At 37.1% G+C, this 144,179-nt stretch overlaps 1 protein-coding gene across 1 annotated transcript; it reads right to left on the minus strand.

The window, feature by feature from the left end:
* Nucleotides 1-8,666: 8,666 nt before the first annotated feature.
* Nucleotides 8,667-97,251, minus strand: LOC123529454 (complex I assembly factor ACAD9, mitochondrial-like). Its single transcript, XM_045309784.2, has 18 exons — nt 96,932-97,251; nt 86,217-86,310; nt 81,118-81,219; nt 77,846-77,952; nt 72,327-72,427; nt 64,736-64,886; nt 54,624-54,726; nt 52,842-52,915; nt 50,612-50,687; nt 47,832-47,902; nt 47,226-47,345; nt 45,680-45,808; nt 44,286-44,365; nt 33,442-33,577; nt 32,116-32,193; nt 29,932-30,060; nt 22,693-22,765; nt 8,667-9,254 (listed from the first exon to the last, which is right to left on the minus strand). Exons 1-18 carry the CDS (start codon nt 97,187-97,189, stop codon nt 9,157-9,159), a joined length of 1,980 nt encoding a protein of 659 aa, XP_045165719.2. The 5' UTR covers nt 97,190-97,251; the 3' UTR covers nt 8,667-9,156.
* Between the last annotated feature and the right edge of the window lie 46,928 nt (nt 97,252-144,179).

A 144,179-nucleotide genomic window follows, 5' to 3' on the forward strand; every position in this document is an offset into this window, starting at 1 on the left:
ATTTTGGCTTTTGCAGCCATATGGAGACTTCATTTATGGTTTGATTTTATACAAACTTGCAAAATATCTTCAACAACAATAAATCTTGGATTCCATGATGAATCTGTCAGAACCAATCGTAGGTTCTGGAGTTATTTTATATCTGATTACCTACCCTGATTTTAATCAAAATGGATTTATATCAGTAAGTACTTATAGGACTCATTTGAAATTTCATTATTGTCGTAAGTTGGACTGAGACAATCAGGGTAGATAACTATGGACTGATTTTATGTCAAATTACTTCCCTTTATTTCAAATTAAAATGGGTATATCTCCGTAACTAATGAAGATACTGATTTGAAATGTCATTTATGCCATCAGATAACCTTTGACTGAATTTATGACAAATTACCGTATTTTCCCGAATTAAGGCCCCCCCTCTAATTAACGCCCCCCACCCGTTTTGGAGGGGAAAAAAAGTCAACAAGAACGAAAAAAAATCACCTACCTCATTTTTATAAGTCCACATAATAAGTAATTTACAGTTAAGTATCCAATGTATTAAGAATTAAACACACTTTTAAACAGTACATGTACCGTAAATCCAAAACGTTTATACTAAGTACGGTACGTATCCAATCATCAAATAGAAAATTAAACGGTAAATCCATTTTTGATTTGTTTTTGCACCACCCGCGCACAAGCTTCCTGTCGACTTTAAACAAATTTGCGGCAAAGTGTTAACCTTTTCTTCGGCAGTTTTAAAAACTTTTAATTTAAAAGCCGGCACATAAGCAGCGTGTCAAACGACTGACATTGTGTATTGCAGTACCCGCATGTAATAAGGAAAATATTATCGGAGTACACAGCTGTTTGGGTATGATGACGTAATGTGTAATGTCGCGAGGGTGTCACGGAATACATGAGGTACCGTATTTAAATGCATAATTTTAAGACACACTACATTAAATTGGATGCCAAATAATTACGTTTTGGGGGAATTAAACAACACAGAAACACTTTACAGTTGGTTTGAACGATGTTTTTAAGTTTTGTAAAAAAAATTATTTTTTATTTTTTTACCTCAAATGACGCATCCTCTTTGGAAAATGTAACGCCCCCGGGGGCGTCTATTTGGGAAAATACGGTACCTCCCTTTATTTTATGTAAATGAATGTACCTCAGCAGCATCTAATGAGGTTGGTTTTAAATGTTATTTAAGTCTTCCAGGGTAAGGAATAGTCATGCAAGTACAAAAATGCAGCAATTGAGCCTAGGACCCTCAAACTTGGTATGGAGATTGGTCCTGACTAGTATGTGACCCATAGGTTAAAGGGGACTGTTAAAGAAAATATTTATCCTGATGATATTTAATGTGTATGCCTATGTGATCTTTGTCAAAACTTGATCTTATCATTAAGAGCAATGGTACTCGGGTGAGCGATAAAGGGCCATCATGGCCCTGTTTTTATTACATATACAGTAAAACACCGCTCGCTCGAGGTCGCAAGGGGATGAGCAAAATGCTCGAGTTATCCATGGTTTCGAGCAACCCAAACATTGACCAACATACGAAGAAAACTAAAGTTTGTTTTACCAATTGTCATCGGGACCGTTTGCTGAGTAAACAGTGATGCGTAATAATAACATACGTGTGACATTTTCAAAAACAAACGTATTACAAACGTTATCTATTGATAGACGTTTCAATATGTAATTTGTAAAAGGCACATGCGAAGAAACAACTAAGATTTTTTAAAATTTTTTATTCATCAATAAGTGCATATCATAATTATCGTCTCAATTTTATGAAACGGCTATATTATTTCCTTCATTTGCATGCAAACAACTGCTGATTAAATTACTAAGATCTCATAACTATCTTCTCGATCCCGCAGAAAAGATGCTTTAAGTTATCAGTAATTGATCGATATTTGATCAATAAAACTTTTCTTTACGCTTTAATCAATAAATAATCTCATCATAATATCAAATATACCGACAAACAAACATTTAAGATAGTCTGGGAATAGACTACGCAATTCTCACGGTGTGTGAAAATGTTTAATTAACCGATACATTCTGACCGCCGAAGGTGTGAAAAATTTTGACACCTCTGCTCGAGTTAGCCAGAAGCAACAAAGAGTAAATTAATACACAGGAACCAGGTGTCATGCTCGAGCGATCGAGTTATCGATGCTCGACCCAGCCATGGTAATATCACATAGAAAATAGAAGGAAATCGGCCGGGACCACATGAATTGCTCGAGTGAGCCCAAGTGCTCGAGTCATCGATGCTCGAGCGAGCGGTGTTTCACTGTATGTAAGCTGAATAATTTTACTGAGGAACGGGCCTTTGGGCCAAGCTTGATACATTTAGAAAAACCGAGTCTGCTCATTTTCAAAGAACTGTTGAATATTTTCATTTGATGTTTTTACAATAAACAAATCTGAAAAACATATTTTTCATTGGTAAGAACTTATGAGAATGGTGAAACATGAAATAAAAAGAAACTATGTCACTATGTCAAAATCGAAGCAAAACCCAACACTACTTGATCTGCAAGAAACCCTTGTTGGAATATCTTGATGAAATTTAGGTCAAGTTTAATGTGTCATCATCGACAATGTCTACACAATCTACATGAACAGTGATCAGAATGTGTCTTCAAGTTTAAAACTGGGTTGTCTGTCTATAGTTTTTATCTATGTAGAGAAGATTGTTACGGTTTAGAAGTATATCATTATAACAGAAATATTTGGTAAACAAATATCTTTACCAACAATCTAACTTGCATGTTGTACCATACTGTCCCTAAAGGCTAGATACTTAAAGTACATTTTTGTATTCTCAAAAAGTTGTCTCCCTTTAAAAATTAATGCCATTTGTAAAGAAATAGAAATAAACTAATTCTGAAACTAACATTCCACCTAGTTCTGTGACATTTCAGCACTTGGATATTACTGCAAATGCATCATAAGGAAGATTCATAGCAGTTTTTATGCCCCCCTTCGAAGTATATTGTTTTGCAGATGTCGGTCAGTCAGTATATAGACCAATTGGTTTCCGGATGATAACTCAAGAACGCTTGAGCCTAAGATTATGGAAGTCGACAGGGAGGTTGGTCATGACCAGCAGATGACCCTTGTTAGCTCACCTGTCACGAAGTGACAAGGTGAGCTATTGTGACCGCTTTATGTCTGTCGTCGGTTGTCCGTCAACAATTTCTAAAAAAAATCTTCTTGAAAACCACTGGGCAGAATTACACCAAACTTCACAGGAATGATCCTTGATTGGCCCCCTTTCAAAATTGTTCAAAGAATTGAATTCCATGCAGAACTCTGGTTGCCATGGCAACCGAAAGGAAAAACTTTAAAAATCTTCTTGTCCAAAACCACAGGGCCTAGGGCTTTGATATATAATGTGTAGCATCATCTAGTGGTCCTCTACCAAAATTGTTCAAATTATCCCCCTAGGGTCAAATATGGCCCTGCCCCGGGGGTCACATGGTTCATATAGACTTATATAGGGAAAACTTTGAAAATCTTCTTGTACAAAACCACATGGCCTAAGGCTTTGATATTTGGTATGTAGCATCATCTAGTGGTCCTCTACCAAGATTGTTCAAATTATCCCCCTAGGGTCAAATATGGCCCTGTCACGGGGGTCCCAAGTTTTACATACTTATATAGGAAAAAAAGTTTAAAAATCTTCTTGTCTGGAACCACAACACTTAGACCTTTGATATTTGGTTTGTAGCACTGTCTTATGGTCTTCAACCAAAATTGTTCAAATTGTACCCCTTGGGTAAAAAGAAGCCCTGGGGGCCCCAAGTTTTATATAGACTTATATAGGAAAAAGCTTTAAAAATCTTCTTGTCTGAAACCATACGACCTAGGCTTTTGATATTTGGTATGATGCATTTTCTAGTAGTCCTTTACCAAAATTATTCAAATATGCCCCTGGGGTTAAAAGAGGCCCTGCCTTGGGGTCACTTAGTTATTATGTGAGTTATATAGGAAAAATACTTAAAAAAATCATCTGATCTTATTTCCAAGACTGTTTAATTATAGTTACCTGATGACCCCAAGTAATATGATGTCACTTGACTGTGACCTTGACCTACTGACCTACTTTCTTGTTTTGTAAGATACAACCTTGAAATTTTGATGACATACACAGTTTTGCACACAAATCATAAAATTGAATTTCATTGACCATGAAACTTTCTTAATATTTTATCATCATTTTGACATTTGAAACATGTAGCTCATATTACTCAGGTGAGCGATCTAGGGTCATCATGACCCTCTTGTTGATTTGAGGTCAGTTGGTCAAAAGTCAAGGTCACAGTTTCCGGATGACAACTCGAGAACGCTTGGGCCTAGAATCATGAAAGCTGATAAGAGAGGTTGGTCATGATCAACAGATGACCCCTATTGAGTTTGAGGTTAGTAGGTCAATGGTCAAGGTCATAGTGACCCGGAACACTTTTACAGTTTCCAGACTATAACTCGAGAATGCTTGGGCTTAGGATCATAAAAGTTGATAGGGAGGTTGTCATTGATTTTGATATTGATTTTGAGGTCAAGGTCACAATGACTCGGAACAGTAGAACATTTTTTGCCAAATAACAAGAGAATGCTTTAGTTTAAGATCACATTTGATACAGAGGTCACTTATGACTGGTAAATGACCCATGATTATTGATTTGAAGTCAGTTCGTCAAATGTCCAGTGCTCAGTGACCAAATAATTTCTGTTCCTTGTGCAGTTACTGAATGCATCAAGGGTGGCATTTCGTGTTCTACGAGCTCTTGTTTGAAAATAGTGTATTTAAAGGCATTGAAATGTACGAAAGTGTGACCCCTTTATGCAGTCCTTTTCTGGATTTCATTGTATATACTAGTACATGTATCAGTAAGTTGACAATGTAGATTGGACTGTGGAGCTAAATATAAAATGTTTCACTGGTTATGAATATCCAGCTTAAGGGTTCGATGGATATTTGATATCTTGAAACTTGAACATCAAATCATAGAAAGAAAAAAATGTAGGACACGAAAATTGAACAGCTGATAAAATAGGAATATTATTCTTAAAACCGATTGTCAGTTTATTGATAAATGCTTAATTCCCAGATAGGGTCCAAATTAAGGGGCCGCACTTCTGGGCAGTGCAGCACCTTTAAAATTTCACCATTGTCAAAGAAATGCTGCTCATCTTCGTTTTGAAGCATTTGCAGCACTGTACGAGTGTTGAAACTTCAAATGACAAGGTTAAACAGCGTTTTCAGGAAATTTGAAAATTGTTTATTTTCATTTCTCTACAAATGGAATTGTTTTTCAAAGGGGGACAGCTTTTTGAAAATAAATACGAGACAGTACGGAACAAAACAGGAAAACATGTATTGAATGACTAGAATGTCTGTAAAGACGTTGTTTGTTTGCAAAACATTGTAAGAACTTATTTTCACGGTTTATAATTCTCTTTTTACTGATTAATCATTTCCGCGTCATGAAAGTGATTATGCACATTTGCTTACAATAGTTGTTTCCCTTTGATTTAATTGCAAATGGCAGTCTGCTCCAAACATCAAATATTCACAAGAAGTTATTTCCCTTTTAAAATAGAATTACATTTGTAAAGAAATAAAAACCAATCAATTTTCAAAATTTCTAAAGATGATCAATCTTATTATTCAAAATTTCAGTACTCGTACATTGCAAATGCAATAAAATGAATATGTTCAACATTTCTTTGAAAATGGTTAGATTTTAAAGGCTCTGAACTGTCTAGAAGTGAGGGCCCTTATTGTGGTCCCCTTTTGGGAATTCAAGCATTTATCATTAAATTGACACCTGAATTTTAGAATAATGTACTTAATTAATAAACTGTGCAATTTCCATGTAAAACAACTATTTCTTTCTATGATTTTCTTTCTATGATTTTATGATATTCCAATTTCAAGACGTCAACTATTCATCGAATCTTTAATATAGAACCCTTCACTGGTGGATGTTCGAGGTGTGTTCGGAAAGTTTCGGGATAAGTGCAGTAACATTATTTTTTAATTTTTACCCAATTCTTTAAACATATATAGCTCCATATACCTTTTAATCTTTCTCAGAAAATTAAAAGTAACACGCTAATTATTATTACCATAGCAACGTTAGGTAAACGTGAGCAGGGCAACTAAATGAATAAATAATTGCAGAAAGTCTATGTGGCAATGTCGGACACAATACACATGTCAAATTTTCTCAAAATATTCCCCAGAGTACTTCACACACCTCGTTTCTTTGAACCCAAGGTTTAGAGCAGCTGTTGAAGCTTTTTGTTTGTATTTGGATAAACTCGTTGAAAGGCCCGCCCGCTTAGCTCAGTAGGGAGAGCGTCGGACTACAGATCGACGGGTCGCGAGTTCGATCCCCGGGCGGGGCGTATGTTCTCCGTGACGATTTGATAAAAGACATCGTGTCTGAAATCATTCATCCTCCACCTCTGATAATTCATGTGGGGAAGTTGGCAGTCACTTGCGGAGAACAGGTTTGTACTGGTACAGAATCCAGGAACACTGGTTAGGTTAACTGCCCGCCGTTACATGACTGAAATACTGTTGAAAAACGGCGTTAAACCCAAAACAAACAAACAAATCAACATCAACGCGAGCCTCTCGATTCGTTCGGTGCAATTCGATGCGGATGATCTTATACTGGTTGTGGACATAGATTGGACAATACAGCTAAATACTGAACCTTTTTACTGGTTGTGGACATAGACTGGACTATCCAGCTAAATATTGAACCTTTCACTGGTTGTGGACATAGATTGGACTATCCAGCTAAATATTGAACCTTTCACTGGTTGTGGACATAGATTGGACTATACAGCTAAATATTGAACCTTTCACTGGTTGTGGACATACAGCTAAATATTGAACCTTTCACTAGTTGTGGACATACAGCTAAATATTGAACCTTTCACTGGTTGTGGACATAGATTGGACTATACAGCTAAATACTGAACCTTTCACTGGTTGTGGACATAGACTGGACTATCCAGCTAAATATTGAATCTTTCACTGGTTGTGGACATAGATTGGACTATACAGCTAAATATTGAACCTTTCACTGGTTGTGGACATAGATTGGACTATCCAGCTAAATACTGAACCTTTCACTAGTTATGGACATAGATTGGACAATACAGCTTGTCCACCATGCATGAATATAACAATCTTCATGATATAAATGGTAGGTAACTAGTAGTCGTCAATCAAATGTATACAATATGTTCCTGTTGGATCTGTTTGATATGGAATTAAATCTTTAAGAATATCCCTAAGAAGCATAAAACACAACCAAGAAACCTAGCAAAATTCTGTTTGATAGTCTGTTCATGAGAGGCAACGAGATGTGCAATACAGTCATGCCTCGTAGTACAGGCTTAACTGTAATACATTTACACAGGACTTTAATTTAGTTGGACTCCATAACCCTAAAAGACCAGAAAATACAGCTATGTGGCGGCTTTTTATGGCTGCCAAATGGCACATAAAGACTGCTGTTGTAATAGTTTAAACAAGAGCTGTCTCCGTAGGATGACACATGCCCCCGATGGCACTTTGAATGAATAGTTATGGCCGATGTTAGAGTTTAGGACCTTTGACCTACGGACCTGGGTCTTGCGCGCGCGACATCGTCTTACTGTGTCACACATTCATGCATAGTTATTTTAAAATCCATGCATGAATGAAAAAGATATGGACCGGACATGCCCATCAATGCACTATCATGAAAAATGATCTTTAACGTCTAAGTGTGACCTTGACCTTTGAGCTACGGACCTGGGTCTTGCGTGTGACACGTCGTCTTATTGTGGTACACATTCATGCCAAGTTATTTGAAAATCCATCCATCAATGACAAAGATATGGACCTGACACGCCCATCAATGCACTATCCTTTAACGTCTAAATGTGACCTTGACCTTTGAGCTACGGACCTGGGTCTTGCGCACTACACGTCATCTTACTGTGGTACACATTCATGCCAAGTTATTTGAAAATCCATCCATCGATGACAAAGATATGGACCGGACACGCCCATCAATGCACTATCCTTTCATGTCTAAGTGTGACCTTGACCTTTGAGCTACGGACCTGGGTCTTGCCCACTGCATGTCGTCTTACTGTGGTACACATTCATGCCAAGTTATTTGAAAATCCATCCATCGATGACAAAGATATGGACCCGACACGCCCATCAATGCACTATCCTTTAACGTCTAAGTGTGACCTTGACCTTTGAGCTACGGACCTGGGTCTTGCGCACTGCACGTCGTCTTACTGTGGTACACATTCATGCCAAGTTATTTGAAAATCCATCCATCGATGACAAAGATATGGACCGGACACGAAAATTGCGGACAGACCGACAGACAGACGGTTCAAAAACTATATGCCTCCCTTCGGGGGCATAAAAATCTATCACATCCTTTAAAATCTCAGAACACAACCAAGGACATTGACAGTACACTTGGTTTGATGGAGTCTGTTCAGGAGTTATTTCTGACATGTTTTTCTGGAAACAAATCTTAGTAGTTTCAGTTTCATTTCTTGAAAATTACGGCAACTTCATAAAATCCTGACTGCATAACCCTTCAAAAACAACAGACACTATATATACACAAGTATTTTATCTGAATTTTATGCAACCATTTTGCAAAAGAAAAATAAACTATAGCACTTGCCTCCTTGTTTCTTACAACTCGTGCATTAGTATCACAGTCAAGAGAGGATACACAAGGTACTGGAGATTCAGTTTCCACAATTGTGTACTATCTAAAGTTGAATAAATTTAATAAATCTGGAAGTGTGTCCCTTTAAAATCTTATTTCAGCATTCTCAAGCACTTACTGCCGAGTTCACACGTTTCCATCAGTAAGTTTATTCTCACAAATTGCCCTATAGGCAAAGGTAACAAATACGGTTGACATCTGCATATAGAATTCATTTCTTTCATTTTTCATATACACCTGCGTACATTTATAATGTTATAGCCAGACTACTGACTACACTGCCAGATTTCAATGAATACACATGTAACTTTTGCATGGAAGGTCATACCAGACAATACATAGTCTATATCATTGACAGTGGAACCAGTCCACATTAACTGTGAGCCAATGGATGTGTGGCAGCATAACCTTTGTTCTCAAATATTGCATCTGCGATCCTGCATCTGAGATCATCACTGTTTTCCTGTGGACCTGAAAAATAGGTGGACATAGATGCAATCTACATTTAGCAAATTTACTACAACTTGGTGAAGGTACAGTCTGTCTGTTAACCTTTAACCTGCTAGTGCTAGTGGCTAGCGATTCTGCCATTAAAACCTGTGCAGACCAAGATCTGCATGCACATCCGGCAGGTTGATCATAATCTGCACTGTAAGCTATTCAGTCAGTTAATTTCCAGTGAACGGCCATTAGAATAATAAATAGTACACTAGTACTGCCCAAATTGAATGATGGACCAGTCCTATTTTAGAAATTTATCAGGCTAAAGGTTAACTAAGGTATCATGTCTAAAGGTGCAGTGTATGAACTAAGGTAACTAACCTGTCTAAAAGTACAGTCTGTCTTTTAACTTGTGAATAATAAAAAGACAGTAGGATTGATACCATTTACCAGTTTGAAGTAAATGTTAATAAAAGATTCACAGTATTCCTGGAGTTGCTAATGCAAGAATGACGAATACCAGCATTACGTACAAAATAAAGTTGGTGCTAATATTTGTGAAAGAGCTGGCATCAGCAACATTCATCCTTTTAAATGTTAATTCTCTGCCTTGGTATGATATGATAATTGTTTGCAGTGGTTTTGAATGATGTGCGAGACTAATCAACTTTCTGCCGGGCAATGACATTTAAACACATTTAGTATTTCCTATCCTCCGGTTATGAATTGAAAAACATTATACATGAAACAAAACAACATAATTACAGACATACATTATATAAGAAAGGTATTGAAATGAGCCGTGCCATGAGAAAACCAACATAGTGGCTTTGCGACCAGCATGGATCCAGACCAGCCTGCGCATCTGCGCAGTCTGGTCAGGCTCCATGCTGTTCGCTTTTAAAGCCTATTGGAATTGGGGAAACTGTTAGCGAACAGCAAGGATCCTGACCAGACTGCGTGGATGCGCAGGCTGATCTGGATCCATGCTGTTCGCAAAGCCACTATGTTGGTTTTCCCATGGCACGGCTCAAATGTACATTTAATTGATAAAAACATTATTATTATTATTGTACATGTTCAGTTTTATCATAGCTGTAGTAAATAAAATCAAGAACATCAAACCAAATGAGAAAGGACTGTTAAATGCTGCTTTGAGTATATAACAATTACTGAATTGCAATATGGTAGCTAAAGTATAGACCAGTAAGAAATATTTTGTAAAGTACAATACACATAATTGTTTTAGCCTGACAAGACAGTTTTACCTCTGTTAAATGCATCACATAATGCAAACTGTACAAAAAGAGTGGATACATTCCTACCTAAACTGCCTGTAATACCTCATAGAAAAGATATTTTTTAAACTGTCACAATATCAAGGTTAAGACAAAATCTCAAGCATTACTATCATGAAGAAGTAAAGTCAAGGGCACTGTCTTTCGCCTAACGAATTTACACAACTTCATTAATACCTCACTATGAACCTTTTGCTCTAACAAGCTTACCCAAATACACTAAAAGCTAACCCTGAGCCTTTGACGAGCTTACCCACCTACACTAACAGCTCATCCTGAGCCTACACTTACAGCTTGCCCTGAGCCTACACTCACAGTTCACCCTGAGCCTACACTCACAGCTCATCCAGAGCCTACACTTACAGCTGACCCTGAGCCTACACTTACAGCTCACCCTGAGCTTACACTTACAGCTCATCCTGAGCCTACACTCACAGCTCATCCAGAGCCTACACTTACAGCTGACCCTGAGCCTACACTTACAGCTCATCCAGAGCCTACACTCACAGTTCACCCTGAGCCTACACTCACAGCTCATCCAGAGCCTACACTTAAGCTGACCCTGAGCCTACACTTACAGCTGACCCTGAGCTTACACTTACAGCTCATCCTGAGCCTACACTTACAGCTCACCCTGAGCCAACACTCAGTTCATCCTGAGCCTACACTTACAGCTCAACCTGAGCCTACACTCAGTTCATCCTGAGCCTACACTTACAGCTCACCCCTGAGCCTACACTTACAGCTCACCCTGAGCCTAAACTCACAGTTCACCCTGAGCCTACACTTACAGCTCATCCTGAGCCTACACTTACAGTTCACCCTGAGCCTACACTCAGTTCATCCTGAGCCTACAATTACAGCTCACCCCTGAGCCTACACTTACAGCTCACCCTGAGCCTATACTCACAGTTCACCCTGATCCTCCACTTACAGTTCACCCTGAGCCTACACTTACAGTTCACCCTGATCCTCCACTTACAGTTCACCCTGAGCCTACACTTACAGTTCATCCTGATCCTCCACTTACAGTTCACCCTGAGCCTACACTCAGTTCATCCTGAGCCTACACTTACAGTTCACCCTGAGCCTACACTCAGTTCATCCTGAGCCTACACTCACAGTTCACCCTGATCCTCCACTTACAGTTCACCCTGAGCCTACACTCACAGTTCACCCTGATCCTCCACTTACAGTTCACCCTGAGCCTACACTTACAGCTCACCCTGAGCCTCCACTTACAGCTCACCCTGAGCCTCCACTTACAGCTCACCCTGAGCCTATACTCACAGTTCACCCTGATCCTCCACTTACAGTTCACCCTGAGCCTACACTTACAGTTCATCCTGATCCTCCACTTACAGTTCACCCTGAGCCTACACTCACAGTTCACCCTGATCCTCCACTTACAGTTCACCCTGAGCCTACACTCAGTTCATCCTAAGCCTACACTTACAGCTCACCCCTGAGCCTACACTTACAGTTCACCCTGAACCTACACTCACAGTTCACCCTGATCCTCCACTCACAGTTCACCCTGAGCCTACACTCAGTTCATCCTGAGCCTACACTTACAGCTCACCCCTGAGCCTACACTTACAGTTCACCCTGAGCCTACACTCACAGTTCACCCTGATCCTCCACTTACAGTTCACCCTGAGCCTACACTCACAGTTCACCCTGATCCTCCACTTACAGTTCACCCTGAGCCTACACTCAGTTCATCCTGAGCCTACACTTACAGCTCACCCCTGAGCCTACACTTACAGTTCACCCTGAACCTACACTTACAGTTCACCCTGATCCTCCACTCACAGTTCACCCTGAGCCTACACTCACAGTTCACCCTGATCCTCCACTTACAGTTCACCCTGAGCCTACACTCAGTTCATCCTGAGCCTACACTTACAGCTCACCCCTGAGCCTACACTTACAGTTCACCCTGAACCTACACTCACAGTTCACCCTGATCCTCCACTTACAGTTCACCCTGAGCCTACACTCAGTTCATCCTGAGCCTACACTCACAGTTCACCCTGAGCCTACACTCACAGTTCACCCTGATCCTCCACTTACAGTTCAACCTGAGCCTACACTCAGTTCATCCTGAGCCTACACTTACAGCTCACCCCTGAGCCTACACTTACAGTTCACCCTGAACCTACACTTACAGTTCACCCTGAGCCTCCACTTACAGCTCACCCTGATCCTCCACTTACAGCTCATCCTGAGCATTCACTGACAGTTCATCCTGAGCCTACATACAGTTTATCCTGAGCCTACACTTACAGTTCACCCTGAGCCTACACTTACAGCTAATCCTGAGCCAACACTTACAGCGCACCCTGAGCCTACACTTACAGTTCATCCTGAGCCTCCATTTACAGTACATCCTTAGCATACACTTACAATTCACCCTGAGCCTACACTTACAGTTCACCCTGAGCCTACACTCACAGTTCATCCTGAGCCTCCACTTACAGTTCATCCTGAGCTTACACTTACAGTTCATCCTGAGCCTACACTTACAGTTCACCCTGATCCTCCACTTACAGCTCACCCTGATCCTCCACTTACAGCTCATCCTGAGCATTCACTGACAGTTCATCCTGAGCCTACATACAGTTTATCCTGAGCCTACACTTACAGTTCACCCTGAGCCTACACTTACAGCTAATCCTGAGCCTACACTTACAGCGCACCCTGAGCCTACACTTACAGTTCATCCTGAGCCTCCATTTACAGTACATCCTTAGCATACACTTACAATTCACCCTGAGCCTACACTTACAGTTCATCCTGAGCCTACACTTACAGTTCACCCTGAGCCTACACTTACAGTTCATCCTGAGCCTACACTTACAGTTCATCCTGAGCCTACACTTACAGCTCATCCTGAGCCTACACTTACAGCTCATCCTGAGCCTACACTTACAGTTCATCCGGAGCCTACACTTACAGCTCACCCTGAGCCTACACTTACAGTACATCCTGAGCCTCCACTTACAGCTCACCCTGAGCCTACACTTACAGCTCATCCTGAGCCTACACTTACAGCTCACCCTGAGCCTACACTTACAGTTCATCCTGAGCCTCCATTTACAGTACATCCTGAGCATACACTTACACTTCACCCTGAGCCTACACTTACAGTTCATCCTGAGCCTACACTTACAGTTCACCCTGAGCCTCCAGTTACAGTTCATCCTGAGCCTACACTTACAGTTCACCCTGTGCCTACACTTACAGCTTATCCTGAGCCAACACTTACAGTTCACTCTGAGCTCACCCTGAGCCTCCACTTACAGTTCACCCTGAGCCTCCACTTACAGTTCATCCTGAGCCTACACTTACAGTTCACCCTGAGCCTCCAGTTACAGTTCATCCTGAGCCTACACTTACAGTTCACCCTGAGCCTACACTTACAGCTTATCCTGAGCCAACACTTACAGTTCACTCTGAGCTCACCCTGAACCTCCACTTACAGTTCATCCTGAGCCTACACTTACAGTTCACCCTGAGCCTCCAGTTACAGTTCATCCTGAGCCTACACTTACAGTTCACCCTGAGCCTACACTTACAGCTTATCCTGAGCCAACACTTACAGTTCACTCTGAGCTCACCCTGAGCCTCCACTTACAGTTCACCCTGAACCTCCACTTACAGTTCACCCTGAGCCTACACTTCACAGCTTATCCTGAGCCTATAATTAAAGTTCACTCTGAGCTCACCCAGAGCCTCCACTTACAGTTCACCCTGAGCCTACACTTACAGTTCACCCTGAGCCTACACTTACAGCTGAGCCTACACTTACAGTTCATCCTGAGCCTCTATTTACAGCTCAACCTGAGCCAACACTTACAGCTGATCCTGAGCCTACACTTACAGCTCACCCTGAGCCTACACTTACAGTTCATCCTGAGCCTACACTTACAGCTCATCCTGAGCCTACACTTACAGCTCACCCTGAGCCTCCACTTATAGTTCACGCTGAGCCTCCACTTACATTTCATCCTGAGCTTACACTGAGCCTACACTTGCAGTTCACTCTCAGCCTCCACTTACAGTTCATCCTGAGCTCACACTGAGCCTACACTTACAGTTCACTCTGAGCTCACCCTGAGCCTCCACTTACAGTTCATCCTGAGCCTCCACTTACAGCTAATCCTGAGCCTCCACTTACAGTTCATCCTGAGCCCACACTTACAGTTCACCCTGAGCTCACACTTACAGTTCACCCTGAGCCTCCACTTACAGTTCATCCTGAGCCTACACTTACAGTTCACCCTGAGCCTCCACTTACAGTTCACCCTGAGCCTACACTTACAGTTCACCCTGAGCCTCCACTTACAGTTCATCCTGAGCCTCCACTTACAGTTCACCCTGAGCCCACACTTACAGTTCACCCTGAGCTTACACTTACAGTTCATCCTGAGCCTCCACTTACAGTTCACCCTGAACCTCCACTTACAGTTCATTCTGAGCCTACACTTACAGTTCACCCTGAGCCTACACTTACAGCTAATCCTGAGCCTCCACTTACAGTTCATCCTAAGCCTTCACTTATAGTTCACCCTGAGCCTAGACTTACAGCTTATCCTGAGCCTACACTTACAGCTGAGCCTACACTTACAGTTCAACCTGAGCAGCCTACACTTACAGTTCAACCTGAGCAGCCTACACTTACAGTTCACCCTGAGCCTCCACTTACAGTTTAAACAGATGCTAAACTATTAAGAAAGTCAGTAGGTCATATTCATAGTCAATGACATTCAGTTTTACGATCGGTGTGCAAAACTGTGTATGTCATCTAAATTTAAAACAAGATCCATGTTAGACATGGCTAATCCCCCGCCGGGCATATTATAATTGAAGGCTAAAGTTCCTGGCAAGTTAGTGTCTGAAAGTATTAATTTTGGGGAAAGCTTGGAATTTTAATTTTGTGGTTGTTTTATAAGTAATCATTGTAAGTCTTTTGTTTTTCTAAGTCCACAAAAAAACTCCTTACCAGGTAGAGATACCTTAAAATACACCTAAAATTGGAAAGTAACACTATGTTGTACCACAGAAAAGTAGTCTTGTTTTTTCCCTACGGTCAATTATAAAAATGTTACAATATAAGTTATTTATAGTAACAACTAAGGGAAGTTAATCTTAAAAAAAATAAAAAAAATTTGTAAGTCCACACAAAAATCTTTACCAGGTAGAGATTGGTCAAAATACTCCTCAAAATTGGATGTAGCATGCATGTTGTACTACAGAAAAGTGGTCTCGATTTTTCCCTACAACTAGTAATGAAAAAGTTACAATAAAAGCTATTTAAAGTAACAACAAAGGGAAGTAATTCTAAAGAAGGGAACTGCGCATGACACTTCGTCTCATGATGGTGTATAATTGTGCCAAGTTACATCAAAATCCCTCCATGCATGAAAAAGAAATGCTTCGGACAAAGTCATTCTTGTATCGACCTTTGCCCTCTAAGTGTGACCTTGACCTTAGACCTAGGGACCTGGATCTTGCGCATGACACTCCGTCTCATGGTGGTGAACATTTGTGCTAAGTTATATCAAAATCCCTCTATGCATGAAGAAAAAATGCTCCAGACAAGGTTTTCATTCTTGTATCCTTTGACATCTAAGTGTGACCTTGACCTTAGACCTAGGGACCTGGTTCTTGCGCATGACACTCCGCCTCGTGGTGGTGAACATTTGTGCCAAGATATATCAAAATCCCTCCATGCATGAAGAAGATATGCTTCAGACAAAATTACAAAATCTTTTAAGAAAATATGATAAAGGGGAATAACTCAAAAAATAGGCAAGGTAGAGTTATTGTTCTTGCACACTGCACTTCCTCCCAATGTGTTCTATCAGTGTATGAAGTTTGAAGAAAATCCCTCCAGTACTTTTGGAGTATGCTCTGGACAAATTTTTTTAAGAAAATAAGATAAAGGGGAATAACTCAAAAATAGGCAAGGTAGAGTTATTGTTCTTGCACACTGCACTTCCTCCCAATGTGTTCTATCAGTGTATGAAGTTCGAAGAAAATCCCTCCAGTACTTTTGGAGTTATGCTCCGGACAAAGATCGTTGCGGATGGACGGACAGACGCACGCACGGAGAGCATTTCTAATATCCCCTTCGCCTTTGGCGGGGGGATAAACAAGAAAGTAGGTCAGCAGGTCATGGTCACAGTCAAGTGACATCATATTACTTAGGGTCATCAGGTTATTATAATTAAACAGTCTTGGAAATAGGATCAGGTATTTTTTCGTATATAACTCATATAATAATTAAGTGCCCCCAGAGTTATGGGACATTGTTTTTTGTTACTATACTACATACATAGACACAATCTTGTGTGCACCAATTCTCCTCATCCCATTGACACAATTTAATGAAACTTCACACAAGTGTTCAGTAACAACTGTACTTGTGCATGGTGTATGTTAGGTTCTTTCAGAAAAATAATTTGCAGAGTTATGGGACTTTGTTTTTTGTTACTATACTATATACATAGGCACAATCTTGTGCGCACCAACTCCCCTCATCCCCCTGACACAATTCAATGAAACTTCATAAAAGTGATCAGTATCAACAGTAGTTGTGCATGATGCATGTTAGGCTTTTTTCAGAATTTTTTTTTGCAGAGTTATAGGACTTTGTTTTTTGTTACTATACTATATACATAGACACAATCTTGTGTGCACGAATTCTCCTCATCCCCTTGACACAATTCAATGAAACTTCACACAAGTGTTCAGTAACAACTGTACTTGTGCATGGTGCATGTTAGGTTCTTTCAGAAAAAAAAACCTGCAGAGTTACAGGACTTTGATTTTTGTTACTATACTAAAACATACAGTCTGCATATGCAATATTGTGCGCACCATGCACACAATTTAATGAAACTTAACACAAGTGATCAGTAGTAACCCTAGTTGTGCATGGTGCATGTTAGGTTCTTTCCGAAAAAAAAATCTGCACAGTTATGGGACTTTGTTTTTTGTCAATATACTATATACATACAGTCTGCATATGCAATCTTGTGCGCACCTAATCTCCCGAACCCTAGCACACAATTTAATGAAACTTCACACAAGCGATCAGTACTAACACTACTTGTGCCTGGTGCATGTTACATTCTTTTAGATAAATATTCTGCAGAGTTATGGGACTTTGTTTTTTGTTACTATACTATATACATAGAGTCTTTATACTTACAGTCCACATAATTATGCAGTCTTGTGTGCGTCAAAGTGCAATGTACTGTGTCAGTGTGTGCAGGGGGTACATTCATCACCTACAGCGATAGCCTGATAGGTCTAGTTAAAGTTATTTCCTATATAAGTCTATATAAAAGTCTGGACCCCCAGGGCAGGGCCTCTTTTCACCCCAGGGGTACAATTTGATTAATTCTGGTTGAGGACCATAATACAATGCTACAAACAAAATATCAAAGGTCTAAGTCTTGTGGTTTCAGACAAGAAGACTTTTAAACTTTTTTTCCTATATAAGTCTCTGTAAAACTTGGGGCCCCTGGGGTGTGGTCATATTTGACCCTAGGGGGATCATTTGAACAATCTTGGTAGAGGACCTCTAGATGATGCTACACACCAAATATCAAAGCCCTAGGCTGTTTGGTTTTGTACAAGAAGATTTTCAAAGTTTTCCCTATATAAGTCTATACTAGATGCCCACGGGCAACATGTCAAGCCCGCCAGCTGTCAAAAGGACTGGGAGTTGCACATGACACTCCTTGTCTCATTGAGGCAAACATCTATGCCAAGTAAAGAGATTGCAAAAAGTTACAATATAAGTTATTTAAAGTAACAACAAAGGGATGTAAATCTTAACAAGAGGGCCACGATGGCCCTATATCGCTCACCTGAGTAGAGTTGTTTGCTTGAACAAATTTCCTAGCTAAAGCTTTAACAAGAGCACCGCCTTGCGGGTGCTGACGCTCATCTGATTTTTTTTGTATAATAGAAATATTGTCCTACCCATGATTTTCTAAGTCTAAAAAGGGCCATCACTCTTGCAAAAGCAGGATAGAGTTATGTTTCTTGATGTACAGTGTCCACTTATGATGGTGAAAAACTGTTGCAAGTTTTAAAGCAATAGCTTTGATAGTTTATGAGAAAAGTTGACTTAAACATAATATTCTACCAAGAAAATGATTTTTCTAAGTCCAAAAGGGGCAATAATTATTGCAAAAAGCAGGATGGAGTTATGTTGCTTGCTGTACAGGGTCAGCTTATGATGGTGAACAAGAGTTGCAAGTTTTAAAGCAATAGCTTTGATAGTTTAAGAGAAAAAGTTGACCTAAACATAAAACTTAACCAAGAAATCTGATATTTTCTAAGTCCAAAAGGGACCATAAATCTTGCAAAAAGCAGGATGGAGTTATGTTTCTTGCTGTACAGGGTCAGCTTATGATGGTGAACAAGTGTTGCAAGTTTTAAAGGAATAGCTTTGATAGTTTAGGATAAAAGCTGACCTAAACATAAAACTTAACCAAGAAAACTGATTTTCTAAGTCCAAAAGGGGCAATAATTCTTGCAAAAAGCAAGATGGAGTTATGTTTCTTGATGTACAGGGTCTGCTTATGATGGTGAACAAGTATTCCAAGTTTCAAAGCAAAAGCTTTGATAGTTTAGGAGAAAAGTTGACCTAAACATAAAACTTAACCAAGAAATCTGATATTTTCTAAGTACAAAAGGGGCCATAAATCTTGCAAAAAGCAAGATGGAGTTATGTTTCTTGCTATACAGGGTCAGCTTATGATGGTGAACAAGTATTCCAAGTTTCAAAGCAATAGCTTTGATAGTTTAGGAGAAAAGCTGACCTAAACATAAAACTTAACCAGGCAACGCCGACGCAGACGCCGACGCCGACACTGACGCCGACAACCGCTCAAGTGATGACAATAACTCATCATTTTTTTTTCAAAAAATCAGATGAGCTAAAAATGGCAAACTGATGTTAAAATATTAGAAAGTAGGTCAGTAGGTCACATTCATGGTAACTGAAAGTCAGTTTTAAGATCGGTATGCAAACTGTACATGTCATCTAAACTTCAAGGCTGTATCTCAAAAAGCAAGAAAGTAGGTCAGTAGGTCAAGGTTACAGTAAGGTGACATGTAATCACTTGGATACAACAGGTAAATATAGTCAAACAGTGCAGGAAATATGATCTGATAATTATATAGTATTTTTTCCTACATAACTCATAAAACAAGTGACCACCAGGGTGGGGCCTCTTTTCACCCCAGGGGCATAATTTGCACAATCCTGTTAGAGGTCCACTAGGCAATGATGCATACCAAATATCAAAAGCTATAGGCCTTTAATTTTTAGACAAGAAGAATTTTATTTTTTTCCCTATATAAGTCTATGTTAAATTTGGGACCCCAGGGGTAGGGCCTCTTTTCACCCCAGGGTAATAATTTGAACAATTTTGGTAGAGAACCACAAGGCAATGCAACACACCAAATATCGAAAGCCTATGCCTTGCAGTTTCAGACAAGAAGATTTTTAAAGTTTTTACCTATACAAGTCTATGTAAAACTTGAGGACCCCCAATGCGGGGTCTCTTTTCAACCCAGGGTAATAATTTGAACAATTCTGGTAGAGGACCACAAGGCAATGCTACATATCAAATATCAAAGGTCTAGGTCTTGTGGTTTTAGACAAGAAGATTTTTAAAGTTTTTTTCCTATGTAAGTCTATGTAAAACTTGTGACCCCCGGGGCGGGGCCTCTTTTCAGGGCACAATTTGAATAATCTTGATAGAGGACCATAAGATGATGTCACACGCCAAATATCAAGGCTCTAAGTCTTGCGGTTTTGGACAAGAAGATTTTTAAAGTTTTTCCTTTCGGTTGCCATGGCAACCAGAGTTCTGCATGGAATTAAATTCTTTGAACAATTTTGAAAGGGGACCACCCAAGGATCATTCCTGTGAAGTTTGGTGAAATTCTGCCCAGTAGTTTTCAAGGAGAAGATTTTTTTAGAAAATGTTGACGGACACATGACACACGACGGACATTGAGCGGTCACAAAGGCTCACCATGAGCCTTTGGCTCAGGTGAGCTAAAAAAAAACAAGAGCTGTCTCCATAGGATGACACATGCCCCCGATGGCACTTTGAATGAATAGTTATGGTCGATGTTAGAGTTTAGGACCTTTGACCTACAGAGCTGGGTCTTGCGCGCGACATGTCGTCTTACTGTGTCACACATTCATGCGTAGTTATTTTAAAATCCATGCATGAATGACAATGATATGGACCGGATACGCCCATCAATGCACTATCATGAAAAATGACCTTTAACGTCTAAGTGTGACCTTGACCTTTGACATACGGACCTGGGTCTTGCGCATGACATGTCGTCTTACTGTGGTACACATTCATGCCAAGTTATTTGAAAATCCATCCATGGATGACAAAGATATGGACCGGACACGCCCATCAATGCACTATCCTTTAACGTCTAAGTGTGACCGTGACCTTTGAGCTACGGACCTGGGTCTTGCGTGCGACACGTCGTCTTACTGTGGTACACATTCATGCCAAGTTATTTGAAAATCCATCCATGGATGACAAAGATATGGACCGGACACGCCCATCAATGCACTATCCTTTAACGTCTAAGTGTGACCGTGACCTTTGAGCTACGGACCTGGGTCTTGCGTGCGACACGTCGTCTTACTGTGGTACACATTCATGCCAAGTTATTTGAAAATCCATCCATGGATAACAAAGATATGGACCAGACAAGCCCATCAATGCACTATCCTTTAAAGTCTAAGTGTGACCTTGACCTTTGAGCTACGGACCTGGGTCTTGCGCGCGACACGTCCTCTTGCTGTGGTACACATTCATGCCAAGTTATTTGAAAATCCATCCATCAATGACAAAGATATGGACCGGACACGAAAATTGCGGACAGACTGACAGACCGACAGACGGACAGACAGACAGACGGTTCAAAAACTATATGCCTCCCTTTGGGGGCATAAAAAAAATTCTAAGTCCACATAAAAATTCTCACCAGTAGAGATAGGTCAAAATACACCTGAAAATTGGATGTAACATGCATGTTGTACTACAGAAAAGTGGTCTTGATTATTCCCTACGACCAGTAATAAAAAAGTTACAAATACAAGCTATTTATAGTAACAACAAAGGGAAGTAATTCTAGGATCTTGTGCATGACATTCTGTCTCATGATGATGAACAATTGTGCCAAGTTACATCAAAATCCCTCTATGCATCAAAAAGAAATACTCCAGACAAAGTCATTCTTGTATCTGACTTTTGACCTCTAAGTGTGACCTTGACCTTAGACCTAGGGACCTGGTTCTTGCGTATGACACTCTGTCTCATGATGGTGAACACTTGTGCCAAGTTACATCAAAATCCCTCTATGCATGAAAAAGAAATGCTCCGCACAAAGTTGTCATTCTTGTATCCTTTGACCTCCAAGTGTGACCTTAGACCTGGTTCTCCGTCTCATGATGGTGAACAATTGTGCCAAGTTATATCGAAATCCCTCCATGCATGAAGAAGAAATGCTCCAGACAAAGTCATTTTTGAATTTGACTTTGACCTGTAAGGGTGACTTGACCTTTGAGATAGGAACCTGGGGTTTGCGCATGACACTCCGTCTCACTGTGGTTAACATTCATGCCAAATATAAACAAGATTGCTCCATGCATGTCAAAGTTATGGTCCGGACAAACAAATCAGGACAGACGCACGCACATACACCGAACAGCTATTTGGACAACTATGTCTTCGCTTCCGCAAGCGGGCTCGACAATAAACCATGTGACCCCCGGGGCAGGGCCATATTTGACCCTAGGGGGATAATTTGAACAATTTTGGTAGAGGACCATTAGATGATGCTACACACCAGATATCAAAGCCCTGGAAACCAGAGTTCTGCATGGAATTAAATTCTTTGAACAATTTTGAAAGGGGACCACCCAAGGATCATTCCTGCGAAGTTTGATGTAATTCTGCCCAGTGGTTTTCAAGAAGATGTTTTTAGAAAATGTTGACGGACACACGACTTACAATGCACGATGGACATTGACCGGTCACAAAAGCTCACAATGAGCCTTTGGCTCAGGTGAGCTAAAAAGATAATAAAATACAATGTACCTTCATAAATTTCTTTGAAATTCTTGTTTATTCTTTTAACTGCTTCGTCACAGAAGAGTCGTGTCAATAAAACCTGAAAATATGAAACTGTGAAATATCAGATTCTTATACAGGACTGTTTACAACAAACAGGAAGTGACTACACAGTGTTACAGGTGAAGTAGTCCAAAATTCAATGATGTTTATTAAATATGGCAAAACGAGTGAGGCAATGCCACAGTTGCATCTTTTAGTTTTTTTATTGCTTTCATTGGGCATTTCCAGGTTGATTTTAGTTTTATTCCTCAAGTAAATTACGTCTACCTGTGCTAACTGCTCCAATGCAATTCCCCCACACCGGCTCATCGTTCAGCTGTAGTTCAGGAATACCTCAAGACGAATTATATTGGGGTTTTACCACATCCATGGTATAGCCCTGATCTCTCCCCTTGTGACTTTTGGTTGCACCCGTAATTAAATCATGTTTAAGGGGGCGCCGCTTTAAAACGCGCAGCGCAGCTGGAAGTGCTCTATACCAGTGTATAACCAGTATACCTAAAGAGCGATTCAAAAATGCATTTTTTGGATGGCTTTTGCACCTGGAAAAGTGTGTACAGTCAGGTGGAGTGTACTTTGAAGGTCTCACATAGTCATTTCCCAAAGTCATTCCTTTGGAAATGACTGAGGTATAAACTAAGCCCACCACTGTTGCCACTACTTTTCAGATGTCCCTTGTATGTATACATTATATTCTTCTTTGTTTAAGTGTATTTTCATACCAGTGTAATTTATAATGATTATCTCATGGTCACATTTTGAAATAAAAATCCTTTGTTATAATTCAGCAAACAATCATATTGCATGAAATCTGTTTTTGAAGGCTTTGACTTCACACTGACTCAATTACAGGTCATATTGTGATTTTCAAGCTTCTGATGGTGGAGGAAGACCCATGGTGCGTGCCCTGCCAGTCATTATTTCAAGCCTGGTAGACCCATCAATCTTCTGTGGGCCAGCTTGATTATTTACATGAAAAAAATCCACACCAAAAGCAAATCTGCAAACCCAAAGTGGTATGGCAAGTGATTTGAAGTAAACAGTCTAAATTTCTCGAGCCTTTACCCATCTTGATGTTTTACAACTCCTGGTTCACATCCTCAGTGCCTCACATAGATTCCTTGGGTGTATACACACAGACCTTGATGTTCTACCAATACAGCTTACCTCATGGTCTGAATTCCTCAGGCCTATACATAGAGATTTTGACGCTCTACCAATACAGCTTACCTCATGGTCTGAATTCCTCAGGCCTATACCTAGAGATTTTGACGCTCTACCAATACACCTTACCTCATGGTCTGAATTCCTCTGGCCTATACAAAGAGATTTCGACATTCTACCAGTAGAGAATTACTTCATTGTCTGAATTCCTTGGGTCTATACATAGAGACTTTGATATTCTACCAATACAGGCTTACCTCATGGTCTGAATTCCTCAGGCCTATACACAGAGACTTTGATATTCTACCAATACAGGCTTACCTCATGGTCTGAATTCCTTGGGCCTTTACACAGAGACCTTGATGTTCTACCAATACAGGCTTACCTCATGGTCTGAATTCCTCAGGTCTATACACAGAGACTTTGATGTTCTACCAATACAGGCTTACCTCATGGTCTGAATTCCTAAGGCCTTTACACAGAGACTTTGATGTTCTACCAATACAGTTTACCTCATGGTCTGAATTCCTTGGGCCTATACACAGAGACCTTGACATTCTACCAATACAGGCTTACCTCGTGATCTGAATTCCTCAGGTCTATACACAGAGACCTTGATGTTCCACCAGTAGAGAATTACCTCACTGTCTGAACTCCTCAGATACCTTGATGTTCTACTCATACAGGCTTACCTTGTGATCTGAATTCCTTGGGTCTTTTCACTGGGACTTTGATGTTCTATCAATACAGGCTTACCTTGTGAGCTGAATTCCTAAAGGTCTATACACAGAGTCCTTGACGTTCTACCAATACAGGCTTACCTCGTGATCTGAATTCCTCAGGTCTATACACAGAGACCTTGATGTTCTACCAATACAGGCTTACCTCGTGAGCTGAATTCCTAAAGGTCTATACACATAGACCTTGATGTTCTACCAATACAGGCTTACCTCGTGAGCTGAATTCCTAAAGGTCTATACACAGAGACCTTGATGCTCTACCAATACAGGCTTACCTCGTGATCTGAATCACTCAGGTCTATACACAGAGACCTTGATGTTCTACTAATACAGGCTTACCTCATGGTCTGAATTCCTCAGGCCTATACACAGAGACCTTGATGTTCTACTAATACAGACTTACCTCGTGGTCTGAATTCCTCAGGCCTATACACAGAGACCTTGATGTTCTACTAATACAAGCTTACCTCGTGATCTGAATTCCTCAGGTCTATACACAGAGACCTTGATGTTCTACTAATACAGGCTTACCTCGTGGTCTGAATTCCTCAGGCCTATACACAGAGCCCTTGATGTTCTACCAATACAGGCTTACCTGGTTATCTGAATTCCTCAGGTCTATACACAGAGACCTTGATTTTCTACCAATACAGGCTTACCTCGTGAGCTGAATTCCTAAAGGTCTATACACAGAGACCTTGATTTTCTACCAATACAGGCTTACCTCGTGAGCTGAATTCCTCAGGTCTATACACAGAGACCTTGATGTTCTACCAATACAGGCTTACCTCGTGAGCTGAATTCCTAAAGGTCTATACACTGAGACCTTGATGTTCTACTAATACCAGGGTTCATACAGCCAGACTGACAAAAAATTCAAGGGGTTTTCAAGGAGTTTTCAAGGACTTTTATTACGTTTTCAAGGATAAGCAAAAAATTGAACAAGCACTTATTGCACATGAAATGACTGGCTTACAATTGGTGAACACTTCGTACATCCAAAATGACTATCAAGTGATATAAGTTTTTCTATAAAGTTCCAATCTGCAATTGATCAACACTTTATCAACCAAAATAACTGGCAAAAAATTGATCAACACTTCTTACATCAACAGCGACTTATCATGTCATATAAGATCAAGTTTTAGGTGCCTCTTGCTGCTGGGGGCGAAGGTGGAATAGTAAACACATCAAGAGTGGCCGTGGGTGACTCGATCAGGTACATTTTTCTTGTGCTTCTCAGACTTGACGTGCGATTTCAGCGCCGATTCACCCATTGAACTTATGTCAATAACTTTGTTACAATATTTGCACATGGCTTTCCGTTTGTTTTCGAGCTCGAGCAGCCACGGATGGGATAAAAGCCACTTTTTGTTGAAAATACACATTTGGTGGCAGGGGAGCGGTTTCGTAATTTGGCCCCGGTCGATTTTCTGTATAAACAGGACAGGGTAGATATAAAGGCATATCCATCTTACTGGTTATTTATCATTATTAATTCTTTAATATATCTGGGGAATGAGGAACGGTTAATGATTCTACATGGCGGGTGTTTTAAAATTCCTAGCTCCGTACTTCCGGTTGAGGCTAAAACATAAACATCAGAACAAAAAGTCGACCAGACGCTCGGCTGTTATCCATCCACTTTTTTTCAAGTGAAAATTAGGGAAATAAAGTGGTGGTTGGGAGACACATTCCACACCACCTGGGTATGCATCTATGTTCGCACTATACCTATATGCTACGAAATTGGATTTAAAAATACAAAATGGATGAATGGCAGAGTTCAAAGTGAGGCCCGGTTTGGCTAATTTTGGTCTATAAAATTTGGGTGATTTGGCCAATTTTCATTACATCTGGCATGGAAAGCGACAGCTGCATAGGACCGGAGAGTCGTCTTTATGTAGTCTATAGTATCTGCAATAGTCCATAGTAGTTTCAAAGAAAAATAAGCAAAAACGAGATTTCTATGGATATTTCAAAACTGGTACCCACACGTCAATGTGGAATTCGCAAATCTGCACTCCCCTGCCACCTTTGGGAAACACTACTTTCTATAGTTTAGTCGGCCATAGTCCAGGCTTTGCACCACTAAAATTATGACTCTAATATACTGACTAGAGGTTAGGGTTAGGTCGACTATGGCCACAGTGGTTCGTTTGCCCTATGGAAAATAGCCTTACCCGCCACCTTTTTGTTCGAGGCTGAACACCACTAAATCCAGCTGTTCTTTATTTCATATAAAATCCACTCACTTCATAACGGTGTTTCGACATTTTCTAGCATATCAGATTTTCAGAGACTTATATTCCCATAAAGAACTAGATCGCTACTTTAGAAAAACAAAAAGAAAAGGGGCTGTTAACTTTTATATAAGAAAACTACAGTTCGTTAAATACAACCTGCTGAATTTACTACTTTTCGCTTCTTTCAATTTCTCTTTTCGTGACATTAAATTCTTACGCCGCCATTTTTATCTAGCATGCGATAGGAACATGCCGATTTCAATAGAATGCAAAGTGATACATACTGAAACGCGGTAGGGTGAAAGTAAGCACGTATTTATATTTGGACTACTTGTGACTAGACCAGCGGCGGCTTACATTCTATTTGGTAGTGATCAGCCTATAAGAGAAAATTTTTGTCTTATTTTTCCATGAATTTGCATTCATTCTCAAGGTACACCTATTTCACAATGATTCTACTTTGTTTTGGTACAAAATATTGAGAAAATGTAGAGAAATGACAATTCATTACAGGTCACCCCCATCCCCAAAAATATGCAAAATTTAGCCCTGTGCAAGCAATATTTCAATTAATTTTACCTTATTCGTGGAATTTACATTTACCATCCATTTAATCGTTACGATGTTTGTCATTTTCATTCAGAAACATGCTAATTTCAATATTATTTAGACAACTGAAGTGCTAAAATGCGAGAAAAGACATTTACTAGGTCCTAAAACGAACCAAAATAGTGCCACCTGGTCGAAAATTCGATCTAAATTCCAAAAACACAAGAAATTTAAGCGTTTTCAGCCATTTGTTACCGTTTTACATCATAAAGAATAGATTAATGGCATTTCCAATCATTTTCGAGGGCTTTCAGAAAATAACATGTATTGCCCCTTATAGGCTGAACACCACTAAATCCAGCTGTTCTTTATTTCATATAAAATCCACTCACTTCATAACGGTGTTTCGACATTTTCTAGCATATCAGATTTTCAGAGACTTATATTCCCATAAAGAACTAGATCGCTACTTTAGAAAAACAAAAAGAAAAGGGGCTGTTAACTTTTATATAAGAAAACTACAGTTCGTTAAATACAACCTGCTGAATTTACTACTTTTCGCTTCTTTCAATTTCTCTTTTCGTGACATTAAATTCTTACGCCGCCATTTTTATCTAGCATGCGATAGGAACATGCCGATTTCATTACAATGCAAAGTGATACATACTGAAACGCGGTAGGGTAAAAGTAAGCACGTTGCTGCCGAGAAAATGCACTAGGAAAGGAAAAAAGATTAGTACTATTTATATTTGGACTACTTGTGACTAGACCTGCGGAGGCTTACATTCTATTTGGTAGTGATCAGCCTCGATATCGGTAACGGAAATGGTGTCCGTAATTCTTACACGTCGTAATTTTCCTAGTCCCGGTCTGTTTAAAACCCGTATCGTACGGTACACATAGGTTATGCAGACATAAAACATGGCGATGCGTACATATAACAAAGCGTCTTTTACGATCCTTTTTTTATTAAGCTGACCAAAATTTCTGAAGAAGGAAATTCAAGGACTTTTATCATAAAATCAAGCAGTTTTCAAGGCAAGAAACGAATTCAAGGAGTTTTAAGGAGGTTTTTGCAAATTCAAGCACTTTTCATCTAGCAGCTTGAAATTCAAGGAGTTTTCAAGTCTGTGCGAACCCTGAATACAGGCTTACCTCATGGTCTGAATTCCTCAGGTCTATACACAGAGACCTTGATGTTCTACCAATACAGGCTTACCTCGTGATCTGAATTCCTCAGGCCTATACACAGAGACCTTGATGTTCTACCAATACAGGCTTACCTCGTGAGCTGAATTCCTAAAGGTCTATACACTGAGACCTTGATGTTCTACTAATACAGGCTTACCTCATGGTCTGAATTCCTCAGGTCTATACACAGAGACCTTGATGTTCTACTAATACAGGCTTACCTCGTGGTCTGAATTCCTCGGGTCTATACACAGAGACCTTGATGTTCTACCAATACAGGCTTACCTTGTGATCTGAATTCCTCAGGTCTATACACAGAGACCTTGATGTTCTACCAATACAGGCTTACCTCGTGAGCTGAATTCCTAAAGGTCTATACACTGAGACCTTGATGTTCTACTAATACAGGCTTACCTCATGGTCTGAATTCCTCAGGTCTATACACAGAGACCTTGATGTTCTACTAATACAGGCTTACCTCGTGGTCTGAATTCCTCGGGTCTATACACAGAGACCTTGATGTTCTACCAATACAGGCTTACCTCGTGATCTGAATTCCTCAGGTCTATACACAGAGACCTTGATGTTCTACCAATACAAGCTTACCTCGTGATCTGAATTCCTCGGGTCTATACACAGAGACCTTGATGTTCTACCAATACAAGCTTACCTCGTGATCTGAATTCCTCAGGTCTATACACAGAGACCTTGATGTTCTACCAATACAGGCTTACCTCGTGAGCTGAATTCCTAAAGGTCTATACACAGAGACCTTGATGTTCTACCAATACAGGCTTACCTCGTGAGCTGAATTCCTAAAGGTCTATACACAGAGACCTTGATGTTCTACCAATACAGGCTTACCTCGTGAGCTGAATTCCTAAAGGTCTATACACAGAGACCTTGATGTTCTACTAATACGGGCTTACCTCATGGTCTGAATTCCTCAGGCCTATACACAGAGACCTTGATGTTCTACTAATACAGGCTTACCTTGTGATCTGAATTCCTCGGGTCTATACACAGAGACCTTGATGTTCTACTAATACAGACTTACCTCGTGATCTGAATTCCTCAGGTCTATACACAGAGACCTTGATGTTCTATCAATACAGGCTTACCTCGTGATCTGAATTCCTCAGGCCTATACACAGAGACCTTGATGTTCTACTAATACAGGCTTACCTTGTGATCTGAATTCCTCGGGTCTATACACAGAGACCTTGATTTTCTACCAATATAGGCTTACCCCATGGTCTGAATTCCTCAGGTCTATACACAGAGACCTTGATGTTCTACCAATACAAGCTTACCTCATGGTCTGAATTCCTCAGGCCTATACACAGAGACCTTGATGTTCTACCAATACAGGCTGTCATGGCATAAATGTCAATTGTGATATTGGCGCATCTTTCCAACTCTAACTGAGCATCTTTAATTTTCTGAAAGGAAACAGGTTCTACATAAAAATATATTCATTCTAACTCTTGTGTATTTAATGGGCATTGATGCCCAACATGTTAGCATATTCGGTAGAAGTTTTGGTTTCGATTCGCAGGAAATGCTAATACTCTGCGTGATGAAATGAAAGAAATCATTAGGTCCTCCATATCTGAATTTTGGGAAGCAAGTGTCAGAAAATTCTAGAAAACACTGATGAGCTGTTTATGTTAACTGACCACTAAATACAGTTAAAACAAAAGCTGTTTGTAAAAACACGTATGCTCCCATGATAGCCTGTCCAATTTTCAGTCCCAAGAACACTATGACCTTTTCCTTTGACCTCCTTACCCCAAACACAACAATGAACATCTACTGACCACAGGCAATCTGATCCCAAGAAGTTTGTGGACTGAAGGCCAAAGCCTTCTTTAGTTATTGAGCTGCAACTGTTTTCGGTGTCAAAATCACTGTTACCTTGACCTTTGACAACCTGATCCCTAAAACAGCAGAGGCATCTACTGACCACAGGCAATTATCCAATGAAGTCTAACAATTGTTTGTTTGTTTGTTTTGGGTTTAACGCCATTTTTCAACAGTATTTCAGTCATGTAACGGCGGGCAGTTAACCTAACCAGTGTTCCTGGATTCTGTACCAGTACAAACCTGTTCTCCGCAAGTAACTGCCAACTTCCCCACATGAATCAGAGGTGGAGGACTAATGATTTCAGACACAATGTCGTTTATCAAATAGTCACGGAGAACATACGCCCCGCCCGAGGATCGAACTCACGACCCCGCGATCCGTAGACCGACGCTCTACCTACTGAGCTAAGCGGGCGGGCTCTAACAATTGTAGGTCAAACATTCTTTACTTATTGAGGAGAAACTGTTTTAGTCTCAAGGTCACTATGACCTTGACCTTTGATATACTGATCCCCAATTCAGCCAATGTCATCTAATGACCACACACAATCATACTTTGAAGTTTGACAATTGTAGGCCAAAGCACTCCTTACTTATTGAGCAGAAACCAGTTTAGTCTCAAGGTCAGGATGATCTTGACCTTTGACCTACAGAAGTCCAAAACAACAAGGGTGATCTACTGATCACAGGCAATCATCCTATAAAGTTTGACAACTGTAGGTCGTAAGTCAAGCATTCCTTAGTTATTGAGTGGAAACCGTTTTCAGTCTCAAGGTCAGTGTGACCTTTGACCTGCTGACCCAAAAACAAAGAGGTCATCTACTGACCCCGGGCAATCACCTTATCAAGTTAGAAGACTGTAGGCCAGGGCATACTTTAGTTATTTAATATGAATTGTTTTAAGTCCAAACGTCAAAGTGACCTTGACTTTTGACTTACTGACCCACAAGAAAATTAGAGTCATCCACTTACTGCAGGCAATTTTCCTAATGTGTTTTAGGACTGTAGGCCAAAGAGTTCTTCAGTTATTGAGAAGAAAACATTTTTAAAAAAGTCTTAAGGTCCATGTGACCTTGACTTTTGATCTACTAAAACCCAAAACAATAGGTGTCATGTACTGATCACATGCAATCATCCTATGAAGTTTGACCATTTTGAGACTAAGGGTTCTATTGTTATTGAATGGAAACCAAATGGTCTACCAACCTACTGACAGACCGACAGATACACTGACTGGCAATGAGTAGAATGATATATTTCTCCTTCTTCGAAGAGTAGTCTATGAAGTCACTTAATCAATATCAAACATGACAAGAAAACACTATTTCTGGCAAGAAAACATTGGGAGATACTACAGCAAAGAGAACTGGCAAGAATTAGTGGACAGAACTTCGGCAGAGAAATGGCAAGTATTAGGAGACAGGATGGTGGCAAAGAACTGGCAAGTATTAGGTGACAGGACAGCTGCAGAAAATGGTAAGTATTAGTTGACAGGACTGCAGCAGTGAACTTGCAAGTATTAGTAAGAAAATTCCTAAAAAATAATTTATGGAACTATGATAACTGTATACAATTTAAACAAATATGAATCAGTATTAATAAAAATAAATTTGTAAATAAAAGTTCCTTACACTTCCATATTTAACAAGGAGCTTCTGCACAACCAGCTCAAACCTGAGAACTGCCTCTTCTAACTGATCAGCCTGGTCCTGAAATATGACATTGTTACATGTATTTGTTTTATATAGAGGAAGGTGACATTAAACTTTAGGACTCAAATATTGAAATACTATGGCATCTAAATGGTTCATTTTTATCAGCAGTAAAAAAAGAAAGAAGTTAAAGCCTGGATCAGGAACACAGTTACTTCCAAAATTTCAACATTCAAAAAAGTACAATAAACAAGTGTCTTAGCCCACTGCACCACAGTAGAATTTTCAATGTATGGAGATTTAATAAGATATGCTGACCTTGACCCATATGACCACATATGCAATCCCAAACTTATCACTTCTTAAAGCTACCTATATGTCAAGTTTTATTTAAATAATCCAAACTAAAGTTGTTGAGCAGAAACTGTACTTTTCTATTTAATTTATAGTAAGTGACCTTGATCTTGGCTCCACAAACCCCAAATGCGATCCCAAAATCTATCTAACTATAAGATACCTAAGTATATCAGCCAAGTTTAGTTCCAATATCTCAACCCAAAAGATATTGTATGGGAATGAAAACTGGTAATCATCCTATGATGTTAGAAGACCGTAGGCCAAAGAACTCTTTAGTTAATGATCAGAAACCTTTTACAGTCTCAAGGTCACTGTGACCTTGACCTTTGACCTATCCACCCTAAAACAAAAGTAGTCATCTAAAGACCACTGGCAATCATCCTATCAGCCTTTGACCTATGTCAGACTATAAGGATCTTACATGCCTGCCTGTGTAAGACGCGTTTTTCCCTACCCGAGGGACAGTGTGGAATAAAAAACCGAGCGTTAACGAGTTTTTTTTATCCAAACTGTCCAGAGGGTTGGGAAAAAAGCTGTCTTACACAGGCAGACATGTTAGATCATTTTTCTTGCCTATCACTTTAAAAATAGATTGTGGTGACAAATAAATCTAGGTATTTCCTGACATTATTTTTATAGCTAATGATGTCATACTAGTGCAAGCACTATGTGATGTCACATAAGTGCACGCTATTTAAGACTAGGTTTTTCCCTAGGGAAAGACAGGAATATCTATCCCTGACGCGTGCTCGGACAAATGTATACTTTCCCCGCTAGGTAGGCAAGAATAAGCGTTCTTTAGACCAACAAACAAAATAATGAGCAAGCAATATACCACTTCTTTTTTGATGGGGCAGCAAAACACCCTCCCCCTCCCCAACAAAAAAAAAAACAAACACACAAACAAACCAAAAAAAAATAACAATAAAAAAATCTAGCTGTTTTTACCTTCAATGATGGATGTACTTCCTCATGAAGATTCAATGTCATTTTTGGTCTTGTATCTCTCCCAAGCATGTTTCTAAAAGACATTTTCACTCCTTTCCAAATTAATGAAGGATTGTTGAAAGGGTCTCTAGCCTTTCTGTGAACAAACAAAAATTCACAATGTTAAAGTTATCATGACCGCCCATTCAATAAATCATATCTTTATCACTGTATGTGAGCATAAAACTTTACTATCCCTTACAGAAGCAAGCCTCTGTGGCGTACATGCTGCGTATTTGCTGTGTATATGCCGCGAACACAGTAGTACGCCAGAGGAGTACATTTAACATACACCGCATGCCGCGTACTATTTCGACGAGTACACAGCATGTACGCAGGAGGTCACTAGTACACTTCAAGTACCCAGCACAGACTCTGAAAATTTAAGGAATACACTGCATGTACGCAGGAGGGACTTGTACAAGAAAATAGTACACTGCATGTACACCGCAGATACTTCGAAATTTATAACACTTATATTTAGTTGCATTAAAGTTGTTTCCCCTTGATGCAGTTACGCCATTTTCTTCAGATGTTTACCAAATTACATGCTACAAAAATTGATTTTTTCATTGAAAAGTGGATGAAGAAAAGCATACTAATTTATTTGATAACATCAGTCTACATTATTTTGGTAAGGGTAAATACTTATTGATGCATGTCACTTATCTTTTTTCTGTTTTTTTTCTGTCCAAATGATCAGCATTTGCATAAGAAAGTTGGTGGGGTAAGGAATTTACATTATCACAGCAGTTTCGCCACAAGAGTACACAGCATGTATGCAGCAGGAGTACACAGCATGTACGCCACAGTACTCGGGCCAGGAGTACACAGAATGTACGTCGCAGGAGTACACAGCATGTACGCCGCAGGAGTACACAGCATGTACGTCGCAGGGGTAGTACACCGCAGGCTCATTTGCATGTGAAAAGTATATGTGCCGCGTACATGCTGCGTACTATTTCCCGCATACTAAATTCCTCCAGCATACATCCTGTGTACTATGTAGTCCACAGCATGTACGCAGCAAGTAGTACGCGGCAGAGCTCATTTGCATGTCAAAAGTGTACTACAAACGTACTATCGGTGTATGTGCGGTGTATATCCTGCATACTATTTAAAGCCCTTGATTTCAGTACACATCATGTACGCATCATATACGCTGTATGTACACAGCAAGAGTACGCAGCAGGCCTTTTTCTTCTGTAAGGGATGACATAACTCTGAAATCATTAAATCTTGTGAGCATGGAATTTCATTGTTGAAGCCAAAATGGCTACTTCACAGGAATATTAATATGTGGATTTCAAATTCTGAAGGAAATTTTGTTTGTTAGAATTAAAATTTGTGGAATGATGCACCTATGAATTATGTTCTGTGTCTTCCATCAAACTTTAACTTCAGAACATCATATTCTTTGCACATCATATTTTTTCATTTATCAACAGATCTCAACTACAGACATAGTAGATATATAACCAAAACAGTTCAGATTTTGATAAGCCATTTTCAGTGGTAAATTTCAGTCATTTTTTGATACAAGATTTAAATTAAAACTTATTTTGATTGTTGTTGGACCCGCAAGAATATTTTCAGAATTACTATAAATGAGCCATGCCATGAGAAAACCAACATAGTGCATTTGCGACCAGCATGGATCCAGACCAGCCTACGCATCCGTGCAGTCTAGTCAGGATCCATGCTGTTCGCTTTCCAAGTCTAATGCAACTAGAGAAACCATTAGCGAACAGCATGGATCTGGATCCGTCACAAATGCATTATGTTAGTTTTCGCATGGCACGGCTCATATATAGTTGAAACTCAATATCTCAAGCTATCTCAAAATTACGGCTATGTTGTAGACAATGTCAAGTCCTGTCCAAAAACACGTGCGCACAGCATTTTAGGTAGAATTTCGGTTATCTGCACTCCGGGAGAACTACGTTCCAACGTAAGTCAAGTCTCATCGATATCATGTGACATACCTCAACGATGAAGCTACGGTATCGCTTCGAATGACCTTGTTTATTCACTTATTATGTGTAATTAAGCATATATTTTACGTTTTCATAACTGAAAAGATAAGTTTGATGTGTAGAAGATATATTAGCTATTTGTAGCATTTTGCAAGATACAACGAACTAGTTACAAATACACGTATGTAAGCTATATAAATGTTGCAAGGCCACAACGATAACATACATTATGTGACAACGTCTCACATACAGTGTTGCAAAGTCTCAGCGTCATAATTACCATTTGAACTTGTAGAAAATTACACTTATTAGATAGTACGTACATGTGTACGCCGGTAGTCAATACTGTATAGATAATTAGGATAGTAAAGCATTACTCCAATAACTTTCCACATAAATTAGCTATTTCGTAACAAATGTTTTCGACACAATGTGCAGGTGTACTGCTCATTTTATCCGCATATAATAATTATTATTACGACGTGCAAATGTATTAGGAACCTGAGACGTCATAACTCGTAACCATATAATAAAATCTGTAAAAAGATCCTTTGGAAGCAAAGAATGCAACCAAGAAGAAAGATAGCAGACTCGGTTTGATTGAGTCTGTTCATGAGAGGTAATGAAATGTGCAACACCTCTCACGCCCCCTAGCACCGGCTTAAGCGGAACTCTATTATATATGTGTTGAATGGACTCCATGATCCCAAAGGACCAGAAAATATAACAACACTGAATCTAAGTACGGGGAGACTTTTTACAGCCGTCGCCACATGGCACTTAAAGATTGCTGTTGTGATAGTTAATAAAATCTGTAAAAAGATACTTTGGAAGCAAAGAATGCAACCAAGAAGAATAATAGCAGACTCGGTTTGATTGAGTCTGTTCATGGGAGGTAATGAAATGTGCAACACGTCTTACGCCCCCTAGCACCGGCTTAAGCGGAACTCTATTATATATGTGTTGAATGGACTCCATGATCCCAAAGGACCAGGTGCAAGTGCCCTCAGGACAGATATTTCTGTCGAGTTCGTAAACACATAACTGGATTTTTTCTTGCATATCGCATAAAAATTACCGTTTCATTCTGACAGATCATTTTTGTTGCATGCTGTATTTTACAAATAACAACAGAAATTTAAAAGCAATTAGAAACACTTCATTTGCAGTACTCATTCGAATGGCAGAGCATGCACCCACAGCGCGGGAAATGAACATCTGTAACTAAGCCGAAGTGACGTCATTACATTCAAGTGAAGCACAATAACAAAGTTCCACTTTAGTTTTATAGTTTTATGAACGTATATCAGACCGACAAAAATACTACATGTAAATAGGACGAAGAGAAGGTCTCAAGGTACATGATAATGTCTAAGTTCACATATACAATACCATATAATATCAAAGCAGCACAAGTTGTCATAACCAGCACGAGAGCCATCGCATGGGGTGCCAGATGGGTTTTGCAGGCATTGGTAATGTCGACGGAAAGGCCAGTCCGGTGTATTTTTCCTTATTACGTATCTAAAATTATTTCAATTGAGTTTCAATGGACTGCGATCGTGCAATATTTTTCCTTATTATATATGTTACTATAAATAGTAACAAAAAGCCGTTTAAAACGGTCATTACTGCTTCTGTTTATGTATCCATAATGGCGCAGTGCGCCTCTGGCGCCATAACCATAACGGCCCCAGGTAATCAGAACGTCAGCGCGTTTTGATGTTGACGTCATGAAGCAACATTATTTATGGCGATAGAAAGGTCGCTGAATCAGATCGATTGTCAAATATTGATGGCATTGTTGATAAAAAAGCAAAACAAATAATTCTTTTAGGTGTTTGGAAAATATATAAAATGAAAATACCAAAATAAATATGAAGTGAACGTATATGATAAAAAAGTCAATAAACGGCTGGTTGTGCCTTCTAGCCGCAATGGAACACCTAGTTTAATAATAGTCCTCGAAATAAAGCCCTTGGGTGATTATAACACTAGACGTGCCATTATGGCAAGAAAGCACAACCCAGTCATATATCAACTTCGTAGCAATTCTTTATGATATGATTTTCTTTTCAACCCTAAATTATGCTTTATGTAAGAAAGTACAACTATCAAGGCATTTGATTTTATACAACATGTAGCCCCTTATCCAAATGGTATAGAAACTGAAAAACCCCAGTAAATGCTTGAACAAATGAAAAATGCACGTTAAACTCTTCTTAAACGATTATATAGGCCTACACGTGTAATAAACAGGTAAATAGATGGGAGAACGGTGTCTTTGAGTGATAATGGCCCTAAAAGCAAATAATAGCCCTCGAGCAATTATCACCTTGGCAGGGCCATTATCACTCAAAGGCACCACTCTCCCATATATTAAACTGTACATATGTTATTGCGGACAACCCTTTCATATCAGAGAGTAATGTTTTCTAAACGTTGAAATGGAAAGAATCGCGTGATGTCCATGACGTCCACGCGCACGTTGCGACATCTATTTGACGTTTCAACTTGTGGAAAATACGAATACGCGTCAGCTTGATTTGTTTATTAGATTTTCGGAGAAATTCTTCTCGTGTTTTTCCTGTTTTCGTACCAGAAAGAAAATTTAGAGATAAAGTAATTACTTGATAGTAGGTATGTCATAAAAACGTTATCAACTTTGTATGTGGATATATGCACTCGTTCTTTCGCTCCTAAGGTTGCGCAATATTACTGCTGCAGAACAAGTGCATTATATCCACATGCAAAGTCAATAACCTATAAATTAGTTTTATTTTGGGTGCTTGTCGTCAATTGTGACGTCAGTTTCATGGATGTCATCATGTTTTTAAGTTCTTTAACTAGGACATTTTCAGTTCCACTTGGGTTAAAGAACAACTTTTTTATCATTGATATAATGAATAATACACACGTAGTAATTATAAAAAGATTTTTAAATTTGCATCAATAAATAAGCATTCATTCTTCATAAAAAACAAATACAAATATCAAACAGGGAATGCCACGTACCAAAAACGCAGCCTCCTCAAAACGAAACCCCCAGCACGCAGACGCGTACACCACACACACACACACACACACACACAAACAAACACACACACACAAAGCCAACATACAAGGACAACACGAACAAAAAATGGAACACAGTGGGGCACCGCCTTGGAACGGTCAGTGGCAAAAACACCACTGGGGAGCTTAAACCGGTTTCTGGTGCGCACCCAACCTCACTCTTACCCCTACCATGTTCCAAAGACACGGGACAGTGTAAATAAAAGTAATCCCCTCCAGGTGAATCTCTTACACACGTAATGGAAACAGAAAGGCATGACATGTAAAACACAAAAATGCTTGTGTATATAAATATAAAAAGCAAACCTTAAGAACCAAAAACGTATGTACTCAATGCCTTTTCGCGCAATATTTCTCTATTTCAGCTGCAGAACGCGTGCATATACCTAGATACAAATCTAACTAGAAAATGCTTTTGTAAAAAAGCGCATGTCTCCCCAAATGCAAAGTCCTATAGGCAAGAAGTCAATAGGGGTCAGGAGCGAAAGTCAAAGAGACATTGATGTGTGGCTGCAATAGGGATCATCTACTTGGCATGTCCAGTCATCCCGCTAAATTTCAACACTCTTGGCCTAGTGGTTCTCAAGTCACTGTTCAGGCTCCTGTGACCTTGACCTTTGATCAAGTGACCTCAAAATAAATAGGGATCATCTACTCTGCATGTCCAATCATCCTATTAAGTTTCAACATTGTAGGTCAAGTGGTTCTCAAGTTATTTCCAAAAAATGATTTTACATGAAAAGGCCACTGTGACCTTGACCTTTAAATGACTGACTCCAAAATCAATAGGGGTCATCTACTCTGCATGTTCAATCATCCTATGAAGTTTCAACACTCTGGGTCAAGTGGTTCTTAAGTTATTGATCGGAACTGGTTATCAATGTTCAGGCCCCTGTGACCTTGACCTTTAACGGAGTGACCCCAAAAACAATAGGGGTCATTTACTCTGTATGAACAATCATCCTATGAAGTTTCAACATTCTGGGTCGAGAGGTTCTCAAGTTATTGATTGGAAATGGTTTTCCATGTTCAGGCCCCTGTGACCTTGACCTTTCACAGAGTGACCCCAAAATCGTTAGGGGTCATCTACTCTGCATGACCAATCATCCTATTAAGTTTCAACATTCTGGGTCAAGTGGTTCTCAAGTTACTGACCGGAAATGGTTTTCAATGTTCAGGCCCCTGTGACCTTGACCTTTAAGGGAGTGACCCCAAAATCGATAGGGGTCATCTACTTTGCATGTACAATCATCCTATGAAGTTTCAACATTCTGGGTGAAGTGGTTCTCCAGTTATTGATCGGAAATGGTTTTCCATGTTCAGGCCCCTGTGACCCTTGACCTTTGATGGAGTGACCCCAAAATCAATAGGGGTCATCTACTCTTTATGATCAATCATCCTATGAAGTTTCAACATTCTGGGTCAAGTGGTTCTCTAGTTATTGATCGGAAATGGTTTTCAATGTTCAGGCCCCTGTGACCTTGACCTTTGACGGAGTGACCACAAAATCAATAGGGGTCATCTACTCTTCATGACCAATCATCCTATGAAGTTTCAACATTCTGGTTCAAGTGGTTCTCTAGTTATTAATCGGAAATGGTTTTCAATGTTCAGGCCCCTGTGACCTTGACCTTTGACGGAGTGACCCCAAAATCAATAGGGGTCATCTACTCTTCATGACCAATCATCCTATAAAGTTTCAACATTCTGGGTCAAGTGGTTCTCTAGTTATTGATTGGAAATGGTTTTCAATGTTCAGGCCCCTGTGACCTTGACCTTTGACAGAGTGACCCCAAAATCAATAGGGGTCATCTGCTCTTCATGACCAATCATCCTATGAAGTTTCAACATTCTGGGTCAAGTGGTTCTCTAGTTATTGATCGGAAATGGTTTTCAATGTTCAGGCCCCTGTGACCTTGACCTTTGACAGAGTGACCCCAAAAACAATAGGGGTCGTCTACTCCAGCAGCCCTACAATCCTATAAAGTTTGAAGGTTCTAGGTCAAATGGTTCTCCAGTTATTACTCGGAAATGAAGTGTGACGTACGGACGGAAGGACGGACGGACGGACAGACGGACAGGGCAAAAACAATATGTCTCCTGGGGGAGACATAATAACCTACGATTACATGCTTACTTCAGGTTTCTTAGTTGTGTCCTGTGCTTCAAAAGAATTGTTTTACAGACTTAATAATAATTAAGGTGTGCACATGCAATAGTATAAGTCAACTCCGCGGCTACCCCGTACATATTGCTAGTAAGATATCTTGGGGAAACCGTCAAATGATAATAAAAGAAACGAATAAAAAAATACTAGTACATATGTACATACTTTGAACAAAATCTGATATTCAGTCACAGACTTTTCACTCGAATATAAGTAATGTTTAGCCGCAAGACTTCGATGAGTGTCAGTAACGCTTACCTATGTCGCGTTTAGAGTTAGTAACATCATCGGTTAGAATGAGGAACATGATATTAAATAAATATTGCCTGTTTATGATAAAGCAGTTGCAGTAATATATTTCTAAGATTATAACTGGTATTGCCTTTAATCAATCGTTCACTGTCAGTAAGTATTGCTGTTGAAAAATGTAGTATATTTGTTTTATTCTGGAAAATAGCAAAATGATTCTATTTTCTAAATAACAGACAACTGTTTTTGAAATTTAAATGTTTTGATAAATTTATGCGATTACTTCTAGAATCTGAATACATGTTCAAGTCAAGACATAAGTAAATATCATAAAAGTAATTGCTATATATGAAAATAATATATGCCGTGTCACATTGAGCGATACCGTAACCAGAAATCGTTGAGATATGTCACATTATATCGTTGAGACATGACTTACGTTAGAACGTAGTTCTCCCGGAGTGATCTGGAAGTACCATGCTCAATCCATTAGAATTTGAGATACATAGTTTCGACTGTATCTTAACATCCAACCAATATATTTATATACATATGAAAAACTGACAAAATTAATTCAAAATTTCATGGGCCAAATTCTTTTTACACTGCACACACACTTACACATTTATCTACGAAAAATACTTTTTTTGCCGAAATTTCAAAATTGAATTGTTATTACTATATCTGATCCTCTGGTACAAAGGTTCTTTTTATCCCATGATAGTGTTCCGCTTAAGCCAGGACAGAGGGGCATAAAGAGACTTAGTTTTTTACTACCTCTCATAAACTCAATCAAACCTAGCCTGCTATTATTTTGACTGACTGCATTCTATACTTCTAAAGCATCTCCTTATATTTACTTTCCCTATATGTTTTGCATAGAAAGAAAAAAAGTGTTTAATTTGGTATAAACAACATTGGTGCTATAGGTAATATCCAGGGTGGCCCTAACTGATATCATTCGTAAACAAGAGGACCATGATGGTCCTGAATCGCTCACCTATCCCCACATGACCCAGTGTTGAACTGAGTATGACGTCGTTATTTCTATTATTTGACATAGTGACGTAGTTTTTGAGCACATGTGACCTAGATATCATCAAGATAAAAAATTCTGACCAATTTTCATGAAGATCCATTGAAAAATATGGCCTCTAGAGAGGTCACAAGATTTTTCTATTATTTGCCATAATGACCTAGTTTTTGAAGGCACGTAACCCACTTTTAAACTTGACCTAGATATCATCAAGGTGAACATTCTCACCAATTTTCATGAAGATCTCGTGAAAAATATGGCCTCTAGAGAGGTCACAAGGTTTTTCTATTTTTCGACCTACTGACCTAGTTTTTGACCGCACATGACCCAGTTACGAACCTGACCTAGATATCATCAAGCTGAACATTCTCACCAGTTTTCATGAAGATCCATTGAGAAATATAGCCTCTAGAGAGGTCACAAGGTTTTTCTATTTTTAGACCTACTGACCTAGTTTTTGACCCCACGTGACCCAGTTTCGAACCTGACCTAGATATCATCAAGGTGAACATTCTGACCAATATTCATGAAGATCTCATGAAAAATATGGCCTCTAGAGAGGTCACAAGGTTTTTCTATTTTTAGATCTACTGACCTAGTTTTTAACCCCATGTGACCCAGTTTCGAACTTGATCTAGATATCATCAAGGTAAACATTCTGACCAATTTTCCTGAAGATCCATTGAAAAATATGGCCTCTAGAGAGGTCACAAGGTTTTTCTATTTTTAGACCTACTGACCTAGTTTTTGACCCCACGTGACCCAGTTTCAAACTTATCCTAGATATCACCAAGTTGACCATTCTGACCAATTTTCATGAAGATCCATTGAGAAATATGGCCTCTAGAGAGGTCACAAGGTTTTTCTATTTTTAGACCTACTGACCTAGTTTTTGATCCAACATGACCCAGTATCAAACTTGACCTAGATATCATCAAGGTGAACATTCTGACCAATATTCATGAAGATCTCATGAAAAATATGGCCTCTAGAGAGGTCACAAGGTTTTTCTATTTTTAGATCTACTGACCTAGTTTTTACCCCCACGTGACCCAGTTTCGAACTTGACCTAGATATCATCAAGGTGAACATTCTGACCAATTTTCATGAAGATCCATTGAGAAATATGGCCTCCAGAGAGGTCAAAAGGTTTTTCTATTTTTAGACCTAATGACCTAGTTTTTGACCCCACGTGACCCAGTTTCGAACTTGACCTAGATATCATCAAGGTGAACATTCTGACCAATATTCATGAAGATCTCATGAAAAATATGGCCTCTAGAGAGGTCACAAGGTTTTTCTATTTTTAGACCTACTGACCTAGTTTTTGACCCCACGTGACCCAGTTTCGAACTTGACCTAGATATCATCAAGGTGAACATTCTGACCAATTTTCATGAAGATCTTGTGAAATATATGGCCTCTAGAGAGGTCACAAGGTTTTTCTATTTTTAGACCTACTGACCTAGTTTTTGATGGCACGTGACCCAGTTTCGAACTTGACCTAGATATCATCAAGATGAACATTCTGACCAATTTCATAAAGATCCCATGAAAAATGTGACCTCTAGAGTGGTCACAAGCAAAAGTTTACGGACGCACGCACGCACGCACGCACGGACGACGCGCGATCACAAAAGCTCACCTTGTCACTTTGTGACAGGTGAGCTAAAAACATGAACCAAATGGCGTTGTTCCTAAAATCTTTCTAATTGGACACCAAAATTTAAAAAAAAGAGCATTAAATTATAGCTTAAACATGTCAGAATTTGGGCAAAATTTTTCCCAATAGAGTTTCTTCAAACTTTGGATATTGAAGGACAATCATCTAAGAAACAAAAATATGAAATAAAAATCATAGGTCGCTGGTATTGAAAGAGTTATCTGCCCTTGAAAAGGGCATTTCCCATATTTTTGTTTCTTAGATGATTGTCCTTCATTTTTTTTAAATTTAATTTGAACAATCTTGGTAGAGGGTGACATAAGGACCATTTGTGTGAAATCATTTAAAAATCGGACCATTCGGCGATGTTGTTTGAAGTTTTTTTCTATTTTAGCTCTGGCAGCCACTATGTGCAACCAAGTGGAACCGTTTGAACAACTTTGGTAGAGGACCACACAAGGAACATCGTGGCCAAGTTTCTTCAAAAATCCACTCAGTGGTTAATGTCATTTAAACACAGTTGTTGACGACGGACGGACGACTTGATGGACGAACTTCCGAACGGACGGATGGACACAGCGTGATCACAATAGCTAAAAATAATTGACCATTTAACACAGTCACAAAATTGTTTCTAACCTTTGTAAATCTTTGAGTTCCTTGCCAGCATACTGCATTCCTGTAAGGGATGTGTATAAGCGCAGTATCTCATTTGTGCCCTAAAAATAAATACATTTCGAATTATTCTTATTCGCTATAATCTTAAGACAACTTGTTTAATGTGAAATTTTTTCTCTCTCAAAAATCCATGAAATATGGGTAATGTAAAAATGACCAGTGGTATACATGTAATTTTAATGGCATATGATTTTTTTCAAGATATCCTAATAAATAAGAACAATAGTGCTAAACTGTCAGCAAATTACTTTTGGCTTTTAAAATACTGTACTCTCTGAACAGACTAGGTGACAATTTTCTGAATATCTACTAAGTCAAGGGCCATAACTCCAGAGCAATTAAGACTATCCCTTCTGGTTATCTAACTTGGTCAAGATGATATGCCAAAAAACATATTCTGACTTACACTGCAGAACATTGGATAAGATGTGCTAAGTTATTAATCAGACACTGTCAATTTTTGCAAATTTTAGCAATTCAGGGGACATAACTTAAGACTGACTGGGACTATCCACTTGGTTATTAAACTTTATTAAGTTATACTTTTTGTAAAAGTTTAGTTTAGTTCACACAAAAATACTCTAGTTATTGAGCGGACACAAAGCTCGCACGCCAACCCGTAAAGGGTGAAAACATAATACATCCTGTTTTTCAAACCGGCATATAGGGAGTAAACCTTTGCAACAATTTTTAAATCACTGAGAAAGCCTTTTTACTATTAACTTTTATTTTCACTCTCCATATCATTTTTCAGTGTCATCTATACATTCTATGCCAAATTTGTGGGAAATGAACATGCTGAAAAATTTCACGCATTTTGTGGGCAAGTAGCTTTAACCCTTATCATGCTGGACACGATGGATTCTGCCTTTGTGACCAGTGTAGATCATGATCCGCCTGCACATCCATGCAGTCTGATCATGAAATGCGCTGTTTGCCATTCAGTCAGTATCTTTTTGGTAAGCACCCCTTTTAACAGTTAATGGTAGTGTCCAAATTCTTACTATTCCCAGTTACTAAAATCATGTAAAATGATTTTCAATTATATCTGATTGTGTAAAATCAACCAGTTATGCACAGACTGTTTCATCTTTGACAAAGTTTGACGTACTTACCTAGCTATATAGCTTAATTTTTATAAAAAAAATTAATTGACACAATTTCTACTCCCAATTACTAAAATGCATGTAAAATGATTTTCAGTTATATCTGATTGTGTGAAATCAACCAATTATGGCTACTATGGTCAAAATCAGCCAAATACTACTGACTACAAACAATCATCCTATGAAGTTTGATCACTATAGGCCAAAGTGAAACAAAATACTACACTAATTATTTTGTCTCTACAATACCTCAAATATCATGAGAATTCTAGCATCTCGGAGGTAACGTTCATATGGATAAGTCTTCATGTATCCAAGCCCTCCCAGAACCTGCAGGCATTCACTGGCACAATTCCAACAACCTTCAGAGCTATATATCTGCAAACAAAACAACATACCAATAATGTTCATGTTTTTTTTTTTGAAGTAAGACATGACAGCAATCTTATTTTTTGCATTCTAAATTTTGGCAGTGGTATCTTCCCGTTGCATGGTATAATGGCAGGAATCTAGAACAAAATCTAATGCCCCCTGTGACTGTTCCAGACAAAGTTCCCCTTGCCCAATGTTACCAAGGTGACAAGATTCCACGCACCCCCTCCCCACCCCTCCGCCTTTGATTTTGTTGAATAAAAACTTCAGAATTAAACAAATATGATTCAAAGTGAAAAAGATACAATTTTTAAGATGATAATTATCAATTCTAACTGGAATGAAGAGAAAGTCTGGATATTATTGAAAAACAAGAGGGCTAAGATGGCTCTAGGTCGCTCACATGAGTAACAACTATAACAGTGTTAACATGTTTTACATGGTGATTTCATGGAGACAAATATTCTGACAAATTTTAATTAGGACTGGACCAAAAAATGTGGCCTCTTGAGTGTAAAGAAGCATTTTCTTTGATTTGACCTAGTGACCTAGTTTTTTTTAACCCATATGACCCAGATTGGAACTTGTCAAAAATTTCATGAAAACATTCTGACAAATTTTTGGGAAGACTGGAACCAAAAAGTTGCCTCTAGAGTGTATACAAGCTTTTCCTTTGATTTGACCTAGTGACCTAGTTTTTGACCACATGTGACCCACATTTAAAATCATCCAAGACTTCATGCAGATAGAATCAAAAATGTGCCCCCTAGGGTGTAAACAAGCTTATTCTTTGATCTGACTTGGTGACCTAGTTTTTGACCCCACATGACCCAGATATTATGTCAATACAAGTTGTGTGCAAGTTTGATTAAAGTTGATTGCAAAATGTGGTCTCTATTGTGTTCACAAGCCAAAAATAGTAAATTTTGGTCCTTTAAGGGGCCATAACTCTTGAAACCCATAATGGGTTCTGGCCAGTTTTCAAAAAGAACTGAGATATTATGCCAATACAAGTTGTGTGCAAGTTTGATTAAAATTGATTGCAAACTGTGGTCTCTATCGTATTCACAAGAAATTGTGAATGGACGACAGACGACCACAAAAGCTCACCTTGTCAATGTAGGAGGAGACCCCTTTTGTTTTTGAGGGTCAGTAAGTCAAAGGTAAAGGTCACAGGGGCCTGAACCTTGAAAACCGTTTCTATCAATACTTTGAGAACCACTTGACCCAGTATCTTCAAACTTGATCAGCTGATTGGGCTTTTGAAGTTGATGACCCTAATGTTTTTGGGGTTAGTAGGTCAAAGGGTAAAGGTTATTGTAATCACAGGACTGAAAATGAGACAACCCATCACGGGGACATACGTGTTTCACAAACAGCTCTTGTTATCAATGACTTTATAGTTACGGAACTTAATAGTTACCTTGACCATAGCTGCTTCCACCGAGGCATCAGGTTCCTCATAGGAATCCAGAGTGAGAGCTGTAAGGTATGCCATACTCTCCATAGCGTATGTTGTCACTGCCATTTGGGCAAACTTTTTCTAAAAATAATATTTCAAAAGTTGCTCAGATAGACAAATATGCTTTGTCTGTGATAATCAAAAGTATAAAATAAAATAATTTCTCCAATACAGAATGAGAATTTATTCTCATATAAAATATAACCTCATATAATCACAGTCCTGCAAGAGTTATTCACATTTTAAAGAGGACACATTTTTTTTCCGAATGTCATTTTATATCACACAATGTCTAAATGAAAATATTCAAAAGGTTCAATCAATAACTTGATCTAGTAGCTTGAAACTGTTACCAGGGCAGTCCAACCTGTGTTACACCTCTGGTTACCACAAAGAACATTTTGGTAGACTTGAACCTACAGGCATAACTAATTTCAAGAATGGTGACCAGTCTCAACTGGCAGATTCTGATTGGTTGTTTTGGAGCACAGTTTGGAGACTGACCAATGACACGGCTGCATTCATAGACTGGTCTCCTCAGTTTTATAACAATGTACCCTGGCTTACCTTAATAAGTTCAAACTCCATGAGTTTTTGTTTGAACTGTGTTCTTGAAATGGCATGCTCAGCTGTATAACCTAAAAAATATCAAAATAGTAATGAGAGGATGCTGATTACAATTCAGTACAAAACTAGACTGATTGTTTATTAATCAGGATAAAAAGGCATACAAAAAAACCTTTAAAAATTAGACAAATCAGACACCCAAAATCTGACATAAATAGCTCCTAAGTGTTCCTTCTTTGTTTTCTATACATTTTATGTAATAACTTCAACAAAACATTTTGGTATGAGAGCTATCACTAAAGGTGATTAATACCCTCAGATGATGCTGTAATATATGGAAAGCTAAAAGTTCTTATCATAACCTTTGACCTTCAAGTGACACCTTGACACTGGACCTTAAGTGACCTTGGTTATGCACTCCGTGTCTTCATAAGGTTTACAATTGATGCTAGTTTTATGAAAATCCTCCCATGGTTTAGCAGATATTGAGCCATATGATCTTTGACCTCAAAGTATAACCTTGACCTTGGATCTAATGACCCGAGTTGTGTACTTTGAATGTCACCTGGATGTGGTTATCTATAGATGCTAGTTTTATGAAAATCATCTCAGTGCTTAAGAAGATATGGAGTGGATATAAATTTTAAGTTATTTGATCTTTGACCTTTTACGTGTGACCTTCAACTTTGACTTAGTGTTCCATATTATGTACACTCAAGCTTAGTTAACTTGAACTTGGATAATTCGGATAATTCGTACAAAACCGTCCTGGAAAAATCCATGTAAAATGAATTTTGTTCAACAACTCAAACAAAGATCACTCAGGCTGCTTGTCCTGTCAAGTTCAAGTTAACAAAGTTCAACATTCTGCATGTCGTCTTGATTAGGTTTTAAACTGATGTTAGTTTCAGGAAAACCTTCCATGTGGTTTAAAAGATATAGAAAAGAAGGAAAGTGAAATTATATGACCTTTACCTCCTAACATGACCTTGACCTTGGATCAGATGATCTGAGTTGTAAGCTCAGCACATCCTGACAAGGTAAATTACTGATGCAGTTTGATGTAAGTCTTCCTGGTACATTAGAGGATATGGAGTGGATACAAGTTTTAAGTTTTTTGACCTTTGACCTTTCAGAGTGACACATGAACTTGCTCGGCAAGTCTTCTTGATGAGGTAAACAAAAGATGTTAGTTTAAGTGGTTCAGAAGATATAGAATGGAAACAAAGTTAAGCTATTTTGCATTTGACCTCCAACTATGCACCATTAGGGTTAACAATTAAAGACTAGTTTTATGAAAATCTTCCCATAGGTGTAGAAGATACAAATATTATGTGATTTAATATTTCACCTCTTCACTTCAAATCTGACATACTGAACTGCATCATACATTCTGCCAAGGTCATCTTGATGAGTTTAACAACTGATACCAGTTTTATGAAAATCTTCCAAGTGGTTACGAGGATATGGCGGCGACACAAAGTCCAGCAAGCTATTTGACCTTTGAACTCAAAGTGTGACCTTCACCTTGGACCTAGCGACCTGGGTTGTGTGCTCTGCACATCATCTCGATGAGAAAATATTTAATTTATTTTACTTTTATGAAAATCTTCCCAGCAGTTTGAAGAAATGAAATGGACAGGAATTACAACAGGGGCAGACAGACAGAGTGACAGAAATGCATGATTCTAACAGAGCCCCCCCCCCCCCCCCCCCCCCCATATACTTTGCATCTGGGGGTGTAACGCATGAAGTGTTATCATGCAATGCACAGTCACTCACTGAAGTATAAACTAAAAATCTGATATCTGTCTATGTACATACAATAGTCAATTAGATATCATGTCAAGCGTTTGGGTTCGATTTTGCATGTCTTAAAATCTACAGTTGTTAATTGCTTTAAACATCTATTATTACAAATATTTTTAACATTTAAATTAGTAGGAGAATGGAGAAAAATGTAATGAAATATTTCATCTTATTATAATACTGAAGTCATTCTGAAGAAGAAAAAAAATGCAAGCAATTATTTCACTATGGTCTGTATGACACATCAGATCGTTATGTTGAATGTTTATGCAAAGTTATCTGAATATGCATGCATGCATGAAGAAGGAACTGGATGAGAGTTCTAAGTGTGACACAGACCGTTGAGCTTGGGCTCTGGGTTATGTGCATGACATATTATCCTGTTATTGAAAGTAACTGTGCCAGGTAATATCAAAATCTTGATGGATATTAAAGTTATGGGGGACACAAAATGTATCTGTTAACCTTTGACCTCTGAGTATAACCTTGAAGTATGAGCTAAGGCTCTAAATGTTCCATAAGACAAGTAACATTAAAGCCCTTTAATAAATAGCAGTTACTAAGCAGACACAAATCAGGCTATGTTTAGCTTTGATCTTGAAAAGTGGCCTTGACCACAGACCTTGGGGACTTGGATTTGTGCACGACATATTGTCTTGATTATTGGGAACATCTGTGTCAAGAAAATTTAAGATCCCTTGAATGATAGCATAGTTATTGAGCGAACACAAAACTGACACTATTAACCTTTGACGTCAAGTGTGACCTTGACCTTTGAGTTAGAGACCTGGTCTTGTGAAAGACAAGTTGTCTCATTATGGAAAACATTTGTGCCAAATAAAATTAAAATCCCTTCATGAATGGAAGTATATTGACCAAAGAAGAAAATGCAGACGGACCAAATGACAAAATGACTAATGGTAAAGCTCCTGAAACCAGTCTTAGGACAAGAAGGGGACTAATAAACAAACCTATAAGACGCTTAAGAATACCGGCCCCTGAACTGCCCATACTGAATCTTCCACTGTTCAAAATATTCATTGCAATCTGAAATAAAATGCACAATAGGAACAGTCTGCAGAATATAGTACGCATACTTAATACTACTGAGTTCGATATGGCAGCAAAACGTATCTTCAATGGGCGTTATGTCCTGCTGGATGTGATCAACATTCATCAACATTCTAAGTCTGAAATAAACACCCGTACTTAGATTTCAAAAAGCTTAATGTTTTGTGCTGTATTTTTGCAAGATTTGAAAAGCTTTTAACACAACTTTTTGGAATATTCTTTAGTTTTGCAGAGGTTCCATGCTTTAAACAGCTTGGCTTTTTCAGGTCTAAATTTCAGGTTTTAAAACATTTAACGAATATGGGCTCTGATATCAAAATCATGCCTGCTTATACAATACTACTACTGGCTTTTCCACAAAATATGATTGAAAGTAATTCAAATAGGATACTTGTCTTCTTCAGTAAAAAAAGTATAAAACTTGTGACTGCCTTTGGTTACAGCACATATCTCCCCCATGCTGCTTCATCTAAAAACACCAGTAGTATGGATGTTCAGTATCTGGTCTCAGTATACAACAAGAAAAGGTATACATTTAACCAGGGATTTCCCTTCAAAAACTGACTTTGTTATGTGTTTTTATATTCTGTCTATGAAAAACAGAAATTGATAAAAAGAATAATAAGTTATATACTTTGTTAGTTGTAAATGAGGTCTGAAGAAAGAATTAAATAAATCCCAATAACAAACATATGGAAGGCCCGTTCCAGTCAAGTTAAACCCTTTCTGATCAGCACATTTAATGCATTGACTCATAATTTGTTTATAATTCTTCTAAAAATTCATAATTTATTTATTTTTATTTGCTCAATGAAATATGATGAAATATTAATTTCCAATAATAAACTTTTGGCAGGCCCTTTCCAATCAGCGCATTGTATGCAATGACTCTTATCTGTCTATAATTCATTTAAAACTCGGAAATTTAGTTTTTTTGTTTGTTTTTTTTTGGTAATTCATTTCCTTTTTTAATTGCAAAATGAAATATGAAGAAATAATCAAATAATTTCTAGTAATAAGCATATGGCAGGCCCTTTCCGATCAAGTTAGGCTCTTTCCCATCAGCGTGTTCATGCACTTACTTGTATTTTGTCTATAATTCATTTAAAAGTCAAAATTTATAATTCTTTCTTTATAAATTATTTCCTTTTTTTTAATTGCAAAAAACAAAACAAAACAATTTAATAGTTTCCAATAATACACACTGATCATGTTAAACTCTTTCTGCGGAAAGGACCCTTTCAAGTATCTAGTCAAACCCATGCATGACTATAAACAGCTATTACACCTAGGATAGTAACACTGCATCAATTTATTTTTTCCCCCAACTCTTAAATCAACGACGCATTTTCCCCATTTTACCTGAACTGTTACCATCCCCTAAGTCTGAAAAACAATCCCTGCAAAATAGAACTGGACTAGATCTGGTACTGAAACCTTATCCCAAGTGAAGCTTAGATCCAATCTGCAGATTAAGAGGTAACTGCGGAAAAAACATTTTTATGGCACAGACACACTGCCAACTTAAAAACATTGCAAATATGTGAAACTATGCTTGATACTAACCAAGCTCTGTTCAGTTTCAGAGATTAACTGAAGCAGTCAGAAAAAGATTCTTTTAATTGACATTTCAAAGGCCTATAAAAATTAATCAACCACAACAAAACTGTAAAACAGGCCAAACTAAACATAGCACTGAAAATTCCCAAGACATTTGAGTGTTTCCATTCAAACCCACTTGCAATATCAGAGAAACAGTCTAGACAAATTTGATCTAAAATATGACATTTCAAAAAAAAAAAAAAATCCGGAATAATATATTTTAAGAGATATAATATGACTTCGAGCAATTAAATTCTCTGAAATAGAACCAGACTGAATATTTTCTTTTCAAAGTAACAGGTTAGAAAGAACCACTAATTGGTTTTCCTGGTTTCATTTTCCTCATAAGAAGTCATCAAGCTTCTCTGTTGGACCTATCCTGCCTTTGACTGAAAAAATGCCTAGACAGGAAACTTGTTTTACCCTCCGCCACAAAATATGAAAAGTTGCAGCATGGTTGAAATTCTCCAAATTAATGGAAATGCAGCAAAAGAAACTAACAGTTAACGAAAGTGTGTATGAGCTTACCTTAAATCCGCCACCAACTTCTCCTATGACGTTTTCTACTGGTACTGGTGTGTTGTCAAAATGTACCTCACACGCTGAAATAAATGCATATAATAACGGTATTACAAAAGCAGGCATTATTCGCTTATAGTCCCCTCATTTTGTGGACGATCGAAAATGTTGAAGAAAGATAAAAAAATATGTTGATTTAGTAACCCTTCTATCTGTAAGACACTCTTAAGGTTGGTGGTCAGGGATTGAAGTTGATATAACACACTTTATTCCATAGAGTGGACTGAACAGAGGCAAAATGAAATAGAGGATATATGTTTGTTTCAGTGTAAGATTGAAATATTTTTCAAGAGTGAACACCAGATGCAATATTTTCACAAGTAGCATAACTATAAGTGAAAATGTAAGATATGGTGCTCATGAGTGAAAGATATTTTAATCTTAATGTAAAACAAACAAATTTTTCTTTCTATTTCATGTTTTAATTAAATTTACCCATTTTATAGTTTCTTACCAGTGAAAAATATATTTGATATTTTCCGATGTGAAAATACAAGATATATGTCAGTCAATCTAATATTTCGATAATTCACTGAAAAACATGTAATAAAACCGGATAATGCACACATCTTAATTTTTCAAACAAGGTAGTGTGACAATGAATAAGTTGTACATGTATATCTTTCTCATATACAGCTGAAAGTTCTGATAAGGTGCAATGTCCACTTCATGTTAATGACATATAGCACGTTTCATTTCAACTGGATGGAAACTGTAGGAGTTGAGTTCACAAGAAAGTGTAAGGGATGGACAGTTCAAACACTATATGCCTCCCAGGTCGTCAACGACCCAGGCATAAGTAAACAATTTATGACATGTATATAGTATATTATTGAAACATATGAGTAAAACACGAATTATGACAGACGGACAGACAGACACATGCACCATCACGTAATACATCCGTGTTTTCAAGATCAAATGCTTTGCACTCATGCAAACAAATATACATCTTCAGTATCTAATTTACTGTTGAAACATCTGATTCTGAACTGATTTCTGTGATAAATAATTGACTGCTGGATCCTTCATTAGAATTCTAAGACTATACTGCATAGGTTTCATTCTGTTTTAATATTAGCAAAATATAACCATTGTGAATATCTTCCAATGTATGGCATATGATTCATTGGGTAAAAAATACCAAATATTAGCAAACTAATATGAAATAAGGCAAAGCCTCAAATCAAAGAAAATCTGAAAATTCGTGAGAACCTATTCACTTGAAAACAGCAAGTTCACATTTAGTGTCATCATACCTGTTACAGTGAATAGCATACTTCGCAAATTTTCTGTGAAGCTGATGTCACAGTGACGTCATTTCCAATTCACTGCATTCTCGTACTGGTTTTAGGATTATTTATGACAATATTTTCTGATTTCTTTCAAACGTTTTATTTCTTAGGAGAAAAGAATAATTTTTTCAACTTACTGGAAACCTTTGTTGCATAACTTTTGAGTGTTAATTAATTTTCAGCAAACTAATGATGTTCTTTATTCATTGCCGAGAACTACTTCCGCTCCGCTAGTGGCACCTTCTTAGCTTTTGGTGAAAGATTTAAAATCCACCAAGAAGTGTGAAAATATACTTGGAATACCGTAAAGCTTGATTCTCGAGCAGGCCCTTTCCCGAGCAGGCCCTTAGACTACTCTTCAAGCTCACTATAACCACTGAACATATTTTTTCTATGCACTGAATGTGATTCACTCTATTCCCTCATATTTACTTACTGTTTGATCCCCGGATTCCAAGTTTATCTTCTGGTCTCCCACTTGTAATTCCACCAAACTCTCTTTCAACAATAAATGCTGTTATTTTGTCCTGTTTTTCACCCTGTTAGGTTAAAAAATATCACAATCATTCAAATATATCAAGCTGGACTCCAAGCTAACCACTCCAAGTTAAAGATAGTTCCCAATTTTTGAAATATTTATCTCTCTTGAAAAAAGCAGTAGCAATTTCAGGATCAAAATTCTAGGAATCTAGTAGAGATATTTAACAAAAATAGCAAAAAGTAGTAAAGGTATAAGGATACATGTTATAATCCTTCACACATATAAAGATAACATACAAGAAAAATATTTTTATATAAGTATACATCAGAGCAACAGATAAGCTGCGACTTTGTGTAAGATAATCAGAGCCAAGACTGATGAAGTCAGAATATATAAAAGAATTATTTTTTTCTAAAAAAAAAAGATTATCTAGTCGGTAGCCGGACTATGTTCGCTATTCAGTCAGTAAATTTTCAGTGAACACCCCATCCAAATAATAAGTGGTACTACCCAAATTGAATGATGTACCAGTCCATTTTAAAAATTTAGCAGGGTAAAGGTTAAGGTAGTTCTGCACGTTTGATAAACCGGAAGTGATGGCGTAACGTCATTTATCCGGAAAACGTAGAATAAAGCCTGGATTCGGCGTATGCAAATGAAAATCATTTTATGAGTTAATCGAAACCTGTGAGGAAATTTATTAGATTGGCACTGTTACTATATTTCTGAAGTCAAAATATGATAATAAAACATGACACATTAAAATATTTAAAATAATGTCTTAAAATTAACGTGAAATGTCCACTTCTCTTTAATCATGGTCAAATATCTCAAAAATAAGCACAAGGACCTATACATTTTATTCCACAAAATTATAGGTCATGTGGTTACTTACAACTGTGAGAAGTTTCATCAAAATCTACATTGTAGAAAATTTTCTATTTGCAAAAATGTTATGAAAGTTATGATTTTCCCATAGACTCCTATTATAAAATATTGTGTGAGGTCCACATTTTTCAAATCAGTCTAGCAAAAAATCAAGCACACGACCCTATCTTTTTTATTTGCTGAATTTTCTAGGTATATTCTGAAGGTTTAAAAAAAATCAGAGTTTAATCAAATTCTCCATTGTAGAACAAATTTCGATCCAAATGTGCACAACTACCTTAAGCATATCAGAACTCATAATTATGTAAAACCAAAATACCCAGTTCTTATCCTCAGGCATGTGTTTAATAGGCTATAGCCTTGCGAAATTTAACAGCACCCTAATTACTGGTCTTTATCAACAATACGCTAAAAATAAACCATTAGCAACCTCAAAACGGAAAAGAAAGAAAATACCCGACAATTTAAAGCAAAAAAGAGCAACTGTTATTACGGCATAGTTTTGTAATAGTAAGTTAGCTTCAGCTGAAGAACAGGATGTAAGAAGTATTTTGTATAAAAATATATATCAAGTTGTTAGGTAAATAAGAATATTGACAAGAAATTTGCGCATTCTGGCTATCGGGTCAATAAAAAAAATCTCTTTAAGTGAATGAACAATTAAGTAAACATGGCTACTCAAGAACTATGTATAACATATAATAATTATAAATAGTTCAACGAAGACACATATATAGTGATCCAGTATTCTTTGTTTTTTTTATTTCTTGGTCCTACAGCTTTACCAGTCTTGAAAGCATAATATATGTTAGTAAGCTCCGTCTAAAATGCATGGATATCGAATTAAAGTAAAAATTATGGGTATCATGTTTTATAATACCCAATTCAGTTTAACCAATACCCAATTCAAACCAAAATGATGGGGTAAAACCTGATTCACTCTGAAAGCTTATCTGTTGCTCTGTATGTAATATTGCTGCATTGTGAGAAGTTCTTCTCTAATGTGACGCAGATTATTGTTAGGAATGACCCCAAAAATGGCGGCTAGGGGACATAATTTGTGCTATGTGGAAAGCATCTATTGCCAAAGTCCACATATCAAGGTCATATCCACCATCAGGTGATTAATTTATCAAAAACCAGTTATTCAAGAAGTCTTTATATGATAATTTTTAATGTTCAGAAATAGGCACAACCACATGGATTTCCATGATAAACTCAACACAAAATCTCTTTTTTTTTAGGCAATATTTTAAGTGTCAGTGTACCAGCAAATACTTCCAAGTTTTGCACATCAAAACAAACTTCAGCTCATTGCTTTTCCAGTGACACCATTGAAGTTATATTTAGAACAAGCAAACTAAATGAACTGGTATCCCCTGCCAAAAAGTAATTCTCTGCCTACAAAAGTATCAGTTTGGTCCCACTGTCTCAGACACTACTGTGGTACCTCATTTCTAACAGAATTTAATGAGTGAAAAGCATTTCTATTTTGAAGTAACAATGACCTTGACTAGACTGGTTCTTGTCCCTATTTTTGCTCTGACATTAATTTTACTTATCAATAATGGAAGTAACTCTAGCAGGAACTATTTGACAGAGTTATGTACTCTTGCCTACAGACAGAGACTGTTATAATAAAAAAGTGAGTTTCAAAGTCATATGTCAAACAATAAAAAAAAAAATAAAACAAGAGAACCATGATGGGTCCTGAATCGCTCACCTCTTCCCACATGACCCAGTTTTGAGTATGACGTCATTATTTGACATAGTGACCTAGTTTTTAGCTCATGTGACCCAGTTTTGAACTTGACCTAGATATTATCAAGATAAAAATTCTGACCAATTTTCATAAAGATCCATTGAAAAATATGGTCTCTAGAGAGGTCACATGGTTTTTCTATTATTTGACCTATTGACCTAGTTTTCAAAGGTACGTGACCCTGTTTTGAACTTTACCTAGATATCATCAAGGTGAACATTCTTACTAATTTTCATGAAGATCTCATGAAAAATATGGCCTCTAGAGAGGTCACAAGGTTTTTCTATTTTTATACCTACTGGCCTAGTTTTTGACCACATGTGACCCAGTTTCAAAACTAACCTAGATATCATCAAGGTGAACATTCAGATCAATTTTCATGAAGATCCATTGAAAAATATGGCCTCTAGAGAGGTCAAAAGATTTTAATAATTTTAGACCTACTGACCTAGTTTTTGACTGCAGTTGACCCAGTTTCAAACGACCTAGATATCATCAAGATGAACATTCAGACCAACTTCCATACAGATCCCATGAAAAGTATGGCCTCTAGAGATGTCACAAGGTTTTTTTATTATTTGACCTACTGACCTAGTTTTTTAAGGCACGTGACCCAGTTTCAAACTTGACCTAGGTATCATCAAGGTGAACATTCTGACCAATTTTAATGGAAATCCATTCACAAGTATGGCCTCTAGAGAGGTCACAAGGTTTTTCTATTTTTAGACCTGCTGACCTAGTTTTTGTCCGCACATGACCCTGTTTTGAACTTGACCTAGATATCATCAAGATGAACATTCAGACCAATTTTCATGAAGATCTCATGAAATACATGGCCTCTAGAGAGGTCACAAGGTTTTTCTATTTTTAGACCTACTGACCTAGATTTTGAAGGCACGTGACCCAGTTTTGTACTTGATCTAGATATCATCAAGATGAACATTTAGACCAACTTTCATACAGATCCCATGAAAAATATGGCCTTTAGAGAGGTCACAAGGTTTTTCTATTATTTGACCTACTGACCTAGTTTTTGTCGGCACGTGACCCAGTTTCAAACTTGACCTAGATATCATCAAGAAGAACGTTCTGACCAATTTTCATGAAGATCTTGTGAAATATATGGCCTCTAGAGAGGTCACAAGGTTTTTCTATTTTTAGACCAAATGACCTAGTTTTTGAAGGCACGTGACCCAGTTTCGAACTTGACCTAGATATCATCAAGGTGAACATTCTGACCAATTTTCATGAAGATCTTGTGAAATATATGGCCTCTAGAGAGGTCACAAGGTTTTTCTATTATTTGACCTACTGACCTAGTTTTTGTCGGCACGTGACCCAGTTTCGAACTTGACCTAGATATCATCAAGGAGAACATTCTGACCAATTTTCATGAAGATCTTTGAAATATATGGCCTCTAGAGAGGTCACAAGGTTTTTCTATTTTTAGACCAAATGACCTAGTTTTTGAAGGCACGTGACCCAGTTTCGAACTTGACCTAGATATCATCAAGGTGAACATTCTGACCAATTTTCATGAAGATCTTGTGAAATATATGGCCTCTAGAGAGGTCACAAGGTTTTTCTATTTTTAGACCTACTGACCTAGTTTTTGAAGGCACGTGACCCAGTTTCGAACTTGACCTAGATATCATCAAGATGAACATTCTGACCAGCTTTCATAAAGATCCAATGAAAAATGTGACCTCTAGAGTGGTCACAAGCAAAAGTTTACGGACGCACGCACGGACGGACGGACACCACGCAACACAAAAGCTCACCTTGTCACTTTGTGACAGGTGAGCTAAAAAAATGGACTGGTACGAAACTGAACCAATTTCCAAGTCCAAAAAGAGCCATAATTAAGCCAAATATCTTATTTATCTTATTTTATCGTCATAGTTACATACCCCTGACTGCAGATGGAGATCATGACAATGAAGAAGAAGTCAAAGTTCAAAAGCCACATGTCAAATAGTTTTGACAAAATAATGACTTGTACGAAAACAAAACCAATTTCCAAGTCCAAAATGGGCCACTATTCAGCCCAAATATTTGACAGGGCTATGTACTCTTGCCTACAGGTAGAGAATGTTATAATAACAAGTGTTCAAAGTTTCAAAGCCACAAGTCAAATAGTTTTGACAAAACATGGACTTGTACGAAAACTGAACCAATTTCAAAGTCCAAAAAGGGCCTTAATTCAGCCAAAATACTTGACAGAGTTATGTACTCTTGCTTACAGGTAGAGAATGTTATAATAAAGAAGTGATAAAAGTTTCAGTCATTTGTCAAACAGTTTACACAAAATAGAACTGGTATGAAAAACTTAACCAAGATTTGTAGGTTAAAAGGAGCCATAATTCAGAAAAATGCTTGATGGGAGTTATGTGCTCTAGCCTAAAACTGGACTTTGTGGTGGTACAAAGGTGTTGAGTTTCAAAGCCATATGTTAAAATGTTTTGTCAAAATGTGGACTGATACGAATAACTAAACCAAGGTGTGATGCCAACACTGATGCAGACACCATGTTGAGTACAACAGTTCTACTTATTCTTCAAATAGTTGAGATCAAAGGCTTGAAGGGCCTGAGAGTCGGCTAATGATTGATGTACTGGTAGTATAGTCTACCAGTTTCAGTTTGGTTTTAGTTTTTTTCCCCAACTGAACAGAGATTTTGTTACAATAGATGAAATGGACATTCAATCGATGCCTAGTAAAACTTTGATTGACATTATACAAGTATTTAAACCCAATATATTTCTCTAAAATTGAAGAGTGGTTCACAAAAATAAAAATGTTGAAAGTACAAACTACAATTTGACAGGTGACACTAAGATACTGCCCATGACTATAAATATTTTTCCAGTAAACATTTGCCTCCGGCATTACCAAAACAGGCAATTATCGGCTGGTATATATTCGCACATGATAAAATTTGAATATGAAAATTTATATATTGAAATTTTATAGCGCGGATTGCCACATACAATTTGTAACGGATGGACGAAAGAACCGTTCAGATATTTTACAGATAAGGGGCCTGGCAATAACTGTGTCACACGCTAGGTATTGTTCAATCATATTATAAGGGATGTGAATTTAAAGTATATTTACTTTTGCGTTTAAAGATATGTAAATTTTGCTGAGTGTCAATATATAGTGTCATGAATGTTTACACTGACAGGAAAATTGCGCATTCGAAACTAAGAGAAGCTACTCGGACTAGCTACCAATTTCGGAAAAGATAACCAATATTAATAAATGCAGTTCTTTTTTAGTTAAAACCATCATTTATTCTATTTCAGACCTGTTAACCCCTTCAAAACCATGTCAGTAGTCCCCAAGTCTATGTACTTTCAATTATCCGTTTTGATTCATGTAGACAGACAGGCCCAGACTGGGCTGAAAAAATGTTTGAGCCATTTTTACGTGGTCGGTAGCAGGGTGGGTGTGGGGAGGGGTGTTCCTTCCCGCTTTGAACTGCAGTCAGATTTTAAAATGGGCATTGTGGCAGGTGGTAAATGGGCAAATGTATCAAACTGTAAAGTGGCAATATGGGGGGAGGGTGTGGGAGGATACCCCCTCCTGCAAGTAGGGTTTGGGGTATCACCACAAGGAAATTTTGAAAATGTAAACCCTTGATACAGCCTTTGGTGCGATTTCTAACTGAAAATTTTATGTTTCAATTTCTAAATATTACCTAGATTCTTTTTAGTATTACAATATTCAAAGTATGAATGACTGTCACTTCATATTTTTACTTTCAGGTCATGCCTCAGCACTAGAATATAAGTCTGATATTTATTCTATTTATGTATTATAAAAATAAATTCTAGAATCATTTCTGTTACAATAATATCTATCATGTCTGTTACTTTAATGTTTAAATTTCATAACACAGCTCGATATTTACCCAAAATATTATATCCGGATATGATTATACTTTCATTTATACTGCCAAAATCTCCAGTTTCAACAATATGTTTTACAAATTGTGATGATATGAAGACAGTTTAGCAGCAATTGGCAGTATCTGACATTGAAGTTTACGGTGAAATTATTTAAATCATTTCATAAAAAAATTGTTTCGTTTCATCAAAGCACTCTAACGTAGACGATCTACTTTCCATTTCAAAAACTACAAGAAAATACAATTTAATGTTTCTCCGATTTGTTTATTTCTCGAAAAATAAGAAATAAAATCATTTTTAAAATCAGTAGTAATTAAACAAATCAGTAAGAGCTCTTTCTCGGGATAATTTATCCGCTTACTGACTGCAAAAATCAAGCCATATGTGTCATCATGAAAAGCAGAATGGGTGACGGTTTCATTTTTTTGCGAACCTGAATCGTAAGCAAATTATCCAAACCAGTCAAAATTCCAGAAAGGTTACGATCTAGATTCTTTCTAGTATTACAATATCCAAAGTATGACTGTCACTTCATCTTTTTACTTTCAGATCATGCCTCAGGACTAGAATACGATTCTGACATAGATTATATGTAGGTGTAATAAAAATAAATTCTAGAATCATTTCTGTTACAATAATATCTATCATGTATGTTACTTGAATGTTAAAATTTCATAACACAGCTATATATTTACCCAAAATATTATATCCGGATACATTACACTTTTCTCCAGTTTCAACAATATATTTTACAAATTGTGATGATACGAAGACATTTAGCAGCAACTGGCAGTATCTGACATTGAAGTTTACCGTTAAATTACCTCTTATTTAAATCTTTTCATAAAAAAGTTGTTTCGTTTCGTCAAAGCAGCCAAACATAGACGATCTACTTTCGATTTCAAAAACTACAAGAAAATACAATTTAATGTTTCGCCGATTTGTTTATTTCTCGAAAAATAAGAAATAAAATCATTTTTAAAATCAGTAGTAATTAAACAAATCAGTAAGAGCTCTTTCTCGGGATAATTTATCCGCTTACTGACTGCAAAAATCAAGCCATATGTGTCATCATGAAAAGCAGAATGGGTGATGGTTTCATTTTTTTTGCGAACCTGAATCGTAAGCAAATTATCCAAACCAGTCAAAATTCCAGAAAGGTTACGATCTAGATTCTTTCTAGTATTACAATATCCAAAGTATGACTGTCACTTCATCTTTTTACTTTCAGATCATGCCTCAGGACTAGAATACGATTCTGACATAGATTATATGTAGGTGTAATAAAAATAAATTCTAGAATCATTTCTGTTACAATAATTTCTATCGTGTATGTTACTTGAATGTTAAAATTTCATAACACAGCTATATATTTACCCAAAATATTATATCCGGATACGATTACACTTTTCTCCAGTTTCAACAATATATTTTACAAATTGTGATGATACGAAGACATTTAGCAGCAACTGGCAGTATCTGACATTGAAGTTTACCGTTAAATTACCTCTTATTTAAATCATTTCATAAAAAAGTTGTTTCGTTTCGTCAAAGCAGCCAAACATAGACGATCTACTTTCCATTTCAAAAACTACAAGAAAATACAATTTAATGTTTCGCCGATTTGTTTATTTCTCGAAAAATAAGAAATAAAATCATTTTTAAAATCAGTAGTAATTAAACAAATCAGTAAGAGCTCTTTCTCGGGATAATTTATCCGCTTACTGACTGCAAAAATCAAGCCATATGTGTCATCATGAAAAGCAGAATGGGTGACGGTTTCATTTTTTTGCGAACCTGAATCATAAGCAAATTATCCAAACCAGTCAAAATTCCAGAAAGGTTACGATCTAGATTCTTTCTAGTATTACAATATCCAAAGTATGACTGTCACTTCATCTTTTTACTTTCAGATCATGCCTCAGGACTAGAATACGATTCTGACATAGATTATATGCAGGTGTAATAAAAATAAATTCTAGAATCATTTCTGTTACAATAATATCTATCATGTATGTTACTTGAATGTTAAAATTTCATAACACAGCTATATATTTACCCAAAATATTATATCCGGATACGATTACACTTTTCTCCAGTTTCAACAATATATTTTACAAATTGTGATGATACGAAGACATTTAGCAGCAACTGGCAGTATCTGACATTGAAGTTTACGGTTAAATTACCTCTTATTTAAATCTTTTTATAAAAAAGTTGTTTAGTTTCGTCAAAGCAGCCAAACATAGACAATCTACTTTCGATTTGAAAAACTACAAGAAAATACAATTTAATGTTTCGCCGATTTGTTTATTTCTCGAAAAATAAGAATTAATATCATTTTAATATCAGTAGTAACTAAACAAACCAGTAAGAGCTTCTTTTTCCGATAATTTATCCGTTTACTGACTACAAAATTCAACCCACGCAAAGTCGTAGAAGCATTGTTATAAACAGGTCACGCGTGTCCGCCGAGAAGTGTCCAGAATGTAGTTAGAATTCATCCGCGAAGTCTCGCGGAAGAATTAACGTACTGCACATATCTTATTCGGGTCTTTTAAAATGAAGCTGTCATAATTTAATTTCATCGATGTGGTAAACTCTTTGATAAGAGACATTCCAATTGACTGATGCTTTCAGAGGTACCCACTCAATAAAATACTAGCAGTATGTTCTGGAACTATATTTTGTCTTTCGCTGGATGTTATGCAAGCTTTGTAAGTCTGCGCAATTCATAAAATGCACAGCACAATAAATAATAAAATTTGTTATTTGAGCAATGATTTTAAAGATTATTTTTTGAAACGGACAGGGTAACAAATGGATAATTTGGCTAATAAGTTAATAATAAATATGCAGTTTTTATTTGAATTTGTGAACATCATATTTGCTATTTTGTGACAAAAGGGCATAAAATTCATCACCATAATCATATGCGCAAATGTATTACCAAATCTCGCAGAATCGTTATGCGTGTTTATGCTTAATGAGTTACCGCAGAAGAAAATATGTGGCTTTATTTGAGTATTGCACAATTACAAGTCATAAATATGACAGATTACATCCTATATTGGTCATAGCAAATAGGACTGACATAAATGAACTTCATTCGATCAATGAACTCCTTGAAATTAGAGACAATCCAACGGAACTACATCACTTCGCTGTGTTGTGAGGCCATTTAAGAATGAGAAATCGTGCGATAGCAAGGACTCGTCAAACGCTTGACAGCGTTTAGCCGACTCAATAAAAATAAGTATCGTATAGTTCATTTTAGTGTATAATTCTATAAACAGTAGCATCTAAAACACTGCGTTACCACATCACAGCAACAACCGATGTCACAAATGAGCAAGCAGATGTAGTTTGAGTAAGTAACTATGCTTTGTAGTTACCAAAATGAAGCTCATGTCTTTATGACAAAAATAAATACCTAAATATAATGCATTGCATTTTGATGTCCGAGAAATTTACTAAATGAGGACAAAGGTAGAGGAACAAACCTTTTCATTTGTGACTTCTGTTTTAGCAAAAACTGTGAATATATCAGCAATGCCTCCATTAGTTATCCATATTTTGCCACCATTGAGATGAAATGTCTGCCCATCCTCCGATAAAGTGGCTCTCGTCTGAATTGAGGCTGCATCACTACCACTGTTAATAGAAATGAAGTAAAAATATTGAAATAAAACATTTTTGTACTGCTTGAGGATTCCTTTACCTTAACGCAAAACAGTTCTCAATTTTCAATATCAAAAACGAATGTGGCAGCCCGATGACTCGAGAATTCTTTAGAGCTGTCACTAAATATGATTTATACCCCTGTTAAAAGACTCATTTGAAAAGCTTATAATAGTTATAAATAATATTGTATTTCTTGGAATATTAACAGCTCTACCTTTTATATTCGGTCTGGTAAACAATTTCGTATTTATTCAAGAAAGATTTATGGTCTTGTGTCATTGTTTCAAGGTATATGGAATTCGCAGTCATTGTATTGAATCACAAATGAAAAAAAAGTACTGAGTGCAGAAAGTTATTTCATACAACAACACAAAGAAATATTTAAAAAATATTCTAGACAGTTTTTATTCTGTCTTTCTTTCTTTCATTTCATTGTCATCTTTCATTGTGTAGTCATATTAAATTCAGCTTTAGTGGAGTTAAAGATATTGCAATTAAGTTATTCTCAAGATTCAAGCATGCACCATTTTTTCATCAGACTTTAAAGTAAATGTATTACTAGTAATACAGTTTAATACGCATATTCCTACAGTGGGTTGCAAGACAAGTATAAATTGCTGCAGGATGAGAGCAAATCTAAGCAGCTGTGCTTTGCAAGAAATCGTTGAGCCCTAACAATGATAAACATTCTAACCATGATTCCAATAAATCAGGTGAAGATTACGGCCTATACTGTAAAATCATTTAATTTCGTGGGCATGAAATCTCGCTGTTTTGGTCAAAACGGCAATTTTGTGGGGATATGAATTCGTGGATTTCAACCTTTGAAAATAAAATGAATGGGAATTTTACTTGTTCACTGGGATTAAATTTCCTGGATTGACTCAACCACGAAATCCACAAAAATTAGTTCCCCACGAATATTAATGATTTCACAGTATAGCGTAAACAAGATTTTTTATATGATTTGACCTTTTCACCTAGTTTTTGACCCAAGATGATCCATTTATGAACTTGACCTACATTTTATAAAAAAAACACTGTGACCAAGTTTCATATAGATGAAGTAAAAACATGACAGCAAGTGTTAACAATGCTTTTCTATGATCTAACCTAGTGACCTAGTTTTTGATCACAGATGACCTAATTTCATATCATCAGAAATTTTATCAAGACAAACATTCTGACAAAGTTTAAAAAATCAAGAGGGCCATGATGGCCCTGTGTCGCTCACCTGAGTTCCATTGTTCAAAATGATATGATCGTTTCAAACCAATCTCATTAGAAGCTGCTAAGGTGTATTCATTTAGATAAATAATAAAGGAGGTAATTTATCATAAATTCAATCAATATGTATCTTCACTGATTGTCCAAGTCCATCTGTTGAAATAAATGAAATTTCAGATCAGTATCTTCATTAGTTACAGAGATATACCCATTTTAATTTGAAATAAAGGGAGGTAATTTGACATAAAATCAGTCCATAGTTATCTACCCTGATTGTCTCAGTCCAACTTATGACAATAATGAAATTTCAAATAAGTCCTATAAGTACTTACTGATATAAATCCATTTTGATTACAATCAGGGGAGGTAATAAGATACAAAATAACTCTGGAACCTATGACTGGATCTGACAGGTTTGTCATGGAATCCAAGATTTATTGCTGTTGAAGATATTTTGGAAGTTTGTTTCAAATCAAACCATAAATGAAGTCTCTATATGGCTGCAAAAGCCAAAATAGCAAATTTTGGACCTTTAAGGAGCTATAATTCTGGAACCCATGATGGAATCTGGCCAGTTCAAGAAAGGAACAAAGATCTTATGGTGATACAAGTTTTGTGCAAGTTTGATTAAATTCAAGTCAAAAATGAAGCTGGTATTGTGCAGACAAGGTCAAAATAGCTAATTCTGGACCTTTCAGGGGCCATAACTCTGGAACCCATAATGGAATCTGGCCAGTTCAAGAAAGGAACAAAGATCTTATGGTGATACAAGTTGTGTGCAAGTTTGGTTAAAATAAAATCATAAATGAAGCTGCTATTGTGCAGACAAGGTCAAAATAGCTAATTCTGGCCCTTTCAGGGGCCATAACTCTGGAACCCATAATGTAATCTGGCCAGTTCAAGAAAGGAACCAAGATCTTATGGTGATACAAGTTGTGTGCATGTTTGGTTAAAATAAAATCATAAATGAAACCACTATCATGCAGACAAGAAATTGTTGACAGACGCATGCACGCATGCACAGACGACGGACGAAGGGTGATCACAAAAGCTCACCTTGTCACTATGTGACAGGTGAGCTAAAAACATGGCCATCCTGTGATGTCTAATGAGTTAACAAACCAACTGTGGATAGGTATTAAGTTATGATCCTGATATAAATTTGATTCAAGTTCCATTTGTGACTGTGACCTTTGACTATGACCTGCACACTGCATTACTAGTATCACTTCATCACCACCTACCTATATGTCAAGTTTCAAGTAAATACCTTAACTGGTTATTGAGTAATGCAATGGACTCGAAATAAGACAGACGGACAAATGGACAGACACAAACAGCATCATATAATATCACCATTTTTCCTAATACACTGGTATTATAAAGACATTGGCTCTCAGAAGAAGCGTTTGATAATTCATGGTTATAAGAAAATTTTTTAACATCTACAGTAGTTTTTTAAATCTAATATTGTGAAAGAGAAGCAACTGGCAAAATATATATTGTCTATTGACTTAAAGATATATTTTATAGGACTGGACAGCTAACTGACAGACATGAAATCATGTACCAACATTGTAGGCTCTGTGAGGCAGACAGTAACTATATGTATTTACCCACCTTGTAGGTTCTGTGAGGCAGACAGTAAGTATAATTTATGTATTTACCCACCTCCTAAGCTGTGAGGCAGATAGTAATTACATTTGTACATGTATTTACCCAACTTGTAGGTTCTGTGAGGCAGACAGTAACTATATGTATTTTTCCACCCTGTAGATTCTGTGAGGCAGACAGTGACTATATGTATTTATCCACCTAATAGGCTTTGTGAGGCAGACAGTAATTACATGTATTTACCCACTTTGTAGATCCTGTGAGGCATAAAGTAACTATATGCATTTACCTACCTTGTAGATTCGGTGAGGCAGACAGTTACTACATGTATTAACCCATCTTGTAGGTTCTGTCAGGCAGACAGTAACTACATGTATTTACCAACCTTGTAGGTCCTGTGAGGAAGACAGTAACTATATGTATTTACCCACCTTGAAGGTCCTATGAGGCAGACAGTAACTATATGTATTTACCCACCTTGTAGGTTCTGTGAGGCAGACAGTAACTATATGCATTTACCCACCTTGTACGTTCTGTGAGGCAGACAGTAACTATATGTAATTACTCATCTTGTAGGTTCTGTGAGGCAGAAAGTAACTATATGTATTTACCTATCTTGTAGGTTCTGTCAGGTAAACAGTAACTACATGTATTTACCCACCTTGTAGGTTCTGTGAGGCAGACAGTAACTATATGCATTTACCCGCCTTGTAGGTTCTGTAGCTGTTAAGTGTTTCTGTGTTGTTTAATCCCCCCAAAACGTAATTATTTGGCATCCAATTTAATGCAGTGTGTCTTTTATGCATTTAAATACGGTACCTCATGTATTCCATGTCTGGCTTTTTGACATGCTCGCGACACTACACATTACGTCATGACCCAAACAGCTGTGTACTCCGATAACAATTTTCCTTAGTACATGCGGGTAGCTAATAGCGCAATACACAATGTCAATGGTTTGACACACTGCTGTGCCTGCTTTTGAATTAAAAGTTCTTAAAACTGCTGAAGAAAAGGGTATATCGTAAACACATTGCTGCAAGTTTGTTTAAAGTCAGCAGGAAGCGTGTGCATTGGACTTTAGTTCTGTAAATTACTTATTATATGGACTTATAAAAATGAGGTAGGTGATTTTTTTCCCGTTCTTGTTGACTTTTTTTCTCTCCAAAATGGGTGGGGGGCGTTAATTAGAGGGGGGGGGCCTTAATTCAGGAAAATACGGTATATGTATTTACCCACCTTGTAGGTTCTGTGAGGCAGACAGTAACTACAGTCAAACCTGTGAACAAAGACCACTCTTCGGAACAAGCAAGTCTTTGTTCACAGGTGGTCTTTATTCGGGGGGGGGGGGGTCACTTCTCGGTTAGTCATTATCATGCTGATAAAAAGTACTTCTTGCTTTCTTTATGTTCTATGTTTTAATTCGGCCAGTGCAGTGCAAACTTGCAAATTTTCAATCAAGCAGTAATTATTATGTTTGCTATAATACGAAAGTCGTGAAAATTGGGTGGATTTCAAATATTTTCATACCGAAACGGTCCAGCTTGGTCGTTATTGGGGGGCAGATATGACCCTTGGGAATGAATAAGGCAAGTCACTGGTCGCGGTCGCCAGCTGGTCCCTATTCACCGCCTTTTTATGAGCATTTTTCTATGGGGGGGACCAGAGACCAGTGGTTGTTGACAGATGGTCGCTAGCACAAGTTTGACTGTATATGTAATTATCCATCTTGTAGGTACTGTGAGGCAGACAGTAACTATATGCATTTACCTATCTTGTAGGGTTCTGTCAGGCAAACAGTTACTACATGTATTTTCCCACCCTGTAGATTCTGTGAGGCAGACAGTGACTATATGTATTTATCCACCTTGTAGGCTTTGTGAGGCAGACAGTAATGACATGTATTTACCAACCTTGTAGGTTCTGTGAGGCAGAAAGTAACTATATGCATTTACCTACCTTGTAGGTCCAATGAGGCAGACAGTAACTACATGTATTTACCCAACTTGTAGGTTCTGTGAGGCAGACAGAAACTACATGTATTAACCCACCTTGTAGGTTCTGTGAGACAGAAGGCTGCTATATGTATTAACCCACCTTGTAGGTTCTGTCAGACAGAAGACTGCTATATGTATTAACCCACCTTGTAGGTTCTGTCAGACAGAAGACTGCTATATGTATTAACCCACCTTACCCACCTTGTAGGTTCTGTGAGACAGAAGGCTGCTATATGTATTTACCCACCTTGTAGGTTCTGTCAAACAGAAGACTGCTATATGTATTAACCCACCTTGTAGTTTCTGTGAGACAGACAGAAGGCTGCTATATGTATTAACCCACCTTGTAGGTTCTGTCAGAGAGAAGACCGCTATATGTATTTACCCACCTTGTAGGTTCTGTGAGACAGAAAGCTGCTATATGTATTAACCCACCTTGCAGGTTCTGTCAGACAGAAGACTGCTATATGTATTAACCCACCTTGTAGGTTCTGTGAGACAGAAGGCTACTATATGTATTAACCAACCTTGTAGGTTCTGTCAAACAGAAGACTGCTATATGTATTAACCCACCTTGTAGTTTCTGTGAGACAGACAGAATGCTGTTATATGTATTAACCCACCTTGTAGGTTCTGTCAGACAGAAGACTGCTATATGTATTTACCCACCTTGTAGGTTCTGTGATACAGAAGGCTGCTATATGTATTAACCCACCTTGCAGGTTCTGTCAGACAGAAGGCTGCTATATGTATTAACCCACCTTGTAGGTTCTGTGAGACAGAAGGCTGCTGTATGTATTAACCCACCTTGTAGTTTCTGTGAAATAGACAGAAGTCTGCTATATGTAAATACCCACCTGCTATATATATTTACCCACCTTATAGGTACTGTGAGACAGACAGAAGGCTGCTATATGTATTAACCCACCTTGTAGGTTCTGTGAGACAGAAGGCTGCTATATGTATGTATTAACCCACCGTGTAGGTTCTGTGAGACAGAAGGCTGCTATATGTATTAACCCACCTTGTAGTTTCTGTGAGACAGACAGAAGGCTGCTATATGTATTAACCCACCTTGTAGGTTCTGTCAGACAGAAGACTGCTATACGTATTAACCCATCTTGTAGGTTCTGTGAGACAGAAGGCTGCAATATGTATTAACCCACCTTGTAGGTTCTGTCAAACAAAAGACCGGTATATGTATTAACCCACTTTTTAGTTTCTGTGAAACAGACAGAAGACTGCTATATGTATTAACCCACCTTGTAGGTTCTGTGAGACAGAAGGCTGCTATATGTATTAACCCACCTTGTCAGTTCTGTGAGACAGAAAGCTGCTATATGTATTAACCCACCTTAACCCACCTTGTAGGTTCTGTGAGACAGGAGGCTGCTACATGTATTAACCCACCTTGTAGGTTCTGTGAGACAGGAGGCTGCTACATGCATTAACCCACCTTGCAGGTTCTGTGAGACAGGAGGCTGCTACATGCATTAACCCACCTTGCAGGTTCTGTGAGACAGGAGGCTGCTACATGTATTCACCCACCTTGCAGGTTCTGTGAGACAGGAGGCTGCTACATGTATTCACCCACCTTGCAGGTTCTGTGAGACAGGAGGCTGCTACATGTATTCACCCACCTTGCAGGTTCTGTGAGACAGGAGGCTGCTACATGTATTCACCCACCTTGCAGGTTCTGTGAGACAGGAGGCTGCTATATGTATTAACCCACCTTGCAGGTTCTGTGAGACAGGAGGCTGCTATATGTATTAAGCCACCTTGCAGGTTCTGTGAGACAGGAGGCTGCTATATGTATTTACCCACCTTGTAGGTTCTGTGAGACAGAAGACTGCTATATTTATTAACCCACCTTGCAGGTTCTGTCAGACAGAAGACTGCTATATTTATTAACCCACCTTGCAGGTTCTGTCAGACAGAAGGCTGCTATATGTATTAACCCACCTTGCAGGTTCTGTGAGACAGAAGGCTGCTATATGTATTAACCCACCTTGCAGGTTCTGTGAGACAGAAGACTGCTATATGTATTAACCCACCTTGTAGGTTCTGTCAGACAGAAGACTGCTATATGTATTTACCCACCTTGTAGGTTCTGTGAGACAGAAGGCTGCTATATGTATTAACCCACCTTGTAGGTTCTGTCAGACAGAAGACTGCTATATTTATTAACCCACCTTGCAGGTTCTGTGAGACAGAAGGCTGCTATATGTATTAACCCACCTTGTAGGTTCTGTCAAACAGAAGACTGCTATATATATTAACCCACCTTGTAGTTTCTGTGAGACAGACAGACAGAAGGCTGCTATATGTATTTACCTACCTTGTAGGTTCTGTGAGACAGAAGGCTGCTATATGTATTAACCCACCTTGTAGGTTCTGTGAGGCAGGAAGTAACTATATGTATTAACCCACCTTGTAGGTTCTGTCAAACAGAAGGCTGCCATATGTATTAACCCACCTTGTAGGTTCTGTCAAACAGAAGACTGCTATATATATTAACCCACCTTGTAGTTTCTGTGAGACAGACAGAAGGCTGCTATATGTATTAACCCACCTTGTAGGTTCTGTGAGACAGAAAGCTGCTATATGTTCACCAGAGGCAAGTTTGGGTAAATACTTCTGTTTCTGGGCTTCTGTTCCAGCTATCAAAATTCCCTAAAATACAAAACAAGCTTTTTTAATGAAGCATAAACTAAGATACAGTTGGCATATTTACTCTTTAACTTCATTATGCATGTCTGAACCAAATAAGTCTATGTTACAGAACTCGAGTGAACTCAGCATTTTGTGAAAATTCTTGAGTTGTGTGTTTGTTTTGAAGGTAGTATAATCTGAACAATGGAAGCTTTTTGGAACATCCCTTTATCTGAAATTCTAAAATGCAGATTTTAATCAAACTTTTCAGGCATACTGTGAAATCATTATTATTTGTGGGGGATTAATTTTCGTGGTTCAGTTCAACCACGAAATTAAGTCCTAACGAACAAACTGTGCCAATGATAATGTAACTTGTAGGCAACAATGCACAATGTCGCTAAAAAAGACACCATGGCCGTCCCATCTAATTTGTGTGCATGCGGCAGTAATGACCTGCAGCTTTCATGTAGTTTATGGCGGCTCCATCAACGATAAACATTGGTATGCGTCGGAACAAAACCGACTTTCATTCAGACATTTACCCGTGGTTTGTTTACAACATGCTCGTCAAAGTAAAAGTAGATACTAACAAGAGCTGTTGGAGGACAGCAACGCTCGACTATTCAACAGCCTTGTCAATTGAACGAATACAAAAGTTGTAAAAGGGGCATAATTTTGAAAAATGCACAGTAGAGTTACTGAACCTCTGCACTGCATGTCATATCATGACAGTGAACAAGTGTGTGAAGTTTAAATCCTTTCCCATAAGTGGATACTGAGATACCAGCTTACATACAACTACTTAAGCAAAAATTTCTAAGTCGAAAAAGGGGCATAATTTTGAAAAAACAAAATAAAGTCGAGTTATGGGACTTGCTTAGTGCATGTCTGATCATTGAATATTTCACCGTTTCATTAAGTTTTGCAAATTAAGGGTCGTATAATTATAGATAACGCGGTTGTTAATTGGCACATGATCACTCGCTAATCTCCCGCTGCGTAGATTTCAAATTCGGTAACCATGGCAGCGCTGTTTCACACGTGTAGGTTTCACATGTAAGAACAAAATGCTATACTAGATCTATTCCTGTGGAAATTATAAAAAAAAAAATTTTTAAACTTGAAAATCCACGAATTTACGTCCCCACGAAACAGTCGTTTTGGCCAAAATCACGAAATTTCGTGCCAACTAAACTGAATAATTTCACGGTAAATTAGTCTTTTCTGCATCACAAGGTGAAATAAAATATATTATGGTCAAGTGATAATTTTTGGAAAAAGTTTAAGAATAAATTTGTACCAGTCACTAAATTTTACACTACTGACAAACTTTCTGAAACTGTTTCCAAATATTTCATATGCTCATATTTATATCAATATAATCTTTAGAAAGCTTGATATGTTGAGGTATTGCCAGTTTGATGGAATGAACATGTTTTCGTGTATTTATGTATCAACTAAGGTTTTAGTCTAGGTTGTCATGACAATGACCTTAAGCCAGTACTTCTAGTTTTGTTCTAGGTTATCTGGATAAATGACCTTATGTAATACTTCAAGTTTTGATCAAGCTTACCTATATATGAGCTTAAACCAATACTTTAGTTTTGTTCTAGGTTACCTGGAAATATGACCTTAAGCCAATACTTCTAGTTTTGTTCTAGGTTACCAGGATGTATGACCTTAAGCCAATAGTTCTAGTTTTGTTCTAGGTTACCAGGATATATAACCTTAAGCCAATAGTTCTAGTTTTGTTCTATGTTACAAGGATATATGACCTTAAGCCAATAGTTCTAGTTTTGTTCTAGGTTACCAGGACATTTGACCTAAGCCAATACTTCGTTTTGTTCTAGGTTACCAGGATATCTGACCTTAAGCCAATAGTTCTAGTTTTGTTCAAGGTTACCAGGATATATAACCTTAAGCCAATACTTCGTTTTGTTCTAGGTTACCAGGATATATGACCTTAAGCCAATAGTTCTAGTTTTGTTCAAGGTTACCAGGATATATAACCTTAAGTCAATAGTTCTAGTTTTGTTCTATGTTACCAGGATATATGACCTTAAGCCGATAGTTCTAGTTTTGTTCTAGGTTACGAGGATATATGACCTTAAGGTAGTAGATGTGTAATAGAGTACCTCCTTTTTGAAGAGTATTCAATTCCTAACATAAGCCCACTTTTACTGCAGTTCTCATGGGGCGTAGGTTCAAGCCCTACTGGGACAATTTTTTTTCTCTTATTTTCCGTTTTTTTTCTGGTAAGCTTTTACTTCTTTCAAGATCTATGATTGATTTATTGTACAAAAATGGAAAAAAAAATAATTTGATAAGCGATTTCTTGCTGTTCAAAGTGAATTTACTACTTCAGGGTTCATACAGACAAGGCCAAGTCAAATTCAAGGACTTTTCAAGCACTAGTCTTATAGTTTTCAAGGACTTATTCAAAAATAATACTTACACAGATTACCGTGACGAATTGACGCCATTTTATTCAGGGGAGACAACGCTAACAGAAAGTACAAAACATTCGTACCCAACTTCGCTTTCGTCCCGAACACATTGGACCTTTTTTATTACGGCGTTTTCGTAGCTCTGCCCATTGCTCGAAACTTGCCGATTTTATTCTAAAAGATTTACTTTTGATTTTCAGGGAGATTTTAATTGTCTAACATACGAGAAAATAAGAAATTCAAGTACTTTTCAAGGTCTTTTGGCAATTTTCAAGCACTTTTCAAGACAAATTTTGTTTTCAAAGACTTTTCAAGACTGCCCTTCATTTTCAAGTACTTTTCAAGCCTGTGCGAACCCTGTACTTAAACAGAAGGGGCAGAGTTACACATCTTTAAAAATATTGAGTTACATGTGGTAAAAGTTCTCTATTTTGCTTTCACTCTTTAGATTACATATTGTGGAAGAAATCTAGGTAGGTTTTACGTCTGCCCCAAGGTCATTTTTGAATGAAGTAAGCAAAATTCAAAACAGAAACACAGGATTCGACCTTATTTGTTCAATGTTGAAGTTAGAATTCTGTATCATTAAGTCCGTTTACTCGAGGAACGCTAGATAAAATGATACTCATATTTTTATTTTGTGTTTTATACTTGTTTACCAATAGTTTGATGATTCTTTTATTAAAATAAATGGTAAACTGAGTTTTCTGCAAACGTTTTGTATATTGGTCATCACCCTGAAATTTGTTTCTACTTGAGCTAGAGGAGATACCGTAAGTTATACAAAATTTTGAAAAAAACGGCATGGTAAATGTTAGTAAAAAATTGCAAAGCAGTGCGAAACACGGTCATTTTTAAGAATATACCAAGCAAATGCTATTTTGTAAACATTGCTATTACACCTCCACTACCTTAAGCCAATACTTCTAGTTATGTTCTAGGTTACAAGGATATATGATCTTAAGTCAATAGTTCTAGTTTTATCAAGGTTACCAGGATATATAACCTTAAGCCAATAGTTCTAGTTTTGTTTTATGTTACCAGGATATATGACCTTAAGACAATAGTTCTAGTTTTGTTCTAGGTTACCAGGATATATGACCTTAAGCCAATACTTTGTTTTGTTCTAGGTTACCTGGATATATGACCTTAAGCCAATAGTTCTAGTTTTGTTCTAGGTTACCATGATATATAACCTTAAGCCAATAGTTCTAGTTTTGTTCTAGGTTACCAGGATATATGACCTTAAGTTAATAGTTCTAGTTTTGTTCAAGACTATCAGGATAAATGAGCTTAAGCCAATACTTTAGTTTTGTTCCAGGTTATCTGGATAAATGAGCTTATGCCAATAATTCTAGTTTTGTTGTAGGTTCTCTGGATAAATGACCTTCGGTCAATAATCTAGTTTTTTTCAAGACTGTCTGGATTAATTACCTTAAGCTTATACTTCTAGTTTTGTTCAAGGTTACCTATGACATTAAGTCTATACTTCTAGTTTTGCTCAAGGTTACCTATGACATTAAGTCTATACTTCTAGTTTTGTTCAGGACTATCTGGATAAATGACTTTGAGCCAAAACCTTAGTTTTTTCCAGATTATCAAGATAAATGACCTTATGCCAATACTTTTAGTTTTATTCAAGGTTATCTGGATAAATGACCTTATCAAAATACTTCTAGTTTACCTTGATGTATGACCTTAAAGCAATGGTTCTAGTTATGTTCTAGGTTACCTGGATATATGACCTTAAGCCACTAGTTCTAGTTTTGTTCTAGGTTACCTGGATATATATTACAAACCAACAACTTTGGTTCTAGGTAATCTGGATAAATGATCTTAACCTAATTCTTTAGTTTTGTTCCACATTATCTGGATACATAACCTTATCCCAATATTTCTAGTTTTGTTCTAGGTTACCTGGATAAATGGCCATATGGCAATACTTCTCATTTTGTTCAAGGTTATCTGGATAAAAGACATTCTGCCAATCCGTCTAAATTTGAAAACATACAGTACAACCCCAATAGTGGAAAAAACATTTCAGCCGCCAGTGGCCCCTCCAAACACTGTGGCATGAGCAGGAATCAAAGTAAAATCACTAAACTCGCACAAGACAGCTGAATGGTTACCTCAAATGAAAGAAATTGACCCCTGGCCAAGTTCTATTCTTCTGCTGGGAAAAACGAGTAATTTACAGTTAGTGAACTCAACAGAAGAGCTTTGGAAAAGCCCTAATAAGACACTGAAAGCTAATACTGTTTATACAGTAAAGCATTTTGGCTCTCAAGTATGATGTGATCTTCACCTTTGACTTCATGACCCTTAAACTGTAATGACCGAAGACAAATTATGGTATGAAGTTTGATGACATTAGGCCCAAGTGAACACCATGTCTTGATCAGAAACTTTCAGTCCAGACATTGTGACCTTTGGCCAACTGACCCCTCTCGAGCCCTTCCACACAACGGTGTAATCTACTAACCACAGGCAATCATGTTATGAAGTTTGGTAGGCCTAGACCCAAAAGAGCTTCCTTTTCAATCACAATACACTGTTACCTTGGCCTTTGACTGAATGATCCCCAAAATAACAGCAGTTACTGACCATGTATAATCATCCTTTGAAGTTTGATAGCTGTAGATTCAAGCCTTCTCTAGTTATTGATTGGAAACTGTTTTCAGACTGTGACCTTGTCCTTTGACCTACTGACCTAAATGCAATGACCTACTGACAATAGGTAAACATCCTATGAAGTTTGACCACAGCAGACGCAAGTGTTCTCTGGTTCACTGCTTGCAAACCAAACAGTTTACAAGCCCAGGGACTGACTCACCAACAAACATAAGCAAAACAATATGCAACCTCTTGTTTGTAAGAGGGCACAAACAATTAACCTATCAGTGTAGAATATCACATATAAGATCCCTACCCCTACAACTATACTGTTAAATTTTCTCTCTATCCCTGTGTAAAATTTAAAGAGACTGACCTTAAGTCCAATTGACCCATGTCCTGCTAGAGTCACTGCTATAGCTCCATCTAGTGCTGTGATTTCTGCCAGTCGTGCAAACTTTGTTGCATCCAGTTCAAGGCCACCTAATCATAAAAGAGATGATTTTAACTGAACATGAAAACAATTATGTAAGAACTGTAAATCTGCAGGTATTCTGTGTGAGAACAATCAATTTTTTTTTTTAGTTTTAATGTTTAGTTTCAATTTAAAAAATGTTTTAAAAAATCATAAGCTAACCTGTGTTTATAAATTCAACCTTATCTTAGGATTTTCCCAGTATGAATGAAGAAGCCAATGGTCACTAAATACTAGTTTAATCACTGGTCATGATTATATCAGATATAGAATAGAAATGTTAGATGTCTTTTTAACAAGGCAGTCTGAAAGACAGCTAAATCCCCCGTCACTGCTATGGATAGTGAAAGGGTAAACCTTTGCTTTTAGCTGTGACCTTGACCTTGAACTGACATGGCTGACTCATGAATTCTGCACAACGTCTTGATGAGTAGATCATTTGACCCAAGTTTCATGAAAATCCTTCAAGGGGTTTAGGAGGTACAGAGCTGAAACCTTTGACCTTCAGTTGTGACCTTGACCTTGAGTTGACATGGCTGACTCATGAGTTCTTGATGAGGTGATCATTTGACCCAAGTTTGATGAAAATCCTTCAAGGGGTTTAGGAGATACAGAGTGGACACAAAATGGAAGGCTCAAACCTTCGACCCTTAGCTGTGACCTTGACCTTGAACTGACATGGCTGACTCATGAATTCTGCACAACGTCTTGATGAGTAGATCATTTGACCCAAGTTTCATGAAAATCCTTCAAGGGGTTTAGGTGGTACAGAGCTGAAACCTTTGACCTTCAGTTGTGACCTTGACCTTGAGTTGACATGGCTGACTCATGAGTTCTTGATGAGGTGATCATTTGACCCAAGTTTGATGAAAATCCTTCAAGGGGTTTAGGAGATACAGAGTGGACACAAAATGGAAGGCTCAAACCTTCGACCCTTAGTTGTGACCTTGACCTTGAGCTGGCATGGTTGACTCATAATTTCTGCATATCGTTTTGATGAGGTGATCATTTGACCCAAGTTTTATAAAATTCCTTCAAGGGGTTTAGGAGATATAGAGCGGACACAAAATGGAAGGCTCAAACCTTTGACCCTAAGTTGTGACCTTGACCTTGAGCCGGCATGACTGACTCATGGGTTCTGCACATCGTCTTGATGAAGTGATCATTTGACCTAAGTTTGATAAAATTCCTTCAAGGGGTTTAGGAGATATAGAGCGGACACAAAATGGAAGGCTCAAACCTTTGACCTTGAGTTGTGGCCTTGACCTTGAGCCGACAAGGCTGACCCATGGGTTCTGCACATCATCTTGATGAGGTGATCATTTGACCCAAGTTTCATGAAAATCCTTCAAGGAGTTTAGAAGATATAGAGCGGACACAAAATGGAAGGCTCAAACCTTTGACCCTAAGTTGTGACCTTGACCTTGAGCCGGCATGGCTGACTCATGGGTTCTGCACATCATCTTGATGAGGTGATCATTTGACCCAAGTTTTATAAAATTCCTTCAAGGGGTTTATGAGATATAGAGCGGACACAAAATGGCAGGCTCAAACCCTTGACCTTGAGTTGTGACCTTGACCTTGAACCAACAAGGCTGACTCATGGGTTCTCCAAAACATGCGCTCTGCACGTCGCCTCAGTGTGGTGAACATTTGTGCCAAGCTTTTCTGAAATCCTTCAAGCAGTTCATGAGCGGACACAGCAAAGTCATATATGACCTTTCACTCCTTAGTGTGACCTTGACCTTGAAGTCAGTCATCCGAAACAAGCGCTCTGCATATCATCTCAGTGTGGTGAACATCTGTGCCAAGTTTCTTTGAAATCCTTCAAGCAGTTCAAGAGTTACAGAGCGGACACGAAACACACTCATATGATCTTTGACCCCTGTGACTGACCTTGAAGCTAGTTATCCGAAACAAGCGCTCTGCATGTCGTCTCTGTGTGGTGAACATTTGCGTCAAGTTTCTTTGAAATCCTTCAAGGGGTTCAAGGGTTACAGAGCGAACATGAAATTGCTAATGGATGGACGGACGGACGGACAGACAGATGGACACTGGGAGTATAACAAAATACGTCCCTTTGGGCGTATAAAAAGTGTGACTTGTTTGCATGGTCAAACTGAACAGAGTCGATTTTGTCTGAGGGATTGTATCCTTATTCTGGTAAGAGTGAGCTGAACATGTGTCTCTACGGGGAGATAGATAAGTATGTCCCAAGTCTTTAAGATACTTTGTGTTGCATATCTGACTGTATCATATAACTATTTTTTTGAAAAAAAAAAAATTAATTTTCACAAGCACATACTGTCTTTATCCTAACTTAGACATTCAGAAATTTTCATAACCCTCTATAATTTGAACAAGTGGGGTCAAACTAAGTTTTTGACCTTTTGTAAGCCCAAAATCAGGTAATATGAGTGTACTTGGCTATCAAAATGTTTTTATATTATTTCAATACCAATGGTATTGCATGTATCAATATTTTGTAAGAAATTTTTGAAAAAGTTGATAGGGAATATTGGAAAGCAATGAAGTTATTTATTTTGTTGGGTTTAACGTCGCACCGACACAATTACATGTCATATGGCGACTTTCCAGCTTTGATCATGGAGGGAGGTGCCCCTCTGTGCATTATTTTATCACGAGCGGGCGCCTGGGTAGAACCATCGACCTTCCATAACCCAGCTGGAGGCTTCCTCACATGAAGAATTCAACGTCCCGTGTGAGGCTCGAACCCATATCGATGAGGGCCAAGTGATTTGAAGTCAGCGATCTTAACCACTCGGGGACAGAGGCCCCTAGTAAAGCAATTTTTTTTTTTAAGTTGGGTTTAACGTCGCACCAACACAATTATAGGTCATATGGTGACTTTCCAGCTTCGATAGTGGAGGAAGACCCCAGGTGCCCCACCGTGCATTATTTCATCACGAGCGGGCACCAGGATAGAACCACCAATCTTCCGCAAGCCAGCTGGATGGTTTCCTCACATGAAGAATTCAAAGCCCCGAGTGAGGCTTGAACCCACATCGATGAGGGGCAAGTAAAAGCAATGAAATGCAGATTCATGTAATACAAATTCCATGAAAATAAGTCCCAATGAATAATAAATAATTGCACATTAGTATGGTTTAGAGAACTAACTGTATCAATAATGTACAAGAAAAACTTCAAACCGTATTCTTCTGGTATCTGCATTCCAAACAAGCCCAGTTCACCAAGATGCTTTAATATTTCATCTGGAATTTTACCATCTATGTCAATCTGCTTAGAATCCACTGAAATAAAACACCAGTATGAGATATGATTTACAGGTACAGTACCTGAATGTGAAAACCAAACAACCCCCCCCCCCACCCCCCCACCACCACCCAACCTTTACTAAATTTGGCCAAGGCTGACAAAATCACATTTGGATTTTTTCCAATATATTTAAATTTTCATTTCATACCATACAGGAATTGATATTTAACATCTTATATTTTTTCAAAATCAACATTAATCATTGTTTTTTAATTTACCATAACAATTTTTATTCAACAAAATAAAAGGGGGGTATTTTTTCTGTCTTGGTCAAGATAAGCAAGGGGGACTTACTCTGAGGGGTATTTTGTCCTATTGTCCTAGAATATTTATATCAATAGTAGTACATTATTACATACATTTTGTTCAAACAAAAAGTCTCAAATAATTGGATACCCTACAGCAGATGTCATTAGTTACATGGTTTGTTTGTGATGATGTATTGTCAGATCTGATAGTTAAGTTCAAGCCAAAATGCCGAAGTTATTGGTCATAAACTTTTCCAGCTTCTGATGGTGGAGGAACTGAAGGACCCCTATGGGCATTATTTTAGTCATGGATGCATACACGGTACAACCATCCAGCTTCAATCAGGCGACTTCATTACATGAAATACTTCTAAATCCCACCCAAGGTTTCAAACCCACAGGGATGAGGTCAGCATACTTAGCCACTTGGCCAAAGCGGCCCGCTTAATCTGTCAAGAAAATCTATTAAACAAGAGTGAATCCTGTATCCGGTCACTAACAAATAGGTCTAAGCATTTCTATCTTGCCTTCTATAAATTTCAAAAAAGAAGTGTGAGTGGTGCAGGGGTTTGCAGTTTGGACTACAACGCCAGCAGTCTGGGTTTTGATTCCCAGCCGTGGCTGATGTCCCAACTAATGTCCAGTGCTGGGGGATTTACTTAAACTGGTACTGTTTCCAGCAGTATCAGCCTAGACTGGTTGCTGGGGAGGTAAATATGACATCTGCTGTGGGCTCGGCTGGAAATATGTTCCATCCATTCTGGGTGGAGACTTTCGTCGACTACCCACATTAAACAAGGAACTTTACCTTTCAGGTATTTCTTCAGGTAAAGAGACATAATATGCTTACCAGACATATCCCCCATTTCTTCCTAGTGATTATTTCATATGGGGTTTCTAATTATATCAGTAATTTCCAAATTCAGAAAATACAGACATACAGGGTCATCAGCAATATGAGCCAAGGTATACAAACCAAGTTACTAATAATCTTGCTGACTATAGTACCTGTACTTTATCAGAAATGGATATTACAAATTTTGTACCAGAAACTTCAGAATGTTGGGTTATGACTAACCCAGAAAGGAACTAGAGATTGTTTTCCAAGAAAAATATACATGTATGTCACCAACCAATCAACACGCAGTCATTGTAAAATACCACAAATGACGGGCAATAACTCCCGGCAAAGTCACTGAACCATAACATTCCAACAGACACTAGCAGGTTTGGCACTGATCACTCAAGAGCGGACACAGTGGTCCAGTGGTAACACTGTTTGACTAAGAAATCAGGGATCGTGAGTTCGAACCTCCGCTCCTCTAACTAAAAAATACTAACATTGGGACAAGAGTCCCGTGCTTTACACCTGGCATGATAAAGAACCAGGGAAGCTTCTGGAATTGGAGTGTCTTCTGTATATTGCACTATCCTCCTACTAACAGTCTTCTGGAAGATTCGCCCATATGGGTTACCGATGGCAACTATAAATAAGCTTACATACAAACAAACAAACAGTTAACTGGTAACTCATAGTTAGGTGGAATTAAAACCAGTGGTATAGGAGAAGTAGCACAGACATTACAGAATTTGAAAAACCAAGGGTCATAACTCCGCTGAAAATAATTAAAACAGGAACATGCCAATGATATACACAACAGTTACTATGCTTCATACAGACTGAAGCAAAAGGCAAAACCAGCTGTTTATTGACCTTTTATCAAATATCTTCGCTTTATGCTTATCTTGGTATTTTCATTTTAACTATTTTCAACAAACTTACAAGCATCATTTGTATTGCTTTTTTCAAATTAACAATGCCATAATTATTTGACAATTAATTATTCAACCTGAAAATGTATTCAGCACCCTTTCAGTCGCCAAAGTAATGTTACTACATGATGTCAACATCAGAATGCGCTAGTTCAGGTTACCTGGGGCAAATATGATTTTGTCACATGAGGTACACTGCGCCATTCTGGATTTGTAATATCCCTTTTCAACGGCTTTTTTGTTACTATTTACATTAATGTAAATGATAATAAATCAATAATATTGACATACTTTTGTTAGTTGTTTGTTTTCACACGTGAAGCACACAATTTATCAGTGATGCACAAAATCAATTAAAGGCAATTTTGTTTCGCCACGTTTGATTGGTGTTTCCAAAGTTTTCGACCAATAAAAATCATCGTAACGATATTCAGTAATAGACGGAGCACACTTTGTTGACAGGTGAAGTTCACAACCCATAACGGAATAAACAGAGCGAAGTCATTAAAAACAAGAGGACCATGATGGTCCTGAATCGCTCACCTCTTCCCACATGACCCAGTTTTGAGTATGATGTCGTTTTTTCTATTATTTGACATAGTGACCTAGTTTTTGAGCTCATGTGACCCAGTTTTGAACTTGACCTAGATATTATCAAGATAAAAATTCTGACCAATTTTCATGAAGATCTATTGAAAAAATATGGTCTCTAGAGAGGTCACAAGGTTTTTCTATTATTTGACCTATTGACCTAGTTTCCGAAGATATGTGATCCTGCTTTGAACTTTACCTAGATATCATCAAGGTGAACATTCTCACTAATTTTCATGAAGATCTCATGAAAAATATGGCCTCTAGAGAGGTCACAAGGTTTTTCTATTTTTATACCTACTGGCCTAGTTTTTGAACACACGTGACCCAGTTTCGAAAATGACCTAGATATCATCAAGGTGAACATTCAGATCAATTTTCAAGAAGATCCATTGAAAAATATGGCCTTTAGAGAGGTCACAAGGTTTTTCTATAATTTTAGACCTACTGACCTAGTTTTTGACCGCAGTTGACCCAGTTTCAAACTTGACCTAGATATCATCAAGATGAACATTCAGACCAACTTCCATACAGATCCCATGAAAAGTATGGCCTCTAGAGATGTCACAACGTTTTTTTATTATTTGACCTACTGACCTAGTTTTTAAAGGCACATGACCCAGTTTCAAACTTGACCTAGATATCATCAAGGTGAACATTCTGACCAATTTTTATGGAGATCCATTCACAAGTATGGCCTCTAGAGAGGTCACAAGGTTTTTCTATTTTTAGACCTACTGACCTAGTTTTTGACCGCACATGACCCTGTTTCGAACCTGACCTAGATATCATCATGATGAACATTCAGACCAATTTTCATACAGATCCCATGAAAAATATGGCCTTTAGAGAGGCCACAAGGTTTTTCTATTATTTGACCTACTGACCTAGTTTTCTTCGGCACGTGACCCACTTTCGAACTTGACATAGATATCATCAAGATGAACATTCAGACCAACTTTCATACAGATCCCATGAAAAATATGGCCTCTAGAGAGGTCACAAGGTTTTTCTATTATTTGACCTACTGACCTAGTTTTTGATGGCACGTGACCCACTTTCAAACTTGACCTAGATATCATCAAGGTGAACATTCTGACCAATTTTCATGAAGATCTCATGAAATATATGGTCTCTAGAGTGGTCACAAGGTTTTTCTATTTTTAGACCTACTGACCTAGTTTTTGACCGCACGTGACCCAGTTTCGAACTTGACCTAGATATCATAAAAATGAACATTTAGACCAACTTTCATACAGATCCCGTGAAAAATATGGCCTTTAGAGAGGTCACAAGGTTTTTCTATTATTTGACCTACTGACCTAGTTTTTGACGACACGTGACCCAGTTTCGAACTTGACCTAGATATCATCAAGATGAACATTCAGACCAACTTTCATACAGATCCCATGAAAAATATGGCCTTGAAAGAGGTCACAAGGTTTTTCTATTATTTGACCTACTGACCTAGTTTTTGATGGCACGTGACCCAGTTTCGAACTTGACCTAGATATCATCAAGTTGAACGTTCTGACCAATTTTCATGAAGATCTTGTAAAATATATAGCCTCTATAGAGGTCACAAGGTTTTTCTATTTTTAGACCTACTGACCTAGTTTTTGAAGGCACGTGACCAAGTTTCAAACTTGACCTAGATATCATCAAGGTGAACATTCTGACCAATTTTCATGAAGATCTTGTGAAATATATGGCCTCTATAGAGGTCACAAGGTTTTTCTATTTTTAGACCTACTGACCTAGTTTTTGATGGCACGTAACCCAGTTTCAAACTTGACCTAGATATCATCAAGATAAACATTCTGACCAATTTTCATAAAGATCCCACAAAAAATGTGACCTCTAGAGTGGTCACAAGCAAAAGTTTACGGACGGACAGACGACGGACGCTGCGTGATCACAAAAGCTCACCTTGTCACTATGTGACAGGTGAGCTAAAAAAGCGACCTCTTCGCTCACATCGCCTAAAAGTGTGGACCCTGAATATGTCTCCCTCACTGCATATGGGAGACATACTTATCTGGCTGACAACAGAACCTGTACATTATCATAAATAGACAAAGAGACTTCAAGATCTACACTGGAGTAGTAACCTAGTGTAGAATTACTAGCCAGATATGTAGCATTTAAAGTCTTTCAATCAACAGAAATCCTGGAAACTTCTTCAGAAGGCACTTATTCATACTTATAACGTATTTGGAATGGGTCCTTTTAATATGAAAGGTAAAATGCACTTAACTTATTGTACCTTCTTTTATAAATTTATGATTTCACTTCAGCGTCTAATTATTCAAAGGTTGAACTGTAAATTTGTTTATCAGCAACTTTGTACATTTAAATACCTGCTTCATCGAAGAATCTTTCTATAGGTGCCACCAATTCATTCAGGTGATCATAATCTTCACTTTTAGACAGCTCTGGGAATACTAGCATTTCCTGCAACATATAGAAACTGTTGAGCCATAGGTTATTTTCAAACAAGAGTGCAAGAATGTCACAATATACGCCCGTCACAGCAAATTTCTTTACTCTAGCACCTGTATTTGCAAATGGAATTTTAACTTTGTGGTTGTTTAGTAATAACAGTTACTAAGTGTTTTGTTTTTCTAAGTCCACAAAAAAAAACTCCTTACCAGGTAGAGATACCTTAAAATACACCTAAAATTGGAAAGTAACATCTATGTTGTACCACAGAAAAGTGGTCTTGGTTTTTCCCTACGGTCAATTATAAAAAAGTTATTTATAGTAACAACTAAGGGAAGTTAATCTTAAAAAAAAAAAAAATTGTAAGTCCTCACAAAAATCTTTACCAGGTAGAGACTGGTCAAAATACACCTCAAAATTGGATGTAGCATGCATATTGTACTACAGAAAAGTGGTCTCGATTTTTCCCTATGATTAGTAATGAAAAAGTTACAATATAAGCTATTTACAGTAACAACAAAGGGAAGTAATTCGAAAGAAGGGAACTGCGCATGACACTTCGTCTCATGATGGTGTATAATTGTGTCAAGTTACATCAAAATCCCTCCATGCATGAAGAAGAAATGCTTCGGACAAAGTCATTCTTGTATCTGACCTTTGGCCTCTTAAGTGTGACCTTGACCTTAGACCTAGGGACCTGGTTCTTGCGCATGACTCTACGTCTCGTGGTGGTGAACATTTGTGCCAAGTTATATCAAAATCCCTCTATGCATGAAGAAGACATGCTCCGGACAAGGTTTTCATTCTTGTATCCTTTGACCTCTAAGTGTGACCTTGACCTTAGACCTAGAGACCTGGTTCTTGCGCATGACACTCCGCCTCATGGTGGTGAACATTTGTGCCAAGTTATATCAAAATCCCTCTATGCATGAAGAAGAAATGCTCCGGACAAAGTTTTCATTCTTGTATCCTTTGACCTCTAAGTGTGACCTTGACCTTAGACCTAGGGACCTGGTTCTTGCGCATGACACTCCTTCTCATGATGATGAACAATTGTGCCAACTTTCATTAAAATCCCTCTATGCATGAAGAAGATATGCTCCGGACAAAGTCATTCTTGAATTTGACCTTTGACCTCTAAGTGTGACCTTGACCTTAGACCTAGGGACCTGGTTCTTGCGCATGACACTCCGTCTCATGATGGTGAACAACTGTGCCAAGTTTCATCAAAATCCCTTCATGCATGTAGAAGATATGCTTCGGACAAAGTCATTCTTGTATCTGACCTTTGGCCTCTAAGTGTGACCTTGACCTTAGACCTAGGGACCTGGTTCTTGCGCATGACTCTACGTCTTGTGGTGGTGAACATTTGTGCCAAGTTATATCAAAATCCCTCTATGCATGAAGAAGACATGCTCCGGACAAGGTTTTCATTCTTGTATCCTTTGACCTCTAAGTGTGACCTTGACCTTAGACCTAGAGACCTGGTTCTTGCGCATGACACTCCGCCTCATGGTGGTGAACATTTGTGCCAAGTTATATCAATATCCCTCTATGCATGAAGAAGAAATGCTCCGGACAAAGTTTTCATTCTTGTATCCTTTGACCTCTAAGTGTGACCTTGACCTTAGACCTAAGGACCTGGTTCTTGCGCATGACACTCCTTCTCATGATGATGAACAATTGTGCCAACTTTCATTAAAATCCCTCTATGCATGAAGAAGATATGCTCCGGACAAAGTCATTCTTGAATTTGACCTTTGACCTCTAAGTGTGACCTTGACCTTAGACCTAGGGACCTGGTTCTTGCGCATGACACTCCGTCTCATGATGGTGAACAACTGTGCCAAGTTTCATCAAAATCCCTTCATGCATGTAGAAGATATGCTCCGGACAAGGTCTGTGGACGCCGCCCGCCCACCAACCCGCCCGCCTGCCCGCCAGGGGTGTTCCCATAATACGTCCCGTTTTTCAAACAGGCGTATAAAAAGTATTCGCGTCATTATGTGGTATAGTTGTAGGCTACTTAGTTTCCACTCCTACAAATGGTAATAATAATAATAATAATAATAATTTCTTTATTTTACAAAGGTTAACTCATTATGCAATGACATATTAAGCAGATACAAATGAAATCACATATTTACAATGAGGCCTTCAACAAGGTACAAAGTATTAAAGTACATATTAAAACATTACGACATAAAAAAGAAAAGAAAAAAGGTAAAAACGAATTTCATCTGAGCACTTGTAGCATTATGATTATGCAGTGAAGACTTCATCAAATAAAAGTTTTTTTGCAACTGTATTTAAAACAGTTCACATTCGCTGCATTTCTGATAATAACTGGTATAGAATTCCACACTTTCATTGATAAAAATTTGACAGATTGTTTCATATAATCTGAATTGAGTCTGAAATGAGTAATTAAACCTTGGGAATTAGATCTTAGGTTGTATGACTTGTTGTCGGAAACAGTAATCAACTGAGAAATATACTCTAGAGTTGAACCATGCAGAGCCTTATACGTCATTATAGCTATATGTAATTTATGTTTGTTTTCGACAGAAAGCCATTTCAGTTCTTTAAACATAGCAACAAAAGAAGTTAACAAAGGTTTTGCTAATATCCATCTAGCAATACTTTTCTGAAACACTGAGACTTTTGAAAAGTACATGTAAGTTTTGGGAGCATTACACCAAATTATCGCACCGTAGTCAATAATCGGAATGATATTGGCATTATAAAACATTTGTTTCATTTCTAGTGTAAGAAATTTTGAGAACTTTCGGAGGTGTAAATTTGTTAGAAATTTTTTCACAGATATTTTTCTATGTGTACATCCCACTTTAAATGCTGATTGATATGTACACCTAAAACTTTTTGATTTGTGACAGAATTTATACGACAGTTATTCACTGTTAGATTTAGAGAGGTAGAATGTCTTATTCTATACTGGGAATCTATCAGCATCGAAGTAGTTGATTAAGTACCATGGTACTAACAAAGACAGAGTACGGAATTAATCTTTTTGTTAATAGATTTACAGTTATGATATATAAAATCAGTCTAATATTCCTGTATTTTTTACAAAACTACCTTTTTTTCAGACAGTAACACTTACAGCTACACACATTACTATACAACTTCTTCTACTTACGTGTAGCATTGCATCTCATTAAATCTTACCTTGAAAACAGGATTTTTGTTGTAAAGTTAACTGACATTTAGTTAAAACTGAAAACTATTAAGCGTGGAGTTCCACAAGACTCCAAAGTAGCGCCTTCACCTTTTTATGTATAACATAAAGAAAGAAAAAATTAAAAGGTTAGGGAATCACAGCCAGAGCAATGCATCCAATACAGACATACATGCTGATGATACAGCTCCGCATGTTCCAAATTCTAAAGTCTTTGCTGTTCTGGAACAATTACAATATTCATGATGATAGATTTAACAACATGGCAATAAATCCTGTCAAAACAACCTGTGTGTTGATAGGAAACTTAAAAGTGCATCTTCTTTGTATATTGAAAGAGAAAATACAATGTTTAAACAAGCACTATTCCAAAAGTTATTAATTAGTTTGCTGCTTTTCAGGCATCTTTTAATACTGAAAAAATATTGTGGAATGTATAAATATAACACAAGATGCATGTACAAAGATAGAAAACAAAATTGCTCTCCTGAAGCAAATGAAATAGATGGAGTTGTGTGCTAGACTGATTTGAACAATTTAGACCTCAGACAAGTTTTCATATTCTGGGAAAAGAATTTTTTCTACAATGTTAAATGAAACTTCTCACAATCATAAATAAATACATGGTCCATTATAATTGAGCTGTGCCATGAGAAAACCGCGCATCCGCGCAGTCTGGTCAGGATCCATGCTGTTTGCTAACAGTTTCTGTAATTGCAATAGGCTTTGAAAGCGAACAGCATGGATCCTGACTAGGCTGCGCGGATGCGCAAGCTGGTCTGGATCCATGCTTGTCGCAAACCCACTATGTTCGTTTTCTCATGGCACGGCTCATTATGGTGACAATCATAATTTATCTTGAGAAAGATAGCAATATTGGCATTTTAACAAAGTTACACACAGGTTGCCATTAATTCATAAAATGATTCTGTTTCCATGTGCCTAGTCTACACTTCATTCTACAGAGGATAATGATCAAACATTTGAAATATTTGAAACAAACATTGTTAAACAATGTAAAAGTTTATTAAACCAACTTTTTTTGAAGAATCAGCATATCCAATTCAGCCAGAAAGATTGGGTTATGTTCTTAAAGTGGCTAACCCACACATTGTGATTTATGATTTTTAAAATAATTTATCACCGAAAGGCAAAATGCTGCCAATGTTTCATATATTTACATGAAAGTTAATGGTTGATCAGTTTCTTGGTACGGGAACATTCAAGTTTTTGCAGTTTTTCTCAAGCACTTTTATAAACCATTGCTACGATTTACTTTTGTAAACATTGATAAATATAGAACGAGACGTGACAGTATTTTTAGACACCATCATCATGTGGGCAGCAAACCAAAACTGCGCATGCGCATATTTTGCTTCCGTCACTAATAATCAATAGAGCGCATATATAGGTATCGCACAGTATTATGTCATTTTGAAATGTATAACAAGAGGACCATGATGGTCCTGAATTGCTCACCTGTTCCCACATGACCCAGTTTTGAGTATGATGTCGATTTTTCTATTATTTGAAATAGTGACCTAGTTTTTGAGCTCATGTGACCCAGTTTTGAACTTGACCTAGATATCATCAAGATAAAAATTCTGACCATTTTTCATAAAGATCCATTGAAAAATATGGCCTCTAGAGAGGTCACAAGGTTTTTCTATTATTTGACCTATTGACCTAGTTTTTGAAGGTACATGACCCAGTTTCGAATTTGACCTAGATATCATCAAGATGAACATTCTCACTAATTTTCATGAAGATCTCATGAAAAATATGGAGGGAGGTCACATGGTTTTTCTATTTTTATACCTACTGGCCTAGTTTTTGACCGCATGTGACCCAGTTTCGAACTTGACCTAGATATCATCAAGGTGAACATTCAGACCAATTTTCATGAAGATCCATTGAAAAATATGACCTCTAGAGAGGTCAAAAGGTTTTTCTAATTTTAGACCTACTGACCTAGTTTTTGACCACAGTTGACCCAGTTTCAAACTTAACCTAGATATATTTTTGTATCAAGATGAACATTCAGACCAACTTTCATTCCGATCCCGTGAAAAATATGGCCTCTAGAGAGGTCACAAGGTTTTTTATTATTTGAACTACTGACCTAGTTTTTGACCGCTGTTGACCCAGTTTCAAACTTGACCTAGATATCATCAAGATAAACATTAAGACCAACTTCCATGCAGATCCCATGAAAAATATGGCCTCTAAAGGGGGCTTTACCAGGTATAGTTCAGAAAAACCAACTGAGAACATGCTGAGATGACTTTCAAATATAACTATGGTGATGACAAGGAGGACTGCAAGATGTCTGAACATGAAATTGACCGACTGATTGTTTTTTTATTCATGTGAATAAATTGAATCAGATTTGATAATTTCTGTTTATTGGTACTTCAAAGACTTCTGGTACTTCAAAGACTTCAATTAATTCAATTGCATGTAGAACTTCTCAAGAAAAATTTCGGGCAACCACTTTTTACTTCGGTCAACCAAATTTTGATAAATTGGTTGCCCGAATGACAACTATTTCAAAATTCTAATTTCGCAGCATGCTGAATGACCTAGTTTTTGACCCCACATGACCCAGATTCAAACTTAACCTATAAGTCATCAAGACAATTATTCTGACCAATTCTCATGAGTCTCAAACTTTAACTGTGGACTCTAGACTGTTAACAAGATTTTCCTTTGATCTTGCCTACTGACCTAGTTTTTGACCCCACATGACACAGATTCAATCAAACTGGGGCTAAAGATCATCAAGATAAACATTCTGATCACATTTCATGAAGATGGGGTCATAAATGTGGCCTCTAGCATGTCAACAAGCTTTTCCTTTGATTTGACTGGGTGACCTAGTTATTCACTCCACATGACTCAGATTCGAACTTGACCTAGAGAATCAAGACAAATATTCTCACTAAGTTTAATAAAGATTGGGTCACAACTGTGGCCTCTAGGGTGTAAACAAGCTTTTCCTTTGATCTGACCTACTGACCTAGTTTTTGACCCCACATGACCAAGTTTCAAACTTGACCTAGAGATTATCAAGACAAACATCCTGACCAAGTTTCATAAAGATTGGGTCTCAACTGTGGCCTCTAGAGTGTTAACCAGCTTTTCCTTTGATTTGACCGGCGGGTGACCTAGTTTTTGACCCCACATCACCCAGATTTGAACTTGGCCTTGAGGTCATCAAGACAAACAATCTGCCCAACTCTCATGAGTTTCAAACTTAAACTGTAGACTCTAGAGTGTTAACAAGATTTTCCTTTGATCTGGCCTAGTGACCTAGTTTTTGACCCCACATGACCCAGTTTTAAACTTGACCTATTATTATTATTATATAAAATATGTAAAGTGAATAAAAAATCACATTTTAATTACAAAGAAATAGTAACAAGAGCTGTCACAGGAGACAGCGCGCTAGACTATTTCGATGCTGGATAGTAAAACTGGGCACATCTGAGGAAGCTGGAGCTGTCACTGGAGTGTTTAATGACTCCAATGGTGGATGAAGATATTGTTCAACAGCTCGAGTCTGTGTCAAAAATGTTAAGTTATAAGAGAGATAAAGGTAACGTGTATCAAAACACCAAATAAGTATAATTCTAAGCAAAAAGGGGGCATAATTCATAAAATATTGGTGCAAAAGTTATACACCTTGAGTCAGATGATGTGGGTGATGATGTGGAACAACTACTTCAAGTTTGAATCAAATCCATTAAGTAATTACTAAGATATAGTGAAAATGCATCAAAATTAACCTTAAATTCTAAGTAAAAGGCGGCATAATTCATGAAATATTGGTGCCAGAGTTATGCACCTTGTGTCATATGATGTGAGTGATAAGGTGGGACAACTATTTTAAGTTTGAATCAAATCCATTTAGTAATAACTGAGATAGAGTGAAAATGCACCAAAACTTTAACCTGAAATTCTAAGTAAAAAGGGGAGATAATTCATCAAATATTGGTGCAAGAGTTATGGCTCTTGTGTCATATGATGTGAGTGACAATGTTGAACAACTATTTTAAGTCTGAATCAAATCCATTTAGTAATAACTGAGATAGAGTGAAAGTGCACTAAAACTTTAACCCGAAATTCTAAGTAAAAGTGGGGGATAATTCATTAAATATTGGTACCAGAGTTATGGACCTTGTGTCATATGATGTGGGAGATGATGTGGAACAACTAATTTCAATTTGAATCAAATCCATTTAGTAAAATTTTTTTTTTTTTATTTTGTTGGGTTTAACATCGCACTGACACAATTATAGGTCATATGGCGACTTTCCAGCTTTGATGGTGGAGGAAGACCCTAGGTGCCCCTCCGTGCATCATTTCATCACAAGCCGGCACCTGGGTAGAACCAACGACCTTGCGTAAGCCAGCTGGATGGCTTCCTCACATGAAGAATTCAAGGCCCCGAGTGATGCTCGAACCCACATCGATGAGGGGCAAGTGATTTGAAGTCAGCGACCTTAACCACTCAACCACGGAAGCCCCAAATCCATTTAGTAATAATTAAGATAGAGTGAAAGTGCATCAAAACTTTAACCTGAAATTCTCAGTAAAAATGGGGGGGGTGTGTATTTCATGAAATATTGGTGTGAGAGTTATGGCCCTTGTGCCATATGATGTGGTGTGATGAGGAATAACTATTTTAAGTTTGAAACAAATCCATCAAGTAATTACAGAGATAAGGAGAAAAAAGAGAAAGTATAAAAAACTTTAACCAAGGTAGGGACGCAGAAGGACGCCAATGCCGGGTTGAGTAGGATAACTCTCCATATACAAATGTACTTCGTATAGTCGAGCTAAAAAGGTCACAGGAAAAAATTAATCTTAACTTGTTCATTGTCCTTCTAAGTTTCAGGTTTCGACTGCATTCACATAGAATTATACCAACAAGTTATGATTAAGCCATACAGACTCCAAAAAAGTGAATTTTTGGTTAAGAAAGCAATCCAATCAAAAGGCGTCATTTCTCATGAGCCTCAACAGATATACTCAACATCACTAATCTCGCGTCATCCCTAATTTCGCGGTATTTGAGTTACGCCACCTACGTGGTGTTTACCGGGGAAGTTCGTGACCTATTTTACTCATGCTGGCGAAAAATGCTCCTACCTGCAGTTACATTGCTAAATATCTGTCAATATTTATTAAAATCGTATTTTTCACACATCTATTGCAAAAATCCATGAATTAAGCAAATATTTGCAATGTTTATAAGTTCGTCTACCAGCTGATCGGCATTTGTCCTCATTAATTATGCAAATTAAGTCCCGCCTATAGGTTAGAGGACAAAAAATTTTAAGTAACATCCCCCAGCTACACAAAAATGAATGAAATATCGGTATCAGGCAAAACATCAAAACGTCTTATATCGATGGATTTTAAGAGGGAGGAAGGGATGGGGGCCCGCTGACCATCTCCTCAAAATACAGCAATGATACTGAGCAGTGAATTTTAACATGTTAGATAACTATCAAACAGAAAATATTAAGTACTATTACGATTCTTAGGCTCCGCTACATTATGACCACGCCCACAACCTTGTGATTTACTTGCAAAATATCTGGTGTGTCTGCTGCACAGAGGAGAATATTTTCGATAGTGCCAATGTAAACAGATAATATAAAACGTTTCATTGGCGTTTAATAACTTTTGAGTGTTCCTGTTAATTTGACTTAGATAGCTTTTCAATGTTTGAATTATATTTAGTGTTTCATAACCTATGATAGCCTGATTGACACAATTGTTGACCTATACTGCGACATTAGTGATGTGACATCACACGATAACAATGGCTGACTGTTGTTGTTCAAAGTACACATGGATGTTTCTTCAATGATATCTTATTCATTTTCACACAGTTATTGATGCATATGACATGAAATATTGTGGTAAAGACAAGAAATACACTGTTGTGTTGTTTCTTGTTTAATGTGGTTACGTCAAATGTCAAGTACCACGACATTACAGATAAGTATATGGATACTATATGATCACAATAAATGATATTTAAACTTAATGAGCTGGGTGTCCACCCTCTGGCATCACAGTGGATAAAGTCATTTTTGAAGGGCTGAACCCAAAAAGTAGTTGTAGACGGCTGCACTTCTGACACCCTGCCTGTCCTGTCCGGTGTCCCTCAGGGATCTGTCCTAGGGCCCTGTCTCTTCCTGGCTTAAATTAATGACCTACCAGATTCTATTAGAAGTAAGGCAAGACTGTTTGCAGATGATACCATAGTATACCTTACAGTCAAGTCCTCATCTGATGCCCAAACACTACAAAAAGATTTGTACGCCCTTGAAAAGTGGGAACGGGACTGGTCAATGGAATTTAATCCAGACAAGTGTGAGGTGCTGAGAATTACTCGCAAACAAAACCCTGTCATGTTTCCTTACACCTTGCATGACAAGGAACTGAAATCTACCGATACCGCTAAATACTTAGGTGTTACATTAACTAAAGACTTAAACTGGTCTGAACATATTAATACTATTTCCTATAAAGCAAACAACTCTCTTAAATTCATCAAAAGAAATGTTCAGACAACAAACAAAAAGGTCAAAGAGAAAGCCTATAACACCTATGTCCGTCCACAACTCGAGTATTGCTCATCAACCTGGTACCCCTGGCAAAAGTCCGTCTCATACAAAGTCGAAAAAGTGCAAAAATCAGCTGCACGGTTTATCTTTAACGACTATAATTATACAAGCAGTGTAACCCAGATGATTAACACCCTAAACTGGCAAACTTTAGAACAACGGCACATACAATCTTCTCTCATATATTTTTACAAAATCCGAACGAATCATGTATGCGTCGACCATAACCATCTAACTCCGACCAGAAACCTTTACTACCTAATTCCACAGTCCCGTACTCAATACCACATGAACTCCTTCTTCCCACGTACAATCAGACTATGGAATGGCCTTCCTCACTATGTACAGTCCAGCCACAGCCTCAACATATTTGCTGAGCGGCTGGCTTCTGTACATCTGCAGTAACTTCCTTCACTATGTTTTTAACTTAGCACCTGTAGTAATTTTTATTCTTTGCACTTAATGAGTTTTCTCATTTTTTAACACTGCCCAGACAAGTGCCTTCCAGTCATAATCGCTAATGATTGTTGGAAGTAACATGTAGATGTAGATACCTCGACGGTCAGCCAGCAATATTAAAATTTTGACATGTTTTAGCCCATAAAATCCAGAAAACAGGAATAAAGTAATGGGAGACATATGCTATAGTTTATAACAATACTATTTACTAACGCAATACATGTTAGACTGCTTTTAAAGGGCGTCAACTAATGACTCCGGGATAATTTATGACGCAGTCCTACAATGATCACTGCAATATTTAAGTTCCTTCTCAAAATATATTATATACCTTATCAAATCTCCCAAGAAATAATTCTTTGACAAATGGAGTATTTTTCAGCGGTTTTGACGGCCCGTCTTTCGATCGTTCTATATCCTGACCTTCAGTTTTCGTAATACTCGAGCCCCCCGCCTTTTCGACGCTGCTAGCAAGACATCTGTCATGATAAATAACTGGTATCGTCCATCTGTTGGAGTTTATATTTTCTACGGTAATAATACTCTTAATTTGTCTTTGACTTAGTTTTAAAAGCGATTTTTTGAACATTCTTTCTGTTTGTGTTACCCGGCGAAGACAGCGGAAGTTTACCTTACATTTGGGAACAAACTAAACTGCTGACGACTTAGCTGACGATATAGAATATATAGGAAACTGCTGTCCACAAAGGTAAAGAAGGGTATCGGAAACTGCTGACCATATAGACAAAGAAGGATAATAAAATCGATATTGTCTAGCCTAGTCTAATTATACAGGTGTTTAAACTGATGTTATTGTGAGCGCAGAATAGTTTATGTTAACATATGATTACAATGATTACGTACAATGTTCAATATGAATCAGAGATCATCATTATAGATATGTATATAATTTGCTCATATTTTACTTTTTATGTAATATTCTTGAACTTCAAATAAACAATTCAATCATTCCTGTGATCTGTGTAATATAATGTATTATTATTGCTTATACAACACTGATATATATATATATATTGAATTGTCTTACAGTTTGCAGCACAATATACATAGTTCTAATTTAAGTCACATAGAATATGTTCCAAATGTATGTTATGTGTTTTTGATATTGCGTATTAATATTATTATCATTATTATGATAAAAGAACGGTAGATATTTCATTAATAATATCTTAAATTTTGCATGTTTGTATATAATGTGTTCATATTTTACTTTGTTGTTTATGTATTCATGTAAAGAATTATTCATACTTCTTTGATTCATGTGAATGATTTAATTAAAGTTTGACTGATATGTTTGTCATATAGTAATAACTTTAGAAATATGAGTAAATACTTACTTTAAGTAAAAATTTCAATGATTACAGAGATATGTGATGATATATTGTATAATTTCCGTCAATATAATACAAAATTAGTTTATATATATATTTATGTTTTGTATTTCACAATGTACACATTTTTTAAATTTTGATAGACATTTTACGTATTCTTGATATTAAATATTTATAAGTGATAGATCATTTCTTAATTAATAAATTACAGTACCTTTGAATAGCATTTTTGTTATTACTTTAATACCTTTAATAAAAAGAAAATATACCCTTAATTTATAATCATACTTTCACACTTGTTTTGTGTTGTTAAATATCCCAAAGGCAATTTCACGGTGGATCGATTTTCCTTCTTTGTCTATATGGTCAGCAGTTTTCGATAATCCTTCTTTATCTATGTGGTCAGCAGTTTCCTATATATTCCATATCGTCAGCTAAGTCGTCAGCAGTTTAGTGCGACCCTTAAATTTGTTAATTTCCGTTTTGTGCCGTACCATCCTGTGCCAAGAGTGTCATATCCACCAGCAAATCAGTAATTTGCAATATTTGTCATCTAGTGTACTGGATTCATTTCTCGTTCCAGATATGATCAAATTTTAAATTCGGATTCTAGTTTTAATTTTATGTGCAATTTTGCACTTTAAATGTTTTAGGGCCTACCATTTTCAAACATATGTACAGTAACAGACTGAAAATACTTCAGCCCTAACCGGGAATCGAACACGGGACCTCTCACACCTAAGGCGGACACTCTACCACGTCGCTATAAAAGCTAGCTCAATAGCAAGGAAGTATAAGTGCACCCTTATACTCTACCCTACTACATACACCCCGTCCATTTTAGAATTCGTCCTCGAATTCCAGGAGTTTGAACCTCTGTGGGACGTTCCAAGGTGTCCATTCATATCTACTCGTGAGTTATTTACGTTGAGCGCCAAATGTAACAGGCTAAAAATACTCCAGGCTTGACCGAGAATCGAACCCGGGACCTCTCACATCTAAGGCCGACACTCTACAACTTCGCTATAAAAGCTAGCTCAATAGCAAGGAAGTATAAGTGCACCCTTTTACTCTACCCTACACATAGATGTTTTTAAATGGCAGTTCCAGTGGGCATTCAGTGGAATATTTAGAAAATAACTACCAGCAGTTTAAAGATTTTAACTCTTCATATTATGATTGTTTAAAACGACGCGGACTACATTTTCTACACATGAACGTTCGTTCTCGTTTTACCAAAAAATAACGAAATACAGAATTTTGTGAATAACACGAAAATCTCCATACTTGCATTATCAGAAACTTGGCTTGACAGTTCTGTTACTAACTCAGAGGTATCCCTTGATGGCTTCAACATTTTTCGTCGAGACAGAGGCAGACATGGGGGAGGAGTGTGTATATATATATATAAGGAACTATTTGGCTTTTGTCGAGAGAACAGATTTACAATCAGATAACTTAGAAAATTGTTGGATTGAAGTGTTCTTACCAAAATCAAAACCTATACTTGTTTCTTCTTGCTACAGACCGCCAAATCAGGCAGACCGTAATGATTTATTTGAAAATATTTAATCAAAACTTAGGTCTGATATAGAATGGTATTTGTTAGGTGATTTTAACATATAATTTAAGCAGAAAAAGTTCAATGTACAAGAAACTTGATAGCACTTTACATTTGTTTGATTTGAAACAGATTATTAATGAACCTAGCTATGAGGGTCGCTCCTTTTTCATCTTCCATTATAGAACTCATTTTGTGTAGCCATCAGAGTAAGATATTTCAGTTTGGCACTTTACCATTTGGAGTTAGTGATCATTTGCCAATATTATTTATCCCTAAACACAAAAATCTGTAAAAGGTCAACTTAAGGGTAAAAATCGAGTTACACTAAGGTCTCTTAAAATCTATTCGAAAGAAGGTTTTATTCAAATGTTAAAATTAGCTAACTGGGATAGTGTTTTTTTCTGCAAATTCAGTTGATTTGTCTTGGAACAATCTTAGAGACACCCTTTCACAAGGTTTTATATTCTGTTGCTCCTATAAAAAGTTTCTAGGATGAAACAAAAGACCGAACCCTGGCTTACGTCTGACATTCTTGCATTAATTAAGGAGTGTGATAGATTCCAAAAGAAAAAAGTAAAGATTTTTATAAGTCTTTTAGTCGATACAGAAATTTAGTTAAAAAGAAGTTCAAAGAGCTAAATCAGAATATTTGTCCAGTAACATTGAGGAAAGTAGGAATAACTCGAAGGGTTTGTGGAAACAGCTAAAAAAAAAACAAACTTTGTTATATCAACAAAACCAAAAGTTCTCCAAGTGTTGTGTTGAATATTGACAGTTATATTTGTTTCGATGTGAAACAGATTGCAAACCATTTTAATATTTTTTTTTTACTAGTGTCGCATCAATGCTTGTAAGTAAGTTGCCAAATAGTCCAAATATTTTTGATACAAATTCTGACAGTTTTAAACTGTTTTATATGGACAAGAATCCATCCTCTAAGTTGTTTTCTCTTAGACAGGCAGCGAAGAATTTGTCTTCAAAGAATTGTGTTCTTTAAACCCCATGAAAAGTACAGGTTTAGATGATATATCTGCTAGATTTCTTAGAGATGGGGCCTAGTTTCTTAAAATTCTTATCACTTTTTCATCAATAGGTCAATAGTCGACAAACAAGTTCCGGTAGAGTTAAAATCAGCCAGAGTTCAGTTTACAACCAACTTGAAAATTTTTAATAAAGAACAATATCTTATATGAATTTCAGTCAGGTTTCCGAACAAAATATTCCACAGAGTCTTGCCTACTTCATCTGACGGATTACATAAAAACTCAGTCGTCTAGAGGTCTATATATAGGCATGATCATGCTCGGCCTACAAAAAGCGTTCGATACTGTTGATCATACCATTTTATGTGAGAAATTACAGGCAATGGGCGTGGAATCTGTGGCGTGGTTTAGTTCGTATTTGTCTGGTAGGAAACAAACAGCCTATGTAAATGACACCTTCTAAAACTCTGAAACTATTAGATTGTCGATTAACCAATAGAATCGCAGCCATATCTAAACATGAATGTAAATAATGAATGCGGTTTTTGAGAAAGCAGTATATGATGTTTTAGTTGTTTTTAATTAGATTAAATAAATTTTTGCTTTGAGTTAAGTTAATATATCAAAGTTTCGTGATAAAAAGTAGAGTGTAGGCAGTTCATGGCCGTGGCAATTGTCCTTTGGATGTTTTGTGTGTATGTCAGGAGGGGGCGCCATTGGTATTTTATAGATGATTTCGGTAATTTATAACAATTAGCAATCAAAAATTAGGCAATATGCCACTTCAGCCCATTATGGCATATTTATCAAAAACATTATGGAAATTTCTTGCAAAGCTGATTTAAAAGTAACACCTAAAAAGAGCCCCCTACCCCCAACACACACACACAAAAAACAACAAAAAACACGAAAACCTCCACCAGTACCCAGACCAAAAATCACGTCTATGCTTAAAATTAATCCCTTTTCTATAAACAAAACAATTCAATAAGATTTGGATTACATCCTAGCACTGACCTGTAACTGAAAACAGGTCTCAAAATTCAAATTTCGCTTGGCCTACGCTTGATTATTAAAGGCTGGTACCAGCTATAACTACGAAGCGCAGCGTAAATACTATAAGAACAAAAAAGACATCATCAATAAACGATTAGTCCTTCGCGTGGTTTTTCGTCTGATTTACCAAGGTCCAGAGTTAAGATGCTCAGGTATTGAAGCACGAGAGTGTTAACCCGAGTAGTTAAATAATCAAGCACCAGCAAACAAAAGACGTCCTAAGACGTCTGCATTAGGTTGATTATAAGTAATAGACCTGTTTTGATGTCGTTTTATCTACAAACAAAAACGTCTTTTAAAGGATGTTTTTAAGACCATCCTCAACGTATCCACCCCTATTCATTCCGGTAATAACAACATACAACAACATTTATTTAGCAAACTCGACATATCTATGTCTTTGGCTAAAGAACAGTGTACATATACATATAAACATATAACATGAGTGAATATATACAATATACACTAAATGCAATTATGTTCTTAAATTGTATATGCCTCCTTTATAAATCTACAAATATCAATTAATAGTTTCCTATTTCCTGTCGACAACAAATTATCAAATTTTACCAAATCTGACCATAAGAGTTTTGGTAGATATTTTATACGTAAATCTTCATATTTCTGGCAAATCATTATACAAAATGATATTCAGTTTCAATCATATTTGAATTACATTGTTGACCAATCCTGTTTGCTCTTTCAATGCCGTTGTAACGACCGGTCTCAGTTGCTAGGTTATGAAATGATAGTTTGAAGCATGTAAACAATTCCCTAACGTATCAATCTTATCTACTTAAAGGATGACATAATAATCAAGTTTTTGCATCCCAGTAACCCTTTCGTACAATTCTTGTTGAAACTGCATGGTCGTGTAAGCGATTACATCATATATGTAAATGATTATTATTACAATCAAAATCATTGAATAAATAACCGCATCCTAGGCTGTCTAATTATAATTGTACATATTTGGCCTATGATTTACAGTTAGTCCGATTCATGTCATCACACTGTGCTTAATATACATTACACATGATGGAATATGGTTTTAACATTATTCTTTTGCCAAAAATTTATGAACTCTTTCTTTGCATACAATAGAAATTGGATATGTCCCAAGTTCTCCATATACTCCCATATTTGGAGTTTGAGGTTTTACATCAAGTATTCGCTTGTAGAACTTGATTTTCTATCCGATCCATAACATTTGTATTATATGGCCCTAAACTTCAGATAATACAGGTATAACGCAGCTACACTACAAGGTGACAGATGGACTATTTAGGTCTTTCCTGAATTAATGTCGTAAAACTGTAAAAATTGTAATTATATCAATAAAATACTGTTTAAACCAATAATTTTCTTACACTATGTAATTATATCAATAAAATACTGTTTAAACCAATAAACTATGAAAAAGTATGGGCTAAACTTTACCAAACACACCGAGAACTTCGCAAACTGCTACATTAATTCAATAAAATGTTGAGACATTAAACAAATTGTTTTTCTTCTTCTTTTTTGCAGATCATGTATCCTTACTTAAACTGAGTAGTATTGAACTGTCGTCTTTTACGCATCATAACTTGTAAACTGATCTAGATCTATATATTTCAAAATATATAGTGTAAAAGTAACACGTTTTGGTTCAAGACAGCGCCATTAAAATGTTAAAATGCCGAATGAAATACAGATAAAAAAGGATGGCTCCTAATTCTGATACTTTTGGCTACTAAGTTGCGTCAAGGGTTTGCAAATGTGTAAAGTGTACAGATGTGCCCTGGAATGGATGACTTTTCACCAGATTATGACCCTTTGACTTTTTTTCTGGAAATGTACAACTGTTATCAACACAATAAAATTGCAAACAAACTCAGAGTGAGAAACCATCGTCTGAGGATTAAACTGAAAAAACCCTCAAAGAGAAAAATTCCTGAACACTTCAGTTATCAGTAATGGTGGCTATAAACATAGAAGTAGTGGAACCCATGCCCTAAAAATGTTGAAAATATATTTACCTTCAACACCAGCTTAGAAAGCATAATTATATCATCGCAAAACTAGTTTCAAAGGCAACACAATGTTTAGGAAGAGGCTTGGCAAACAATTCACTCTAGTTGAATCTTATAGGTATAAGTATAACAGTCAAAAGGGTAACATGTCTGCAACAAGTCTAGTTGCAGTGAAATTACTTTGAAAGACCCACAAAGTGTCCGCTGTCTCTTCTATGCTGAATATATCCAAGGTAAAACTTTCACAGTCCCTGCAAAAATGAATATGTCTTGAGAAAACAATGGAAAGACGAGATTGCCGGTGATTCTATTGACTGTGTACTATTCAAATGCTTGCATACAGAGACAGCGTGAACATTGTGGTACCAGGTTGCTCAATCAGAAATATACTAATGAAATGCACACTGAATGGAGAAATTTGTGACTTGGAAATCTTGGGGACAGAAAAGAGTACCTCTGGATGCTGATAAATTTGTCAGCAGAGTGATTCTTACATAACTGAGAGTACCTTTGCTGAGTTTTTTTGCGGAATTTACTTCATCACCAGAACCACATGCAGAACATCTATTTCATGCTTCCTGTTCCGTGAAAATGTCCAAAACATTAAAGAAAATGAACTTTTTATGGCAATGGACTTCAGTGAAAAAACTATACATGTAGGTATGGTCGTGAAATCGAGTCTTTTTACTGGAACTAAAAGCAGATTACAAAACATCCCATAATGCTTTATCACAAGAAGAATGGAGAATTAAAAAAGGAAGGATTTACGACTATCACAGAGGACTTGAAACACGGCTCACGTGTTGTTTCAGAGTTTGAACAAGCTGCAATTAAACACCCCCGAGACAGTGGTACAAACATTAATAACATATACCAGTGGACAGACGATGTGCTTCCAAATACAGATCTAGACACAGCTTCTCACCCATAAGCAATGATGTTACGACAATGAATGCAAAAATAGCGCATAACTATTTCGAGACAAGTCACGGAAAATGACCGTGTGATGGTCATTGCGGAATAATTAAGAGAAAAGTGCCCAAATACCGTGATCCAAGACAGTAACCTCTCTGCCAACAGTGCTCAGGAATCAACCAAGTTCAGTGACAACAACTTGACTCGAGTTGAAGGAGCCTACTGACTTAGTTTCTGTAAAATTAAAACTAAAGTTTCTTCGTGTTGAATTCCTTGAAAAGAAAGGAGAGAATTACCACTAGTCAGAATTGGCAGATGAGTCGTGGCAATGTATGACATACATTGTATACATATTGAATGAACTGTCTGTTGTTATTAAAGGGTCCATGGTAAAATGTGTTTTCCAAACTCAATGAGACCCAACAAGAAATTCTGAAGGTCTATAAACTGTGGTGAACTAGTTACAATTATGCACATACGTACATGTCTGTAAAAGTTTCAGACAGAAATATACCATACAAGTGTACATGTTTCTGAATGTGTGTAAATATAAAACGGTAAACTACTGGTCGTTCAACACGACAAAAATGAAAAAAATATTGCAGGTTCGGTTTGATTGAGCTTGTTAATGGACGGTAGTGTAAATGCATTCTACCGTCCATGCCCTCTTGCTGGATGAGCAGAACTCAATATTTACATATGTTACAAGTACCAAAACAATTTAGACATTCGCAGATGTGTACGGCGGTGCACATGGAACCTTCAATGATACATTAGTGTGTAATTTCATGAAAAGCGGCGTATGGTCCCAAGTTCTGTTGAACCAGCCTAATATGTATTTTAGATAGCCTGCATACAGATGAGATTGTTTTTATATCGAAGTACAGTAAAACAAATTGTTACAATGAGAAATTATATGCAACACATCATGTGCATGTTTGTGTAAAAAAATCTTGTATGAATTTTCTGATTTGTTTCTAATGTTCTTGTTTCGTTTTATATCACGTCATAGCTTTCGCAACCTTTGTTAGAAATAATGATTAAATTGTAACGTTGGTCCCCTTTTACTTAAATCAAGTTGTATGAATATATTAATGTATGATTTACACGCACACATCTTTTTTGAATGGCATATAAGGTTAGAAACCTCTTTTATTTAAAGTCAGTGAGTTAGCAAGACAAAAACATAATAATTTACCAGATTACTTATTATAAAAAGTCCTGACTTTTTTTCATTTCTTAAAATGTCCAAATTCGGCATACATTGTATTTCTTTTTATTTACTTATTTAGTATCGCGTTTTATTCAAAAGATAGATTTTATATTAAAGCAAACCTGTTTTTCTTTAAAAAAAAAGCACAATACAGTTTGAAAGACAAATGTATATATTTAGTGTAACGTCCGCCCCCTTTATTATTCTATATGCATTGTACTTGTTTTGAAGCCTAAAAGCAAAACAAATATCAATAAATGAAGTTTAATTATTGTGTTTGTGTTATCAGTTTAAAAAGGTTGTTATCCAAAAAGGTCTAAGATATTAACTGGTCATAGGAAAGATATGGACCGAGTAGTTCAAACCATTTGGCCCTCATCTACCCAGGTTCCCACTCGTGATGAAATAACGCACGGAGTGGGCACCTGGGGGTCTTTTTCCATCATCAAAGCTGGTTTTGTTTTTGTTTGGTTTAACGTCGCACCAACACAATTTTAGGTCATATGGCGACTTTCCAGCTTTGATGATGGAAAAAGACCCCCAGGTTTCCCTCCGTGCGTTATTTCATCACGGTTGGGAACCTGGGTAAAACCACCAACCTTCCGTATGCCAGCTGGATGGTTTCCTCACATGAAACATTCAACACCCCGAGTGAGACCACTTGGCGTCGTCAGACAAAGTGAGACCAAGATGTTTGTGTGTTTTTACCATGCTTACTGGGATTTGGACCATAAAAATGGTTGGATGGAAAGGTTTGTTTCGTTTCCGTGAGAAAACAATATAGATTCTGTTTTGGCTGGATTAAAAGAAACAAGCCATAATTTTGACCAAGAGGTGATTCGTGACAAGTCTTCATTTAGAGCAGCATCAGAGGTGAAAGGATCTTCCACGACACTGTAAAGACTTGTGTCGTCGGCGAATAGGCGAATATTGGATTTTATGTCAACAACAATGTCGTTTATGTAGAGCAAGAACAGAAGAGGGCCTAAGATAGATCCTTGTGGGACACCGGCATTTATTGAAGACCAATTAGATGAAGCATTAGCATGAACTACTCGTTGCTTTCTATCTCATAAATAAGATTCAAACAAGTTCAAGAGATTGCCTCGTACTCCAGTAGATAATAGTTTAGTTAAGAGTCCCTGATGCCACACCCGATCAAACGCTTTAGAGATGTCGCAGAAGACAGCAAGGACTTCTTTGCCCTCGTCTAAAGCTTTTATAATATGATTTGTTGTAGAGTCGCCTTTAACGAATCCAGACTGGAATGGTGTGATGAAGTTATTAGAAATAAGGTAGTTGTAGAAATATTTATGAATACAACGCTCCATTAGTTTTCCTAGGCAGCTGAGAAGAGATATTGGTCGATAATTAGCTGGTTTTGATGGGTCAGACTTTTTGAATATTGGAGAAACGTTCGCACATTTCCAAGAAGATGGAAAAACTGAGTTAAAGATAAGTGTGTTAAAAAAGGATGACAGTGGGCCGGCTAGTTCCTGGATGCCTTCTTTGATCATTCTTGAGCTGACAAGGTCTAGGCCACTTGCTTTAGAAGGATCAATTATTGAAGCTGCCTCTCGAATATCTTGGGCAGTTACGCAGTTACAGAAATACTTGACAAGACGGAATGGGTAGAATTAGGTATAATAGGAGGTGTGTGATTGCTGTCATCTAAAGTAGACTGATTACAAAAGAACGTGTTAAATAGTTCAGCTTTATCTTTGTCTAATGATATTTCAGCACCATTGTCTATTAATGTAGGAATTGGGGGAGATTTTTTGTTTGAAAACTTTTTAGCAAGTTTATACCATTTTTTAACATTAGCATTTTCGGAATTAATTTCATCTATTAATTTTTCTGTTAATTCCTTCTTTGTTTTACGGTTAAGGTTGGTAGTATCACTTCTAATTCTGCGAAAGTTTGCCCATACTCTTTCATTATTAGAAGTCTTTGCTTGTTGGCGAGCCCGATTTCGCTTAGGTATCATCATACGAACATCTTTATTGATCCATGGGACATCGTCAGGTCTAACTGTGATCGATTTGTTCAGAATGCTATCAGCAGCTGCTTTAAGAACAGCATCAGCTTTCTTATCGGCAATTTCATGAAGGTTATCGCAATCTAAGATGGAGTTCCAGTCCGTTGTGTTTAGATTGTTTCTATATTTAGGATAGTCCCCTTGATCATATAACCATATGTGACGTTTATACGTTGACTGTTTGGGTTTGTGGAATTTGTAAACAGTAACAATAGAGCAGTGAAAGTGAGATAGATCCGGAATAAAGGGATCAGCGACAAAACTAGAGAGAATGTTGCCAGGGTGCTTGACAAACATGAGGCTGAGAAAAGGTGAGGAGTGTTCAGTAAATGTAGGAGTCGAAATCAACTGCAATCTAAGATGGAGTTCCATTCCGTTGTGTTTAGATTGTTTCTATACTAGCGGAAAAATGAAACTGTGCATGGGTATAATATGCTATAACTTAGGAGGAATTTAAGAAATCGCAAAAAAAAAAACATTGGCCAGACAGACAAACTACCCGTGCAACTCATGTACTGACCAGTGTAAATGACCGAGAGGGATACACAGCTTACCTGTGTAAAGTTTCAAGCTTTAATTTATGAAATTGAGCGATACATGAACATTTTACACATGCACAGTTTCTTTTTCCCGCTAGTATATATTTAGGATAGTCCCCTTTATCATATAACCATATGTGACGTTTATAAGTTGATTGTTTGGGTTTGTGGAATTTGAAAACAGTAACAATAGGGCAGTTTAAGTGAGATAGATCCGGAATAAAGGGATCAGCGACAAAACTAGAGAGAATGTGGCCAGGATTCTTGACAAACATGAGGTTGATAAAAGGTGAGGAGTGTTCAGTAAAATATGTTGGAGTTGAAATCGACTGCTAGGCGTTATAAGACTCAATAAGTCTACTCATTCTATTAAGGAGAGGCCAAAATGTTAACGTTGAAGTCGCCTGTAACTAATATGCCATCGAAATGACCAGTGAACGCTTCGTCAAGACTGTGTGCCATGTTAAGCCACTGAGTATTATTAGAATCAGGAGGACGGTAAATTCTACCTATGAGGAGTTTTTGCTGGTTAACATGGACTTCAGTCCAAACGGCCTCAAGGTTATTCATGTGTAGGTCTTTACGTTCAACAGCGTGTATCGTGTCACAGACATAAATGGCGACCCCTCCGCCGCCTCGACCCCTTCTGTCGCATCTGAAAGGTGGTTTAAAATTTTATATGTAAAGATCATCATCTGGTATGTTAGGGTTTAGCCAAGTTTCTGAGAAAACTAGTATGTCATATGGTTCGGCTTCAACGGTAAGAAGGTCATTCTTCTGTTTCAATGCATAACGCTAAGACTAGCGCTAGTAAGTTTGGCATAAGGATCTGAGTTTATAAATAGTTACAATACAAACATAGCCATTATAGCTTGAACTTTCATAACTAGTACTCAATAAATAGCTAGCGTCTACGATGAAAAAAAAAAAAGAAATAAAACTAAATAAATATATGTGACAATGATACCTTACAACCAAATTTGATTAACTTCGTTGCTTTAGTTATTTTTTCCTTTATGAAAATGAACTAAAAAGAACACAACTGTCCCCATATATATTGTATTTTATATACTAGTATTGTATGACACCTTTGTCAGCCCGAAATATGTTTCGATTATTATATGTTTGTTGTAATACATTTTACTCGAATTTTCATCATGTTACTATATGTAACTGATTGAAATAAAAGTATTTTATTGAATGCATACTGATCATTTAATAAGCGTAAGACGTAAAACCACACGAGTCTCTTGCAAATCTCTGAATTGCGCTCGCGATTCTTGGAAATTCCAATGTTGTATATATACCCGTCTAAACGCAAAAAATCGCATTCAGATCTTATGTTTACATTTTACAAAAAATGTGGTGCACTTTCCATATGAGTATCAGAAATCAAAATAAATGTAAGGATACCGATCTTTTCAACTTCTACACACCGGTATATCAGCCCAAAAGACCTGCCCTTTGCCTTCCAATAAAAATTTCATTTTAAAAATCATTACATATTGCTGTGTAGATCCAGTTTTGAACTTTAGCTGTGACTTAAAGAGAATTCCTATAGTTTTTTTTCCTTTCATAGATTTTTTTTTCAAATTCACATATATGATAGGAATATTTGTGCTGAAAACAATGAACAAATAAAAAAATGGGTCACCAGGCTTGTTTTTGTGAAAAATTGTTTTGAACACACCTACTGTTGCTGAAACCGTTATCGATTTTTCATCATTTTCAACATTTTCTGCTTTTTTATAAATACCAAGCAAAATATACATCAAGACAGCACAATAAGGTTTATTCTTTTTACAGATTTTATTATATACTTATTTGATATCATAGTCATATTTGTAATACTATATCCTTACAGTTATGCATACAAATGAAAAAAAATATTGATTCAAATTCACTTTTGTGAACTTTTTTCAATGAAAAATACCCATAGTGAAGAATATTTTTTTAAATTTTGAAAAACCTTTTTCATAGAATTTTTTCATGTTTTTCTTGTCTATAAGTAATTGTATTGTGCGCTTAAAAATGGCTAAAAATGTATGGGTTACCAGGCTAAATTTTATGTTCAGACCGCTTGAATACAACACCTGTTCGGACGAAAAATGGCGCGAACTTGACCAAACTGATTACATGTATCTCTGCTAGAAGTTAAAAAAAGTTAAAAAAATTCTTAATTCCTTCTATAACTGAATACTAAATAAACTGGAAGGTGATATTGTCTTATCAGTACTAAGTCAATTGTCTTACATTATTTGAACAACACTGTCTTTATACTAAAATGCGATACGAAAACACAACCACAAAAATGGCAAGATACCTGTCAGGCATGATACTTGTCAATACAACATAAACCAGTATCAACATTTGATTACTGATAAAATTTATCAAAATGTTATTTCATTCAAGATTTCTCATAGTTAAGATCGTCTGTCACATGTTTCAACAAATGTTGACTTCACTTCAGTTTTCGATAGAAAGTGTCGGCTGCGCAGAAAGATGCGCATAAAAAACTATAGGTATTCCCTTTAATCGAGTTTTGAAAGATCATTTTCTTCAAACGACGCCATTTTGTTCATTTCCGAAGGGTGGGTCGGTGTTGGGAGATGGCGGGAGAGGGAAGGTGACGTCAAATCGCGTGTGCTATCTCGTAGAAAGGACCATCGTGATATTATTGCACCTATGTTGCTTGCTTTTTCTCACTATACGAAACATATAGTGAATGTATATATTTACGTAATATGACCAACTGTGTAGGAAAATATATGAGATACAAGAGTTATAGATGAACAATATAACCGTATAATGTTCCAAGTATGTGTAATAGAACGATCCATTGAAAATTCTGTCCGTTCCACGTATAATTTAACAATATGAAATTACAATCTCTTAAGAGACATGCACGAGGATTTAAAGTGTATGCATTGTACTTGTTTTCTTCAGTACATTCTTTATCCAAAAAAAATTTGAAGTTGTTTGTGTTTGTGCTTTAAAAAACTAACCATTTATATAGGAATACAAAAAAAGCTGTGAAGGGGTTCGGGTGTAACATTCAAACATAAAATTCAGTAAGAAAACAATGAAAATAGGATAGGTGCAACTCCAGAAACGTTCAAGAACAGCGGCAACACCTGTTATATGCAGGTATTAAGGATTATAAGAATACATTACTACTCGAAGGTGTGGATGGAAATATTTGACTCGAGGGTAACTGTTTAGGCGGTAATACCACAGTCACACATACGGTGCGGATAGCTACGTCTAGCTACGGATAGAAACGTAGTCATCTGTATCGATCCGTACCTTAAAGTAGTAATCTGTATCAATCCGTACGGCTCAGGTACGGATCGATACGGATGACTACGTTTCTATCCGTGGCTAGACGTAGCTATCCGCACCGTATGTGTGACTGGGGTATTACCGCCTAAACAGTTACCCTCTTGTTACCCTTTTGTCTTGCTTACTCAATGACTTTAAATAAAAGAGGTTTCTAACCTTTTATGCCATTCAAAAAAGATTTGTGCGTGTAAATCATACATCAGTATATTCATACAACTTGATTTAAGCAAAAGGGGACCAACGTTACAATTTAATCATTATTTCTATCACAGATTTCGAAAGCTATGACGTGATATAAAACGAAACAAGAGCATTAAAAACAAATCAGAAAATTCATACAAGAATTCTTTTTGCATATAATTTCTCATTCTAACAAAGCACCATTCGTTTTACTGCACTCCGATAATTCGATTTTACATATAAAGACAAGTTCAGCTGTATGCAGGCAATCTGAATGGGGACCATACGCCGCTTCAGTGAAGGTTCCATGTGCACCGCCATATGAACACATCTGCGGATGTCTAAATTATTTTCGTACTTGTAACATGTGTAAATGTTGAGTTCTGCTCAACCCGGGACGGTAGCATGCATTTTCACTACCGTCCATGAACAAACTCAACCAAACCGAACCTGCAATAATTTTTTCATTTTTGTCGGTCTGAACGACCAGTAGTTTACCGTTTTATATTTACACACATTCAAAAACATGTACACTTGTATTGTATATTTCTGTCTGAAACTTTTACATACATGTACGCATGTGCATAATTGTAACTAGTTCACGACAGTTTATAGACCTTAATCCAGAAGTTCTTGTTGGGTCTCAATAAGTTTGGGAAAAAAAAAATTTACCCTGGCAGCTGAGGAGGGATATTGGTCGATATAATTAGCTGGTTTTGATGGGTCAGACTTTTTGAATAATGGTGAAACGTTTGCACATTTCCCAGAAGATGGGAAAACTGAGTTAGAGATAAGTGTGTTAAAAAAGAATGACAGTGGACCGGCTAGTTCCTGGATGCCATAATGATCATTCTTTGGCTGACAAGGTCTGGGCCACTTACTTTAGAAGGATCAATTATTGAAGCTGCCTCTCGAATATCTTGGGCAGATACAGAAATACTTAACAAGACGGAATGGGTAGAATTACGTATAATAGGTGTGTGATTGGTGTCATCTAAAGTAGACTGATTACAAAAGAACGTGTTAAGTAGTTCAGCTTTATCTTTGTCTAATGATATTTCAGCACCATTGTCTATTAATGTAGGAATTGGAGGAGTTTTTTTGTTTGAAAACTTTTTAGCAAGTTTATACCATTTTTTAACATTAGTATTTTCGGAATTAATTTCATCTATTAATTTTTCTGCGTATTCCTTCTTTGTTTTTCGGATAAGGTTGGTAGTATCACTTCTAATTCTGCGAAAGTTTGCCCATGCTCTTTCATTATTAGAAGTCTTTGCTTGTTGGTGAGTCCGATTTCGCTTAGGTATCATCATACGAACATCTTTACTAATCCATGGCACGTCGTCAGGTCTAACTGTAATCGATTTGTTCGGAATGCTATCAGCAGCTACTTTAAGAACAGCATCAGCTATCTTATCGGCAATTTCATGAAGGTTATCGCAATCTAAGATGGAGTTCCAGTCCGTTGTGTTTAGATTGCTTCTATATTTAGGATAGTCCCCTTGATCATATAACCATATGTGACGTTTATACGTTGACTGTTTGGGTTTGTGGAATTTGTAAAGTGTGAAAATAGAGCAGTGAAAGTGAGATAGATCCGGAATAAAGGGATCAGCGACAAAACTAGAGAGAATGTTGCCAGGGTGCTTGACAAACATGAGGTTGAGAAAAGGTGAGGAGTGTTCAGTAAATGTAGGAGTCGAAATCAACTGCTTGGCGTTATAAGAGTCGATAAGTCTATAGACTATACTCATTATATTAGAAGGAGAGGCCAAAATGTTAACGTTGAAGTCGCCTGTAACTAATATGTCATAGAAATGGCCAGTGAACGCTTGGTCAAGACTGTGTTCCATGTTAAGCCACTGAGTATCATTAGAATCAGGAGGACCTTAAATTCTACCTATGAGGAGTTTTCGCTGGTTAACATGGACTTCAATCCAAATGGCCTCAGGGTTATTCATGTGTAGGTCTTTACGTTCAACAGCGTGTATCGTGTCACGGACATAAATTGCGACCCCTCCGCCGCCTCGGTCCTTTCTGTCGCATCTGAAAGGTGGTTTAAAATTTTGTATGTAAAGATCATCATCTGGTAGGTTTGGGCTTAGCCAAGTTTCTGAGAAAATTAGTATGTCATATGGTTCAGCTTCAACGGTAAGAAGGTCAATCTTCGGTTTCAAACTTTGAATGTTTAGATGCATAACGCTAAGACTAGCGCTAGTAAGTTTGGTATAAGAATCTGAGTTTATAAATAGTTACAATACAAACATAGCCATTATAGCTTGAACTTTCATAACTAGTACTCAATAAATAGCTAGCGTCTACGATGAAACAAATAATAAGAAATAAAACTAAATAAATATATGTGACAATGCTACCTTACAACCAAATTTGATTAACTTCGTCGCATTAGTTATTTTTCCTTTATGAAAATGAACTAAAAAGAACACCACTGTCCCCATATATATTGTATTTTATATATTGTATGACACCTTTGTCAGTCCAAAACATTTTTTGAATAGTATATGTTTGTTGTAATACATTCCCACAGTCTGAAGATTTATTCAATCATGTTGTTACTATTATGTAACCTGATTGCAAATAAAAGTAATTGTTGTTGACATGACATACGTGATCATTTAAGAATTAAGCGCTAAGACGGGTAAAAACCACACCGAGTCTTCTTGCAAATCTCTGAATTGCGCTCGCGATTCTTGGAAATTCCAATGTTGTATATATACCCGTCTAAACGCAAAAAATCGCATTCGGATCTTATGTTTACAATTTAGGATAATTTTACAAAAAAAGTGGTGCGCTTTCCATATGAGAAATCAAAATAAATGTAAGGATATCGATCTTTTCAACTTCTAGGTACCGGTATATTAGAACAAAAGACCTGCCCGCGTTAAATTATAATCCGCCTTCCGATAAAAAACATAGTTCCTGATTTTCATTTAAAATATCATTACATCCAGAAAAATCATATTGCCGTGTGGATTAATCGAGTTTTGAAAGATCATTTTCAAACGACGCCATTTTGTTCATTTTTCGAAGAGTGGGTCGGTGTTGGGAGAGGGCGGGAGAGGGAAGGTGACGTCAAATCGCGTGTGCTATCTCGTAAAAAGGACCATCGTGATATTATTGCACCTATGTTGCTTTTTTTTCTTTCTCACTATACGAAACATATAGTGAATGTATATATTTACGTAATATGACCAACTGTGTAGGAAAATATATGAGATACAAGAGTTATAGATGAACAATATAACCGTATCATGTTCCAAGTATGTGTAATAGAACGATCCATTGAAAATTCTGTCCGTTCCACGTATAATTTAACAATATGAAAAAATCTCATAAAGGACATGCACGCCGGGATTTCAAAATTTGCATTGTACTGTTTTCTTCAGTACAATATCTTGCAGATTTTTTTATCCAAAAAATTTGAAGTTGTAAGCGCGAAAATAGAGTGCAATGTATTTGTGCTTTTGAAGACTAACCATTTTTATAGGAATAAATAGAAAGTGGTAAAGCGGCTTGGGTGTAACATTTCCATAAAATACAGTAAGAAAACAATAGGTGCAATTCCAGAAACGTTCTAAAATCAGCAGCAACACCTGTTATATACGGTATTAAGGATTATAAACATACTTCACTAGCTGGAGGTGCGGATCGAAATATATGGCTCGAGGTTAACTGTTTAGGCGGTAACGAGGCTCTGTCGAGTAACCGTAGAACAGTTACCCGAGTGCGAAATATTTCCATCAGCATCTTCAACTAGTGATAGGTTCTTTCTCTTGCATTCATTTTCCTTCAATTTATAGAAAGAATAAAGTCAATTGAATGCCTTTTCTTTCAAGTACTGTTGTATATACCATGGGCATAGGCGCTTGTGCTACATTAGAAAGCATGACTAACTTGCTTCAGGATGGAACCTAATTTTTCATGAGAAAAAATAGTGCAGACGTGCAGTTTAGCAGACCGCAACATGAAAGGTTTATTATCTTTCATTCAACGACAAACGTGTATAATTTTTGTACTTAGTTAATTAGCAGTTATTTCCCTGGTGCTGTATGACACTATATGGCCGAAGAATAAACATGTTGGAATAGTCCCCTCCCACACCCCATCCTAATGAAAAAAAAAAGTTTTATTATAAGGTTTCTGAAACATTTATATTGCCTCAGCGTTTGTTAAATCCACTGATACCAGACTAGACATAAGACGCCATTGTAAATGATACTATACCCTTACGTTTTGTCAAGAACAGGAAAAATACACTAGCCCATTTCAGTCGCGCATTTCTCACTTAAAACTCGCTGTTTGACAAACTGGTTCCATGCATATTGAATAATTCAATCGTGCACCAGTCTCTTTTTCTCAATGTTCCTTCTCGCAGAGACTTACAGAATCATTTCTGAGACGACTTTCATTCATCATATCCAATTCAATTGTGTAACTGAAAAATTCACGTTTCACCTACATGTTTACGCGGTCGTGAAGTTTGCCAGGAGACTTTCGTGCAAGAAAAATCTATAACGTTGGCAAAAACGTTTTTAAAATCCGGAGACAAAAAGCAGGTAGGGTATCAAAACACATCTTGTTTCATATTGTCACCCATCTTGGCTCCAGTTGTGTTCATTATGTAGACAATTTGTGCAAAGTTATTACAAATTTCAAGGGAGGAAAAAGAACGCATATGAAATCCGGACTATAATTTTTTATCTGCTTTTTCGAAGTTGAAAACCTGTTAAAAAGATTAGCGAATCGTTGGCGAGTGTGATGAATGATGGCGCATATCAAGATTTTTCGTTCAATAACTTTAGTTGGTTGGATATTGAATGAACTTGGCTTATAGGTAGCTTACTTAAAAGGTTGATGCATTTAATTGTTGGAGTCAAAGGTCACTTTACTAAAAGTAGAAGCCAAGAGGAGCACCGCAATGGAGCAATATACGCCCGAAGGTATAACCTTTGACCCCAAAGTGTGACCATGACCTTGAAGCGAATCACCCGAAACATGCGCTCTGCATGTCGTCTCGATGTGGTGAGCATTTGTGCCAAGTTTCTTTAAAATCCTTCAAGCAGTTCAAGAGTTACAGAACAGACACGAAACAAAGTCATATGACCTTTGACCCCTAAGTGTGACCTTGACCTTAAAGCGAGTCATCCAAAACATGTGCTCTGTACGTTGTTTCGATATGGTGAACATTTGTGTCAAGTTTCTTCGAAATCCTTTAAGGGGTTCAAGAGTTATAGAGCGGACACGAAATTGCTAACAGACGGACAGACGGACACCGACGTCATAACATAATACGTCACTTCGGGCATATAAAAACAGTTTCTGCTCAATAACTTTGTTTCTAAAGTGTAAGGTAGTTGTTGTTCTATGTTTTTAAAACTAGAGAATCTATACTGAAAAGAAAATGACTGAATAAATTTGCAGATGAAGTTGTGAAAACACATTTATTCAGGGAGGGCCTAAATTGTCCACCAGCCATCTTATACTATAGCTGTATTATACCAATTCATGCGGGAAGAAAAAGGTAGAAAAAGTAGATCACTACCTTGTGATGGGTATTTAACAGTTAATCGAGTAACCGTTTCTTCTTAAACGGTTAAACGACAGAGTCGTAGTATGGCTACTAGGTCACTAAAGTCACGTTTTCCAAACAGTGTTGAAATATTCAGTACTATTTGTAAAGGTACAGTCACACATACGAATATGTCCGTGCGTTGAGGTACGGTGTGAATGGGATTGGTCTGTGGGGGTGCGGACACGGATAAGTACGGAGCAGTACGTCTTAGTACGGGAAAAATGGTGAGAAACGGGGAACAAAAAGATACAGCACGCGAATAAGTACGAATAGGTACGGCGTACTACGTCGAACTACGTTTTAATGCGCCTGGGCATCTTTAACATCATGTCAAACTATGGCAAGGTACGCTTCAGTACGGATAACTACGTTTAGTACGTTTAAATACGGATGAATAAGTTTCAACAAAGTTGGACTAAAATCACGCTCAAATGGCTACGGATCGCTGAAACTTTTGTGCATGTTCAAAAGTTGGAGAAACTTGCACGTTTGGGATGTCTTGAATACGTTTTGACCAAGTGTTGGTACGGATTGATACGGATTACTTCTTTGAGGTACGGCTCAGGTACGGATCGATACGGATTACTACGTTTCTATCCGTAGCTAGACGTAGCTATCCGCGCCGTAAGTGTGACTGGGGTATTAATGAAGGCAACTACGGAAGCACAGAGGGAATATCAGAGCATTCCGATGTGTAGAGATGTAAATCTTGCACAACCGAACAAATTACATTTAGTATCTAATGGATTCCATGGTTATTACATATCTTATATAAAACTGAATAAAAGACATGTCCTACTCTGATATCTGCTTTTTAATCCTCGATTCAGAAAAAGTTATTTTACGAAAAACGAAGAATTACGCTACATTTGATCAATCTGAATCTAATCCTATTCTAGCATAAAACTGTTGTTCTGGTCACTTTCCGGGGGTGGTTTAACAGGAGAGAAAACGTGTGATAGCAGAGAGATTCTCGTGCTCACGTGCTGTTAAAACACTTTTTTTTATATATGCGTGTTCCGTAACAAAGCATTACGGTCCCAAAACGGATACAGACGTCAACGTGACAAAATGACTCAGACATACCCGCACATTTTATTGAAATTTAATTACGCTGATGAACGCAATATTCATTTTTTGCCCGCTTCGCTCAGTAGGGAGAGCGTTGGTCTACGGATCGCGGGTCGCGAGTTCGATCCCCGGGCGGAGCGTATGTTCTCCGTGACGATTTTATAAAAGACATTGTGTCTGACATCATTCGTCCTCCACCTCTGATAATTCATGTGGGGAAGTTGACAGTTACTTGCGGAGAACAGGTTTGTACTGGTACAGAATCCAGGAACACTGGTTAGGTTAACTGCCCGCCGTTACATGACTGAAATACTGTTGAAAAACGGCGTTAAACCCAAAACAAACAAACAATTAGTTTTTGCGCGTTTTATGATAGAATAGCGTTAGCACATGTTTCATCTCGTGTTATAACATCTTCAGAATCCCTCGGAAATCGTTGGCACCAACCGATCTCTCGGAATTCTGCAGATGTTATAAAACAACAACAACAACAAAAAAAACAGAAGAAAAAACAAACAAACAAAAAAAAAACATGTGTTATCTCTTTATTTTAACATGGCTTGATTAGATTGCCAGTTAAACAAAGAAGAAAGTGAAGCTCTGTATATTCTGCGATTAACTACGGTTCATGCGTGGACCGGTAAGAGAACATTATGAGGTCAGTTATGACTTCATATTGCTGCACCGCCTTGGTAGCCTAGTGGTAGAGCGCCCGCTTCGAGTGCAGGAGGTCATGGGTTCGATCCCTGGCCACTTAATACCAAAGACATGAAAATGGTACTAGTAGCTTCCTTGCTAGGCGCACATCATGAAGAGGATAGCACTATGACTGTTCCCTTTCTTTTGTGAAATCACCGGAAACCCCAGTCTGGTATGCAAGAAGGTGTGTTTTTTCAAGTTCTCTCTGTGGTCTTGTGCTAGTTCACACACACCTATACTGTCACATATTTTAACATTTGTCCTTGTGTATCAAATGTATAGCTTTATGCAAATGTAAAAGCAGTTTCTAAATACAAACATAACCTGACCCTTCAATTTGGAGGTGTTTTATTTCCGTGTTCAATTTGCAACAAATCAAATAAACCTATAATCACATTTTTTTTACTATTCTTCAATTAAGTGATATTTATTATATTCGCCCTAATGATAGCGACATCACAAGCTTGAGCCGTCTTTACATTATTTAATATCAATTGAAGTATTTTAATACACAATTAACGCTTTTTCACTCCTAGGTACAAAGTTTTCGTTAATAATATTTACCAATTTCTATTTTGATTTTCTGATTTTCTTTTAATCTTTTACAATGGTATCACCTGATTTAAGTAGTAAAATACACACAAGTAGTTATTTTTCGTTTCAGAAAGTTTAATAATTCGATTAAAGGGAATAATAAGTGTTTAAGCTCCAATGACAGTAGGCTACTTTTTATCAGGTTATTTCTTTAAAAGTGAATACCGGTGAACACCAATTTGTTAAGAGAGTTCTGCCGTCTCATTAATTTAGAAAAATCTAATTTTATAATTTCAAAAGATCAATTTTATCAGGAATTTATCTTCAGATCTCGTCTTGTCTTTTTTTTCTTTAATTCGTCCATTTGAACAACGATTGATACCTTCAATACAAGTATGTCTTTTTGTTGTCACTGAAATTATTTCGGTTACATTTTGTCGGATTTGGTGACATCTGTCTGTCGTTGAAAAATGCTGATTTACACTACTTGTAAAATTTAGACATATTGCTCACAGAATTGTGAGATATATGTTTATGTATGTGTAACACTTTGTGAACTCTGTTCATAAGTTCATTTCATTTACGTAATGACCAGTTCAAACTGAGATACATGTTACAAAAGCGCAAGGTCGGCATGGTGCACGATTTTGGTCAAAAGTCTTCTTTTTTCACATCGAACTTTCTGTACTAAACGCGACTGCTGATAAGCCTTATTTGAAAAATCGATAATCTTGTAACTTTGATCGTTATCTTCCGTAAATTTACTTCCATCTACGAAATTTAGCGAGTGAAATATACGTGCACGTGCACGTATAAAAGTATGCGTGAACGCGTAAATTTGTAGGCGCATGCTTATACGGACGTGCATATATCTGTGCACTTGCACCTAAAAATTTATAAGTGCGCCGGAAAAATACATATGCCGACGTGTAATTTTACAACAGCCCGAATAATTACAGATTCACATATATAATACTGTAGTACGTCCATACATGCGTACACATACAAAATTACGCGTGCCCGTATAAAATGCATATATCTTCGCGTGCTCGTATGCTTTTAAACTAGCCAGACTAGCTTTTAAACGTGTGCGTATCTTTTGAAATGTGAGTGCATGCAAATAGATTTTTTTTTTAAAAATGCCATTTTTTTCGTGTTTTTTTTTTCTGTCATTGTTAAATACTAGTAAACTCATATTGTAACGAAACTTTGCATGAATGTGCCCTCTACAACTATATGTAGTTCAGCAAAGTTTTAGAAGTATGATTGTTTTACAATGTATAGATGTAGGTGTGTCAAATTGTCTAAGTCGAATATTCGAATATTCAGACTTTAACCCTTACCCTGCTAAATTTCTATAATGAACTTATCCGTCTTTCAGTTTCAGTTTGGACAGTTCCGATTAACTGTTAAAAGGGGTGCATACCAAAACGATACTGACTGAATGGCGAACAGTGCAGATCATGATCAGACTGCATGGATGTGCAGACTGATCATGATCTACACTGGTCGCAAAGGCAGAATCAGTCGTGTCCAGCATGATAAGGGTTAAAGATTGATGAATACGGACTCAGATCCTTTGAGAGCATGGCTTACTTATTAGAATATTCCACTGTTTGCAAGGAATTTGATTTGTATCCTGTTTTTACATAAAAAGTAAAAGCTAATACTTTATAGACGTAGTTCATTTACACCTAGCCCCAATCCGTGACTCCTGACGTCCGTCAACATGCTGAAATAAAATGAAAGTGATATTCAAGTCACGAGTTTACACCAGGGGGCATTTATAACGAAGCTGTGTACTACAAAGCTGTATCGAGTTACTGCAAAAAGGCGTATAATTTAGGAAACGACTAAATTATGGTGATACATCCACTATTGTATTACTTTATTTCAGGAATTCGCAGTCATTCATTTAATTACAACACAACAGTTGTTTTACACCAGGGGATATAAGATGAATTTTTCAAGCATTGACAAAAACATTCAAAAGCCCTGTTTGGCATGCAAGAAAAGGGTTTCTTGCCTACCATGCGGCGATATACAAGTATTCTGGCTAGTTTCTGTCATGTCGTTTTGTCTTGTTGGTGCCTCCACCCCCCCCCCCCCCCCCCCGGGCTTACTGAAATGCGGGAATCAAAGGGGCCTGTAAATGTTTGGTTAATAAATTTAAAAACATCAAAATAAACATGTGTGCTTGTTTCTAGTTCCGCAGACACATTCCTATAATATTAGTCTAGGGTTTTTGGTCAAATTTGGATTTTTTTCGCGGTAAATTGTCAAAGGAATTTTTAAGGACTTTTTCTAAGTTGCTGATTCTAGACAGACCTTGCAAAAAAGAACTACTAGCTTCTTTGTCATGTTCAAACTTTTGTTTACACTCAGTAAGTTTTCACCTCAATAACAACTGCATTTTCCAAACAGCAGTGTGTGTCTGCTTTCGAGGGAGGAAATCGGGTTCCGACAATATGTGACATTTGATTTTAATGGTGTAAAACTATCTGTCAACACGTTTTAGGTTATTCAATAAATGTTAATGTATAACTTTATGTGTTTTGAGAGTGTTTTTACTTACAAAACATACAATTTTCTGGCAGAATTTGCGGAGGTGCAGACGGTTTGAGTCATACAGTGGCTATATTTCCATGTGAAGAAAAAATAAAAATCCGAGCTACATTTAAGCCATTGTTTCTTTGCCGGTTTCTCCAAAAGGGATATTTTCTGAATTGTGACGTATCAATAATAGTTCTGAAGTGACATTAAGAACAATTTTTTGTTGGGTCCAAAAAACCAAGGTGGTCAAAATAGTCGTCAAGTCCGTAACCGTCCAGGTAGACCTGATGTTGCTAAAACAACGAAAACTATTGCTGCCCATAGGGGTATGGTAGAAAAAAGATGGTCGATAAACTATATCCCAAAAGCTCATATAGTAAGCATTTCATAAGGGACTGTCCATCATATTTTGACTTACCGTTTGAAATAAAAGAAGGTTTGTGCTAGTTGGGTCCCCCAGATTGTTGACACAAGACCAAAAGCATAAAAAAAAGAATATCGCGGATTAAAATGTCCGCAATCGGCTGCCTAAAATAAGAATATGTTTGCGTGGCTTATTCTGCTTTGTAGACAGAAGATGTCGCGGTTTCGTCTGTAATTCGCGACTTTTTACGACAAAAGTATAATAGAAAAACTCGAGAGTTTCTCTTGGCCGCGATATTTTATAAAAAAAAATCGACATAAAATTTTGCGGATTTGAAAGTTGCCCGCGACATTTGATAAACTGACGGTAAGATTTCTCGCGGCTTTTAAATGGACGCCATAGGAAGATGTCAGCAGTATGGTAGCCGGTTGCGGCCATTTTAAACCCGCGAGAAATTTTATCGTCTATGAATATAATCATTATAATCAATTTACAAACCCGCGCTATTTTCTGTCGAAATCGTACAAAATGTCGCGAGGAACATATAAACTGCGATATTTTATAATAGTTGTTGGAAACATCAAGGAACATTTCGACTCCGGTGGACGGTAGCGTCTATGGTTTGCCGCTACATTTTATCCCTCGTCAGTCTATAAAGAGTCAAGGAACAGAACAAAATTCCAAGACATTATTTTTTCAATTTTAGTAGAAATTCTACACAAAAATGAGGGTTAAAATTAATAGCGAGTCTTTAGCCGCGAGTTTTTATGAGAGACGTTTCTAAGAATAAAAACTCGAGGCTTAAATGTTTAAACTAGACTTTTATTAGGTACGCATAAAAATATCGCAACCTAAAATAAGAATATGTTTGCGTGGCTTATTCTACTATGTAGACAGAAAATGCCGCAGTTTCGTCTGCAATTCGCGACATTTCACGACAGAAGTGTGACAGAAAACTCGAGTTTCTCTTGGCCGCGATAGTTTATGCAATTTTAAATCTCGCGGATTAGAAAGTTGCCCGCGACATTTTACAAACTGACTACCTTCAACGAGTATATCACCTATTAATGTTTTTATTCTCGTTTTTTTTGTAAACACAAAGGGAGAAACGATTGTCACTTTAAAATGTTCCTCAGTAGAATAAGAAAAAATCGCCAAATTGCTACTAGTATATTGGACGTGATTGAATTTTCGCCTTCCGTACCCTCAGAGTATGTTTCCTTATGTGGTCGTTTTTAATTTTTATTTTCCATGTTCACAACCGATGCTGAGAAAAAGAAGGGAGCATGAAAAGGAGAGTGGAAATCCTGCTCATACATGGAATGGATACTCACTACTGTAGCGAAATACTGTGACACGTATTTCAAAATCTCGTATGTATGGCCTACTGCATTGAAATAATGTTATTTACCCACCAAACTGGCCCTAAACAATTCGCCTTCCAGGAATAGATATATTGAAATACATATTATGATAAAATGAAAAATAATTTTATGTGAATGTAATGTGAAATTTGCCGAACACAGTATATAATGACCATAGAACGAAATTACAATAAGAATTTGAGAAATGACGTTTTGCATAAAAAAGCTAGATAAGATGTACTTTAATATGAAACAATAGAAAATTTAAGCGTAATTTTAAGTGAACTGTCCTAGACTTTGCATAATTGGCCGATGTATCCTATCGAGTCAATTAGACCGCCAAAATATCTATTCACACTGGGTCAACATCTTGAAAAGGGGGATGCATACATGAAAACAAATAAGAATCACCACCCTACGGAATACCTAAACATCCGGGACCCTCCTCTCCGGCTTACGAACCGCCACCCACGGCAAACGTGTGGATCCATTTGTGGGAGAGTCGTGCCCCTCTGCATGGAGATACAGTCGGCAGTTTCTGTCGCCGGCGGGGTGATAGAAACTGCAGACTGTATCTCCATGCAGAGGGGCACGAGGGGCAAGCGTCGGCCTATACTGATAAATATTTTCATTCAGAAGTTGTGACTTTGACCGAAGACAACATAATTTTATCTTTTCTAAACATTGTTCAATAGCTTTCTCTCAGTGATACGAATTACATTAATGAACATTTCTAAAATACAATTTCTTTTCCATTTAAAACGAAATTGAGGGAACTATTTTAGAAAACATTTAGCTCTTATATAATTAACTTTATAAGCTAAATGAATAAATATTCTCTCTTCAGCTATATGACACTCCTGATATTCGTTTTTAACCCGTCATAAAGGCGTGCAACGAATCTGTTAAATTACGATTTTCGCACAACTGTTTCAGGCATAAATTACCTTTATCATTAAACCGCGTTAATTTTTTTTCAGACTGAAAATGTTGTGTCACTTGAAAAATTTGTTTTGCGCAACGAAAATATGTTTCATATCACGGTCTAGTTTTTACTTTTCAATTAAAAGTGTAAAGAGCTGTCAAAATGTCTCAATCAGTTCTCTTATCTGGTAAGATCCAAATAAATCGCCGGCGCGAATGAAATGATTCTAATTCACTACTGACATGCAAATTTGTTATCAACTGGATATAAATCAATTATTTTAAATACAGCATTTGTAACATTGATATCTGTATTATATCACCGAAGGACAAAAATTGTTTGATATTATAGCTTTCAAAGCAACTAATGGTGTCAAATATTTATGAAAAATTTGGGTTATCTCATTGAGAATCTTTTCAATTTTCCAAATGCTATTAACTCTGTAATTATAACAAATTTGGCCTTCTCGTGTTGAAGGAAATATAAAAGTGTCTCGTAAAAAATAAACATTCCAGGGCATTTGAATGAATATCGAAATCTTTTAAAGATTTCATGCTAAATTAAACGGCTGGAGAATTGATTGATTTCATCTCAAAATGTAAACAAAACGAAACCGTCCCGACAGTGAACTGCGTAGCAAAACTTCGTTTATTTATTTTTCAACTTTCATATCTGATTCATACAATAGTTATACACTTTAAATAGTGTTTACAACAAAAAGATAATGCGTAAGAAAAATCTGCGAAATTCATTGGGTCGAGTCATTTATCTTATAAATGTTAACTTTTTTTTCCACTGAAAAATCGTGCATCATTTGTTTTTGTATACTTTTTAATCAGTATTCATATCAGGGTTTTATTTTCACACATTATCTTAAATTATGACGAATGCATGGTTTATTTCTGAATGTAACGTAATATGAGCCGCGCCATGAGAAACCAACATAGTGCATTTGCGACCAGCATGGATCCAAACCAGCCTGCGCATCCGCGCAGTCTGGTCAGGATCCATGCTGTTCGCTAACCGTTTCTCTAATTGCAATAGGGTTTGAAAGCGAACAGCATGGATCCTGATCAGACTGCGCGGATGAGCAGGCTGGTCTGAATCCATGCTGGTCGCAAATGCACTATGTTGGTTTTCCCATGGCGCGGCTCATATACTTTTTTAATGAAAAAATATCTTAATGCTTAATCAATTATATAAAAATAAACATTGTAGTGGGCTGCATTTACAAATTAACTGTCTCGTTAAATATGTATAATAAAAGCTTAGGTCAAATAAATCATTTCTCACGAAATATAACACAAATATAACCATAAAATACTGGGCAGAAATTTGTCAAAATAACGGAAAATATTGTACATGTAATTAATCATGTATTGTAAATGATTAACATATATATAAAATCGGGAGTGTTTTTCTCCCTTGCCGGACGTCTACCTGTCTGTTTAAGTGACAAAGATACACTAATGTCTCAATGAGAGATAATTATACATTAATAACGTCATTTAAAGTCCCTCTTGTTGATTTAATTGTCGTCTTGCTATTAATTTATGTGTGAAATAGTCTCAAAATCGAATACATGACATTTAAAGATTCAATTATGTCTTTTTCTCCATAATACTGACACAAAATTATTTTTTTATCAAATGTGTCATATCACCACATAAATTTCGACTGACAATAAAGAACCACAATAACAACAGTTAAATATTTCGGGCTAATAATAGTAATAGGTCATTACAAAGCAAATCTAAGATAACACATCTGTCAAAGCAAATTTTACATGCATGGAAAGACCTCATTTTGTATCCCTTCCAAGGTCCAATTCTAGCCTGTCTTGGTAATATATTCACGTTCCGAGGAGCAAGGAACGATTTTCAAAATTTGATTCTATCCCGTCCTCTTGCGCTCTCAGAAGCAAGGAATGATGTTCCAAGGTCCGATTCTAGCCCGTCCTGGTAATACATTCGCGCTGCGAGGAGCAAGGTACGATATTCCAAGGTTCGATTGTAGCGTGTAAAGGTAGTACATTCGCGCTCTGGGGAGCAAGAAACGATATTCTTAGGTCCGATTCTAGCGCGTCTTTTTAATACATTCGCGCTGCGAGGAGCAAGAAACGATATTCCAAGGTTCGATTCTAGCCAATACATTCGCGCTCCAAGGAGCAAGAAACGATATTCCAAGGTCCGATTCTAGCCCATACATTCGCGCTCCAAGGAGCAAGAAACGATATTCCAAGGTTCGATTCTAGCCCATACATTCGCGCTCCAAGGAGCAAGAAACGATATTCCAAGCATTCGATTCTAGCCTATACATTCGCGCTCAAAGGAGCAAGAAACGATAAATCAAGGTCCGATTCTAGCCCATACATTCGCGCTCCAAGGAGCAAGAAACGATAAGTCAAGGTCCGATTCTAGCCCATACATTCGCGCTCCAAGGAGCAAGAAACGATAAATCAAAGTCCGATTCTAGCCCATACATTCGCGCTCCAAGGAGCAAGAAACGATAAATCAAGGTCCGATTCTAGCCCATACATTCGCGCTTCAAGGAGCAAGAAACGATATTCCAAGGTTCGATTCTAGCCCATACATTCGCGTTCCAAGGAGCAAGAAAACGATATTCCAAGGTCTCATTCTAGCCCATACATTCGTTCTCTCAAGATTAAGGTAAGATATTCCAAGGTTCGATTCTAACCCATACATTCGCGCTCCAAGGAGCAAGAAACGATAAATCAAGGTCCGATTCTAGCTAATCCAAGTAATACATCTGCCCTCCGAGGAACAAGAAACAATATTATTACGTCCGATTCTAGCTCGTCCTGGTAATATATTCGCGCTCCGATTCTAGCGCGTCCTGGCAATATATTTGCGCTCCGAGGAGCAAGGAACGATATTCCAAGGTCCGATTCTAGCGTGTCTTGTACATTGCTCAAAAGCCTTTAATTACAAATCAAGTCAAGTCAAATACTTTATTTATGTCTCCTCATAAGTACAGCACGATAAAATAGTATATTAAGATATTATAAAACACATAAACGTTTCGAGACAACCTAATCTATACATTAGTTTAACGCATTCTAAGACCTAATATATGAATTTTCCTATCTAACTAGTTGTGTACACCGCATCTAGATTTGCCATATTACAATGGAAGTGAAATGGCAGTGACTCTTAAACGTACAATTCAGTTGCAAAATAAGTCTTTTGAAGTCTGTAAACAACCTTCTCCTTTTACTGAATCATCCATTGTTACCGATTGCTTTTCAACACTCGTGGCACTGTTTTGAACAGAATTTATGCAAGAGTAAGATTTATCACTCCAGATGGAAGCTGAATAACATAATAAAACCTGTAAAGAGATCCTTTGGAACACCATTGAATCATATAGTTTTGAAAATGTTGAAAAGTTTAAACCATCAAAAGTTTTACATTTTGAGATTACAATCACAAGGGCTCTACCAACTGGCATGACAACATTTTTGCCATATCTACAAAATCTAAACATACGATTAGTAAAACTATGGAACACCCTAGCTGTCTTCTGATGATGATATAGCACTTTATCCTGTACATATACCGGTATATGAAATGACTCAGCCCATATACAGTGTTTATACATATATATAAAGAGCTTAACACTGTATAGGCGGTGCTGCCATCTATATTTGTGGTGGTTGCGATAACTGTGTATATGGTTGTTTCAACTGTATACAGATGTATGTTTAAGCTCCCCGACTGTGTTTTGTTTTTGTAACTGACCGTTCCAAGGCGGTGCCCCACTGTGTTCCTTTATTTGTTCGTTTTTTCCTCGTGTTTGTTTTGTGTTTTGTGTGTGTGTGCGTGCGTGCGTGCGTATGCGCGTGTGTTTGTGCGTGCGTGTGTGCGCGCGTGTTGTTAGTATGCACATCTGCGTGCTGTGAGTTGCGTTTTAGGGAGGCTGCGTTTTTGGAACTTTGCATTCCCTGGTGGATATTTATTCTTGTTTGTTTAAGTTCTGTTACATTTAGTATTCTAAATAACAAGCGATTGTTACCTTTAGACGGAACATATGACATTATGCTTTCAATTTTATTATGATGGGAAATAAATCAGAGATAACATAAGCTGGGGATACAAGCTCTCCTGCTCTTTCATGTCTGTTAAAAGTAATTGTGTAAATTGGCTTTTTAACTTTGCAAAACGCATCCATTTTTAAATATGTATATGTCCTGAAAATTTGTTTAAACTGTTTCATGATAACATATAGACTCCGTTGACTAACCGGAAACACATTTTTATTTTTTTTTTTCATACTTTAACCTCTAAATGACTTGCTTATTAAGCTTTAAATTGTGGCTCAAGTTATTAAAATTGTTATAAACGTTGTTATTCCTCTCTGATAGGTTACAATAGAATAACAGAAAGAAAGAAGCTTTCCTAAGATTTCACTGAATATTGTGTTTTTTTCCCATTGTATAATTCGAGACAATTTTCAAGCATCCATATTGAAATTCTGTATCAAGTGGGTGGATAAAAGCATAACTCTTGACAGCAAATATTAAATTGCGGTTTCATGTTAAATTTAGTCTGACTATGATGGCGTTTCTGTATCTTTGAACTCGCGTTTTGCAGCTTGTGAAGATTATTTGCGACTATCCTAGTTTGCAGACATAGGCGAATTTTTTGTGTCACACGTTCGAGGATAAGTGAAGTGTTTTATTTACGTTACTCTTGGTGAACACATCTACATATGTAGCAGAAATTGAGTTCTGCTAAAACCGGGGACAGAGGGCGGTGGCAGTAGCATGCATTTCCACTACCATCCATGAACCATCTCTGTTTTTTTGTTTGTTTTTTTTTCTTCTCAACTGGTGGGTACTATTTAACCCCGGGATCTCCAGTTAAATAAAATTAACAATTCGTATACTTCTGCTTCATTTTTAGATTTACATCTCTCTGTTTATGACAATATTATACATACCATTTTATATGACAAGAGAGATGATTTTAATTTTAGTATTTTACATTTCCCGCATTATGTCAATATTAACGGATTTCACGAATATCCATTAAAATATGCAGCCTCTTTTGCACACACACAATTTTTCTTTGATTTAACCGGGGTGACCTAGTTTTTGACCCCAGATGACCCATATTCAAACCTGACCTAAATTTCATCAATATTCTGACTAGTTCTCATGAGTTTCACTCTTAAAATGTTGCCTCTATAGTGTTAACAATATTTTCCTTTGATCTAGTCTAGTGACCTAGTTTTTGACCCCACATGACCTAGATTCAAGCTTGGCCTGAAGATCATCAAGATAAACATTTTGAATAAGTTTCATGAAGATAGGATTATATATTTGGCCTCTAGTATGTAACACGCTTTTCCTTTGACGTGACCGACTAGTATATGATCCCACATGGCCCAGATTTGAACTTGATATACAAGTCATCAAGACAATTATTGTAATAAATTCTCACGAGTTTCGAACTTAAACTGTGGACTTTCCTTTGATCTAGCCTAGTGACCAAGTTTTTGACCCCATATAACCCAGATTCAAACTTCGACCAAAGATCAACAAGATAAACAGTCTTACTAAGTTTTATGAAGATGGTCATAAATGTTGCCTCAAGCGTGTTCACAAGCTTTTCCTTTGATTTGACCGGGTGACCTAGTTTTTGACCGCACATAACCCAGATTCAAACTTGACCTAGAAGTCATCAAGACAAACATTTTGACCAATTCTCATGAGTTGCAAACTTAAACCGTAGACTCTAGAGTGTTTACAAGATTTTCCTTGATCTGCCTTACTAACCTAGTTTTTGACCCCACATGACCTAGTTTCGAACTGGACTTAGAAACCATCAAGACAAACATTCTGATTAAGTTTCATCAAGATTGGATCACAACCGTGGCTTCTAGAGAGTTAACAAGCCTTTCCTTTGATTTGACCGGGTCACCTAGTTTGGACTCCTAATAAGTCAGATTCAAACTTATCGTAGAGGTCATCAAGACAAACATGCTGACCAATTCTCGTGAGTTTTAAACTTAAACTCTAGAATGTTAACAAGAATTTCCTTTGATCTGGCCTACTGACCTAGTTTTTGACCCCACATGACCCAGTTTCAAATTTGGCCGAGAGATCATCATGACAAACATTCTGACCAAGTTTCATTAAGATTGGATCACAACTGTGGACTCCAGAGTTTTAACAAGGCAAATGTTGACACACGACGCACGACTACGAACGCCGGACAATGACCGGTCACAATAGCTCACCTTATAAAGAATAGAAATTGGTATTGTCTTTTTTGATATTTTATTCTTTTTAACTCGACATTATCCTAGGACGCAGTCTGACGAGTACTAGTTTGTTCAATCTACCCGCTTAGCTCAATAGGGAGAACGCAGACCTACGGAGTTCGATCCTCGGACGGGCCGTATGTTCTCCGCGACATTGTGTCTGAAATCATTCGTCTTTCACTTCTGATTCATGTTGCGAAATTGGCAGTTACTTGCGAAGAACAGGTTTGTACTGCTACAGAATCCAGCAACACTGGTTAGGTTAAATGCCCGCCGTTACATAACTGAAATACTGTTGAAAAACGGTGTTAAACCCAAAACAAACAAACAAACAAACAGCCTTTACCTGTGTGAAAAGCAGAACGAGAACCAGTCATTTCATTTTTTATTTTTTGGATTTAACTTCGCACCGACACATGATAGGTCATATCTCGATAGTTTGCATGCAGGAGTTGTGAATACCAACAACGGTAAGTCTACCTGTTATCTAACCTATATTTTTAATTGTCTTCCATGCTATTAAAAGCTCTTCAGAGCTTGTGTTTCTGTGTACCAGTGTTATTATCCCGACTTTTATAAATAAATATTACTTGACTTGACTTGACTTGACTTGAAGTTTCAGAGCGGACTAAGTGGTCCAATGGTAACAATGTATGACTCCAAAAGCAGGGGTCTTGAGTTTGAGCCGCTGCTGCTCCTCCAGCTTAAACTACAAACATTGAGAGAAAGTCACGTGTATAAGTGCTTTACAACTGGCCCGCTTAGGAAACAGGGCAGCATCTGGAAGTAGAGCGTCTTATGTACCTTGCACTATATCCTCCTACTAAAATTACTGTCTTCTGGAGGAGTCGTCCGTATGGGCTACGCCAGTTTGTTTCTGTACTACATTGTATTCCACCTTGCTGAGCAAATGTCTGCGGTCAAATCCACTGAGTAAGCTGTTTACATTTTATATACTACCATTTTTGCTCTTTATGTATATTGTTCATTGCAACTGAATTTAATATTTCATGCATTATCTGTGACTTGTTCCTGTGGCTTAATTTTTTTTAACTAATATGTACATAATATGTCATAATGATTGATTTTGTTGAGTTTTTGTTAAATGAAAATTCAAATTAGAGACATTTTCTTTTATTTTTTACTCTAAAATGTGATATCACTTCGATATATATATGTTTAATGTAACATTATCAAAAATCAAAGCTGAATAGCTCTTTTACAATCGGAAGTCATAGCCTATAGGATTTATTATTTGTTGAAACATTGCATAAAATATAATATTTAATTATGTCAGATAGATAATTTCACAGTTAATAAAGAAATATATTTTCAGCTCTGCTCTGGCGGCCACTAAATGGTGTCAAGCGAAACCGATTGAACATACCATTGTTCGATTGTTTCACTGTAAAAACTAAATATCTTGTTTTAATATTGTGTTATTTTAATTAACTTGAAACAGTACCATTATAATTACTGAAAGTGAAAAGTTTTACTCGCAATGACCCCATAATGATCGGGTCACCATCGCGTCGCACAATTCAACCAGTCCCTACAAAGAAACAATATCCACCTTTACGAGCTATGATTGTCAACTTCCAAAGCACCAGAGCAAAGCGTCAACCACTCTGGCTGCTGCTTGAAGAGGCAAAGAATTTGAAATTATATTTGGAAGCGAATCATGGTTACACTACAACATTTATGAGAGAGAAATCGTACGATCTGGATACCACATCCTATCACGTGGAGATAGACCATCTAGTACACATGATTGTGTCATCATTATAGCCAAGAAAAGCATCATTGGAAGTGATCTTCAGATACAGACTAGCACTGACCTTGCCGCTGCATCGATAACATGCACTGGAAATCAACAACTGGTTGTTATGGCTGCCTACAGACCACCACCAAGTAGTACTGAGGACTACATGGCAGAAATGAATCAGAAACAGTTTAACTTGTACACCAAGTATCCAAAAGTGGCAATGTGGATTGCTGAATATATGAACCTACCAGATATTGACCGAGATACGAACAGCATTGTCTCTAACCAACAGGGCAACAACATCAACAAGAATTTTCTCAACTCGGTGTACGACAGCGGATCTTAACAGTTGGTGAAATACCCTACAAGAGGAACTTTATGTTTTTGTGACGAACCATCCCTAGTCGTCAGGACAAAGCCAATGCCAGGGATCAGCGACCATGATATAGTCTTTGTCGAGGTCCATGTACGTGCATTACGTAAAAAACTGCAATTTTAAACTCATATGACACCAAGGAAAGTTAATGAAATTCTTTAAATTTATCATAGAAACCAAAATAGAAATGAAAGGTAAGGGATTTCATTGTAAATTCCAGAAGTCTTAAATATCTGTTTTCGCGGACACTACACTCTTAGCATTTTTGTCACGTTCTCAGTAAACTTGTATAAAGTACTGAAAGTGAGCTAATAAAGAGAAAAATCATGTTTTTTAAAAGAAAAAAAATATGCATATAAATAGAATTAGAGCTAGAATTCCCGGAAACATTGCATACAGAAAACGGAAACCGCCGCGCGTGAACAAGACTACTCACAAATGGTCGCCTTAAACTTATACTGGTGCCACTGCCATTGTCGCTGCCGATGACTGCTGCTGTTGCTGCTACTGCTACCGCTGCTACTACTACCACAACTACTAATACTATATATGGTGGGGGAGACATGAAACAATACGAACAAAATGCAAAATGAAAGACAGTGTTGTTTCCCTTTTCCCACACTTATACAACGTTATTCAAAATCAAATTTCTAATCGACCATCTTCAGAGAACGCAGTTTTAGTACGCTATCAGTTAGCGTTTTCTTTTGGTTGTTTTCACAGTCACTAAAATCACAAGCCAGTTGTATAAAATTTCAGTATCCCTTAAAATAATCGTACGTGTAAAATATACGATGTCCTGAAAAGTACAGGAAGGAACTTCTCCACACAGTACTACTAACGACCAACTGAGATAAAAAATACTGCTCAAATTAGTAAAAGGACCGGAAAGAAACATATCCGAGGAAAGGATTGCAGTGACCCCATAATATCTTAATTGGCCGAGCCAAATTTCATATCACTTCTTCCACCAGCATGAGAAAATTTTATTTAATGTTTTCCAGTGAATTATAGAGTTTTCTCAGTGAAATAAAATTGATAATACACAGTTTTGAAACAGAAGATTATCATTTTCATTTTTCACTGTCCCCCGTCGCAACTGAAGTCAAATTGTATACCGAGCGTTATGATACCGGGGACCATAATGACGATGACGTCATTTTATTTGTGTTATGCTTTCTTCTGACCTTTCCCGCGATTTTCAACATTTTATAAATTACGCAACGAAAGTAGAGTTTTACACATGAAATAAAAAGAAAATTTGTTTGTGTCAGTGAAATATCAATTTTATTTCACTCGTGAGCACCAAAAAAAGTCATTTTCACTCGTGGCTATGCCACTCCTGAAAATATCAGTTTTTGACGCTCACTTGTGAAATAAAATTGATATTTCACTGAAACAAACAAATATCCTCTATATATTTTATCTCAATTTAGACAAACTGTTGCTTAATTAATCTTGTTCCAGAGAGGGGTGTCGGTTAGTATATCGTTAGATAACGAGGATTTTACCGGGACACAGTAAAACAAGAGCTTACCGTAAGACAGCAAGCTCGACTCTAAAAGATTTATTCCAATTTAGATTCACTGTAACTTCTTATGGGTCCGTTTAAATAATATGTAAAGGCTTCTCTGCCAAAATGATCATAAACAATAGATTACGCAGTTTTCTATCGACTGTTTTTACGAGTGTAAACAAAATTTTGAATAAGGCTCTTTAACCAGATATTTAACTTTTTAAAGTATTAATTAGCATAATAATATTCACTTATGCTAGCATTTGTGCTAGTAACAATGATTTCGTATAATGATCCAGCACGTGGCTAGTTTTTTTTATTTTGCCTGTATTTTTTTAACTTTAGTAAAAAAAATCTAAGTTAAAAAGGGACATAACTCTGTCAAATTCAATCAGAGTTATTGGGGTTATCTCTCCTGGTGTAGACTTTGATAGTTAATAAATATTTTAAGTTTCAAGTCAAAAGCTTTGATAGTAACAGAGATATTTGACTTTATCATAAACTTTAACCAAAAATAGTTCTAAATTAAAAGTGGTATAACTCTGTCAAAATTCAAATCAGAGTTATGAGGATTGTTTCTTTGATAGTAAATAACTGTTTTAAGTTTCAAGTCAAATGCTTGATTGTAGATATTTGATTAATGAACAGCGACGGTGACGGGGACGCCGACGCTGGGGCGAGTGCAATAGCTTTATTTTTTCTTCGAAAAGTCGAGCTAAAAAAGCAATATTCCTGTGGGTGGCTGTTTGTTCGACATTTATTAATATTAGATATTAAACGTCTGGATCTAATTGCCTTCTAAAGAATTATCATGTGCTGTGGTTTCCATGCGGCAACTCCTTTTCTTACATGTATTCCTACTATATCAACGGAGATAAAACATGAAGTGAACAGACAAAGGAATTCTAAAAGTGTTTATTAAACAGCTTGACAAAGCTCATGGGCAGGTGAAAATTAAAGCACAAACGGAAGGTCGGACTGATTTATACTCAAATAAAACATATAAAACATAATTCTATACTAAGAATAACTGCCGTTATGCGTTAAGGTAAAGTACTGTAACTACGCCTTATTTATACCAAGAAATTAGATATTTTCCGACAAACATAGAGAAATCGCTTAATTTAGAAATTTAAAAGCATGTAGTTAAGCAGTTTTAAGGTAAAGTTTTAAGTTTAAATTAAGTTATAACGCATAATTAAATGAATACTTGAGGGAATATTACAATATTATATTATATACCATTTTATAAGACAATGTACCTATACTAATTACAGACATTGAAAATGAACAAGTTGACTTAGACTGGTAAATATAAAATAAAAGTGGAATAGGTGTTAAAGGGATCTTATGCCCAAATTTTATACTTGAAAACAAAAGATCAGTCACCAAGTACATAGCACTTCTTTAACACGAAAAAAAATATGTATCTGCATGCATACACATTATCATGTGTTACGATAAAACAATACACATTTAATATTGTATTAGCAGCGATGATTTAAGGTATTAGGTCACTAATAGAGAACCTCCTTTTTGAAGAGTATTTATTTCCTACTATAAACCTACTTTTACTGCAATTCTTAGGGGGGGCGTAGGTTCAAGCCCTACTGGGACCAACATTTTTTTCTTTATTTTCCTTTTTTACTAGTAAATTTTTACTTCTTTCAAGACTTACTATTGATGCTTTGTACAAAAATGGAAAAAGATGAATCTTATAAGCGATTTTTTGGTGTTCAAAGAGAATTTACTACTTAAACAGAAGGGGTAGAGTTACACATATTTAAAAATATTAAGTTACGCACGGTGAAAGTTCTCTATTTTGCTTTCACTCTTAGATTATATATTGTGGAAGAAATTTAGGTAGGTTTTACGTCTTCCCTAAGGTTATTTTTAAATGGAGTAAGCAAAATTCAAAACAGAAACACATCATTCGACCTTATTTTTTCAATGTTGAAGTATGAATTCTGTCTCATTAAATCCGTTTACTTCAGGCACCATAGAAAAAATGATATTGGCATTTTTATTTTGTGTTTTATAATTGTTTACCAATAGTTTGATGTTTCTTCTATTGAAATTAATGGTAAAATGAGTTCTCTGCAAACGCTTTGGATAGTGGCTATCACTTTGAAATTTGTCTCTACTTGAGCTTGATGAGATACCATAAGTTATTCAAAATTTATAAAAAACGGCACGGTAAAAGTTGTTTAAAATTTGCAAAATAGTGCAAAACACGGTTACCTTTCAGAATATACTAAGCAAAGGCCATTTTGTAAACATTACTATTAGTGACCTAATACCTTAATTAAAATGACTATTACTTGTGAATAAAGATTTTATAAGTTTAGCCAAGTTGACGAGGACTTTGTACACTTAAGGTTATTTATTTTAGTTACAGATGTGCTGGTAGACCTAGCCCTATATCTTTAATCTTATCAAAGATGCCATTCATATCGCTATTTTACTAAAAACAAAACGTATTGACAAGTGTTCAAGGGGTTTATTTTTACGAATAAGAGTAAGAAATCGAAAAAAAAAATTCTATTCTTTTCCGTGAAATACTGGAATATAACAATGAAAATATCATTTCGTTTTTCACTAGTACGGAACTACACTTGAATGCGAAATAATATGAATTTTAAATAATCGGAAATTCTTTGCAAATATATTTCAATAAAGATATAAATGTATATAAATACCTTCATGAACATAAAGGTTTAGTCCAGACTGCTTTGTAATTCTTGCTATCTGCGGTGCAGCCATTTTCTAGGTAGAGCAGAATCCGAATGACCCAAGTATTCGGATACAGTTGTCCAATGACTGCCATCCAAACCCAGGGCCGTCCATGTGGATGATGTCAAAGTTAAACAAGACGAGTGAAAAAAAGCATCGCCTGTGACAGTTTCGACACATTGTACCATCGTCGTTGTTTAAAATGCCGCTAGAAGTCTTCAGAGATATGACTTTAAACACGTCATGGATTTGTTGCAGGTGCGGGATGCCACATTTCTCAACAAGCTTATTTGAAACAACAATGGCAGACTCTGTTGGAACATCTATTGCAACCGTGAAGTCATACAGTATACTAAGCAATGACTGTCCATCAGCCGCAGCATACACCATCAAAGTCAAAGAGCTTTGACTCGAACTCAACATGTGACAGCATAGGTACTTTAGATTCATTGATCGGGTCACCATCGCGTCGCACAACTCAACCAGTCCCTACAAAGAAACAATATCCATCTTTACGAGCTATGATTGTCAGCTTCCAAAGCACCAGAGCAAAGCGTCAACCACTCTGGCTGCTGCTTGAAGAAACAAAAAACTGAACATTATATTTGGAAGCGAATTACTGTTACACTAAGGCATTTATGAGAGAGACATCGTACTATCTGGATACCACATCCTATCACGTGGTGATAGACCATCTAGTACACATGATTGTGACATCATTATAGCTAAGGAAAGCATCATTGGTAGTGATCTGCAGATACAGACTAGCACTGACCTTACCGCTGCATCGATAACATGCACTGGAAATCAACAACTGGTGTTATGGCTGCCTACAGACTGCCACCAATTAGCGCTGAGGACTACATGGTAGAAATGAATCAGAAACAGTTTGACTTGTACACTAAGTATCCAAAAGCGGCAATGTGGATTGCTGAATATATGAACCAACCAGATATTGACCGAGATACGAACAGCATTGTCTCTAACCAACACGGCAACAACTTCAACAAGAATTTTCTCAACTCGGTGTACGACAGTGGATCTTAACAGTTGGTGAAATACCCCACAAAAGGAAATAGCATATTTTATGTTTTTGTGACGAACCATCCCTAGCCGTCAGTACAAAACCAAGGCCAAGGGTCAGCGACCATGATATAGTCTTTGTCGAGGTCCATGTACGTGCATTAAGTAAAACAAGAGGGCCATGAAGGCCCTGTATCGCTCACCTGACCCATTGACCTAAAGATCATCAAGATTAACATTCTGACCAAGTTTCATTAAGATATGGTCATAAATGTGGCCTCTAAAGTGTTAAATAGCTTTTCCTTTGATTTGACCTAGTGACCTAGTTTTTGATCCTACATGACCCAGGTTCAAACTTGACCTACAGATCATCAAGAGTAACATTCTGACTATGTTTCATGAAGATACATTACAAATGTGGCATCTAGAGTGTTAACAAGCTTTTTCTTTGATTTGACCTAGTGACCTAGTTTTTGACTCCACCTAACACAGATTTGAACTTGACCTATAGATAATCAAAATTAACATACAGACCAAGTTTCATTAAGATATGGTCATAAATGTGGCCTCTACAGTGTAAACTAGCTTTTCCTTTTATTTGACTTGGTGACCTAGTTTTTAATTCTACATGACCCAGATTCAAACCGGACCTGTAGACCATTAAGATTAACATTCTGACTAAGTTTCATGAATATATAGTCATAAATGTGGCCTCTACAAGCTTTTCCTTTGATTTGACCTAGTGACCTGGTTTTTGACCCCACCTAATCCAAATTTAAACTTGACCTATAGATCATCAAGATTAACATTCTGACCAAGATTCATGAAGATACAGTCATAAATCTGGCCTCAACAGTGTTAACAAGCTTTTACTTTGATCTGACCTGGTGACCTAGTTATTAACCCAGATAATCCAATATCGAAATTTTCTAAGATTTTATTGAGGGTAACATTCTGACCAAGTTTCATTAAGATAGGGCCAAAATTGTGACCTCTAGAGTGTTAACAAGCTTTTCCTTTGATTTGACCTGGTGACCTAGTTTTTGACCCCAGATGACCCAATATCGAAATCTTCCAAGATTTTATTGAGGGTAACATTCTGGCCGAGTTTGGGCCAAAATTGTGACCTCTAGAGTGTTAACAGTCAAATTGTTGACGACGGACGACTGACGACGGACGGACGACTGACGACGACGGACGACGGACACAGGGTGATCACAAAAGCTCACATTTGAGCACTTCGTGCTCAGGTGAGCTAAAAACACCAAGAAGAATACTCCTGCTCTGGAAGAGTGCAGACCAGGACTCCTATCAGTTCTAAGGTCAATGATTGCAACAAAGTATTGAGGATAACGTTCCATAGAAGCAAACTACCACTCGCTTCAACCAACCATGGATCACCAGAAAGATTAAACGTCTATCCAGACGTAAGAAAACCGCTTGCAAGAAACAACAAAGTCACGGAGTAGCAACAGCAAGAGGAGTGATAGCAGCCATGTAACACTACTGAAAAAGAATGGTGTCAGTCATACTGATCCCAGAATGAAGGCTGCCATCTTGAAGCGTGCACACTAAAGAAGACCAGTCCAGCATGCCATCAATGGACACAGATCCATCTCCAGACATGGATGTCTTTACCACCGAGCATCGAACTCGGAGAAATTGCTCAAAGACCTAAATCCACACAATTTATGTATTTGGGTTTTACGGCGCATCAACACAGTATAGGTTATATGGCGCCAAAGAGGACTACAAATTTTGGTTCCATATCTCATTTACATCGAAATAAAAACATGAGGTATGGAATCAAAAGAATCCACACAAGCCACAGGGACCCGACAATATCCCAACCCAGTTTCTTAGATACTATGCTAAAGAACTAACTCCTACTGTGACTCTACTGTTTCAAGCCTCACTGAATCAATGCAGAGTACCCAAAGACTGGAAACTGGCAATTGTAACTTCCCTGTTTAACTTGCACATCATTTTAATGAATTCTGGGGGTGGTATACTTGCAAAGGTGTCTTTCGTTGACAGTGTCAGTTTTTTAGCAACCAATGTAATTTTCAATGTGAAATTTTTAACAATGAAAAAATCAGTCGAAAGCATGGCTGCTTTTTTTTTCTAAATTACCCTTTCAAAATAATTTTTGACGATAAACTAAAATCCAAAGATAGATTGGGAAATTTAAAATATTCCAATTACCGTCATTGCATTTATTCAAGAGGGGCTGTATAATATTAATTAGTTAACGCATTGTCTAAGTCTTTATTCACGTTTTTTTCCCGTATAATGCACTTTCAATTTTTATTTTGAACTCCACCTGAACGTTCTTTACATATTTTTAATGATGAATATATCACAAGGTTAGTCACTTGGTTCATCGATAAACGACATGTAAATTTATGCCATTGAAACATGTCCATCATTCATACCTGCTAAAAAAGCTACAGAGTTATGGAATCAATGCAGCCATATACCGTATAAACACATTTTTTCTTCTTCGGCTAGGAAAAGTGTTTTATGCCAGTTGCAGATCAAGTGTGAGATATAAGCATGTCCTTGTAACCGATTTACTGTCATTTCCAGATATCCACTTTGTTATAAATCTATTTATTGGGCGTACTGAATTGTAGTTGACGGTGCGCCTATTGTTTTTGGTGTCCATGTTATAGCCGATTTATGGATATTTCAAAAACTCCGTCTGCAGGCGGTAATCTCCCCCTGCCGGTCCGTTATTGTGTTAAGGAAAGACAACTGCATCCGATTTATAAACTTGTTTCAACTATGCTTGGAAAAATTCTACAGCACATGTAATATTTATGACCCGGAAAATCGGGATTCACTAAATCACAAATTATTGCCATTGAAACCTTGCGCTATTTGACAGACCAGTTATAGCCCACATTGTTTATGTTCGGACGTGCCGAATGTTATGTCGCGGCTGTGCGTACAGGACATCGACTAGACGAGACACGACGGAGTTGATGGATGACGGTCGCAAACCACCTGAATCATGGCGATAAGGTCATAAGCAAGGTGTGCCCATTTAACTGTGATGAAGTAAAAAAAAAGAAATTTATGTTGTATTAACTGCGACAACCGATGCATAACATTCTAGGATGTTGTTGCTGTTGCGTTTGAAATATTATGCACATGCAACTCGTGTCTATATATGATTTAAGCATCAACTTGAATAGGTTTATAGACATAAAACTCTTACAGGAATATAACGCATATCAATTATTTTTAAAACAATGAAATGTGACTTCTTGCATATATGGATCTTATAACCTCAGCGAGGGGTGGGGTGGGTGGGGGGGGGGGGGGGGGGGGGTCACCAATAAACTCATCCGAGGTGCACAACTATAACGTTTCATAACTCCATGCTAAGTACGTTTTGAGATGTATGTGACAGAAACTGTTAGGTCCTAAATACATATTTTGACAAAGTCAAGGGCCATAACGTTAACTCCAAATGCTTGATAAGATATGGTTTCAAGACTCTAGGTCAAATACATTTTGTGATATGTGCGACATAAACGTTTAAGCCATTTGTGCCTATATTTCTACTAGGTCAAGGGCCATAACTGACTGTGTAAAATCCGAAATAAATATCCAGGTCCAAAACTTCTCTTGCTACATACAATCTTATAATTCTTCATTATTCAATGTCAAATACTCTTTGAGATACATGTGACTCAAACGTTTTGATTTTTTATGTATATATTTGACTGCCAAGGGCCATAACTCTAGTCTGCTGAAGTAAAATCCTTAACAAGTCCCGTGCACAACTTAAATAACAATCTTATGATATTTTATGACTATTAAAATATGCACGAAATAAATTCGCACGGACAGGCGTACAATGGTAAATCTAAGTGTCTCCACTACCACTCCCTACCTCTCTCCCACACACAACCACATACACAAACGCACAAAAATTGTATGTTTTATTTTTTAAAGCTAATTAAGGTATTCATTCACTGTCAGGAACATATCTTTTATAACGTCTTATAAACTTTATGTTCTTAATATGAACTTTGTTGTCAGCGAAAACATGTATTTTCTATCAACATTCAGTGTGGGAAAGCATGATGATCTTTTAAAGAATTTTTTGAGTAATTAGCTACATATGTCATCCTCTCTTTATATCATGCTTTCAGTAAAAGGTCTATGACATTTTATTGTTTCTAAATGACGTAGAGGTAGAGCCTTATAAAGTCTCGTGGCGAGACGGATACTCCCATCCAAAACCTACAACCAATGAAAGATTCTTATATTCACATAGATAAATAGATAGATAATTTACCAGACAGTGAGAGGACACGGCACTGATGGTAAATTATACACATCTTTTTTTCAAAACTTTAAAATATATGCATTGCTAGATTTTTAAATATCCATATGTTACCAGAATGAAACAATTCTTTAAATTTTTGGGTATTTAGATTTTTCCATATGCAGATGTTGAATAATAATAAATCAATATAATTTATAAATTGTCGTCAAAGTAGGTTTTATATATTACAGTATCTTATTCGTCAGTATGGCATTTTGTATTGTAACTACACTTTAACCTTTATTAAAATACCCATATTATTTTTTTTCCAGAAAATGAAATTCCAACAATTGCGTGAGATTGACAAAAGGAACTAATCTGTTCATATTCATGTATTTGAAAAAACAGTTGTAAACATTTATTGACTGGTCAACCAACGAATACCTGCTTTGGAAAATATTGATTAATATAATATATTGGTATCTCAACTAATATAAATCCGAAAATAGTAAATCCAATGATAGTTATTGCGTCCTTCCATAAAATACAGCACATTGTTTCGAGAACACTTGCTAACACACATCATTACTGAGTAAGATTTCACATTTCTTTCACCACTTACATCAAAAGTAACACTTAAACTAAAAACCTTAGTCCCTTGATGTTAATGTCATGATTGTGTGTGGATTTCGTATCATCAGCATGATCTCGTAAAACTGCTTATAGAACAATCAAACGTTTACCTGCTTATGTAATCAAATATTATCTTATCAGATTAGCTCTAAGTTCGTTAATGATTCTTTTGAACCCCTTTCTGTGTAATCTGGCTGTCCAGTTATATCTAGAAATACCATTTCCTTCATAATATATTAATGACTAAAGTTCTACTTTTGAACCTAACCAATATTGTACGTGACTTTGCAACAATAAAAAGGTAATCAGCCTGTATCGTTGGTATACGTATGGAAAATACGTGGGATTTCTGTAGCTGTATATATAACTGATACATCATGCAGAGCAGTTCTTAACTTTGGACACAAGTAAACACATTTTAAAAAGTTTCAAACTAGATGTTAGTCTTATTTTTCTAAAGTTATTGCTCATTTTGGCTATTTTGACTTGAAATATATGTTTTCATACAATAGAAGGGTAAATAAAGCAGTACCTTAACCTACAATAATGCATTGATCTCAGGTGGGTTTTTATCATGCCATTACTATAACAAATGCCTCATAAAGCCTGTCTGAGAAAAGTAGCCTTTCTCATGTCACTGACCTGAGAACACTTTGGTGGCAG

Source organism: Mercenaria mercenaria, chromosome 13, assembly GCF_021730395.1.
Source record: "Mercenaria mercenaria strain notata chromosome 13, MADL_Memer_1, whole genome shotgun sequence".
Classification (NCBI taxonomy): domain Eukaryota; kingdom Metazoa; phylum Mollusca; class Bivalvia; order Venerida; family Veneridae; genus Mercenaria; species Mercenaria mercenaria.

Bases quoted from the DNA above. Each gene is read 5' to 3' on its own strand.
- LOC123529454 (XM_045309784.2), bottom strand. From the start codon at position 97,189: ATGTTCAAAAAATCGCTTTTAAAACTAAGTCAAAGACAAATTAAGAGT. The intron at 47,903-50,611 runs GTTTGTTTATTA...GATATTTTTTAG, and splicing joins TATTCTTAAGCGTCTTATAG to GTTATACAGCTGAGCATGCC. The intron at 9,255-22,692 runs GTACATTGTATT...CCTATTTTTCAG, and splicing joins TTTCAAAGAAATTTATGAAG to GTCCACAGGAAAACAGTGAT.